This window comes from Mustela erminea, chromosome 3 (genome assembly GCF_009829155.1).
Source record: "Mustela erminea isolate mMusErm1 chromosome 3, mMusErm1.Pri, whole genome shotgun sequence".
Classification (NCBI taxonomy): domain Eukaryota; kingdom Metazoa; phylum Chordata; class Mammalia; order Carnivora; family Mustelidae; genus Mustela; species Mustela erminea.
In genome coordinates, this window is record NC_045616.1 from 128150532 (window position 1) to 128294710 (window position 144179).

Consider the following 144179-nt stretch of genomic DNA (forward strand, 5'->3'; position numbering starts at 1 on the left):
GATAGATAATGGTACAGATATAGGTAGAGAATCTCCAAAGTCGGAATAAAAAAACTGAAATGTCTACATGTCTCATTGTCAGAAACACAGAAGGATCATACCTCAGTGAGATAGATGTGAAGCCATTAAGCCCATGTAGAGAGTGACTGTTAACCTAGAAAATCCATGATGGCTAAGGCCTCAGCACCTGCACAGAAAGAGAAGCCAAGTTTCTAGGCCCTACATAGAATGGGGAATCAGAACTTGGAAACATCTGTGAATCCAGAGATGGAATGCATTAAAAGGGACAAAGGGAAATATTTCATAATGATAAAATGAACAATCCACCAAAATATGAAAACTAAAACTTGTGTGCACTAAACCAGAACCTTGTAAGATATAAAGCAAGACTGACAGAACTAAAGAGGAGAAAATCCTAAATCTATATTTCTGGTGAGACATTTTAACCAACTAATTAAGAAATTGATAGAGTAAGCAGACAAAAAGTAGGTCTTGAAATACTCAATTAAGAATTTTTAGCTATAGATACTTTAGAGAACTAGTCATTCAACAGAGAGTACATATTTTTAAGCACATATTTTGGACCTTTATAAAATGAATTATTACCATAGACAAAAGTTTTAAAAAATTCAAAAAGTTAGCATTAAATAACCCACAACTCTTTAGTCAAAATGGTAAATGAAATTTAAAATTAATAACCAAACACATCTAATACAACACAATTATTTTGGAAATAAAATACCACATTGCTAAATAAGATGCATTGCTAAATAAAGAACAATGAAGATTTTTAAATATTTAAAAAAAAAATAGAAAAGGCACTTTATTTCCTAACTGGTGGTCTAAAATCAAATTTGGAGAGAGATATATAGTTTCATGTCCCTTACTTAAAAGAGGAGACAAGTGAAGAATAAATAAGTTTAGCAATTTTCTCCAAGAGTTTCAATTGTAGTCACCCAAGAGAATATGGACAATTAAATGTTATCGGTAAAAGGGAAAGTTAATAAAATAGAAAATGACAAAAATAGTAGAAGCAGTAACAACCACGAATGAGAATGATGATCAATACAACTAAGAAATAATTTACCGAAAAGACAAATAAAATAGATAATCTTATAAGTATGGTAATGGTATGGTATGAAACTAGAGAAAAAGAGCAAAAAAAGTTAAGAATGAGAAAGACATAAACTGAACCTACATTATAAATTTTTTAAACTTCTTTTAAAAAAAATTTTTTAACTTCTAAGAGAACATAATATATACACACACATTAACAAATTTGAAAGCATAAATAAAATTATATTTTTCTCCAAGGATTGAATGATGTAAATCAAACCAGGGAAAGAGAAAGAAGATGAGAAAAATGCATAGTAAACCTATAAATTTCCCTCAGAAGCAGACCTCAAGGCAAGTATTTGGGTGCAAGTAGTTTACATAGGAGTTGATCTCCCAAAGCACGAATAGGGAAGTGGAGAGTGTGTGGGAAGAAAGTGAAGGCAATGTGAGAACATTCTTGTGTTGGTTAACAGTGGTGATGAGTGGAGCAGAGTCCCACTGGAGATCTCTGGAAGGCTGTGTGAAATATTCCTCACAATTATCCTACTTGAGGAACTGGGAAACTAAGATATATATCCACAAGCTCTTATCTTTCATTTGTTGAGGGTTTCTCCTGGAGGTGCTGGAAATTGTGTGGCCTTCTCTGCATGGAAGGCAAAGGCAGTCCTCAGCTAGAAAATTCCAGGTGCTTCCAGTAAGCTTTTTTAGGTATGCACAGTACCGGATGAGTTACTGGCAGGACACCAGGTGTCTTTGCTACAGTATCCGTTCTTTGTCACAGTCGTTGTCCTTGTTGTTTAAATGCTTGAGCAGGATGGTGAAGGGAGAATTCCAGTGGTGGTCCCCACCACTACTCAGCACCTACCTTGGAAAGCCTCTCTATCCCCAAGGACTTGAGAACTCCCCTCTCCAACCTATGAACCTATTAACTCTCTTCTCCTTTGACCTGAGAGTTCACGGTGCCAGACAAATTGTTTTGGTTTGGGGGTAATCAGAGTAGACTTTTTAGAGAATGTGAGATATAAGCAGGGCAAAATTACAGTGGATGACAAGAAAGAAAGAGAACATTCCAGGTAGAGAGCATTGGTATACATAAAATGCACAAAAGAGTAGAAATGAGAAAGGCCAGTGCATGTTTTTATATTGAGTGACCCAGATTGACTTGGGGCCGAAAGGTTGATTATGTAGGAGGTCTGTGTAGCAAGAAATTTCAGAGGCAAGTGGTTTGGGGAGATCTGGAAAATGACTTAATCTAATTAACACCTCTAGCCATTTCAGGTAAAGCAGTAAAGAGAACTGAGTTTTAAGAAGTTAAACCTGTTGGTAAGATCAAAGGTGGATTTTAGGCAAAGAGTTGCAGTGATTTTTGAAGTAATGTAAACATCTACAAAGTCATAAGTGCCCATCTTCGGACTGGCTACATCAGGAATGAAAAGAAAGGGACAAATTGAGAACCACACAGAATTTTAGAAGGGAAAGGTATTTTCAAATACCACCCACTTCTCCACCATTTCAAAGATCAGGTAACTGAAGCAGAGAACAGAAGTGTCTTAGTTGATGTCAGCAGGCTAGTTAGTGTCAGAGACAAGAATAGATATTTTGATCACTGGAATCTAGGCAAGGGCTATTTTAAAATTCAGAGGTTCCTTCTTCCAATGATAAGCAAATGATTGAACTATGGTTGTTACATTTAGAATTTCCTTTCCCCTTTCTGGTTTGAGACTTAAAAAAAAAGGAAAAACCACCAATATTTCTTATCTCTCTAGAAAAATTTCAGAACTTGGTAACAGGTTAGACATGAGGTTTGAAATCAAATGAGGAATGAAAGATAAATGATTGTCTTGATGACTGAGAAAACAAAATGGATTTTGATTGAGAAAATGGAGCTATTTTGCAGAGATAAATGTTTTCTTCTAGGCTTGCTGAGTTTAAGGTACAACAGACCGACGTCTAGGTGGCTCTGTCAGTTAAGGATCTGGACTCTTGATTTCGCCTCAGGTCATGATCTTGGGGTTGTGAGATCAAGCACTGCACTGGGCCCTGTTTGAGATTCTCTGTCCCTTGTTACCTCTCTTAAAAAAAAAAAAAGTATAACAGGATATATAAGTATATATGGTTAGCACGAAGATGGAAATATGATCAGGAAGGCTTGAGATAGTTGAGATTTTTGAAGTTTCTTTATTTACTCAAATTTCTTTTCTTTCCTATCCTAAAAGACCTAGGATGGAAAAGGAACTTATTTGCTTAACTTTGGATGGTTTGATTAATCTCTGATACCAGCTTCTTTGTAATAATACATGCATCAGCGTTTCTAATTTTATAGTTAGACAAAGTTATTTTTAAGGAAATTTCATGGAGGGGTGCCTGGGTGGCTCAGTTGGTTAAGCTTCTGCCTTCAGCTCAGGTCATGATCTTAGGGTCCTGGGATGGAGTCCCGCATCAGGCTCTCTGTTCAGCAGGGAGCCTGCTTCACCCCCACTCCCCGCCGCCCCACCGCCTACTTGTGATCTGTTTGTTAAATAAATAAATAAAATCTTTTAAAAAATATAAAGGAAATTTCATGGAGAAAGATTTGAATGTCTAGAAAATTTGTGTAGAATGTAATATCTAACTCCATAATGCTAAATAAATGGTATACAACCTTTTTTTAAGTCAAGCACAAATTATATAGTCTTCTTATTCTTTGAGGAATGTTCAATAAGAATATCTTGAAATAATTATTTTTCAAGTTTGTTTGAATCTCAGCTCTATTAAATTGATTATGAAAAATATTTTTTCCTTGGGATGCCTGGGTGGCTCAGTTGGCTAAGAATCTGCCTTTAGCTCAGGTCATGATCCCAGGTCCTGGGATTGAGTCACACATTGGGCTCCCTCCTCAGTGGGGCATCTGCTCCTCCCTCTGCTTGTGCTCTCTCTCTCTGACAAATGAATAAATAAAATCTTTAAAAATATATTTTTTCCTTGAACTATTGTATATCTCCCTCCTTCCTTCCTTTTCTTCTTTCTTTCTTTCTTTTGTTCATTCATTTTTTCTCCCTCACTTCTTTTCAATCTTTTTAATTGAATTATAATTAATATACAATATTGTATTCGTTTTAGATGCACAATGAATTGTTTCAACATTTTAAAATACTGTGAAGTGATATAAGATATTGAGATATGATTGAGATATCATCTCAAAAGTTGCAGTTACCATGGTCACTATATAAAGTTATTATAATATTATGGAGTATATTCCCTATACTTATATTACATCCTCATTATCATTTATTTTTTAAAAAACTTTAATTTTTAATAAACTTTTATTTTTTTAATTTGTTGTTATTGTTATTTTAATTTAAATTTTAAGTAGTTAACACACAGTGCAATATTGGTTCCTGGAGTAGAATTCAATGATTCATCACTTACATACAACACCCAGTGCTCACAACAAATGCCCTCCTTAAAACCCATCATCCGTCTAGCCCGTCCTTAACCTGCCTTTCTCCCTCCATCCTCAGTTTATTCTGTTTCATTAAGAGTCTCTCATGGCTTATTTCCCTTTCTCCTGTTTTTCTTTTCACCCGTCACCTATGTTCATCTGTTTTGTTTCTTAAATTCCACATATGAGTAAGACCATAGGGTACCTGTCTTTCTCTGATGAACTTATTTCATTCAGCATAATACATACTCTATCTACATCATTGCAAATGGCAAAATTTCATTCTTTTTGATGGCCGAGTAGTATTCATTTATGTACACCACATATTCTTTATCCATTCATCAGTAGACGGACATTTGGGCTCTCCCCATAGTTTGGCTACTGCTGATAATGCTGCTGTAAACATCAGGGTGCCCACATTCCTTCGAATCTGTGGGGAATTTTTATCCTTTGGGTAAATACCTAGTAGTGCAATTGCTGGGTCATAGGATAGTTCTATTTTTAACATTTTGAAGAACCTCCATACTGTTCTCCAGAGTGGCTGCTCTGTGACAATCATCAGTTCCTTCTCTGTATCTATAAGTCTGTTTCAGTTTTGTTTGCTCATTTGTTTTATTTTCCAGAGTCCGCATTCTCTTACCATATTCTCTCTAGATCCATCCATGTTGTCACAAATGGCAAGATTTCATTCTTTTTTTCTAGCTTAATAATATTATACATATACATATACATATACATTTACATATACATATACCTATACCTATACATATACATGTATATCTATCCCCATATCATCTTGATTCATCTATCTTTTGATGGACACTTGGGTTGCCTCCATATTTTGGCTTTTGTAAATAATGTTGCAGTGAACATGGGGCTGCATATGTCTTTTCGAGTTAGTGTTTTGTTTTGTTCGGACAAATACCCAGAAGAGGAATTACTGGATTTTATGGTTGTTCTATTTTTAATTTTTTGATGAACCTCCATGCTGTTTCTTATAGTGGCTGCACTAATTTACATTCCCACCAATAGTGCATGAAGGTTCCCTTTCTTTATATCCTCACTGGCACTTGTTGGTACTTCATTGTGGTTTTGATTTGCATTTCTCTGATGATTAGTGATGTTGAGCAACATTTCATATGCCAGTTGGCCATCTGTATGTCTTCTTTGGAAAAATATCTATTCTGGCCATTTTTAAATTGGTTTGTTTTTTTGTTACTGAGTTGTATGGGTTCTTTATATGTTTTGGATAGCAGTCTCTGATCAGTTATATTGTTTGCAAGTATCTTCTCTCATTCAGTAGTGGAACTTTTCATTTTATTGATGGATTCCTTCACTGTAGTCCTAATTGTTTATGTTTTGCTTTTGTTGCCCTTTCATTCTTCTTTTAAAAGACAATTTTTAGAGTGGTTTTATAACAACATTTAGGAGGTCCAGAGATTTTTTTGTGTACCTCCCACTCCATAATATGTATAACCTCTCCCAGTGTCAACACCACTCACCAGAATGATACTTTTTTCTTCCTTTCTTTCTCTCTCTCCCTCTCTCTCTCTCCCTTTCTTGAGGGAGAGCGAGATCAAGCTCCATACTGGGGCCTGAAAGCCCCATACTCTTTCTTTTAGAGAGGGAGAGAGAGAAGGAGAGAGAGGAGTGAGGAGCAGCAGAGGGAGAGAGAGAGAGAAAATCTTTTTTTTTTAAGATTTTATTTATTTATTTGAGAGAGAGAGTGTGAGAGAGAGAATGGGCATGAGAAATGGGAGGGTCAAAGGGAGAAGCAGACTCCCTGCTGAGCAGGGAGCCCGATATGGGACTCGATCCCGGGACTCCAGGATCATGCTGGAGGCAGTCGCTTAACCAACTGAGCCATCCAGGCGTCCGAGAGAGAGAATCTTAAGCCGGCTCCACATCCAGGGTGGGGGCCCAGTATCGGGCTTGATCTCATGACTCTAAGATCCTAACCTCAGCTGAAATCAAGAATTAGACACTTAATTGACTGAATCACTCAGGTGCCCCAGAATGATACTTTTTACACCAAGCATCCTTGGTGCAAAGGATCTCTGCATCGATACACTGTAATCATCACACAAAGTCCATAGTATTGATAGATTATAATCACACAATGTCCATAGTTTACCACAGAAAGTGTTCACTCTTGATGTACCTTCTATGGGTTTGGACAAATGTATAATGGCATTTGCCTATGATTATAATATCATACAGAGTATTATTTTTAAAGATTCTATTCATTTATTTGAGAGAGAGGGAATGAAAAAGAGAGAGAGAGACAGAGAGAGAGCATGAGCGAGGGGAGGGTCAAAGGGAGAAGGGGACCCCCTGCCAAGCAGGGAGCCCGCTGTGGGACTTGATCCTCAGACTCCAGATCATGACCTGAGCCAAAGGTAGTCGCTCAACCAGCTGAGCCACCCGGCACCTCTATACAGAGTATTTTTATGCCTTAAAAATCCTCAATACTCTGCCTGTTCATCTCTCCTTCCTGCACTTCTCTCCTGGCAACCACTGAACTTTTTATCATTTCCATAATTTTGCCTTTTCCAGAACATCACGTAGTTAGAATCATACAGTGTGTAGCCTTCTCAGAGTGCCTTCTTTTACTTAGTAATATACATTTAGGATCTTTGTGTTTCAATAATGAGATTATTCTTTTATTTGCTGCTACAGCCTCTTGATTATATAATTGCTACCTATTTGTTGCTACACCCATTAAGCTTTTAACACTATCAGTGAATATTTATTAAGTAGCAATTTGAATAGAGAACAGACTATAACATGTCTTTGGAGAATGTTGGCTTTCTAATATTTATAAGCCGAAGTGATTTAAAATGGAAAACAAAGAAAAAAACAAAATAAAATTTCTAATATATGCCAAGAACTCTCTTAGCATTCCACTTAGTCCAGAAACGTTTTTAAATTAGACACAGTTATCCTCACTTTAAAGATAAAGAAATGAAAATACATATAGATTAAGTAACTTAAGTAACTTTATATCATTACTAAGGGACAGAGCTCATATTTGAACACAGGTTTTCATACACTTACTCGTTTATAAATGAGGAGAGTGGGTGCATTTTAGCCTGACAATGCTTGACGTGGTGCTCACGTCAAGCTACCCACCATTCCTTGTTTCCATTGGACATGGCTTACTCATTGTGTGATTTGCTTACCTTCTCAGTGAAGCCCCAATAGCCCAATAAACCTTAGAGAATCCTGTTCATTTTGAGAATCCGTCTAGGATAGTTCTCAGGGTTGTAAACTTCTGAAAAGTTTCAGCACTGATATGGAGTTCCAAAAAGCCAAGTACTATGCTGTGGCTTCTTGGAATTCCCAGAGCAGCACACCATCATCTCGGAAAGCTCATGAAGCCCCGTTCATCCTAGGAACCTCCTGGTGAAGGGTCAAGTGGAAAAAGATTCCAGAGACACCCCCATTTGTGAATCGCTGATAGCTGTGTAAAACTTCAACAGGGACTTCAGGGAATGATTTCTCTACATCCGCTGACCTTCCAATTTAATAACGCATGGAGAACTGAGGTACTAATTCGTTCTACAGCAAATACTTATTCAACTTCTAATGTGAGTTTTCTCTCTGCGCAATGAGCTGGAGGGTCCTTGGAAACCCAACCCCTATTGGGCCATGGTCACTGCTCTCAAGAAGCCCAGGTCAGTGTGGAGGAAAATAATAAGGAAGTAAACAAACAAGTGACAATATGGAATGCGGGTGATAAGAAGTGCTGGAACAGGGTGCTGTGAACAGAAACGGCATAAAGGGCTTTATTTTTGATGGGGTGGTCAGGAGGGCATCACTAAGAATATGACAGTTGAGCTGACAGCTGAAGTATAGAAGGATCCAATGTCATGAGGGGACAGGGGAGGCGAATGTTGGGCAGAGCTACTTGCCAGAGCAGTGTGAGGGGAGGATAAGAACTGGGCCTGTTCTAAGAACAGGTAGGAGGCGAGACTAGAGCTAACTTCCTGAGGAAGGAAGATAAAAGCAGAAAACAAAGTAATTAATTGTTCTTTTTTCTATATATGTAATTGAAATGTTTTGGCATGTTTGCAAACCTCAAGACCCCTGAGTGGATTCTAAAGGCTCTTCACTGTTTTAAAGTGAGTAAGACAAACACCAATAAAAATAAACAGAAGATTTGCACAGACACTTTTCAAAAAGATAGAACATGGTTACTCAGCACAGGAAAAGATGCTCAATACCACCACACAGCAAGAAAGTGCAAATTAAAAGTACCAGGAAAGGGGCAACTGGGTGGCTTAGTCACTAAGTGATCCTGGGGTACTGGGATCGAGCCCCACATCGGGCTCCTGGCTATATGGGGAGCCTGCTTCTCTCTCTCCCACTCTCCCTGCTTGTGTTTCCTCTCTGGCTGTCTCTCTCTCTGTCAAGTAAATTTAAAAAAAAAAAAAAAAGTACCAGGAAAGAACACTGCCCACTCAAATAGCTACAATGATGATGCCAAGTGTTAGAAAAGTCATGAAACAGCTGGAAGACTTGCCCTTTGTTTATGGGTATAACTATTTAGAAAATAATTCTGTGGTTTCTTATAAACTTAAAGTTTCTTATACACTTATCCTATAATACAGCAATTCCATTGCTAGATATTTACCCAAAATACATAAAAATGCCTACCTACACGAAAGCTTGCACACCAATGTCCATAGTAGCTGTATTAGTAGCTGTATTAGTAATAGGAAAAATTAGAAAAACTGCCAAGGTCCATTAATATGTGGTACATCAATATGATGGCATCTTCCTCAGCAAGAAAAAGGAATAACTCACTTATACATGTAACTATATAGATGAACTTCAAAAACATTATGCTGAGAGAAAGAAGCTGGACATACACATACACACATGATTCTATGTATATGAAGTTCTAGAATGGACATAATTACTGTATAGTGACAGAAACTGAAAGCTGATGAGACTAGTGGCTACCCGGCGCCCAGAGTGGGAAATTTCTGCTGCAACGAGTCATGAGGGATCTATTTGGGGTGATGCAAATATTCCAAATCTTGATTGTGATGATGGTAATATGGGTACAGATATTTCTAGAACTGACTGAACTGTATGCTTAAAATGGGTGCATCTTATTGAATATAAATTATACCTCAGTGAGTTCACCGTAAAGAAAAAAAACTGAATGTGTTTGTTTTTGTTAATGTTCATTATTAGAACTCATAAGATCTATTTTTCATAGTAAACTAAACACGTGTTTCCTGTATTCCTTTAAAAATCTGCCCTGACTGAAGTTTTAAACATAATTATTAGTGGTGTGCCTGGGTAGCTCAGTTGGTTAGGTGTCGAACTCCTGATTCCAGCTCAGGTCGTGACCTCTGGGTTGTGAGGTTGAGCCCCTCATCATGCTCAGCGGGAGTCTGCTTGAGATTCTCGCCCTCTCTCCCGCCTGCCGCCTCCCCAACCCACTCTCTTTCTCTCAAATAAATAAATCCATCTTTAAAAAAATAATTAGTGGTATTTTACATTATGTGGCACAGAGCTATAAGAAGAACAAGATTAATACTAATATTGTTCTTTTACTAATACTAATCTAACAAGATTAATACTAATCTTGTTCTATTACTAATACTGAACTGCATTAATTTAAGGGCATTCAGGAGAACTTTGTCTCATTATTTTTTACTTTGGCACACTGTTAAAGAGTGAATACTCTGGATATTCAAGGGAAATTTTACAGAAAGATTTTAAATTATTGCCATAGAATTCTAGGTTCCTTCCTTCCTTCCTTCCTTCCTTCCTTCCTTCCTTCTTTCCTTTCTTTCTTTCTAAAAAGATTTTATTTAGTTATTTGAGAGAGGGAGTGAGCGAAAGACAGCTGAGCACAACTGGGGGGAGGGGCAGAGGGAGAGGGAGGAGCAGACCCCCTGCTGAACAGTTAGCCCCAGCGTGAGGACTCAATCTTGGGACCCCAGGATTATGACCTGAGCTGAAGGGCTCTTCACCGATGGAGCCACCCGGGTGCCCACATTTTAAGTTTCTTACAGATTTAAGATTAGATATGCCTCTAAGTGGATGTGTTAAAATTCCCAGATAGATAGAGCCTGAGACAAAGCCTACTTCGTAAGACTTTACTGGGAGAGTTAATGCCAGGGTAGCAGGAGTGAGGGGAAAAGAAGAGAGTTGAAGGAAGACAAGTGTGAGGTTGCTTAGCAGACCTCGGCCTCAGAAACAAGCACAGTGTGTCTCACGTCAGTCAGGAAGTCTTGGAAGAGATTCTTAAGGATCCCGGGCTACTTAGGACAGTCTAAGAGAAAAGGAAAGGAGAGAGGGATTTATCTGAGGCTCTTTCCATTTTCCTGATGCTAAGTAGTCTAAGTTTGTCCATGGAGCACTAAACCCCCACACTTCTGGGTTGTATCATGAGGTACTGGGAAAGCCCTCTTCCACCTCCCATGGCACAATACTTTATCTGAGTCTGGACAGGTTGGGAAGAACCAGAACCACTGTGGGTCCTATCATTTGGGCCTGGGAGCATGGGCTACTGGAGCCACCCTTGGGGATAGTGCAAGCAGGCTGTGCCCGCCCAGCTGACACCTGTGGGGCCTGAGACAGCTGGCAGTGGTTAGAAGGTGACACACCCATGGTGACAGTGGAACATTCCAACGAGCAACCTGTCGAAGCCTAGAGGGGCAGATGTGAACATGAGAATCTGGGAAAGCGAATAATGTGGGTTCTGTACTCCAGATCAGAAAATTCTAGAAGCCAATGAAGCATGTGTAATTGTACGATAATTTTCCTTTCAAGTTTGGGGGAAATTTGGTGGTGGTGTTAAAGAAAGAAAAATTTCCTCCTGGACTATTTTGGGAAGGGTGTTTACTACTTTCAACTAATAATGATATTTGATAACTGTACTTTTCTCCTTAAAATATTCATATCTGGGATACTTGGTTGGCTCAGTCAGTAGAGAATGTGACTCTTGATCTCAGGGTATGAGTTGGAGCCCCACATTGGGCGTGGAGATTACTTAAAAATAATATCTAAAAAAAAAAAAAGAATTAACATCTCCTATGAGGGCACATATTTATTTATTTATTTTTTTTTTTACTTATTTATTTGACAAAGAGAAAGCACAAGCAGGGGGAGTAGCAGAGGGAGGCGGAGAAGCAGGCCCCCTACGAGCAGGGAGTCTGGTGCTGGACTCAATCCCAGGACCCTAGGATCATGACCTGAGTAGAAGGCAGACACTTAATCAACTGAGCCACCCAGGTGCCCTTAAATTTCTTTTAATGCTACTACTGTATTTTATTTCGGCCATAAGTGCCTCTATACTTCATTAATCTACAGAGTTGTGCACTTAAGAATGTTTATCTATAAGGATCAATGACGAGGTTCTGATTCACTCACATTTGCAACTCAACCCTTATTAAAGGTGAGAACAAAACAAAAAGAATCACCATAACATCATGTTATGTATGCAAGATGTGAATTCGTTTAAATTTTAATTCAAATAAGTTGAACATTGCCTTAAGCAATAAATGTTCACCTTAAAGTTTAAATGCAGATTTAATTTTATAAATTAAATAGCATTTTAAATATTAGGCTAAGTACATTTGAAAGTAAACAAATCCTATTTAATACATAACTTTTGCATATCAAAATTTTTCCATGCAGAGTCTTATAAATATTTTACCTTCTTAAAATATACTCGAACTAGAATTTGATGAAGCCAGTTTATACAGTTCTAAGAAAAACTGCATGGTCCAAGCTAAGGAGAAAGGTTCAAGCATTAGTAAAACATGAATGTGGCTTCTCCGTCATATATTTCTCCTCAAAATTTGTTTTCCTTTTGGGGAAAGTGCATCTGCCTGTATTTTCTTGGTTCTTTCGGGTCCCAAGTAACCGAAGTTTGTTTGCCTTTCTCCACCAAGAATAAACCAGAGGAAACACCTTGTTTCATTTTTTGTAGTGCTAGGAAACTTTTGTTATCTCTGGGGGAATTTCTGGGGGCACATGTAAGTCATGAGTTGCCTTGGGAAAACAAATTCTACTAAATATTGAGGACCTATTTGCACCAAATGAATAGAATCAGTATGGATTATATAATTATACATAGAATGCCAGATATTTTATACAAGCGAGAAAAAAAAAGAGGTGCAGAAAAGCAAGGTCAGAGAAGTAAGGCCATGAGACTGAGCAGTGACCAAAAGAAATCGAGAATTTTGAAACTCTATGGCTAACTACATTTTTGTTCTCCCAATAGCCCATTCTATTACAAGGCAATTTTCCCCCGGCTCTGACCCTAAAATTTAATGGAAGGAGAGAAAATATTCTCCTTGTGTTCACTGTAAGCTATGTCAACAGTATTTACATCCAATGCATAATTTTAGTTCTGAGCTTGGCAAAACAGAGATTTCTAGGGCAGAAACCCCATCCCCTTGGGTCTCTTTAATCAATATTCAAGTTAGTTTCAGGGATAATAAATATTCCTGTTTGACTACAATTTGTGTTCTGTGCTTTGGATCAATTTTTATAATTAAAAATTATATCACACTTTTCATCAGATACACACACATACCAGGATACACACACAACATCACAAAGGTTTTTGATTATGAAAAACCTGGTGGATCTTCCTGAGACAAAACATGGATAATAAGTAACAAGGAAAGATTGGATTTGTGTCATTATTATATTTATTGTAGATGAACTGACATCTCTCATTTCTAATTATTAATTCTAATATTTTGTACATATTATTCTGTAAGTTATGATTTGAAATTGTATAGAAAATCCTTAATATGGCTAGTGACAGGCTGATAATTAAATTTCAAGGGAAGTAATTCTCAAACTTGAAAATAAAAAGACTAATGAGGGTTTTTATGCAAAAGATAATATTCTTGACTCATGCTCAAATCACACCAATATTTGTGAAGTGACAAATATTTAGTCAATGGATTTTACATTTTTAATTGTTAGAATGTATTATGTAATATTTCATAATTCCAAAAGAACAAAAAATCAACAAAAATCTATATATTAATTATTCAGCTTATAAATAAGACATTCTGATATGGTTAAAGCTGATTATGAATCTCTTTTTAACAGCATCACATTTGAGTTTACTTCAGTTTCAGCTTCTGAGGTTTCTACTTTCATGCAATTTGATGTTTATCATTACCACGCCTGGAAGATTTGATATAGACATAGAAATATACATAAATATGTAAACATGTGTGTACACATACATATATGTGTACATAAACATTTTATAATTTTCATATAAAAAGCATCATACTATATGCTTTTGGCAATTTTTTTCAACATTAGATTTGTAAGTTTCACCTATTGGATATGTATAACTTGGGTTTATTTGTCTGCTCTACTATATAGCATTTCATTGTACAGATCTGTCACAATTTACTTATTTTCCAATTAATGGACATTTCAGATTTTTATTCAAATTTTTCCTCTTACAGAAAATGCTGTCATCACTTATTTTACTCACTATCACAAGTGGATTATTGATCCTGTGACTCACCAAAATTTGGTGGCTTGTTTAAAATAAAAATGCTACCTGTAGATGTTTTACTAGAGCTTGCCATATTTTTTTTTTTATGTTAGGGCAGATTTATTTCCTTCCAACATTTATACATTTAATATAAGATTGTTGTGTACAGATACTGCCATGTATTGAACTGCACAAAAGAAAGCAATGAAATATCTTAAAAGCAAAGAACTGGGGGAGCAGACAAGAAGGAATGATTTGGCTTTAATTATTGTACTTTTTCCTCACTGTTCTATCCTTGCTAGTTCAAACTATGCCTAGAAAGTGCTTAACATATTCTTGTTGAATACATTTGTATTAAATTTAGAAATATTATTAATAGTTTATGGCTTGGAAGTCCACTTTATTTTTATTATTATTTTTTTAAAGATTTTATTTATTTATTTGACAGACAGAGATCACAAGGAGGCAGAGAGGCAGGCAGAGAGAGAGGAGGAAGCAGGCTCCCTGCTGAGCAGAGACCCTGATGCAGGGCTCGATCCCAGGACCCTGGGATCATGACCTGAGCCGAAGGCAGAGGCTTTAACCCACTGAGCCACCCAGGCGCCCCTTGGAAGTCCACTTTAAAATAGCTTTCGGTTTATTCTTTCCCAACTTTCCATTAAAATACATATAAAGAAAAAGAAGGAGCCCACACCACCATCAACACCTAGATGGTCATAACCCTGTGGCTGGAATTGGAGAATATTTATGATCCAGAGGCTGCTACAACCAGGTAGAAAATTGCAGTGGCCAACCCACCTGCGAAAGAGACCTGCAATGGTACAACCTTGTCTTCCAAAGGCAGGCTGGGAGCCCTTTTCTGTTGGAGCCAGCTCACAATGAGTTGAGGGGTTGAGACAGACAGGGGTTTATTTATCAGGGGTTTTGCTGGGAGTACTTATATCACAAAAATCATCAAAAGCCACAAAGCAGCCCATTTCCCCAGCTGGCTGTTAGACACGTATCAGTATCAGCACGGCACTCATCTTACCTCCGCTCCCTTCCCCAATGTTACACCCATCAGAATTCTGCAAGGTTGTTACTCTACTGCAAATGTTCTAGTTTTAAGACAACAGGGGTATTTTTAAATCCTTTATCTGTACTTGTCTTTTTTTTTTTTGGTCCAGTTGGACACTGTAAATTCCAGAGAACAAAATGGGGAGAGGTAGAGCAAGGGAGCTTATGGAGGCACAGAGTGGCAAGGGGATGGAGGCAGGCATAACCCTTCCAGTTAGAGTATTGCACTGCAGGTCAGACAAGTGAGGGTGGAATGCAGTGGACAGATCAGACCCACCCAAAACCCGAGTTCCATTCCCAAATCACACAGCTACTTAGGAGGGAGATGGACAGTTTACTGCCTCTTGAAATGGACTCCTATCTAGGCAACCTTATTCTTCATGGTTCTATAATATGTACCAAAATCAGGCCATTTTCTACTAATTTCTTATCCTTTAAACTGTCTCTCCCACATGAGTCATGTCCTCTTTTTCCTAATTACATTATATTGTCCTTTTCCCTTGTCTAGATTCTCTGATCCTATGGCTTTTAGACCAGGTCTGTGTGTCACTTTCATTACTGTTTTGTGTAGCCATTTTCTACATATATTGATGTGAATTATCATTTACTCTCTTTTTTTAAGGTCTACTTATTTATTTATTTATTTTAGAGAGAGACTATGTGCAGGAGAGGGATAGAGGGAAAGGGAGAGAGAATCTCAAGCAGACTCCCCACTGAGCGTGGAGCCTGATGTGGGGCTCAATCCCAGGACCCTGAGATCATGATCTGAGCCTAAACCAAGAGCCATCCTCTTAACTGAATGAACCACCGAGGCATCCTTCATATATTCTCTTTTAGAATACTTTTTAAGTTTCAAGTTCTTGAGTCTCTAGTCCTATTTTGTATGCTTAGTCTCATTCATGGTTGTTTATTTCTGTGATTCCCATTCATGTTGTTTGTTGTTAATTGTCTATTTTAGTGAGCCTCTTTTACTCTTTATTTCTCAAATTATACTGTGGTATGGCTGCAACCAACAGCTTTGCATTAGCTCTGCCAGGTGGCCCAGGGGTAATCACTGTCTCAAGAACCATATTATGCATGTCGTTACTACTAGCCATATGCTAATTTTATCCTCAAGCCTACAGCAGGCATATGACTGGAATTTCACTTTATTTTGGGTTATATTTTTTCCCACATAGCTGAGGCAAAGACAGATACTTTTCTTTGTGATGTTGGACAATTTTAAAAAGATTAAATGATCCACCAAATGTGTAGACATTGAAGGGTCCCGCTCTGTTCAGATTTCTCAGTCCCAACTTTCTGTTGTACCCAGGCATGTTCCCTCTCTCACATGGGGACTATGACTTGAGTCTCTAAAGTACTGGGAAGAAAAGTAGATCACAGGACAGTCTCAGGCCCCAGTCATATGCTTACCCTTTGGTTTTCAGTTTCTATTTTATTTCTGGCACCTACAAAATTTCCTCCCTTTGTTGAAAATTTAGCTGTGCATTTTAAAAAAAAGTTTGGTTTGTTCCATCCACCATATCTTGGTATTTATAGTGCCCAGATTTCTAGTTATCTTTATCAGTTAACTCGTAAGAGGTGGGAGTTGCATTTAATCTATCTTTATAGGCAGGAAAAGCTATTTGAAGAGAGAAATTACCCCCTTAATGGGAATAACAATTGCTAGTAAACACACTTTGGTAAAATTAGCCACTGTTTTCTATACTTTTTTAAAAAAATATTTTATTTATTTACTGAAGAGTGAGAGAGGGAGCCAGAAAGAGAGCATGAGCTGGAAGGAGAGGGAGAAGCAGGCTCCCCGCTAAGCAAGGAGCCCACTGCGGGGCTCCATCCCAGGACCCTGGGATCATGACCTGAGCTGAAGGCAGATACTTAACCGACTGAGCCACCCAGGTGCCCCTGTTTTCTATACTGCTAAGGTATGATTTTTTTTTAATGCCCACTATATAAAATTTGCTGCTACAAATATTTGTGAAGTCTTTTAATTGGTAGACTTCTTAAATTCAATAGACAAGTAATTAAAAAGCTTCCTCAAAGTGGAAAACATTATTAGGATTTTCATCTCAAGATTAGAGGGAAATAAAATATATTGGAAGAATACAGCTTTGTGAACTATTGGGGGCAAATATGAAATTGTATTCACAGCCTAGCTAAAAACTGAGTGGTAAAGGTAGTTGTAAAAAGGACTGTCAATCTGCAATGATGCTATCGTACTAGTCGTATTTCCATTTCATCTCACAAACATTTGTGATGCATCTAATACGTTCCAGGCACGGTGCTCACACCTGGGTTACCCAAACACCATGATTGTTCTCAAGAATCTAACTTATTTACTCCAGTGGGAGAACATGTCAAACAAAGAATTAAAATCCAGAGTGACTGAGCAGTACTGACAAATGCAAGAGTCTTATGTCTTGGATGTAATACATGAAGTAATATATGAAGGAAGCCTTCACCGATGACACCACACCCTAGCAAGAGTTTGAAAGATAAATAGGTTTCAACATGCAAATTAACAAAAGAGCATTTCAGTCACAATGAAGGCCCCTAACCCATGTACATGCAAAGCTTAATGGAACTGATGCTTAGGTGGGATCATCTATACTGAAGAAGAGTATGCTAATATTGATTCACAGAGTTGGAGTGAGAGGATCTCAGAGTATCTGAGTCCTCATCTGTTACTTCTCAAGAAGTAACCACATTTGAGAATGGAAACAGGATTCCCATCTAAGGGAAGAATAGCAAATTAGAAAGCGGAATATAAATTCTAGTGTTCCCCAGAAGTATCTGGTAGTCAAGTGAGAAATATGAGTCGATCAAGATGGCGGATGGGCCCTGGTTTTGTACCAGTGCAGCAGGAGCTGGTTGAGCAACCAGTACTTAGTCACGGGCTTCGTTTTTGTTAACATAGCTTGTATATGATGTGGGGATTTTCAGCAAGACTAGGAGCCACACTGCTTAGGTTCAAATCCCAGCTCCACTACTTGTGACACCATGACTTTGGAGAAATTATGGAAAATTTGGGGGAAAAGAATGATTGTTTACTCATCTGAACAATGGGAATAATGGGTAGTACATAATAATGATACCATGAGCTCTTGTAAGGCTTGTGTGTGTTTAAGTGTGCACAGTATTTAGAAAAACAACTGAAGTTTGGTAGATATTAATTATATCTACTATTGCTATGTAGATAGCCTGCCTTGGTTTAGTCCTTCATTCCTCTTATAAAACATCTACTCAGAGTATATTGGGGGAAAAAATCCACAAATCCACAAAACAATCTAGTATATATTGTTTACAGAGTAGTGTTCAAAGGTAACTTAATCTTATCTACAATATTTTAAAAATGTTTACACAGAGAATAAATTTATGTATTATTTACATGTGATAGAGATTTAAAATCATTGCTACTCTTTCTTTGTAGTTCTAGTTTAAAGCTGGCTGAGATACAAGTTTTATCTTATCAAAGACTTTTTTTTAGACTTTTATTTATTTTTTTGACAGAGAGAGATATCACAAGTAGGCAGAGAGGCAAGCAGAGAGAGGGGGAAACAGGCTCCCTGCTGAGCAGAGAGCCTGATGCAGGGCTCCATCCCAGGACCCTGGGATCATGACCCGAGCCAAAAGCAGAGGCTTTAACCCACTGAGCCACCCAGGCGCCCTTACCAAAGATTTTTATCATTTGCGCTTTTGTTGGATTAACCACAAATACGATCAATACTTTGCTCCCCCAACACCCCCTGCTGCATTTAACCTTCGTTCAGTCATCATTCATTCATTTTTCAGTTACCAAATTCCTACTATGTACAGACAGTGATTCTAAATATTTAGATATGAGTTATAGTTTGATTTTTAAATTAGCAGATAGCTTAAAACACACACACACACAAAGTGTATCCACACTTGAAGCATCTCATCAGGAAACAAATATTTTAGAGAAAATTACAAAGCTTGGAAGAAACACAAGATGATGATTATCATATATGCATAAAGAACCAGTGAAATGCCAATGAAAGCAGCACCTGGGTATTTTGAATTAGCTTGCAATGGGAGGAGCGAATCTTTTGCACATTTTGGTGGGTACTTTTTTAAGAAAAATAAACGTAAAGATGGTCTATCAAGTATGAAGTCCAAATAGGATATCCTTTTTGAAATGTATTGGAAAAAGAGCAAAAAACTTTTTCTGCAGCTCTCGATGGAATAGATGACCCGTAAGTGACTAAACTTTGCACAAAGCAACAAGGAAGAAAATAAAACTGATGTAAAGATCCAATCGCGGTTGTATTGTTTATTTTTTCTGTCACTAGGAAACAAGACAGATACTCTGCAGCTGAACTAAATTATTTTAACAACTTTTTCTCTTTCCTTTAAATGCTGTGCATTATCTGTTAGTTGGAGAAACCAAAGGAAACTTAATTTTATGTGTCAACTTGTCTGGGCCACAAAGTGCCCAGATATTTGGTGAAATGCTGTTTTAAATGTTCCTGTAAGGGTGTTTTGGGGGAGATTAACATCTGAATCAGTAAGCTGAGTAATGTAAATTGCCCTCACTAATACGGATGGGCCCCATCCAGTTCCCTGAAGGCCTAATACACCAAAAAGGCCAAATAAGAGGGGACTCATCTTGCCTGACTGTTTTTGGACTGAGATAATCAGCTTTTTCCTACCTTTGCACTCAAACTGAAGCACTGCCTCTTCCTCGTCTCCAGCCTGCTAACCTATGGACAGGAACTATGCCATCCTGGGTGTCTAACCCACTTGTTCACCCTGCAGACCTCGGGAATTTCCAGCCTCTGTAATTGCATGAGCCAATTCCTTATAATAAGTCTATATCTATAGATGTACAAATGTATACCTATATTATCTATTTAATGTGTATTTATTTATCTATATTTATTTATGTATTTATTATATATTTAATATTTATGTATTTATATTAAGTAGATAATATAGACATAGATCTGTACATCTGTAGGTAGGTAAAGATATCTTCTATTGGTTCTTTTTCTCTGGAGAAGTCTGATTAATACAGTTACACTTGGTACAGTGGAGCCCCTTAGGAGGCTTCTCGTCGGTATCTTTTTAAAATACAATCTACTGTTGCAGCCCTTGGGTGGGTCAGTCAGTTAGGCGTCTGCCTTCAGCTCAGGTCAGGATCCCAGAGTCCTGGAATCAAGCCCAGCATCAGGTTCCCTGCTTAGGGAAGAGTCTTTGCTTCTCCCTGTGCCTCTACTGCCCCCGCCCCCCTATTGAATTCTCTCTCTCTTTTATCTTTCTCAAATAAATAAATTCAATTTTTAAAAAATAATAAAATAAAATACAATCTACTCTTAAAGCTCTGTGCAAAAACAAACAATAGCCAAACCAAAGCAAAGCAAACAAAAGAGTGAGAGAAAAATTTAATGGTTAATAGGCCTATAATTAAGCTATACCTTAGGGCAGGACAATATATGAGAACTTAAGAAAAAAAAATCTTACCAGAAAATTTGACATAAGCCCAAATCACAATAGCCTATTTCATTTAAATTTGAAAGAAAGAAATATTTTAGGACATTCACTCATAAAACCCAATGAATAAACATTTAGCTGTGGTGAGTGTATGAAGGTACGAATATATATGGTATATTATTCAAATTTCTTGGAAGTTACCTGCGATTATGTGCATTTAAAAAATGAAATATCACTCACTAGAAATCTTAAAATACGATCAATTCCATCCCACTACTTTGTAAAGTTTAATATAGATTCTCATCTTGATCTCAGGTATTTTCTTTCCAGTGGCATTTTTGTATTTTGATAGTAATAAATTTTGAAGCAAAGGTGCACTTTTTGAGGGAAATAACAGATTTCAGTATTATTATGATTGACATTTTCCTTCATCTCTCTACAGTACAAAAGGCCTTGATTTATGTAGCTTCCCATGTCCTTTGCACTTTTATTCTGTAGTTCTTTTAGGACAATGGACTGAATACAAGCTCCATTAACTCAAGGTTCTTTCTGGTTGTGCTTGCCTTATATCTTTAGCATTTAAGATAGTGTCCAGCCCATGGGAAAAGATTTAAAAAATTTATGGATGAATAAATGGCAAAAACAGTGTACAAGAAAAATTCAGCAATATCTATTCAGGCAGATTCATTTTAGAAGATAAAACTTAGTGTAATTTTATTTTGTGAAATTTTGCTACATTATCTAAACCTTATAGGTAATAGTAAGAATCAGATAAGCAGCAGGTGTTTCTAAATATACCTAAAACAATATAAAAAAAAATTTTTTTAATCAGAACCTGTCAATGGGATCAGAGATCTTACTTAAATAAAACTTTTTTTTTTTTTTTTTTTGGTATTATTGAACTTCCTTAAGAACAGAACCTCTGTTAACTTTTAAACATGAGACATGTCATACTTAACATCAAAAGCTTAAAAAGATTTTCAACAACTAGAATGCCAGTTGTTTTTTATAGAACTTAGGCACTTCTGTGGTAAGAAGAAAAAAAAGGTTTTGAAATTGTGTGGTTTCAGAGCAGAGAGGAAGAAAGCAACAAACTTTAGAAGTTCCTCATTGCCCATCTTTTGTATAAATTTGCAGGTTTCAGCACATACATTTTTCACCTGGGTGGAAAAAGTAAAGATTTTTCCTCCTCCAGAATTGTTGACCATGTAAAATATGTTAAAAGTGTAAATGACTGAAACATTCAATTGAAGTACAGAGAAGTACCAATTTTAAAAAAACGAAAGTAAAAACTGCATGAGTGTGTCTGGTGGTGAGATGTTTGAGGTTTGGTATTTCCTACTAGTTATCTTGCTAATTCTTTTTAAAAAACATAGTTCCTGAAGAATAATAAAAAGAAAAATTCTAACGTCCACCTCCTACCAATTTATCTTTTAACTTCTTGGTGATCCAACTTCTTGGATATCTTTTTCTGCTTTCTTCACAGGGCGAGAGTCTATTTGTTTCTTTGTTTCTATTCCTCTTTAGTATAGTCCCTCCTCCTTTTCATCATCTGTGTCTTGTATAGAGGAAATGCAGTTGTAATAATCGTGTTGTGTATTTTGATTTATAGTTTGTCTCCTATCTGGTAAATTAACTAAAACCTTGCATATAGTATGATCTTAGTGTGGTGTTTGTTTTTTTTTTAATTAAATTGATTTATTTATTTTCAGAAAAACAGTATTCATTATTTTTTCACCACACCCAGTGCTCCATGCAATCCGAGTGTGGTGCTTTTTTATTCAATTAAAATGAAGACCTCAGTTTCCTCATTTACAAGTTAAGGTGGAATGGAAATACACTCGCCCCATTTTTCCAACAAACCAGCTCTCCTTCTAGTGTTTCTTACTTTATTTTATTTATCTCATTTTATCTAATCTTATTTCATTTTATTTTTTTAAGTAATCTGTACAGCCAAAGTAGGGCTTGAATTTATGACTCTGAGGTTCAGAGTCTCATGTTCCATCAATTGAGCCAGTCAGGTACCCTTCCCCCACTTTCCCAAGCCCCTGCTCCTTGTGTTTCTTATTTTATGTTATTTATTTTATTTGTGTGTGTTTCTCTTATTTTAGAAGCATGGCTGCCCCACTCACTGAATGGCCTGGCCCCAGATGGGAATTTCAACTTCAGCTTCTTCCCTTCTGTCCCTTCTACCCCACAGCTAAGTAACCCTCAGTTCTTGTATATTCTGTCTCCTAAATAATTGTGAATAAATCCATTTCTTTCCAATTCTTGTCTTATTTTTTCCAATCCATTTTCCACAAAAAAGCCACATGAACCCTTACTGGAGACCCTTATTGTCTTCCCCTCCCTGGGTGCGAAGATACAAATAAGCCCCCCAAGACCTTTTCGAGTTTGGTTCCAGCTTTCCTCCTTTGTCTTGGATTTCTCCACCATTCTCCTCCCTGGCCGCATAACCAAGCACTCTCCGGCCATGAAGCAGTTCTTTCTGCTCCTGGAATCTGCTCATTCTCTTGCACTTGCACATTCCTTCTTTTACTTCCTGGCCTTTGCACCCGCTTCCCTCTCCGTCTAAAACACACTTTTCTCCACTCTTTCTCTGCCCAGCTCCCGCTTATCCTTCAGAATTCATCTTAGATAGTATTTTCACTTGTAAATCTTAACGCAGTTTCCAAGGCAAGTTCTCTGAAGAACTCGATCTTGATCCTTTTATAGTACTTACACACCATTTTATTTATTTATTTTTAAAGATTTTAATTTATTTATTTGACAGACAGAGACCACAAGTAGGCAGAGAGAGAGGGGGAAGCAGGCTCCCCGCGGAGCAGAGGGCCCCATGTGGGGCTCGATCCCAGGACCCTGAGATCATGACCCAAGTCCAAAGCAGAGGCTTTAACCCACTGAGCCACCCAGGCGCCCCACACCATTTTATTTTTGAGTGGGTGGAGCGTCGTGCTGCTGTTTCTTACTAGGAGAAACCTTTTGTTCACTATTTCGTCCCTTATACTTAACATTATACCTTAGTATTATAAGCACTAATAAAACTAATAAAATAAAATAAAATATTTCCTTTTAGTTTTATTATTTTGACTAGGTTGGGTCTTTCTCCCTTCTTATTTTTTCTGTTTCTTCCACTTCCCTCTGTCCGAGAGAAACAAAACCTGGCACTAGCCGAAGTGGTAAGGAAAATTCAGGAATACGCTACCGTAGCATGGAGAAGAGATCCAGTGTGAACTGAACTCAACTTCGATTTGTACAGAAGTGACTGGGCGTTTCAAAAGAAGAATGAGTGAATCGGAAAGAAGGTGAGCGCGGGCCCAGTAGAGTCAGGGCAGTGGAAAATAACAAGAGCCCTGCAAGGCTTGTTCCGTGTGAGACCCACCTGGGTTTGCTGACGGGCACGCGACGGGGGCGACGCTCCAGTCCTCCTACAGCCGCGGGGACACAGGAGCTCCCTCTTCAGGTGTTAGCTGGAACAAACAGCAAATTCTTTTGGCAGCTTTGAGTTTTCTTAGGCCTGCTTTAAGGGGTGCTGGAGTCCTCCTAGGGATGTGACCTTGAGCTTTTAGAAACTATGCTAATGTTTGTTTAAGCTTTCCTAGGCTTGATGCTTACCGAAGGGCAGGGGTGTGGGGGTGGGGGTTGAAATAGGTGATGAGGATGAAGGAGCGCACTTGCGATGAGCACACGGAGATGTATGGAAGTGTTAAATCACTATATTGTACACCTGAAACGCATGTAACCCTGTACGTGAACCAATTGGAATTAAAATTAAAACTTAAGGTTGAAAAAAGGTTTTCAGAAGTCAAGGCTGAGGCTTGTCGAGAAGAGGAGTCAGAAGAATCTGCTTAGACTTGGTCAAGGAGGAAACGCTGTCACTTCTTTGAATACTTCTAAAATCTCTTCTTTTTGTCTTTTATTTTGCCTTTGTTAACGTTTCCATCTAATAGAACTGAAGCAAATTAAATGTATTAAATAAGCTTTGAGATGTATATCTGTATGTACATATAGATATATAGATTTATAGATTTATTTATTTATTTTAGAGAGAGCGCGCTCAAGTCGGGGGAGGAGGGCCAAGGGAGAGAGAGATTCTCTAACAGAATCCCCGCTGAGGATGGAGCCAGATGCGGGCCTCCATCACCAGTCACCTGCTTACTCAACTGAGCCAATCAGGTGCCTCAAGTCTGGGTATATAATATCGGGGCATCTGGCTGGCTCAGCCAGTACAATGTGCAACTCTTGATCTCAGGTGTCATGAGTTCAAGCCCCACCTTGGGAAAATAACTGAGATAACTTAAAAAGAATAATAAACCTTGAATATAATATAAATTTAACACAGCTATATTAGCTTATACTGATTATACCTGTAGAGTTTGGAACTGAGAGCATGTTGATATGAACTGGCACCAAGGCATTGATTTCTAACACTGATGCTATTTATTGCCCCAGAATAGTTATTTATGAACCAGGTTTATAATTAGTCCTGAAAAGTCATTGTTGGCCACTTCTAGAATGAGTCTCCTAGATTTCTTCTGAAGCGAGCAGTCAGGCTCTCCCTTTATTCTGCTCTAATCTTTCTCAGTCTATGGGTACAATTATGATCTTACATCTTACATTTCTGACATCAGAAGGACATGCCTTCATCATTTCACTAACTTAGAAATTAAGGTAATAAAACTTTTTTTATGGTAAGCATTTTTCCACTCCAAGCTCAGAGAAAGAAGTTTTAGGGAGCATGAAATAAATGTTATCAGTCAAACTGAACAGACTTGTTAAGCCAGGAGTTTTTTTTCCTTCTCTTATATTTATGGTCTTATCCTGATCAAGGACAAAATAATGCATAGACAAATTAAGCAGTTCAAGATCATTTTTGGAATATTTGATCCACTTACTAAATCAGTAACTTACAGCTCTTCAATTCTCCTTTCTAACTCCATTTCTTGGTTATAAACAAAAATATAAGGTCTTTCAGGTAACTCAATTAATTTCTTACAGTTTAATATATCCCTTTTTATGATATGTCTAGTTGCTAAAACTGTATGGTCCAAGGTGATATTTTAAAACTCAATATAAAGAGCTATGTTGTAAAAACACCAAAGTTCTGTTCTTAAAAATGCCAGTTGGAGGGAGGGAGGCTATGCATATGTGGGGACAAAGGATATATGAGAAATCTCTATACCTCCTTCTCAGTTAACCCCACACTGCCCTAAAAGTTTTTTTTTTTTTTTTAAAGAAAAAGAAGAATGCCAGTTAGGGTTTTGCTACTTCTTATATTCTGATACTGGGAGAAAGGGGAAATGTGGAGATGTTGGTCAGTGGGTACAAACTTCCAGTTGTAGGATGAGTGGGTTCTTGGGACCTAATGTCTAGCTCAATGACGACAGTAGTAAGACTGTACTGTATACCTGAAAGTTACTAAGAGAGTAGATCTTAAATGTTCTCACCACACATACAAAAATAGTAATTGTGCAAGATGATAGAGATAACTAACTCTAGTATGGTAATCATTTCACAATATATATGTGTTTCCTTTTCAGGAAGCAGGAAAAGTAATACCTTTAATGTAAAAATTTACAGGGCATCAAATGGGTGGGATCTCACAGGTAAGATCAGGTAACGAAGAGGTCTTGTTTCTAGAGAAAGGGATTGCTTTTGGAGAGCTTGCTTAGAGACATGACTATAAATAGGTGTTGAAAAGAAAATTCTTTTTGAAAAGAAGTCCCAAATTATTTCTTATCAAATTCATTTTAAAAATTGGTTACAAATTGCATGCAATCATACATATATAAGACTGCACTTAAAAGAACTTTGGCTTAGGAACGCCTGGGTGGCTCAGTTGGTTATACATCTGCCTTTGGCTCAGGTCATGATTCCAGGGTCTGAGACTGATGTCTGCATCCAGCTCCTTCCTTAGTGGGAAGTCTTCTTCTCTCTCCGCTGGCTGCTCCCCCTGCTTGTACTTGCTTGCGTTCTCTCTCTCTCTCTAACAAATAGATAAAGTATTTTTTAAAATTGGGCTTAATAAGACTAGGGCAACAAAGTGGGTGTACATATGCAAGAACAAGAATTTCCTTTAAAATCAAACAAAGAAGTCATATTTGAAATTACCACTAGAGGGCACTAAATAGGGAAAGGGAAAATAGTAAGAGTGGATTTCTAGAATCAGAATTTTGGAACCTCTGAAAACAACTATGATAATAATAAGTGTTAATATTTATCCAGTGCCTACTATGTGCGGCCCAAATTTAAAGACTTCCATCTTGTAAATGGGGAAATAGGTTAAATGATTTGTTCAAGGTCATATAGTAAGTGAAAGGTAGCACTAGATTCAATCCGGGCAATATGACCTCAAAGTCTTTCCATGGAAGCACAACCTCTTTCCATGGATGACAGTCTCTTTCATTTGAATGTATTCTATTAAAAAGAAAATTGTGTACAATCATCCTCTGAACTATGAAAGAAAGCAAGATAAATCTTCTAACTTGCTTTTGCTATCTTACCTGACAAACTAGGAATTTTGTGGGTGTTCTTATACACACACGTTGGAAAAAAAAAGTCTAAAAATGTGTTTTATTAATGCTGTGAAATGCCAACACTTTGAAGTCTTCTTAGTCATCTAAACAAACAAGCAGGACCTGGATGGTATCATTATTAACAGTATAAAGGGGAGGTTGAGCCCACAATGAAAGAGAAGTTGCACTAGTTCAACAGAGGATCAGAGGTCCCAGCTCATCCTTCAGTCACATTTGTGCCACGAGGAGGAGGGGTGTAAATTAAAATAGAATAGGTAAATCTTGATTGTTAAGACACAAGATCTCTAAAAATAAAAAAGGACACAAGCTCTCTGCACTCCCTCCCATTTCTAAACTCACTGGCTGAGCACAAGTTAGGACCTGAATTTTACCACCTGCCTCGACACATATAACTATTTAAGGTAGCTGATACTCTAATATCAGTGCACAGGAAAAAATCAGGAGACTGTCATCTCAGTGCTATCAAAGAAAGGCAGTAAACTGAATCCCAAAGTTAGCAGGATTAATGGACCAGACAGAATAAGGGACTAAAATAATCATGGTTAATATTTTCAAGGAGATGCTATCTTATTTTCAGTCAAAATTCAATCAGACATTTTTGGAAGAATTTAGTGATTGTTATTCAGAAACATATACAGAAGAATAAAGACTCATGAATATTTTAGGCATTTTTATTTTTAGGAAAGAAAAGAATGAAAACACATCTGGCTAGGTATGACATAGTACGAAGCCATATTAATAATAATAATAATTGTGATAGTTATCACAAATAGATTATAGAGCATAATGGAGAGCTCAGGAATATATATATATATATGCATACACAGTTATAAACTCATATATAAATGTATTGTATGATATAGCTGAACTATAAGCGAGTACAGAAAAGTTGGATTATTTGACAGATAGCACTGGGAAAGTGGTATAAATCCAAAAAATTATACTGGGCCCATAACTTATACCATAAATAAGATACTTCAGAAACAGTAAACATGATAATAAAAAGCAAAATTACAGAAAGAAAAAAATTCAGGAGAATATACGTGTTACCTTGGAGTAATGGAAAATCATATTGATTAAAACTTTAGGAGGACAAACCACAAAGGAAAGAAAAAAAGAGAGAGACAGAGAAAGAGAGAGAGAGAGGGAGAGAGAGAGAGAGAGAGAAACAGAGAATAAATTTAATTTAAATTTAAATTTGAATTTAAAATTTAAATTTAAATTTAATTACATTAAATTAAATAGTTCCTTTAATGAACAAAACCTGTCAAAGTTAATAAATAGTTGATAAGCTGGGAGAAGATATTTGCGATATGTAAAATAAACAAGGGATTGGCATCTAGAATATGCAAGGAATTCCTAAAAATCAAGATGGAAAAGATAGGAAATCCAGTTTTAAAAAAGAGGCAAGGAAGAATAATACACAATTTTTATCCAGAGAAAACTGCATGGCTAAGAACTCTGGGGAGAATTGCTCAGTTTCCCTTCTAAGCAATGACAGGCAAATGAAATTAACCATGAGACAGGACTTTACTCCCATTAGTTTGGCAACATGTTGAGAGCCGGACAGCACCAAGTATTGGTAAAGCAGTGGGAAAGGGGGTATAAATGTGTAACCACTGCAGAGCAAGATGACTTTATAGAGTATAATTACTGTGTACAACTTGTATGTCAATTGTATGTCAATAAAAAAAAGTTAACAAATCAACAAACCCTAAAACCATGTATAATTTATGCCCTAGTGATTCCACACCTGGGTGTTTCCCAGAGAACCTTCTATACGGATCCATAAGGTGACAAATGTAAAGGCATGTGTCCATTACTACATTGTTTTGGAAGCAAGAAATAAATAAAACCTCGCTGTTCTTACCAAGAGAATGATGAAAAACGTGGTACAGCAGACTAGGAATGCTAGTGTCACAGATAGAAGCATTGAGCTAGATGCGCTTGAAGAACATGGAGAGATTTTTAAAATAAGATTGACTGAAAAAAAGTTAAAAACAACCAGACTGAGAGAATAACAATTGTTTAGTTAAATTCAAGACATCTGTGCTCCCAAAAGACAATTTGCAGAGTATAAGTATACCTTGCTTTGTGGTGCTTTGCAGATACTGAAATTGAAGGTTTGTGAAAACCCTGTGTCGAGCAAGTGTATCCAACAGATCCAACAGCATATGCTCACTTCATGTCTCTGTGTCACATTTTGGTGATTCTCGTAATATTTCACTTTTTTATTATTATAATAAAAATTTTGAAAAAGAAATTTGAAAAATTTGTTATGGTGATCCGTGATTGCTGATTATGACTCCCTGAAAACTCAGATGATGGTTAGCTTTTTTTTTTTTTTTTAGCAAGAGTATTTTTAAATTAAGGTATATACATTTTTTAAGACAGAATGCTACTGCACACTTAATAGATACACTTAATAGATACAGGATAGTGTAAACATAATTTTATTTACCTTGAGAAAGCCAAAAAAAAGATTCATTTACCTGCCTTATCATGGTAGTCTGCAAAGAAACCCGTGATATGTCCCGGATGTGCCTGCATAGAGAGGAAAGACTGTTTTCCCCCTCCCCCTCTTAGTTTCATTGACTGGGGCCCTAAACATTAGACGAACAAAAGACAGATTAGGGGCACCTGGGTGGCTTAGCGGGTTAAGCCTCTGCCTTTGGCTCAGGTCGTGGTCTCAGGGTCCTGGGATCGAGCCCTGCATCGGGTTCTCTGCTCAGCAAGGAGATTCCTCCTCTCTCTCTGCCTGCTTCTCTGCCTACTTGTGATCTCTGCCTGTCAAATAAATAAATAAAATCTTTAAAAAAAAAAAAAAGACAGACTAACAAGAAGAAAGTAGACAGAGGTTTAGTAACCTGTGCACTGCGCATAATTACGGGAACTCCCAGTGATGAGTGACTGGAAAGAGGTGGTTAGAAGTTGAAGTACATCGCCTCTTAACAAAAAAGCCAGTACATTGTTGAAGAAGCAACAAGACAGAAGAAAAGGACCTTGAGTTTCTGAGGCATCAAATGCGAGAAGGCTAATTTTGGGGGAAACTAACAGTAAGTAAGACCTGGTTATGGCAAGATTTGTGGTATAGATTCCTCTGGTTCTTTCTTCAGGCTAATAAGGCTTTGGAGTTGTCTTCTGTGATTAACATCTTTTCTTCCTGGCAGAGAGGGCGAAGGGACACCTTTATAAATCGATGTCCAGTTTTTAGGCAAGGAGAGGGAAGGCGGAGAACTTTTCTTGCATCTGCTTCTTCTCAACTTAGCTTCAGCTCAAAAAATCCTTATGTTAAAGTGGCATATTTAGGAGCGGCATGTTCTGCGACCCTTCAAAAGATTATGTACGTATTTAGGAACAGATATCCCACAAAGTGTCTAGGCAGTGAGGTGGGAAATATGGTGGAGGCAGGACCCAGGGATAAAAGGTATAAGTAAATACAAATCCAGAGAAGGTCTTGTGTGTAGTGATAATATGTTTCAGAGTAAAATTTACTCAATTTCTGACAACTTAAGTTATAAAGATAATAAGAAAAACACAACAGTTTGAAAAGAGGGATATGGAAAGTTCTAGAAGAACTTTGTTTTTTTTTTTTAATCCATAAATATTTTAATATGTAAGAGAACTTTGTTTTTAATGTGCATTAAGTTCACACTTATATGAATGTTCATAAACATATAGAATATTAATAATTTACTTTGGAAATTACTGTTGAGGAAATACTTTGAAGAGGAGTTTTGGTCATGTGTTTTCATTTAAAAATTTATGTTTGAGGTACTGGGCAGAAGAACCCTTGGATTATGAGCCAAGAGCAAGATAGTTTGTATGGCTATGGAAAGCCAGAGAGCATGGTAGACATTCAGTGGAGATGTCCTTTCTACAGTGCAATTTCTAAGTCAATATACTAACATCTGAATTACAAAATTAACAACATAAAACTGTAGGGGCCCAAGGTAGACTGTCCCCAAATGTGTCACAACAACATATTGATAATTTTGAAAACAAACTACTTGGGAAATAGCCAGTGCAAGGACATTCAGGCCCTCCTCTGGCCCTCAGAAATCAGGAAATGAATCTCTCATATGAAAGGCACCCTTCATGTATTAAGCAGAAAATGACATCTTTATCACCAAAGGTAGGGAATTAAAAACAGAGAAAGCTGTAGAAACAAACTTTCTTATTTTTTACTAATCTACTACCTCAGTCCAAATTCCACTTGGAATTTCTTACTAGGGAAAGCTCCCACACTGTTTCCTTTATTCTGTCAAGTCCTCCCAAATTCATAGTCTCTTTGTCTAAAATGTTTAAAAACTGCCTGCCTTGGTTATTTCTTTGGGTGTCAGTTTTGTCATGGGACCTCTGTGCATACATAGTAAAATTTTTCTCCTGCTAACCTGTCTCAGGTCAATTTAATTACTAAACCAGTGGAAAGAATGTTGAAGGGTAAAAGGAATGTTCCCCTTACCCTATAAAACCAAAAGTAGGGAAAAAAAAAAAAAAAAAGGAAAGGGACTAATTCATAAAACAATGCAAAACATTTTGAAATCCTTAAGTTTTAAAGAAAAATGATTGGTATTCTTACTGCGTCTATAGGTCCCTGTGAAGGACACAGGCTTCCTGTGATGGAAACATTGGTGAATATATATACATGCATATAGATAGATAGATAGATGCCAGTTACCTACACATAAAACCATAAACATCCCCAAGTGATCACCATTCTGTCTCCTCGGTATTTTTATCTGTGAGGTAGAATTGGTAACTTCCAAGTCACTGAAAGTAAATGAAAAACGAAATCACATTTTCGTCTCTTATTGCATGTGGAACTAACAGACCTTCTTACCAGAGAAAATGGAAATCTTTATTTACCCTCCACCTAGTTTTATAATTCAGTAGGCACATTCGAGCTGCCCATGGAAGTATAAAATATTTTTAGTCATTACGCTATTTTTATGATTTTACTACACTGTAGTTTCTCCAAGATCTGAGATTTCATGACTCTTAGGGAGATTGCTTATGTTTTTAAACTTTCCTGTTATCTGATTTTTACAACCTTGAAAGAACGTATGCTTATGAAGAGATGGTGTGTTTACTCTGCTGTGATAAAATGGAATTATGTAATATGTGCATAGTCTATTTCACAGTTAGATAGTTCTATTTTATTTGTTAGAAAACTGTCCCAGTTGCCCATTAATTAATTGGCTAATCCAAGAAACATTTTTTATCACTTCATACATATTCAAATACATACTGAGCATTGGAAATTGAAAGGACACACACACAATTTCCTGCCTTTGTAGAGCTTGCAGTCTAAAGGGATTTTTAGCTTTTTAATGGAAGCAAAAGTCTACCTTTCTGTGACATTTTAATTGCTGATTCTCTATAGCATACCGAAAAAGACTTATTACCTCTTCAACATGAGAGGTCCTTAAAAATCTTAAGAATCAGGGTGCCAGGGTGGCTTGCTCGGTTAAGCTTTCAGCTCAGGTACTGATCCCAGAGCCCTAGGATTGAGTCCCACATGCAGCTCCCCATTCAGCAGGGAATCTGCGTCTCTCTCTGATACCTCCCCCCTCATGTTCTCTCTCTCACTCTCTGTCCCTCAAATAAATAAATAAATAAATAAATAAATAAACAAACACTTTAAGAATCATCAGAACCTTCCTTATGTAGATATTATGAGTAAATCTTCAGATCACATTTCATTTTCTCCAAGACCCTCTTAAAATGGAATGCTCAGAACTGAACGTAGACATTGTCCGCCAAATACAGTAAACGGATGATAGGTGTTCTTTTACAACAGCCTGGTATGTCAACAGTTTGTCATTACTGTTTTGGCTATGCAGAACTACATTTTCCATTCTCTTTTTGTATGCTAGGGTGGACCATAGCGGAGACACTTAGGAGACTGGAAAGGCAGAGGGGAAGTAACCCCTCTATCATAGCTCACGCACATTGTTTCCAATCTGCTAAATCCCCTTCTGGGGTGAAGGAGCATCAGGATCTGCAACTGTTCTGGTTTGCCCTGGATCCAAGTTCAACTTCTTTTACTCCTGATTCAGGTGCGTTTGTTAACTCTGGGACAGAGGACCCTGGAGATTTTGCAGGACACCCTTGTCAACAATATCCAAGGCAGAAACTGGAATGTGGTTTCAGTCTGTCCTCTCTGGGTTCCGGCTTGGGCTTATGGGTTCCAACTGTGCCTTGGTCTCCTCCACTTTACATCCATCTTCCCTTCCTGACTGCCTGCCTCGTGCAGTCCATGCTTCAGCGTTAGAAGCAGCCACAATCACCTTGCTGGAGGTGCTTAATTGGCTCCCACAGCTGCCCGATTCTCTGTAGCAAATGATATATATTTGCCTCCTAGTGAGTCTGCTTTTCTAGCTGAATGGCTACAATTGCTATACAAATAAGTTGTTATTATTTTCTTTTCAAAATTGTTTGTTTGTTTACTTATTTATTTATAGAGATTGGGGAGGGGCAGAGGGAGAGAGAATCTTCAAGCAGACTCCCCGCGGAGTGTGCCACTTAATGCAGGGCTCGAGCTCACAACCCTGAGATCATGACCTGAGCCAAAACCAAGAGTTGGATGCTTAACCAACAGAGCCACCTAGGCACCCCAAAGTTTTTATTATATTCAAATTTAATTTTGAAATAATTCACACACAGACACATGCACGCACTGACATACGATGTATGAAGTAAGATGTTACCGATCCACTTGATGCTGGTGCCCTTTTGCTCCCAAAGATGCTGTATTTGCATTGCTCCACATGCCCCCTCTCTTTTAGGTAACCCCTAATCTGAATTTTATGCTTATCATTCCTTTGCTTTTTTTTTTTTTAAAGATTTTATTTATTTATTAGACAGAGATCACAAGTAGGCAGAGAGGCAGGCAGAGAGAGAGGAGGAAGCAGGCTCCCCGCAGAGCAGAGAGCCCGATGCGGGGCTCGATCCCAGGACCCCGGGATCATGACCTGAGCTGAAGGCAGAGGCTTTAACCTACTGAGCCACCCAGGCGCCCCTCCTTTGCTTTTCTTAACATCCTAATGTATACGTTATTTACTTTTGTACATTTTTGAACTTTAAATAAACGGCATCATATTAGATAACCATATGACCCTGATGACGTATAAAAATTATTTTCTTAAAGCTGTGTATCTTTTGTTAAAAAGTATTATCTAGGTAGGTGTCTTCCATCCCATACTGTATGTTTCCCTTGTTCGATTTGATTACATTGATTTTAGACCATCAATGTAGACTGTTGACATTCGTTTGGATCTTGGTTCAGCTCTCTAGCGTATTAGATCTGTCACCTGCTGTGTTGCTTTCCCTCAAGTCCTCAAGGGAATATTTCCTATGTTTCCATTCAAATGATAAAAATATTAAGAGCAGGGGCACCTGGGTGGCTCAGTGCGTTAAACCTCTGACTTCAGCTTAGGTCATGATCCCAGAGTCCTGGGATCAAGCCCCGCATCCGGCTCTCAGCTCAGCAGAGAGCCTGCTTCCCCCTCTCTCTCTGCCTGCCTCTCTGCATACTTGTGATCTCTGTCAAACAAATAAATAAAATCTTTAAAAAAATATATTAAGAGGAGAGGTTCAAAAACAGATTGCAGACTCACATTACTATTAGTTTCACCTTAGTACGGCCTTCTAGTTATATGTTGCTTGCTGTATGAGCAAAGTGTTCTTTTTTTTTTTTTTAAGATTTTATTTATCCACTGGACAGACAGTAGTAGTAGACACAAGTAGGCAGAGAGGCAGGCAGAGAGAGAGGAAGGGAAGCAGACTCCCCACTGAGCAGAGACCTGACACGGGGCTCGATCCCAGGACCCCAGGATCATGACCTGAGCTACTTTAACCCACTGAGCCATCCAGGCACCCCTTAGCAAAGTGTTCTTAGCATCATTCTTATCAGACTCGCTGTAATTGTTTATTTACTTATCACTCTCAACAGCTAAATCGTAATATCTTTGATGAAGGGACAAAGCCTAATTCCATTTGTATTTTCTGTGCAAATCACAATTCTTAGTACTAAATAGTCTCTCGGTAATTAAATTATCTGCTGAATGAACCAGTTTCATTTAGAAGGATAAATAGGAATTCAAGAAATGAATAAGGTCGGAAAAGATGTTTTAGGCAATAGAAGCAATTAAGGGAGGGGTAAATTGAACAAAGTTAGGGACAAACGGTACCGTTAAATTTCCTTTAGGGAATTCATATCACAGAAACATAAATAGGCAGATAAGCCAATGATCTGACTGGGCCTTCAGCTGAAGCATCTCCAAGAGTTTCAATAACATATTACAGGAAAATGAAAGTGAGGACCACTGAATCTTGAAAGAAATGTCTTTCTTTAAAAAAGAATAAAATAGGGGCTGCCTCTTCTGGTCTTACATTTGGTTTTGAATAGTTTTGTATAACTTTTAAATGAGTTGGATAAACTGTCATTTTTTCACTTGAAAAAGAAACTCAGAGCTATTTGATTATTTGCTTTTATTCACTTAAGCAAGGTTTTTTTTTTTTACACTGATTTCTTCTTTTTTATTATTTCTTTGTTTCTCTCTTCTATCTGGCACCAATGGATTTTTTTCCTATAATATGCCTAAGGGAAGGAGAGGAAGAGAGGAAGGAAAGAAGGTGTGTGTGTGGGGGGGGGTGGAAAATGGAGGGAGAAAGGGAGAGAGGGATGGGCAGAAGGAAAAGATGTATAGGTTTTCCTCCCAAAGATTCTGATTCAGTGGACTGAACTGGATGGTACTAAAAAACTGAATTTGGAGACATTTCCAGAATTAATGGTGATGTGCAACTAGGTTTGAGAGCCATCATCTAAGGGATAAGGTCATTGTTGACAAACAAATGAACACATAACCACAAAAAAATCGTCTATGAGTCTAGTGTAAGCCGGTGATCTACTATTAGGATATTAGTGATGCCTACCGTTGGAACTGCATCAGCAAATGTCTGTTCTCGTTCTGTCTCTGGATCACATTTTACTGCTCTTCCCTTGCTTCACCTGTAAATCAAACACCAGTAAATTTTCTGAGTTGACCCATGTCCATTTCCCTGAACAGATGTTGACATCTTGATTTCAAAGTTCCTCAATGGTGTTATTTGAAATTAGAACAATTTTGAGGCAGTAAGACCTTCCAAATTATATTTCTATTGATTACATTTCTCTTCTATATTAATTAAATTATAGGCTTACAGATTCAATGGTATACATGAAAAAAGTATATTAACAAGGGTTGCTTGTAAGAAAAAACGAATTGTGGAGACTGGAAAATTATGGGTAGTAATGGCAGAAAGAATCTCTCCAAAGTTGGGGGAGGAACCCTGAAAATTGGAAGCTTGTGTCCATGAAGTTTATTCTCACAAAAATCACCTGGAATGTCTCAAAGCATTCCACCACAAAAGTTTAAAGATAGAAAAAGCCTAAGAAAAATAACTACATAAAATCTGAAGTCATAAAAAATTTCAAAGTCAATGCTGACTTGAATCCAATCTGGAAATATTAGAGTAGAACACTGTATACCTAGAGTCTTGACTTTTAAATCAAACTAACCATAGTTGGTGACACTTAAAATTGTACTTTCCTGCACTGACTATATTTTGAGACACCTTTATTTTCAGTTGTTTAAAAATATTTTCCAGTAAATTTTTCTACCAATCAACCACTGCTTCATTAACATGCAGATTTCAAACTATAGTGCATTTTTTTTGGCTTTTTTTTTTTTGTATATAGTTTGATTTGAGAATGAGAGGGGTTGAAATAAACTCAGGTTCTACCTTAGACTGGGAAAATTAGAGTTAAATGGAACAGCCATTTTACAGGATTATGTTGCTATTTTAACAACACTAGTCAGTTCACAGCCTAAAAAGTTCTGTTAACTTTTAAGTTCTATATATAGCTTCATATTTTAAAGAGTAATACACCTTACATTTTGCTTTGCATGAAGAATTTGTACTTTCAGTCAAATATTTCTGGCTTTTCCAATCACATTCTTGGGGATACTTAAACCGAAAATTTTGTCATATAGATGAGTTTGAAATAATATATATGAATATATATGTTATATACATACCTATATAAGTGTGTATATATCTTTAGATATCTACTTTTCGTTATATAGATGCATGTGTGTGTGTTTGTGTGTGTGAGAGAGAGAGAGAGAGAGAGAGAGATTTAAAATGAAGCTATGTTAAGAGCATGTCGTGTCCTTCCATTACAAGAGGGCACTACTGTTTTGCTAACTAAGAATCTCTGAATATTTTCCAGCAAGCAAAAGAGGCAAAATATTTTAAAAGTGTTTTATATGATTAATTATAACTCAGACCAATAGAAGATGTTATATAGAAAACAAGAAGTAATACTAAAAGCTGTGTTCCAATAGCATGAAATCACTGTAAAATAGTATAATGTTGATGAAATTCAAATGTTAGAAAAACATTTGGCTCTTGGTGTCAAGGACATAGTAGCCGTGAGCGCAGAGATGCTAACCAGGCTAGTACTCCTTTCTGGAAATGTGTACATAGTTAGTGGAAGAGCTGAAATCATGGAGAAACCGAATTCCACCTAGGACATTCTTTAATAATAAACTCGAGGAGGGTTTATCTTATCTTCCACTCTTCTCTTCCTTTGTGTGTAGATGCTACCCTCTCTTCCTTTTTACAAACTTGAGTGGATTACAGAGAAGTGAAACTGAAGGGCAGGTGTCTAGAATTTCAGTTCCTTGAGGAGCAGTATCTGATCTCACATACTCCACTTCAAAGACAAACGCTTTGTTGAAATAGGAAACAGGTAGGGTCACTAGTGGGCATAATCAGTTATTTGAAAGCACTCCAAAAACTTCCAAAGATTATCGCTTTTAAAGTGGGCTGGGGCTGGGGTGCCTGGCTGGCTCAACTGGTGAAGCATGCAACTCTGGATCTTGGGGTTTTGTGTTCGAGCCCCGTCTTGGGTATATATATTCATAAAGCAATTCCTGATAATGTTTATAAGTAAAGTGTTTTCTTAACTTTAAATATGTTATCTTTATAGTTTCTAAAGTTTTATTATGTTATATAATCTTTAGTGAAAACAAAATATTTTGTAAAGAAACGACAGTATTTTTTATAGATAGTACGCATAATAATTGTAAACTGAAGATGAATTTTTGCCCTACCAGCCTAGAGGAATTTAGTCTTTCACAATGCATTCATTTTCAGTTTGGAGGAAAAGTTGAATAAATACATGAGAGAGAGAGCGAGAGAGAGTGTGTGTGTGTGTGTGTGTGTGTGCATGCGCAAGTGTGGGTATGCACACTTGCATGTGTATATGTGTGCATGTGTCCGCAAAGTTCTACATGTGTATCCAAAGTATCTGTGTTTTTTTAGTACTCACTTTCACATATGTGGAATGAATCATTCATCAGTATATTTAACTCAATTTATGAGTAACTCTTAAGGGTAACTTAATATGTTTCTTTAATATCTCTTGACTCAGGTATTCAGGAAAACAAATACTGAGATATAATATGTATTTATTATATGTACATTGTAATCTCTTAAATTTGGTAGATTACTATCAAATAATCTCCATTAATAAATGCCGGATGAAAGAATGCATCACCTTTGGAATCAATACATGTAAACTATCCGTCCTATTAGCACTTACACTGAAAATGACATAAAGGAAGAAAGGGTAACCCTTAGGTCTTTTCCCTTTCATTTCTTCTTTGCTCATCAGTAAGTTGAAGGTAGGGTGTTGGTGGAATGTGCATGTGCCAAGAAGCAAAATAAAAACAGCAGAATTACTTTTATGTAACATTTTCACTCACTTTGTAAGAACCAAAAACATGTAGCTATGAACTATGGCATATGAATTGTGTAATTTCAGTGACTCTGCATGTGAATTATACATTCTTATATTTGCATCTAATCTGGTATTGAACAATATAAAGATGAATGGTAAAATTCTTTCTAGTACTTAACTTTTTTTTTTTTTTCTACTTACAACATTACAGAACAAATAAAAATGGCAGGAGAAGTCCAGAGCGAGACCACAGAAGAAAGGTAAAAAGCTTTATAGTTTAGTACTTAGAATATAACTTCTTCCTGCTTTTTGAACAGGGACCTCACACTTCCATTCTGCACTGGGTCCTGCAAATTACGGAGCTATCTCTGCCGCTGGAGAGGATAGCACCATGGCATAGAGATCAGCAACACTGTCTTCCAGGTGTTGCAGCCAGTATTTTGGCCATCCTACCTGATTCCAGGATGGTGGCAAAACTTTCCAGATCCTCTTTGCCAGCATGCTGGGGCACGTTCGCTCAGACTCACGCCCTTGCCCTGGCCTGCCCTGTTTCTTTGCTTCAACGACAAAGGGACCAGCATTTCTAAAATATTTTTTCAAAGCATCCCAAGACAACAGAGCTCTTCTCTTTTGGCTAAGAAGCCTGGCTGGGCTACAATCAGATGGAGAATGTAGTTTGTCCCCTCAAAGGTCTGGAAGATGCTGAGACTGAAGAGCTTGCTGTACACTTGGGTTCTCCAAGGGCGCCCTGATCTGAATGAACTTGCTTTTCAGGCTGTGACTGTGCCATTGACTTTGCTGATGGCTCTATCTGTCCTTTTTATTTCTGATCTTTGCAGAAATTCATTGCAGAAGCTATGAACTGAGATCTTTGTTATTTGGGTACTCACAAAGAAAGCTGAGAAAGTGCAATGAACTCTTTCCTACCCAGATCTTTAAGACTAATCTTAATCCACTTATATATTGCCCCAAATGTATCCCATGCCACCTTATTTTAAAGTGGAGTCTTTATCATTTGTACTGATGATTTTATACTCTGTTGATGTCTTCTGCCCATTTCTTGATTGGATTATTTATTCTGTGGGTATTGAGTTTGATAAGCTCTTTATAGATTTTGGATATTAACTCTTTATCTGATATGTCACTTGCAAATATTTTCTCCCAGTCTGTCCGTTGTCTTTTTGCTTTGTCGACTGCCTCCTTGGCTGTGCAAAAGCCTTTTATCTTGATGAAGTCCCAATAGTACATTTTTGCCTTTGTTTCCCTTGCCTTTGTAGACATGTCTAGCAAGAAATTGCTATGGCCAAGGTCACAGAGGTTGCTGCCTGTGTTCTCTAGGATTTTGATTGATTCCTGTCTCACATTTAGGTCTTTTATCTATTTTGAGTCTATTTTCGTGTATCATGTAATGAAATGGTCCTGGTTCATTGTTCTGCATGTGGCTGTCCAATTTTTTCAACATATTGGCTCTCTTTTAATATTAGGGATATTAACTCTTTATAGATGACACACTGTACATATATTCTCCTAATCTGTATTTTGTTTTTTATCTTGTGGTGTCTTTCATCATGTATAAATTTTCTTCAAATTTTTATGTAGTCAAAAATATCAGTCTTTTTCTGTATTTCTAATGTCCTTTTCTATCCCTAAGATAATCTGTGTATCCTATAGCTTTTACACAATTTTATAGTTTTATCTTTAGAACTCTCATGAATTTGGAATCAGTTCATATGATGTGTGTGATAAGAACCTAAATATATCTATCAAGGTGGATAACACATTAGCCTCTAATTTATTGGATTATCTTTTTCTTCCTCACTATTCTGAAACATTGCGTATATTCTCACGTACAGGAGTGTCTCCTTTTGTCTCTCTATTCTTCACTGAATTATTTCTCTTTTCCTCCACTAATATCACACTTATTTTCCAAATATGGCTCTCCAGTTTTCCTTGAGCTATTTTTATTGTTTTGTTTTGCAAAATTTACCAGAGTCTGGTTTATTCTGTTGTTTCAAATTAAGTACCATGATTATTACATGAAAATGTGGGGCCAAATGTGATAAAACAAGCACTTAAATAAGAGAAATAAATATCGAAAGGGAGAAACAAAAAAAAGTCACCATTAGTTACAATTTGTGTGATTTTCTACATTGAAAATCCTGGAGGGCGCCTGGGTGGCTCAGTGGGTTGAGCCGCTGCCTTCTGCTCGGGTCATGATCTCAGGGTCCTGGGATCGAGGCCCGCATTGGGCTCTCTGCTCAGCAGGGAGCCTGCTTCCTCCTCTCTCTCTGCCTGCCTCTCTGCCTGCTTGTGATATCTCTCTGTCAAATAAATAAATAAAATCTTTAAAAAAAAAAAGAAAAAAGAAAATCCTGGAAAGCCAATTAAAAAACTATTAAAAGTAACAAAATAATTTAGTAAGGTGACTATTTAGAAGATAATATATATGATAATACTTGTTCGGGGTGGGGAGCAAACTGGTATTTATTCTAGGCAGTGCCAGGGTGGGGTGCGGTGTGGATGGGAGGGTCTCCTATATCACACTGTGACTCTCTGCAGACAGAACGGGGGCTTGGGTAGACTACCTGGTATGCCTCAATAATGGGTCTGTGATTAAAGGAGCAAGACTGATACAAAGCAAAGGTCAAGCAAAGCTTTATTTCATGCCAAGCTTCAAGAATCTAACCGAACATTGGGGGCCACACCTCTTACAAGAGAGGGCGACCCTTCTCTGTTTCACAGACTAGCTTTTAAGGGCAAAAACCATGCGGTGGGGCCTGGCCTTGCCCAGGTGACCAATGAGATTGTAACACACACAGGAAACTCCGTAGTGATGCTAGGTGACCAACTGAATTACAATTTACCCTAGTAGACATTTGACCCAGCCTATTACACCTTGATTAGGAGTGGCGCCAAAAGGGTTCCAAAGGGTGGGGGCCCCCCTACTCCTTGGTAGCTAGGGAGACAGTATGCAACCCCCTACTGATTGGATGTCTCCACCTGGCCTGACCCACCCTTATGTCTGGGCTTTTGTTACCTGGGACTTGTTTCCAAGTAAATCCCCTAGGGGAAGGGGAGCAGGGATAGTTTCTAAATAGGTCCTTACACCCGCTCACAGGCCAAGCCTGTGGTCACCTGAGAGTCTGCCTGTGATGCAGAGGACCAGGGCCCTTGGGGGCGGGCAGGCAACCCCTCCCCTGAGTCACCAGGACTTCAGTGCCCACCTCGGCCCCCACGACCCCAGCCAGCAGTGACTCACGGCACCCTCCATGCGGCCCGTGGCTGTCGATGCCACCATTGCTGGCTCTGTGGGGAACCCATGTGCTCCAGCTGCTGCAGCCACAGAGGAGACTGGACTTAGGCAGCCATCATGGGCTCTGAGGACACTGTGCGGGCCTGGATCCCCTCCTGCAGCATCTCTTCCTCTCGGGCTGCCCACAGTGGAGTCCCTGAGGAGAAGCTGGGCTAAGCCCAGGCTGGGCTCCCCTCTCTGTAGCCCTCCCAGATCTGCTACCAGGCCCCAGGCCTGGTAGGAGCTGGGCTGAGCCTTCACTGTGGGACGGGAGGCCATGTAAGGAAGTCCAGGGGCAAGAGACCTCACTCCAACTGGATGGGGACCAGGCAGGCAGCTCAGCCAGGCCACGTGGGGTGGGAAGGCATCGGAGTGGCCTGTGCCCTGCCAGGGCCCTGCACAAGAGGCCCTCCGGCAGTGCTCATGGCTTCAGCTGCAAGAGCTCTGGCCACTGCAAGGTCCCAGCTGCATAAGCCAGGCCCCTCGTAGGCTGCAGAACAGCTACAGAAGGGTGGCTCGGAGCTGAGCAGCGGTGCAAGGCCAGCAGCAGCCATAGCAGCAGCCACAGTGATAGGAACCACTGGAGAGGTCGAAGGGGTAACTCTGCTCAGCCAGCATGGCCAGCTGGACAGGCATGGAGGTGTAGCCAACAGCGGCACTGGACACCCCGACACCTGTCAGCAGCACACCTATTAGCCCAGCAGCCAAGAGGAGCAGGGCAGAGGCATGCAGGAGCTGCCATGTGCCCAGGTTGCCCTCTTGGCACTGACCCAGTGTGGGCAGGGAGCAAGCCAGGATGGGCCATGTAGCCCCGGGTGTGGGTCAGCAGCCAGGGAGCCTGCCAGGGGCCTAGCAACAGCTCTGGGGCCAGGCTGAGGCTGGAGTCAGACCCCACCAGCCTCATGTTGCTCAACAGCAGCAGCATAAAGGAGGAGACAAGAGGCCATGCTGGGGACAGTAAGACTGCATGGAAGGGGGGATGCTCTGGCATGCAGAGAGTGGCTGAAGGTGTCAAGGGTGGTCTTGGGGCTCTGTGCTTGCTTACTGAGAAACCTGGAGGACAGAATCCCCTGTCAATCAGGATAGGGAATGATAGAGAGTGGGGAGCCCACTTTTTTTTTAATTTATAGAAATAACAAAATACAAGCATTTATTTTAAAATACATTTTTTAAAGATTTTATTTATTTATTTACTTGACACAGGGAGAGAGAGAGAGAGATCACAAGTAGGCAGAGAGGCAGGCAGAGGGGAAGGGGGAAGCAGGCTCCCCGCTGAGCAGAGAGCCTGATGCGGGGCTCGATCCCAGGACCGTGAGATCATGACCTGAGCTGAAGGCAGAGGTTTAACCCGCCCACTGAGCTGCCCAGGCACCCCCTATTTTAAAATACTTTTAACAAAAACAAAAACAAAATGCTATGAATTATAAACTCATGAATATTTATTTACTCATTTGAGAGAGACAGAGATAGTGTGAGCAGGGGGAGGGGCAGATGGAGAGGGAGAGCATCCTCAAACAGAATCCCCACTGAGCATGGCACCTGGAGCTCGGGGCTCCATCCCAGGATCATGACCAGAGCTAAAATCAAAAGTTGGCCGTTGGACTGAGCCACCCAGGTGCCCCTTTATGAGTAGATTTACCTAAAATCATGTAAAACTTACAAGAAGGAAAATTTTAAATTTCTCAAGACTCAATAAAATGGTGATAACAAAACAGAGAGGACTCAGCATTACAAAGATGTCAATCCTCCCCAAATTAATCTATAAATTGATGCAATTTCTATTTAAATTTTACTTTTAAAGGTAATTGATCAGGAGTGATTGAGTCTAAAGAATCTGTTAAGTACAAAAACATTTGGTAAACTAGAAATAAAACAAAGTTCCTTTGTATAATTATGTGTGTCTACCAAAAATCATATGTTCAGGAGTATAAGACCAGCCCAAGGGTCCCCAAAAACATTTAAGATAATCTTCAAGTGGGGGTGCCTGGCTAGCTCAATCAGTGGAGTGTGTGACTCTTAATCTTGTGTTGTAGGTTGAAGCCCCATGTTGGGTGTAAAAATTGCTTAAAAATAAAATCTTAAAAAAAAAAATACTCCTCAAATGAAGCTGAAAGTCAGGAAAGTCCCATGTTATGTGTTCGGAGTGATTAAAATAAACTTTTCATTCCCACAATCTTGAACAAGAATAAACAGCTAAAGATCACCCGACACCCAAGGAAAAGATTTCATATAGAAAGAGAAACCAACAAAAATTATATTTAATAAAAGAATACTGTAGGATTTCTAATTAACATAAAGTATTAATCATACTTTCCTCACTACTCTTCAGTGTATTGGTGAGTCTGAGATATCTTTTGTAATTGTTTCTCTTCCTAGGATCTTCCTTCCTGTTCCCATATTTTCCCCTTTAATTTGACTTACTCTCTTGATTTTGAGGAGGACTTTCTTCAGTAGCTGGCTGAAAACAAGTATGGATGGGAGATAAATTTTTTGAGATAGTTCATACTTTAACATGTTTAACAACTTTAACATGTTTAACAACTCACATTTAGTTGACATTTCAACAGGGCCTATAACTCTAGGTTGGAAACATTTCTCTGCGGAATTTTGGAGACATTTCTCTTCTATTAAGAATATCAAAACTACTCTTTTTTTTTTTTTTTTTTACCATATCCCCTTCTAGCGAACCAGTATGATTTCTCCTTATCCACAGTGTTCTGAAATTTCACAGTAATGTCCTTGATATGAGTCTATTTTCATTCAACTGGGAATTTGGTGGAAACCTTCAGCCTGCATTTCCTTCAGATTTAGTTAATTTTTGAATTATTTCATTATTGATTTCCTCAATTTTCTTTGTCTATCTTTTTATTATTTGGATATCGGGCCTCCTGGACTAATTATACAATATTACCTTTTTTCTCTTCCTACAGCCATCTCTTTTCCTTCTGCTTTATTTTCTGTGAGGTTTTCCTCAACTTTATTTTCCCAAACCTTTTCATTTCTTTCATCATGTTTTAAAATCTAATTTCCCCCCAAAATGTTCTTTCTCATAATAGCTTGTTCTTTTTTTCATAGGTGGAATATCATTTCTTAATCTGAGGATTTTTATGATAATTTTCTACTGAAATTTCTTGTCTGTATATAATTTTTACTAATAAGTTTCTTCTGTTTTGGTTTCTGTTACAATATTAAATCTTTTCCTTGGGTGTTTGGTGATCTTTTTTATCTATTCTTGTTCAAGACTGTAGGGGTTAAAAGTTTTATTTTAATCATTCAGAACAAATATATGGGACTTTTCTGACTTTGAGATTCATTTGAAGATCATCTTAAATATTTTGGGGACCCTTTGGCTGGTCACATACACCTGAAAGTCTTCTTTTAATCTCCTATCTGGAGAGTAAAGGTAATAGTCAATTAGTAAAAAGATACAGGCTTCCAGTTATGGATTGAATAAGTCATGGAAATTAAAGTTACAGCATAAGGAATATAGTCAATGTGTTATATAATCGTCTTATGGTGACTGATGGTAGCTCTCGTTGTAAATATAACATAATACATAGAGTTGTGAAATCAACATGTTGCACACCTGAAACTAATGTAACATTGTGTGTCAGATATAGTTAAATTAAAAAAAAAAAAAAGGAAAGAGAAAAAAAGGTTTTTAGCATCCAGCATTCAGTGTGTTTGAGGACACTGATCTTCCTATTTTCAGTGAAGTACCCATGCAGCAGCTCTACAGAGACAGAACAAACTTGTACAGTCACACTGAGTCCTATCCTAATCAGGGCTGGATACATGGTTTAATTCTCTATGGAGTCATCGTAACATTAGTAATTTTTGAACAACGGGTATGCATTTTAGTTTTGCTCTGAACCCCACAAATTAGGTGTCCAGTCCTGAGTACTCACACCTTCAAGTCTGCAGATCCAAGACTAAAGACCCTTAGTTTTCCTCTCTTCCATTTTCTCTGAGGGTGGGAAAAGGGCCTTTGCCCAACAACATACAATTCAGGGGGGGGTTCAGGGATCTGTTTCTAAATTAAACTTCACACAATTCTCCTTATTCTAACACTGCTTTTTACCCTTCCTTCCCCTCCCTCCAAAAGTAACTGTGCCTAAATCTAGCTTTGCATGGGCACCAAGGTCACAGTGTGTTGGAAGCTGATATTTCTCCACCATTTCTGAATGTCTTGGCTACAAAATCTATCAAAGTGGCTCCTCTTTATGCACAGTGGGATAGGGTCCTTCCCCTGAATGTTAAACTTGCATTGTATGTCCAGTAGAATACTCTGGTGTTAGCCTGACTCTTCATGGTATTGTGGGATATAAGGGGAGGTATTGGCCAACTTCTGCCTTTCTTTCTGGTGATCACATCCATTATACGTTTTGCCAATAAAATCTGTTCCTTACAGACTTGGTAGCGTTTATTCCAAGCTCCAGTGCACAAGGCACAGCTCCAAATTGGATGCCTTTTGCACAAAATTACCTCAAGAAAAAAAAAGTACCACTATTGTGCAATCTATAACAATAGTGGTAATAACAACAAAATCATTACAACAAACATCCACATATTTTGTTTTATAGTTTGCAATAGTGCCAAAACATTTTTTCTTTACAACATTGGCAGTTATGTACTATTTCCTTGTTTTATAGGAAAGGAAACCGAACTTTGGAGTGGTGACTATTTCTAAATTCATAAAAAGATGAAATGGTAGTGCTGTGACTCAAAACCACTGCCTTCAAATAAATATTCTTTTAACCAGTATAAATCAACAAGCCTGTCTCATCCACACACAGAGGTTTCTCTTTTTCATATACTATCTCCATTTTTGTGAATTTTCCTTTTTAAAAAAATATTTTATTTATTTATTTGACAGAGACAGAGATCACAAGTAGGCAGAGACACAGAGAGAGAGGGGGAAGCAGGCTCCCCACAGAGCAGAGAGGTGGATGCAGGGCTCAATCCCAAGACCCTGAGATCACGACCTGAGCCGAATGTAGAGGCTTAACCCACTGAGCCACCCAGGCACCCATTTTTGTTAAATTTTCTACACTGAGAAGAACTAAATCTTCTGCCTTTCCCTTTTGGTCAAAAGTTCCTTAACAAACAAAAACCTGTATTTATTAACTCTCCTGAGCAACCATTAATCTTCCAGAATGCATATAAAGCTACTTTGTATCAGAAGCCAAACCCAGAGTTACTGCTTATCTATTTCACCCATCTTCAAAAAGACATTTATAGAACACCTAACATGCTGCTGATCCTAAAATAGAGTACGCCTTCTCTGCAACAGTTTAAGAAAAAACAAGATCGGGGTGCCTGGGTGGCTCAGTGGGTTAAGCCGCTGCCTTCGGCTCAGGTTATGATCTCAGGGTCCTGAGATCGAGTCCCACATCGGGCTCTCTGCTTGGGGAGCCTGCTTCCCTCTCTTTCTCTCTGCCTGCCTCTCTGCCTACTTGTGATCTCTGTCTGTCAAATAAACAAATAAAATCTTTAAAAAAAAAAAAAAAAAAAGAAAAGAAAAAACAAGATCACCACAAATGGCCAAATACCTAGTCATAGAGATGAATTAGTTTTATCTAACTTAATTTTAATTTTTTAAAAAAATAACAAAACAATTAAAACGTTATGGGAAATAATATGCTAGTTCTATTCTGAGATAAAACTCCATACATAAAGTCAAATATTCGGATATAAATTGAAACTTTAGTCGTTTATAATGAAAAATGTTCTCTCTCACCATCTGCCCCCCCAACATTGGAAATGTTGAGGGAAAATTTTAGGGATCAGTGTTTTGACATCTTGATTTTGCCTTCTATAAATTCCTTCAACTCCAAAATGTGAACATGAGCTGCAGCTCTTAAGATACAGTCCAGCATGAAATCTTTACTTTCATCAGGCAAATATTCAGATAATTGGACATATACAGATTATTTAATATCCCTTCTTATTCACATGTTTGGTTAGCCACTCCTCCCCATAATCTTAACTAAACATCGTCACTTCTCTGACATAACTTGAAATATGAGAAATAGTCAGCAAAATTAAACAAATAATAAATGAAGTATTTATTTATTTATTTATTTAATTTTTCAAAGATTTTATTTATTTATTTGACAGACAGAGATCTCAAGTAGGCAGAGAGGCAGGCAGAGAGAGAGAGGAGGAGGAAGCAGGCTCCCTGCTGAGCACAGAACTTGACGTGGGGCTCGATCCTAGGACCCTGGGATCATGACCTGAGCCGAAGGCAGAGGCTTTAACCCACTGAGCCACCCAGGCGCCCATGAACAATTTATTTAAATGACTGGTTAGTTTATTGCCAAAAATCAAACATGACATAAAATTCTAAAATAAAAGATGGCTGAAGATGACAGGAAGATAAGTCATAATTATTACCATAAATTTACATAGTAAATTTACATTTTTAAAGATTAACATATTAACATGAATTGCAAACATAAAAAAGAGAACGCAAAAAAGAATGGAAGAAAACTTAGGATGACTTTATTTTTTTCTTTAAACAATGAAGGCTTTTCTAGGTATGACAAAAACATGGACCATTTTTTTAAAATACTGGTTAGTTTGACTACATAACAAATAATTTTTGGTGATAAAGTCACAAGACAAAAAGCATACTAGGAAAAGTTATTACCAAAAACTAAGTAGATAGTGACAAATTATGGAAGTAGGTTTGGATTCTCCTGAGGCCTCTTTCCTTGGCCTGCACATGGCTGCCATCAGTTTATGTCCTCATGTCCTCACACAACCTTTTTTTGTGTGTGTATGTGTGTCCTGACTATGGTGTCTTTCCTTTTTTTTTTTTTTTTTTTTTAGCATAAGGTCCATGCCCAGGGTGGATTCCAACATGGGGATTAAACTCATGACCTTGAGATCAAAACCTGAGCTGAGTTCAAGTGTTGGATACTTAACCAATTGAAAGACCCAGGTGCCCTCTTTTTCTTATAAGGGTGCAATACTGGATTGGGTCCATTAGATCCCATGCCTACCCATATGACTTCATTTAATCTTAATTACCTCTTTACAGGTTTATCTCCAAACACAGTTACAATCTAAGCTACTGAGGGTTAGAGCTTCAATATATGAATTGGGTGGGTACGGGGGATATAATTCAGTCCATTACACCTTTGATCTGGCAATGGGATCCTTCTCCCTCTCTACCGACTTACTTCTGGTGCCAAGTGACCATACAGAGTGTATCGGGATCTGGTCTCTGATTCTTCACCTTTAAGTTGGGATGCCCAGAGAGCCGATTCAGTCATAGGGCTGGTTGGGTTACACAGCAAAAGTTCTGTAATGTTTTTTAAGCCACTTCTGATTGGGTGACCAGCAATAACTTACTGCTTATACCAAAGGGACTACAAAATGCAAAACTATATTATAATAAATCCCTATGAAATGTGTTCTTAACTCAACTTCCTCTTAGCAGGATCCCCAAAACATTCAGAGGATGCCATCTGACATGTGGGAAAGCGAATTGCAAGAGCAGCTGGAGTAGAAATACATGGTCATATTATTTAATATTATTTTTATCATTTAATAAATATTATTTAATAATTATTTTAATAAATATCTAATATTGTTATTAATAAATAATATTATTTAATAAATATTTAATAATTCCAGTTAAGGTGTTTACTTTAGCACATTTTACAAAAACATATGTGAAATGAATATACTACTAGTTCCCGTCCCAGAACCTTGGACCAGACATCTGTACAAGTCAGGGATCCAGCGTCCCCTTCTAATGAGACAGGCTTCTTTCTGGGTTGAATGGGGTGTCCACATTTGAAGTGAGTACCTCATGTATTAAGTTGGGGAGCGTCTGCTTTTGTTTCAAAGAATAAGTATGAAGCAATGTTGCCTGTCCTAGTGCGGAGGACTGGAGTGGATATTCAGGGCATCTTGTTCTATTTTGAAAACATTTCTATATTTGGGGAGATTTTCATGTTAGGAATCCTCCCTTCTTCCATTGAGGTCAGAGCTCAAACACTGAGCCTGTCTTGAAGCTAGCAGTTGGCATGCACTCTGGCCTTGGGCACTCCTAGGGGAGGGATACTGATTCCAAGACGAGCAGAGGAGCGCAGCAGCACTCCCATTTGGCTGGTGAAGGTAGCAGTGGGCATTGCATGGGCCAGTTGCTGCCCTGCAGTGGCCTCAGGGGTAGAAGCAGTAGAGTGTGGAGTCCCCAGCATCTCCTGTTTGATGGCGGACACATCCGTGGTATCGATATTTGGTGAGTCTACTGCATGAATCCTGGTGCTTCTGGAAGTTTATCCTGGAGTCCGTTTTTTTCAACAATCCCAAGTAGTACCTAATAAACTTTAAGTGCTTATTTTTCTGCTGAAACTAGCCAGACTGGATTTTGTTGTTTGCAACAACATTTGGACATGATGTTTTCACATCTTAAAAAAGCTCACCCCAACTTACAATAAAACAAATATAAGTTAAACTGTAAATTCATGCTGTTTGTCAACTGTCAGATGACAAAGATAGACATTTTGACTTGTTGGCATTGATATAGTAAAACATGTCTTTTCACCTATTACTGTTTGATGTAATGTTTTCTTCAATAATAATTTAAAAAAATTAAATATTGCCTTCCATAAGAGGTAACCCACATCCACATTCCCCTTCTCATTTTCACACCTTTCTAGTACCCTGTCACACATTTTTCACTCAACAACAGCTTATATCCTAAAAGAAAATAAAAATAAGAATTTTTTAGCATTATTCCACAAACACAAGTTTTAGGGGGAAAAAAGAAAAAATTTATTTCTTAACTGATTCTCTAATAAGTAAAAAAGAGAGCACACAAGGAGTACTATTTATTTTAAGATAGTGCAGGTAATACAAAGACTTGTGGAACTATTTTGAAGTACTGAAAAGAGTTGTAATGGAATTGGGAAAGAAGATATAATTATATAATGAGCTGAATACTAATAAAATATTTAAATGTAACTTGAAGCCAATAATGAAGATCAAGTCACAAGACTATAAATTATTAGTTGTCAGATTAACTGTAGGGACAGTATGCGTTCAGAGGACAGTGTTTGGATCATTTAGTGTGGTGACACAAGTTACCCTAAAATTTAGTGGTTTAAAACAACAGTGTTATCTCCCAATTGTGTGGGCCAGGAGTTTAGGCAGGGCTCAGCTGGGCATTTCTCCTTCAAAAAGTATCAAGAAGTATCAACTGGGATCACTGTGTGGTACTCAGCTGGGGGCTGGCCTTGCCTGAGGCTCTGAGACACACAGATCTAGCACCTTGCTGCCCTTTGGCCTCTCTAGGTATCATCTCATTGTTGTCTCTGTGTGGTTTGGGCTTCTCACAGCATGTTGCTCTCAACTCAGTCATACTTCTTTCCTGGCAGCTGTCTTGTAAGAACAGGGAGGAAGTAAGTGGATGCTCTTGTGGCTTGGTTCAGGAAACTCTCACAATGTTACTGTTGCAATATTCGATAGGTCAGGGAGGTCAGGGAGACCACCCAGCTTGAAGAAAGGAACCACAGGACCCTTTTACCCCCTCATGATGAGGATAGTGTCAATGTATTTGTGGCCATATTTAACTCATCATGCAAAGAACGGTTGATTTGGATTAGAAAGGTCAGAAAAAGCCATACAAGGAAGGTATCATATAAGCTGGTTTTAAAGAATATAGAACATTTGAAAAAAATGAAGTGAAGTTGGGATAAGAATAAAAACATTAACTCTCTAAAAATAAAGCAGTTAACAATGGGGAAAAGATGTCCAAAATGCTTAGCAAACCAAGCATTATATTTCTTTCTCAATTTATTTCGCTGTAACAACAAAAGTGACTGTAGAATTAGTCTTAGCTTGGGCAAGTCACTTTTCCCTAATTCATGAACACATTGGTTCAACTGAGAAGATGATCTTTCTTTGAATGAGATCAACTCATTTGAAGTAAAGTGAATTTGAGCTAATCGGACCAACTGGGGAAGGTCAGTCAATGTTCAGCTTGTTTGGAGAAGAGCTCACGGTTAAAACTCCAAAGGTCTAGACAAATGATTGTAGTCAATCCTGAGACAGGATGCAGGACAGAAAGACAGGGGTGTGATTTAGCAACCATCAGGCAATATGAGTTTAGCAAGTCTGGTCAAGGTCCTAAGAGAGTCATGATGGAAAATGTTAGTCCTACAGGGTTTCTTATAAGGTTTTGTTCAGAAAGGGTTAATCATCATAACCATAATTTGCTCACTGAGAAGAGGTTTTCCTGAGATTTGTAGTTCATAGATTAATAGTTCTGTAGATGTGTGTGTGTGTGCGTGTGTGCGCATGTGCATACTTCTTGCGGTGTGTGCAACCTCTTCTGAACCCAGTGCCTGACATTTGGCAGATATTTAATATTAATTAGGTATTACTATGCTTAATGGACTTTATCACTCATATTCTCTTAACACCAATTTAAATAATCTATATGCCTCTCAAATTTTCCCTGTATAATATTAAACTAGAAACAGGCATATTTTAGTGATACCTACCAATTAAAAATGAACCATTCCTCTGTGAAGCAAGCATAGCTCTTGTTTAGCACTTCAGTTTTCAAAGTTTGTGTCTGACATGATCTTTCAATCTTTTTATTTTCTTTTTAAGATTTTATTTATTTAAAAGAGAGGGGAAGAGCAAGAGGACAAACGGGGGTGGAGGGGAGGGGAGAGAGGGAGAGGGAGAAGTGGACTCCCTTGCTAAGCAGAGAACCTGATGCAGGGCTCTATCGCAGGACCGCCTGATCACGATCTGAGCAGAAGGCAGCTGCTTAACAAGATGAGCCACTCCGGCGCCCCTCAATCTATTTTTTTTTTGACACTGATATGTAATGAATTTATGAATATCAAGCCTGGCATTCTAAAACAAAGGAAGAGGGAACAAGACTTATGAGAACTGCTTTAAAAAAAAATCTTTCGGGGCGCCTGGGTGGCTCAGTGGGTTAAAGCCTCTGCTTTCAGCTCAGGTCATGATCCCAGAGTCCTGGGATCGAGCCCCACATCGGGCTCTCTGCTCCGCGGGGAGCCTGCTTCCTCCTCTCTCTCTGCCTGTCTCTCTGCCTACTTGTGATCTCCGTCAAATAAATAAATAAAGATCTTTAAAAAAAAAAAATCTTTCAATGTTTTTTAACAACCTGGAGAATCATCAGATCTTAACTGTTCTTTTACGTTTAGAATATAGATTTCTCCTCCCCTCTCTGATAGTTTTTAGTTTTATTTGGTCGGGAGCATAGAAAATTCCAAGCTACAGCCTTGCTACAGCCTTGCTACAGCCTTGCTGAGTAGGAGATAGCTTTTTTTTTTTTTTTAAGATTTTATTTATTTGACAGAGATCACAAGTAGGCAGAGAGGCAGGCAGAGAGGGAGAGAGAGAGGAAGGGAAGCAGACTCCCCGCTGAGCAGGGAGCCCCATGCGGGGCTCGATCCCAGGACCTGAGATCATGACCTGAGCCCAAGGCAGAGGCTTAACCCACTGAGCCACCGAGGAGCCCCTAGGAGATAGCATTATCTTAAACAATGCTCCAGTCTGACGAAGGTCAACAGGCTTGCGCTGTTTACACAGTATCTACTTTCGGTAGTTTTTGTTTCTTGACCTCTAGGTGGCTCCTTAAAAGCTGTTAGGCTAAGCAAACAATAGGAAAAGAAAAACAGACACTGTGGGGCCTTGGGACTCTGAAACCTTAATCTAGGGAGAACCGGCTAAGCCTTCAGAGACTGGTGGGGAAGGTGTGAGCGTTTGGTAGGGAGAGAGAGAAAGACTCGTCCAGGAGGCAGGGCAGCTGGAGAGCGCCTTCCACCTGCGCAAGCATTAATCTTCTTAATAACCCAGGGATGTCCGGGGTTGGGGGGGCGTGCGGGGGGAGCAGAAAAGTGTTGTCCATCCTCTCATTTGTCCCATCAAAGTAAATAAGTGCACCTCGCCTCAGACGAACTAACTGTAAAGGATAGTCTGTAGATTGTATATGTACTTACACACCCATTAGGAGTTTCAAGCTGTCCTGCAGGAGACGAGCTAGACATCACCTGCCGCGTCCTCAGCAAGCTCCCGCGCAGACCTGCGGGAGCCGGGAGGGAGGAGGCGGGAGAGGATGCGGCGCGGAGGTGGCTCCGGCACATCCGGACACGCCCGCTGCGGCCGCCGAGCTGCATAATTGATGGGGGACGGGGCGCAGTCCGGGGTCGGCTTCGGACGCAGTGAGAGCGTCTCAGGGGAGGAGGGCTGGGCGGCCGGGCCCCTCCCACTCTGCCTTTTGTCGCGTGTCCCGCCCCCGGGACCGGCCGCAGGCACCGGGCGACCGGCGAGTGTGCGCAAACTTTGGCCACCGACGGCGGTGCGCAAGGACCGCGGCTGACCTGCCGGCGCCATGCGCGCCCTGCCCGGCCTGCGGGGGCTCTGGGGGCTGCCGCCCGCGCTGCGGCTGCCGCTGCTCCTCCTGTGCCTCCTCGCCGGCGAGCGCCGGAGCTGGGCGGACGGCAACACTACAGGTGCGAAGGCTGCGGGGCCGGGGTGCGGGGAAGGGTGCGCAGGAAGGGACGCGCGAGGCCGCGCGCGCCGGTGAGGCTGAGGGTTTGGCCGAGGCGCCGGGGCAGAGGTGGTGGGGAGCGGCGCGGGGATGCTGGCGACTGCGGGTGGCGAGCGGCGGCCGCCTCCTCCCGTGGTCCGGGCTTGGGTTGTCTAAGCCGGACGAGGAGACTGCAGCGGACGGGGCGCCTCCGCGCCAGGGATGGAGTCTGGAAGCAAGAGCGCCCCGCGAGTCGGGGGCGTTCGTAGTAGGGCAGTGTCTGGGTGTTCCCGGGACGAGGGCGGCTGGGTGTGCGGGTGCGGGCGGGAGCAAGGTAGCGCCTGGGTTTCTGCAGAAGCGGCAGGACTTCTGAAAGCCACGTTCCCCGAGGCCACCTCCCTTCGCAGGAATCGGTAGTAGGTTTAAATATCACCTCCCTGCCTGGCAGGTGGGTTGGCTTTGAGGATGTGCAAAACATAACGAAAACCAACACCAAGTTTGCCATTTTAGTTTCACCTGTTTATAATGACTTCTTGTGTTGAAAGTATTTCATCCAACCTACCTTCTAATGCAGGTTTGTGTGTGTGTGTGTGTGTGTGTGTGTGTGTTAACATTTTCAACGTGTTAGCAGCTAATTAGGACAGTCGACTGTCAATCAGGTTAGCAAAGAGTGCCTATCGGCAACTACAACTAAGATACTCTACACGAGATTTTCTAACTTTAATAGGAATTCACTTTTATGAATTTACAGCATGTAGACTTTTTGTAAAATAAAGATGGTAAGATAATCAAGGATAAGATTATTCAATTTTTACAACTGTCCTTTAAAAGGCCTAGTTGTTAACAGCTTTTCAAAACATTTTGGGTTGCTTCAGTTCCTAAACTTCCTTGACACCCTTTCTAGGGGACATACCTCTAGGTATGTCCCCTAGGAAGGAAGGGGGAAAGAAGGGGACATACCTCTTTTTCATTCATGGGACTTACAAAAGAATGGTCAAGGACTTTTCCGCTTGGGGCTATTCCTAGATTCGCTCCTCTTTCACTTAAGACTGTTGCAGCTTTGAGGACCATTGCATTCTGGGTCAGTTCTAGAACTGGGGTTCTCCACGTAGCTCTATGTTGGAATTAACTGGGAGCTTTAACAACTGATAGCTGGATCCTGCCCTCAAAGTTTTTGATTCAGTTGGCCTGGGATTTAGCCTGGACATGAGGTATTTTGAAGGTTCCCTTGTGATTTTAATCACGTGATCCTAAGCAGGTTAAATACCATGCTATAAAGTTATAATGGCCTAGAGTGTGCACTATTGGGTGAATACTTATACTGTTGGTAGGTTCAAACTGACATTCAGAGCAGACTTCTAAAGGCAAAAAAGTAGGAAACAAATGGAAGTGGAATAAATTAACAAAGTTGTAAATAAATGGGATGATGTATGTAGGTATGGTGAGTGTGTGTGTATAGTGTCAGTCTGACCTTTTAGCTCCACTTGAGTTAAAATTGTAGAATGATATGCCGTATGAAAGGTATTAAGTTAGCATCTATTGTAAGGCAGAATTAAAAATTGTGGAGAAGAAAAAAAAAAGAGAAAGAAATAAATAAAATAAAAAAAGTTGTGAAGCAACCTTATCTCATTTTATAGACTCTCTATGGATCTCTGTGAGATTCTGTTTCCTCTTTGCTAATGGCTGTTATGAAGTTTACTGGGTATTTTTTATCTGCGTGCATTGAACTAACTTAGAAATAGGTTTTCTGTAAACCTAAGACTTGGGGTCAAAATTTAATAATAAAAATGGATATAATTAGTCATATTTACTATATAACAACTATGTGCCAGGCATTGCACAGTGCAGTGTATAACCCTATGAATTAGTTTTTATTGTCCCTGACTTTCGGATGAGGACACTGGAATTTAGGGAGATTAAATGATTGCCCAAGTGTATATAACTATTTAAGTAGTAGAGCAGGAAACTTAGCATTGTTCAGTCTGACTCCCAACACCTGTTTTCTTTCTTTCTTTAGTTTTTTATGTTTTTAGGTAAGCTCTGAACGCAATACGGGGCTTGAACTCATGACCCTGAGATAAAGGGTTGTTTGCTCTGCTGACTGAGACAGCCAGGCGCCTCCTCCAATGCCTGTTTTCTTAAACACAATACTCAGTTGTCTCTGTGAGATAACTGGGTATGTCTATGAAAGTTTGGAACCACTGACAGGGAACGGTGTATGGATCTAAATGCTTGACTGGAGCCGAAGGACATGCTAACATACTTGGAGTTCTAGAATAAAGTTTGGCACAGGGACTCACGTTAATTCTTTTTAAGCTGTTTCAAATAAATAAGAAAGGTAAAGTAGCTTTATAAAAGCAAATATTAGATAAAATGGGCTATTTAAACATCTTTATTATTACTTTTAAGTAGAAAATTGAGGGAAGGGGTCATTTATCTTTTGAAAAATGTGTCTGCAGGGGAGTCATTTGAAACGATCGTATTTAGCTTCTGGAGGACATTGCTTATATACTCTCTTGATCAACCACCTTCCTTTCTAGAGACACTCCCCAACCCACATAAATACGTACACAGCAACTGCCTAGCAATAAATATTTTGAGAACAAATGTTATTCAAGCACCTACATGCTCTTGACATTGTGTTAGTCTGTGTCTAATAGAAATCTTCAGCAGTGTTTTAGCAGTTTCAAGTGATTTAAATTGTTTAAAGGAACAGATTAACTATAACCTTATCTTACCTTATCTTTAATGGAGTTGTATCTGATGCATCAAAATTGCGACCTTAAATTATCATCACATTGGAAATTATATAAACATTTGTTAAGAATTAGTTCAACTGCCTTTTCTTCTTCCTGTTCTTTTTTTTTCTGACTTTTTGTCCCCCTCTCCGTCTCTTTTTTATGGGAATGGGTTCTATACGCATTAGGCTGGGGAATGCTAGGCGGCAACCTCCCTTGCTGGAGGAAGCCAGAGGGTCCCAGGTTAGGGAATTAGAGGCTGAGCCAAGTCTGGAGGGCATCCAGGTAGGGGAGTGGCTCCATGTACAGTCCTAGAGCCCGAGCACAGGGAGGTGGGTCCTTCTGCAGAGAGAGGTCCTAGATGGGCCTCAGAGCTGAGCAGAGTGCCAGGGGTTTCTGCGCAGAAGCAACCTGACATTGTGGTGTCTGATCCTGATCCTGGGGTGTAGGTTAAGCATGCAGAGGGCAAGTAGTGGAGGATGTAGGAGCTGAGTGGTGTGGAAGACATTTCTTTGGAGTTAAGAATGGCAGTGGCAATGAGAGATTAGTTGCATACAGGGAGACTGAGCAAGTAAGTAAAGCTAGTAAGGGTAATAGGATCTGGGTTTTTCTCTAGAGAAGAAGGAAATAAAGAAAGGGGGAAAACCAGAGTGAAGCTTGTGGTGTTGGATTGCATCTGACGGCATTGGCATAAATTCATGACTTCAGATCTGTCATGCTCTATCTTTCATTTCTGTATCTATATAACAGATACATAGACATAAATGTGTATATGTGTAAATATATGTATAATGCATATATATCACATATCTTTATATATATGTGTGTATGTGTGAATATACAGGTAGGTATTACTCTGCCCACTGAAGTGGAGAAATGATTTCGCAATAGTAGTGAGTCACATCTTGATCTACATACCATTCTTTACTAGTGGAATGAGGACTTCTTGGAGAAATGGCTGATTTTATGAATAGGGAGGAGAAAGGGTAAGACAAGCCCAGAACCTCTTGTGCCAGAGAGCAGTAAAGGGCTCAAAGAATGATGGGCCATGTCAGAAGGATATAAGAGCCAGAGGGCTCCCACTGGACAGATGTGGGACAAATTGAGCATCAACATAAATAATAAGATTAATGGACTTGTATCCATTAGTAGCCACTGAATAATGCCCACTGAATAATACAGATATTATACCGATATAAATTAATTAAATGAATCAATTGAAAGTTCGATGAGGCACAAGATACTACATAGTTTTAAAGTAAGTTCCCACAAAATGCATAAAGTAGTATTCATGAAAAGAGAAAAAGAAAGGGAAAAAGAGAAAAAGAAAAAAAAATTCGTCTTTATTGTGGAGCAGCCTGGCAGACACTGCTGTAAACAAATGATCAAAGTAAAAGCCATCAGCAAAGAGAGGAAGAGAAATGGGCCATCTGATAGGATGCAATGAGAGAGCACAGCATCCCCTCTGTGATGTATTTGCCAAAGGTCGACTCCAAATCTAGTTGCATTACAACGTAACCATACTGGAGCTCTACTGGTTGTAAGAGTCAAGAATGGCTAAAGCTGAGAGAGAGTGACGGAGAATAGAGGGGACACAGCAGCTGAGGGCAGCATGTAATTCTGAACTACAAGCTTTGGCTGAAGAATACATCTACGGGACTTTTGATGAAACCTCGATGAGGTGCGGGATGAGATGGTAATGCATCAGTGTCAATTTCCCAACTCTGATGGCCGTGTGGGGATGAAGTGGAGTGGGGGTAGGTCCTTTCTGGGAATGCACAGTCATGTTCTAGAGGGGGATGAGTCATCAGGTCAGCAGCAGGTTCTCAGGTGGTTGGGGGAAGTATTCCTTATTCTATACTCAAGCTTTTTGTCTGAGATCTTTTGAAAAGAAGCAAAAAGAATTTCACCTCTTTCTGAGAAATCTTTCCTTAGCATAGACATTAGGCCATAATGAGAGTTGAGAAACTGTCATCAGTTTATGTATTTAAGTACCATTTTCCAAAGGAGCAGTTGTCCTCAAACAGATTTTAAATGTGGAGGCTGTTTGTCCTGGACTGTCCTCTTTTGAAATTGCTTTCGTATCATTGGTCTCCCGTGTTTCATAATATAATGTGAATTGTAGAAATAAACAACTGGGACACACAATGACGTAGAAGAAAAAAACCTGGGTGGGGGGCGCCTGGGTGGCTCAGTGGGTTAAGCCGCTGCCTTCGGCTCAGGTCATGATCTCAGGGTCCTGGGATCGAGTCCCGCATTGGGCTCTCTGCTCGGCAGGGAGCCTGCTTCCTCCTCTCTCTCTCTGCCTGCCTCTCTGCCTACTGTGATCTCTCTATGTCAAATAAATAAATAAAAATCTTAAAAAAAAAAAAAAAAAACCTGGGTGGCTCAGTCAGTGGAGCCTATGACTCTTGATCTCGAGGTTGTGAGTTCACAACCCATGCTGGGTATAGAGATTACTTAAAATCTTGAAAAGAAAAGAAAGAAAAAAACTTCAAAACGTTTTATTAAAAATAAAGCCCCCTCCTCCTAATAAAACATAGTCACTCTTCACACATAATAAACTATCTCAAATAATATGTTGTCAGTGTAGAAATAATGGATGTTATCTTTGAAACTGGTGTTATTCTTTTAATCGAAAATATCATTTTTCTATAAGTTTTAGAGTTGTGATTATATCATTACTAATGTATCTCTACTCGAGTCCAAGATAGAATCATTTTTATAGCCTTATAATGACATAGTTCTGAGATCCTGAAAGGGAATTTAGATATCTCATTTGATTGATCTTGAAGCCCAAAGTGCTTTCAGGATGTAGCCAAGAGTCTGGAGATAGCTAATAGCTTCAACAGATTTCCTGGTTTGCATTTTAAAACTCCATGTAGCACTTAGTGCCTCTCCATAAAAGGTCCTCAAAATAGGCTTCTGGCAAGAGTGGGTAGGCCAAAAAGGGTGGTAAGAAATGTTCTTGCTTTAAAATATCTACACGTAAAATACATCAAAAGGACCTCAGGGCCACAGGGCCATTTGAAGATTATTAAAAAACATCCCTTTGAAGAATCAGAGTTGAGGATATTCCTGCTGTGAAATCAGGGTTTCTCAGCCTTGGCATTATTGACTTTGGGACTGGATAATTCACTGTTGTGGGGCATTGTCATTGCAGAATGCTTAGCAGCAGCTCTGGCCTCTCCTATGTAGTGGGTGAGTTGTGTCTCCAAAAAAGTCGTGTTCAAGTCCTGACTGTTTGTACCCAGGAAACATCATTTGAGAGTAACGTCTTTGCAGATGTAATCAAGTTAGCATGAGGTCATACTAGATTAGGGTAAACCTTTAACCCAATGACTGTGGTCTTTATGAAAGAAACCAGAGGGAGATTTGGATAGGGAGACAGACATACTCAGAGGGAAGATGGCTGTGAGATGGAGCCAGAGATGGGAGTGAGGCCGGTAAGAGTCAAGGAATGCCAAGGATTGCTGGCCACTCCCAAAAGGTAGGAAGAGGCAGGGAGGTTTTCTTCTCTTAGAGCCTCCAGAAGGGGCAAAGCCCTGCACCTTGATTTCAGGCTTCCAGTCTCCAGAACTATGAGAGAATAAACTTCTGGTGTTTTAAGCTGCTTTGTTTGTGGCAACTTTTTCTGGCAGCCCTAGGAAACTACTGTAACCTATTAGATACAAGTAGTAACCTCCTCCAAGTTGTGGCATCCACATGTCTCCAGACATTGTTACATGTCCCTTGGAGGGCAAAAGTCAGCTCCAGTTGAGAACCACTGAACAGAATCTAGGTCTTATCAAAGAAAAATCTAGTGGGTGAAACATTGGAAAAACCCACAGTCGTTAGAAAGAACAGGAGTGCTAGTCAGACTTCTGGTGTTTTATTTCTTAAGAGTTTTATTTGGTCTAAAATTCACTGTTAACATATTTTAATGACTGTTTAGAGGTAGTCTGAAACAAGAGTTCTTAATGCTGCCTTTTGGTGTGGATTTTATTGCAATAATCTGTTTTCAAAGGAAAGATCAATTTGTTTATATTTCAATATGACCAAGGTTTAAAACCAGTTTTACAAGGCTTTGGAAAAGTGCACACTGTTCTTGCTATTAGGCTTTTTAATTGTTCTTCAATTGTTGTTAGTCTAAAAATGGCCTTTTTTTTTTTTTTTTTTTTAAAGAGGGAGAGTGTGTGTGTGTGAATGTGTGCAAGTGGAGTGGGGGAAGGGCCGAGGGAGAATGTGAAGCAGCCTCAATGCCCAGCGCAGAGCCCAGTGCAGGGCTCGCTCTCACAGCCCTAGATCATAACCTGAGCTGGAATCAAGAGATGCTTAACCGACTGAGCCACCCAGGCGTCCCTAAAAATGGCTGTTTTGCCCAGTGGTTCTCATTCTATGTAGAAAAAATATGGGCTTCCTGTTTGTTTTTTTAACTGTCCCTGATTTAGAAGTCTGACTTATAAATGTCCCCATCAGGAATTTATTTTCTTGACAAACCTCTTCTTGACAAACTGTGGATTATCATGTCTGGGAATCAATATAGCCTTATTCTCCCTTTCTCTTCTTTCTACTATTGCCATTACAGACGGGATAGGAATACTGTATTCCTAGCTTCCAGAAGTAGAACTCTAAAAGCACTGTTTATTAGAAATGTTGGTAATTAGATATTTTAATGCTATAGTTTAGCCATATCATGGCTTAAATGGCCTTTACAATTTGGCATGGGATCTTGGGGTTATATATAGCACCGCTTGCATGAGGAAATACATTCTGAATTTCAAAATTTTATTTTATAAATAGTATGTATTATCCATTCCTAGGTTATAGTGTTTTTAAAATTGGGCTATACATTTATAATACAGTGTATCAGAATGCTAAAATTAAGATTTATTAAAAATATTGTTAATTATGCATATTGATAGCAATCAGCACATTATATGGAGGAGAGCGAGAAAGAAAGAGGATATTTATCCTAATAATAGTTTTTACTTACACCTTTCTGTACATGAAGTCTAGACCCATCCAGGATCATAAAATATAATAAAGTTGTTTGGGGGGGAATTTAGAGAAAAGGTTTATTTATTTATTTATTTATTTTTTAGAGACTATGTTTATTTATTTGACAGAGAGAGATAGCGAGAGAGGGAACACAAGCAGGGAGTGTTCGAGAGGGAGAGACAGACTTCCCACCGAGCAGGGACCCCAATGTGGGACTCAATCCCAGAACCCTGGAATCATGGCCCGAGCCTAAGGCAGATGCTCAACCAACTGAACCACCCAGGCGCCCCAAAAATGCTTATTCTTAAACAGAGGTGTGATGGAAATTTTCTGATCTAGAGGAAAGCAAATGTGAAAACCCAGTGCAGTGTTCTAGTGTTACTTATCCTTTTTTTTCTTCCCAATTTACTTCAATTAAAATGGAGCTCAGAATTAAATATGTAAAAATGTTACCTTAATATTGTAAGTAGAAATTATAACATGTTTATCTCTTAAAAATATTAATAGCATATATTATAAGCCCATCTAGCAATGTCTATTTTAAAATGTAATATGTGACAGATATTTAAGTAGAGACCATTTTGCTATTTTACAGAAACTAACAATAGGTGAAAATTAGGTCTTTACTCAGCTCTTTGATGCAACACTGGCATGCCCCTTGCCCCTGCAGAGGGAGAAAAATCTTTAATCTTTAGAAAAACTATTAGATGTTACTTCTTAATGTGGCATTTTTGCCACTAACTGTAAAAGAAGGCCGGGTGGAAAGTTTCCCACCATGATTAAGAGAGGGGTGACCGTGACAACTTGAGGAATGTATGCTGTGATCTTGGTGCCATCACGCAATGTTAGACTCTTCTGATCCTCCCTCTTTTTTCCATGAAACGAAACCCCGAGAAACAAGTGAGAGGCAGGACTTGGATTAGGATCCAAATTCCTGCCTCTCCATTTTGTGTTTCTTTTTGTGACTCAGCCTAATCCTTTAGGGGAAGTATTCAAACCACATCTGCCTGACTTCCCTGCCAATTTCCTTTAAACACCAATCTCAGCCTCCTGCCAGTTGTCCTCCTACGGAAAGCAATAAAGTTTATGTTCCCACTTCTTTGATTTGAAAAAAAAAAATCTTGGCTAAGCAAAGAACTTCTCACTTTACTATTCCAGCACCTTCTGTGGAAGGCCCTGCTTTTTCCACTCTAGACGTTTGTGTACATTGTCTTTTGGAGGGACTTTCCTTGAGGGAAAAAAAAAAAACAACAAAACCCACAAGAATTACACATATTCTTTTGCACTTCGGGCTTGTTCAGTGGAATCTGAAGCCTGATCAAGAAAAATGCTTTAGAGGGGACACGAAGTTAGGGTACAGGTGGTGGCTGGTGTATGGATGTCTGTATTTTTAATCTACGGACAGGCAGTGGGAAGTGGTCGTAACAGCTCGTATCTTCTGGAGCTACCCAAACTTCTCTATTCTTGAAGCGTGGCTTTTTGTCCCCCTCCCATTCCATCAGCTCCTGTGAGCTTAGATTTTGCCCAAGCCACGTCTAGACCTCTCTTCTCTTGTGCCGATACAGGTAGGCTCTCCCATCCAGGCCCGATACCGAGAAATGGCAAAATAACCCCAGCCTGTGAGCTTATCTCTGTGGCATCATCTCCACCTCTGTTCTACCTCCAGAGTCTCTCAAAGATGTAAATCAGACTTCATCTTCTGCCGCTCCCTGGCCAAGTTGGAAAACACATGGGCTAGTAGTTATAATCATACTATGAATGGGTGGCACTCTGAAATTTTAATGACTCTCAATTACAAATTGGGGGCCTAAATCGCTGTTATTATCATCTGTGTGGTCCTGTAGGGACCGAGTTTGCTCAGCTTCCTACTCCTTACCAGCATCAAGCTCGGATCAAGTACTCCCTATATTCAATTATTTAAATAAAATAGGAAGGATAAAACACATTTTTTCAGTTTATGGCACTTTCTTATTGCTGTTGATAGTGTGACTAATACTACTAATAATATGAATAAATAATATTAGACTATCTCAAAGGATTATGGTCCTGTTTTAGGGGTAAAGAGTGTGATGAGAAACCTCACAATTACATTCAGCTCTGGAGTAGGCTAGGCCAAGAAAGGGGACTCCCTAGCAAGGAAGCAAAGATATCAAAGCTTATGTTTTGCACGTTTCACTGAACAGATGATCTAGAACAGCTCATTCCTTCCCAACCGCACCCTCCTGGCTTCCTATCTGTAAGTCAATAGCATCTACTTTCATCATCCTGAGATATTTCCTCTTAAATACAACCTCTAAGTGAGCTATGCCCTAAGAATGGAAAAACAATTTTTTTCATCAGAAAAAGAATGTTGATAGGAGCCTTTGGGGCTGTGTGTGCATGTGTGTGTGTGTGTGTGAGAGAGACAGAGAGACAGAGAGACAGAGACAGAGACGTGGAGACAGAAAGAATACGAATGAATGAATATTAAATGTGAGTGAAAGAAATGTTTTCTATTCTTGATCGCCCAGTCAGACACTCAGGGCATATTTTCTTGGACAATCACTGTCAAGGGGTGGTATGATTAACATATTAAATTTGTTAAAAGGATGACTTTATGAGAAAGTGCCCTCCACCTTCCAAAGCTGCTTTAGAAGTGATCCAGCCTTTGGAACACAGCTTACTGGAGAGTGAGGTTCTGCTAGGTAGATTTGTTTATTAGGCAATGTTGTCAAACCTGTGCATAAGCTGAGGCAACAAAGGTGATCACCAGCTTTGATAATATTTTTCATACACATAAGAAAAGAACTGGAAATCTAATCTTGCACTAGGAGTAAGTTTCTGCTCAGAGTATTAGGAAAGTGAAATAAAAAAAAAAAAAAGGCTCAGGTTTAATTTAAACTGAATGAGAAGTTTTAAGAATGCAGCCAAGACTACAGTCATAAGTCTTTTCCCCTTTCCTGACTTATTTGATGGAATTGGGGTTGTTTTTGTGGAAGATAAGTTCTGATACCCCACAAAGAACAGTAGCCACAGTACCAAAAAAAAAAGGAAGTTTTGAGGAGAGTGGAAGGGAGGAAATGGAAACTTTTTTTTTTTCAGTAAAGATTTTGAAAAGGTGAGAGAAGTGGCAGAGGAGAACCAAAAGTCAGTTTGGGAGAGCTGGTCTGTAACTGTAGCTGGGAAACCAAACAACAGAAACTCTCACTGTGTATCCATTTTCTCTTCTCTGTCCTCATTTTATGCCCTTTATTATGGTCTCTCTGTCTTTCTTTGTTCACTCACCTTCTTTCTGCCTCTTTGTGTCTGTCTTTTTCCAGCAGTCTTGTCTCATTCTTCAGTATCTTCATGTATGTCTCATAAAGAAACTACAAATGGTTTTTTTTTAAAGCTACTTGATGTAAATCAGTAGGGATTTTTCAGTAAAGAAAAGAGCATAGAAAAATTTGGAAATCTGGTCACATTTGATAGCCCAATATATTTCTGAATATCTGCGAATGTATGAGCTCTAGTTCCTTGGAGCTTCCTGAAAACGTTATTTTTCACTAACAGTATACAATATAGAATATTAGCTGTTACAAAATAGCTTGCAGTCATTTCATCTTGATAATAATATGCGATCGCATTTTCTTTTTCTTACAGCTTCACCTCTTACAAGTCTACCCATCCCAGAAGTAATGGTGACAAAATACTCTAACCTTTCCTTGAAGAGTCATAACATCTCACTGACTGGTAAATGTATTGCCTTTCAAATAATACAGTGCCACACTCTGGTTTCTCTTCAGATCGCATAAATCTTTCGCCTTTTACAAATAATACAGTGCCCCCCAAAGTTTTTATTTTTAAGTAAGCCATTGCGTTTTGCCTCATCAATTATTAATCCTTGCTTACGGTCTGATGGGAGACACACACCAGTACCTCATACAATGAGAGTACAGTATGTGGGAGTCTACCGCAATGAGGGCAGTGTACTCTGTGTGCTGGGAGTGGGTGGCTGGTCAGAGTGGGAAGCCAGAGAAGGACTCTCTAGAAGAGGGACACCTGGGAAGAAGGGAGGGTTCATTTTGATTGGCAGATACTCTTAAGTTTTTATCTGTTCTTGCGGTGCCTCCATTCAGATCTCTCTGCATTGAAGAGGGAATTTGTGTGTCCCTCGGAAGAGCTTTAGGCAGGAAAATTAAAAATGCTGTCGAGTGAGTCAATGACAGTGCCGGGGAGAAGTAAGGAAGGCATGCTGCACTGAAACTCAGCCTGGCTTTCTTTTTCACAGTTTTAGATTCCAGTAGTTCAAAAGGAATCACAGATTTTTTAAAAGAAGTAAGAGTAATTGTCTATTTTAGGAACAATGTTACAGGTGTAATTAGAATTTAAATATTGTAAATGCATTTACAGAGTCAGTAACATGTTTTCTCCAGTTATCTGTTCAGTCTTTAACTGTCCTTTAGTTTTTTTAAGATTTTATTTATTTATTTGACAGTGATCACAAGTAGGCAGAGAGGCAGGCGGGGGGGGGGGGGAAGCAGGCTCCCCCCTAAAGCAGAGAGCCTGATGCGGGGCTCGATCCCAGGACCCTGGGATCATGACCTGAGCCGAAGGCAGAGGCTTAACCCACTGAGCCACCCAGGTGCCCTGTCCTTTACTCTTAAGAACTATTTCTCTCTTTCTCATTGGAAAGAAAGCTATGCTTCCGTCATCTTCCATCTGATACCAAAGGAATGTTTGTGCTGCCCTTTTTGGGTAGAAAATTTCTTTTATTATCTTGTACAACTCCTGTTTGTTCTCAGTCTCTATTCCAATATTTGGAGTTTATTCTAGATTGTAAAAAGTAATTACAGAGGGCACCTGGATGGCTCAGTGGGTTAAAGCCTCTGCCTTCGGCTCAGGTCATGATCCCAGGGTCCTGGGATCGAGCCCCACATCGGGCTCTCTGCTCAGCAGAGATCCTGCTTCCTCCTCACTCTGCCTGCTTCTCTGCTTACTTGTGATCTCTGTCAAATAAATAAATAAAATCTTAAAAAAAAAAAAGTAATTAAAGGGCACCTGGGTGGCTTATCTGCCTTCAGCTCAGGTCGTGATCCTGGGGTCCTGAGGTCAAGCCACACGTAGGGCTCCCTACTTAGCAGGGAGTCTGCATCTCCCTCTCCCTCTGCTCCTCCCTTTTGCTAATGCTCTCTCTGTCCAAGAAATAAAACCTTTTTTAAAAAAGCACTTACAGGGGCACATGGGTTAAAGCCTCTGCCTCTGGCTCAGGGTCCTGGGATAGAGCCCCACATCAGCCTCTCTGCTCAGCAGGGAGCCTGCTTTTCCCCCCACACAACCTCCCCACCCCCACCGCCTGCCTCTCTGCTTACTTGTGATCTCTGTCTGTCAAATAAATAAATAAAATCTTTAAAAAAGAAAAAAAAAGCGCTTAAAACACGTCTATGTTATTTTTAAAATTAATTTTATTTCTCATTAATCATGTACAATATAGCATTTTAGCTGTTACAAACTAGCTTATAGTCATTTCATCTTGATAATAATATTTGATCGCATTTTCTTCTTACAGCTTCACCTCTTACAAGTCTACCCATCCCGGAAGTAATGATGACAAAATACTCTAACCTTTCCTTGGAGAGTCATAACTTCTCGCTGACTGGTAAATGTGTTGCCTTTCAAATAATACAGTGCCCCCAAAGTTTTTATTTTTAAGTAAGCCATTGCATTTTGCCTCATAAATTATTAATCCTTGCTTACAGTCTGGTGGGAGATACACTCTAGTACCTCATACAATGAGAGCACAGTATGTGGGCGTCTACCGCAATGAGGGCAGTGTACTCTGTGTGCTGGAAGGGGGCGGCTGGTCACAGTGGGAAGCCAGAGAAGGACTCTCTAGAAGAGGGACACCTGGGAAGAAGGGAAGGTTCATTTTGATTGGCAGATACTCTTAAGTTTTCATCTGTTCTTGCGGTGCCTCCATTCAGATCTCTCTGCATTGAAGAGGGAATTTGTGTGTCCCCCGGAAGAGCTGTAGGCAGGGAAATTAAAAATGCTGTCGAGTGAGTCAATGACAGTGCCGGGGAGAAGTAAGGAAGGCATTCTGCACTGAAACTCAGCTTGGCTTTCTTTTTCACAGTTTTAGATTCCAGTAGTTCAAAAGGAATCACAGATTTTTTAAAAGAAGTAAGAGTAATTGTCTATTTTAGGAACAACGTTACAGGTGTAATTAGAATTTAAATATTGTAAATGCATTTACAGAGTCAGTAACGTTTTCTCCAGTTATCTGTTCAGTCTTTAACTGTCCTTTAGTCTTAAGAACTGTTTCTCTCTTTCTCATATGAAAGAAAGCTATGCTTCCCTCATCTCCCATCTGATACCAAAAGAATGTTTGCATTGCCCTTTTGGGGTAGAAAACTTTTTTTATTATCTTGTACAACTCCTGTTTGTTTTCAGTCTCTATTCCAATATTTGGAATTTATTCTAGATTCTAAAAAGTACTTACAGGGCACCTGGGTGGCTCATCTGCCTTTAGCTCAGGTCGTGATCCTGGGGTCCTGGGATTAAGCCCCAAGTAGGGCTCCCTACCTAGCAGGGAGTCTGCATCCCCCTCTCCCTCTGACTTCCCTTTGGTCATGCTCTCTCTGTCAAATAAATAAAACATTTTTTAAAAAAGCATTTACAGGGGTGCCTGGGTGGCTCAGTGGGTTAAAGCCTCTGCCTCCGGCTCAGGTCGTGATCTCAGGGTCCTGGGATCGAGTTCCACATCGGGCTCTCTCCTCCACAGGGAGCCTGCTTCCCTCTCTCTCTCTCTGCCTGCCTGTCTACTGTGATCTCTCTCTGTCAAATAAATAAATAAAATTTTTAAAAACAACAACAACAACAAAAGCACTGACAACAATCCTATGTTATTTTTTAAATTAATTTTATTTTTCATTAATCGTGTACAATATAACATTTTAGCTGTTACAAACTAGCTTATAGTCATTTCATCTTGATAATAATATGTGATCGCATTTTCTTCTTCTTACAGCTTCACCTCTTACAAGTCTACCCATCCCGGAAGTAATGATGACAAAATACTCCAACCTTTTCTTGGAAAGTCATAACATCTCACTGACTGGTAAATGTGTTGCTTTTCAAATAATTTTTGAAACCCTGTTTTCATGTTCTAGTTATTGGTTTCCTCTATCAGATGAAGTTTTGCTTTAAGAGAGATCCATATGAGAACACAAGTTTGCAAATCCTTTGAGTATCCAGGTAATGTTGGCAGCAGCACACCCCTTCCCTACCCAGTAAGGACCCTGCGGAAAAAGGGTTAGTGTCCAAGAAGAGAGGAAAAAGTGGACATTTTAGTTGATGTGGGGTTGGTTATTTACCTAACCTGTTTGGAAGGTTAAACTCCTGACTACTCTTTTATTGTAATACTATCATTAAAACCAGTATTCTTGCTGCTGTGAAGAGACCAGTGGTCCGTGGTTGTCAAGAGACCGGAGGTCCGTAGTTGTCTGTTAGTTACCAATTAGTTACCTTCTGCCTTAGCTTGATCAAACCTTAGACAAGCTTTTTCTTCCTCCCAGGCCCCTGAACTTTAGTTTGCCCCAAGTCTGAGCAGCACTAATGCTTGACTACAGTGTGATCATGCTTCCTGCATCCCCCACTAGATTGTCCCATTTCCTCTCAAAAGTTCCTGCTAGCCTGCTTACCCCTCCCTAGAAAAGAAAGTCATTTTCTGTTTGACTTTGAGATGCTTGCAGACGGATCCGAAGTTTGGTGCATCTTCCTTATTGCAATAGACGTTTTGAATAAAATCTCTGTTTACATAGATCTGGATTTGTTTTTATTTGACAAAAGAAAAGATTTGACATTCATTTTGAAAGACTGGATTTCCAACCTGTGGCCTATATGGTTGCATTTTCCTGTAGGTTATTGTTCTGGTTGCCTTTGCATCAAAAAATTTGGTCTTAGGAACGGCCTTCCTGAAATATAGAAGTTAAATCTGAAGATATGTTTATGCTTACTAGAAACCATAGGCTTTCTTCCTACTGCTATCTCTAGGATTTTTAACCTCCCTGATGAATGGAATGTTTTCATGTGGTCATACTTATGTTTACTTGAATTGCACATTTTTTTTTTTAAATTTTATTTTTTCAGTGTTCCAAGATTCATTGTTTATGCACCACACCCAGTGCTCCATGCAATATGTGCCTTCCTTAATACCCACCACCTGGCTCACCCAACCCCCCACCCCCCTGCATATATTTCTGTGTTGTCCTTACTCTTTTCTCTTTCTCTCAGGCCCTTTTAGAAACTAGATGAAATGTTTCTCGTAGAGAGATTCAAATATAATACATTAGTTGCACATTGGACCAGCATGACATTGGCCCAGCTCTTAGCAGCTTACTTACCAAAGATGCTAGAGGGGCACCTGGGTGGCTCAGTTGATTAGGCAGCTGCTTTTGGCTCAGGTCATGATCCCAGGGTCCTGGGATGGAGCCCCACATCGGGTTCTCTGCTCAGCAGGGAGCCTGCTTTACCCTCTCCCACTGCCTGCCTTTCCCTTTGCTTGTGCTCTCTTAATCTCTGTCAAATAAATAAATAAAATCTTAAATAAAACAACAACAAAGATGCTAGAGACTGGGGGAACACAAGGTCCTGTGCCGGGGAGAATGGGAAATACGACCTTTGATTCATGGAATCCTGGTTGTTTACTTATTTTGTGTTTTTAAAATGTTGTTAGTTATTTACTTAACAAACACACGGGACTGACTTCATACAATGTTTATATTTCTAAATGTAACTTAATTTAGCCCTCATAATATCCCTGTGCAGTAGGTACTACTACTGTTTGCAATTTGCAAATGAAGAAAAGGCAGCACAAAGAACTTAATTGAACTGACCAAGGTCCAGGTGATAAGTCAGAGCTTGGTTCTGAATCCAGGCGGTGTGGCGCCACGATATTCATTATATATGCTGTCTTTCTTAATGCCCAATTAGTCATTTCCTTCAACAGCATTATTAAAAAATTATTTCTATTTTAAGGGAACTTACATTATTTTTGAAACCGTGTAAAAACTTTCAGAAACAATGAAAAACAAAAGTGTTTTAATTGCCTTATTTTTAAATATGTGCAAATCGTATTTGCAGAGATAATGAATATATTGGTGATAGTATAATTGACGAGTAAGAATAAAAGGTTTCTTTTTTTTTTTTTTTGCTTTTGTTTTTGCTTTTCCTTTCTGATATCTCTGGGTTTTAAAGCTTCTCTTTTGATAATGGACTTTTTTTTTTTTTTTTTACATCACTGAACTAAGTTTCCCATTGTCAGCATTTGAAATTCATTGTTTGCATTACAGCAATTAGAACATTTCTTTATTGTTACTTTTATTTTTCTTTCTTTGCCTCTGCATATTACAGTGATTGGTATCTCAATCAGTGTGTTATAGTTTAACCAAAGAGGTTAAAATCAAAACACCACTGACTTGACCACTTGACTATCCTGGTAATGTTGGGGTAGGTTCTCCCAATAACAAATTTCATTTACCATGCTGAAATGTGAGCAGCTGGCCTGATGAGGTCTTGGTGAGACAAGGAGTTAGACAAAGCAGTCACTCAGGGAAGAGATACTCAGATTAGGGTATCGAGTGAAATTTGGGAGGACTAGTTAAAGTCAGGAAAGGTAGCCATGTTCCCTACAGCCTGCCAGGCAAGAGGTCAGTGTTAAGACCTTTCAGACTCCAAGGCCAGGTACCTGTTCCATGACATTGAGAAGAGGGTGTTCAGGAAGAGAGAACAAGAAGTGGGTTTTTTTGTTTTTTGTTTTCTTTGTTTGTTTTTTAGCTGAAAAAGAAAAAGAATAGTGAGTCCCTTACATTTCGCTGCTCAGACACTTTGTGGCAGAGAAGACCCTAGAATGACTTCAAGGAGGTTCAAATGTGTATGATGTTTCTCAGTCATCACACCTGATGAAAAGACGGCTGAGGTACATGCCTGTGAACCGAAGTCCTGTTAGTCTTCCTTGTGTTTGTTGACAGGGCATTTGAGTTCTAAGAGTCACAGATCTAAGAATGAGGGCTTGGATCTAGGCAAGGAGAGGAGCAGGCACTGAAAATCCCCAGAAAGCCGATCTTTGCAGAAAACTGGAACTGAAGACCCACAGAAGGCTATAAACGTGGTGAAAAATATTTGACCTGGGAGGTGGGGAGGGGTGGGGACCCAGAGTGGATCTGCACAAGGCCACACACGCACGATAAGTGGACTTCCTGGTTTTAGCTTTGTTCTGAATCAAAAACAAAGACTTCCCTGAGTACTCAAAGTCAAAGGCCTGCCCTCAGTGGCATTGAGATTGCAAATTTACGTTCCCTGCGTGACACACGAGCCTTGCAAGCTGAGAAATAACACAAACATGACCCTGGTTCTGCCGGAAAGCAAATGGAAGAAAACATTTATGGCAGGACACTTTGCCTGCTCTGGCTATGGATCTGGGCTGAGGACTTGCTACAGATAAAAATGCAATGAAGTGGACCCCAAGGCTGAGAGTCAACTAAAGAACAGTAGGATTAGATTGTCCAGAATTTAAGATGACAGAAATAGTAGGTAGAGTTATAAAAGAAGAAATATTGTAAAACAGGGGAAAACAATATTATGTTATCAAAAAAAAAAAAAAAAGATAAAGCATGTTTGAAAAATAGCCAAATAGAATTTCAAGGGATAAAATCTCAGCTTGTCAGAGGATGTCAAAGCCCTTTTGACACCCTCTGCTTCTGTCTTAGCTGAGCTCTTTCCAGGGGTAACCTCTGTTCCATGTATGTACGTATGTGTGTATTCAAAGAAACTGTAGAGTCCTATGGGACATGGTGTTGTACTCTTTAATATTAGTGATTTAAATCCATATGTACTGTCCTGAATTTTTGTTGTTGATCAGTGTTAGTTCTTGAGATCTAGCCATTTTGCATGGACATACCTTATTTCTTTTACTTGTATGCACAGTATATAAACAAACCAGTTTTCTTAAACATTTTCCTCTAAATGGACCCTAGTTTGCTTAAATTGTTTTCAGTTGTAAACCATTCAATAATGAACACTTCTTTCTACATCTCTCTCTCTGGGCATGACTGTGTGTGTTCCTTTGGGATAAATGCTACAGAGTAGAATTGCTGAATTAGGAATTGTGTGCATTTTAATTTTAATACATACTTGCAAATTGCCCTCCAAAGTAGCAGTTTACCTTTCCCCTCACTCCCATATTTGACTGTAATACTCCTTAGTTCCTGACTAGCACCACTCGATATTATTAAATTCTTTCATCTTTGCCAGCAGGAGTGCTAAAAGCTGTTTTAATTTGCGTTTTGGAGTTGGACATACTTATGTATATATGGTGCCTTTATGTTAATACCCTGTATCCATTTTCCTGTTGGGTTTATATACTTTTTAATTGGTGCGAGACAGCTATACACTTTAAATTCTAATTTGCACTTTTTATTGAAATTGCAAATATTGTCTCCCAGTTGTCTTTAAACATTTACAAGGTGTTTTTTATTGTGAAGAAGTTTCATTGTTTTTGTTTTCTTCTATCATTTTTATGGAAGTATTTTCATAGGAGTTTTTTACCCTTCAGTTTTTAATCCTTTTGAAATATAGATTTATGTACTGTGTGTGATAGGGCCCTAACTTTATTAAATTATTATTTTTATATAGATAGCCAAGGTCTCAACATCCTGTACTGAATAGTTCTTTTTCCTAGGCTTTGAAATATCATCCTAATCATATTCCAAATTCCTTTGTGCTATTCTGTTCCTTTATTGTTTCAATATTTTTCAAACATTTTAGAGAGTTGGGCAAAGTAAGAAGTAAATTTACCTTGTAACCTGATTTACCACCCATGCACACACATGGGCAAACACACACATAATACAAAGTATGCATTAAGCAACACGCACACCTCACAGGTGTGTTGTACTGATAAGTTTCTCTTCTCTTTCAATCCATTAAAAAACAAATTTGGTGATTAACTTGACTTCCTGACCATTAAGTTTCCAACTTGCAATCCAGAAAATTCTACCTATTTATTCCATTAATTTCTTGGTATTTTCCAGCATCATTAACACATTAATCTTTTTTTGAAACATTATGATACATCTTTATATCTTTGTTCTTTTTTTTTTTAACGTAGGTTTTCCAATGTCTGACATTTTCACTCTTTCATGTAGATTTTTTTTTTGGAATCAGGTTCCACAGCAAATACTTACTGGATTTTGGCTGATTGTTCACTAAATTTATAGAATAATTTGGAGAATTAATGATTTTATTATATTGTATTACTACCTATAATTTAGATCTCATTTGACTTAAAATTTCTGTTACAGTTTTTTTTTTCTTTTTAAAAAGTATTAAAAATGGGGTGCCGGGGTGGCTCAGTGGGTTAAGCCCTCTGCCTTCAGCTCAGGTCATGATTCCAGGGTCCTGGGATGGAGCCCCACATAGGGCTCTCTGCTCAGCAGGGAGCCTGCTTCCTTCTCTCTCTCTGCCTGCCTCTCTGCCTACTTGTGATCTCTGTCTGTCAAATAAATAAATAAAATCTATAAAAAAAAAAGTATTAAAAATAATAATTATATATACTTAAGGTGTACAACATGATAGTTTTATATATAAATATATATAGTGAAATGTTGCTACAGTCAACTAATTAACCTGTCATCTTACAAAGTAATTTTTTTCTATGATGAGTTTACCTGAAATCTGTTATTATCTTAGCATGTTTCTAGTGTTCAATACAACATTTTTTTAAAAGACTTTATTTATTTATTTGAAAGACAGAGAGAGAGAGAGAGACAGAGCGAGAGAACATGAGAGGGGAGGGAAGAGGAGAAGCAGACTCCCCATGGAGCTGGGAGTCTGATGTGGGACTCAGTCCCAGGACTCAGGGATCATGATGTAACCATCCCTTTACTCTCTGTTTCAATAAGTTCAACTTTCTTCTTCTTTTTTTAGAGTCTACCTATAAATGAAAAAAAATAATATTTGTCTTTCCCTGTCTGGCTTATTTCACTTAGCGTAATGTCTTCCAGATTCATCCTTGTTATTATAAAAGGCAGACTTTCCTTCTTTCTCATGTCTGAGTAAGTCCATCTTCTTTACCCATCCTTCCTTCTGCAGGCACTTGGGTTGTTTCCACATCTTGGCTCATGAACAATGCTGCAGTGTTCATGGCAGTACAAATATCTCTTTGGGATCCCGATTTTATTTCCTTTAGGTATATACCCAGAAATAGGATTGCTGGGTCATATGGCAGTTCTACTTTTTAGTTTTTTGAGGAAGCCCCAGACCATTTTCCATTATGGCTGTACCAATTTATGATCCCACCAACACTGTATAGGAGTTCTCTTTTCTCATGTATCATTTGTTGATCATTTGTATCTCTTCTTTAGAAAAATGTTTATTCAGGTCCTTTGCCCATTTTTAAATTGAGTTATTTGTTTTCTGGCTTTTGAGTTAGTAGTGTTGCTTATATATTTGGGATATTGGCCCCTTATCAGATTAGGTTGGCAAATATTTTCCTCCATTCTGTAAGTTGTCTCTTTACTGTGTCTTTGCTCTGTTGATTGCCTATTGTGCAGAAATTTTAGTTTGATTAATTCTACACGTTTATTTTTGCTTTTGTTGCTTATGCTTTTGGGCTCATATCCATGAAATCATTGCCCAGACCAATGTCAAGAAGCTTTTCCCCTATGTTTTCTGTTTCCCTAGTTTTATGATTAGGATGGAAACCGAATTCTAGAGTATGTCAAAGACTTAAAGAAGGAAAGACAGCAAGAAACCTTGACGTCGTCTGGTTAAGATATTGTTACTAATACTGTACGTTTGATATTAGTGCTCAGGGTAAAGACACATAGTAGATATTTAGTACAATCATGAATGGTTGGGTGAGTGAAAGCACGTAGCAGGTGTTCAGAAAATAAGTGTTGAATGAAAGGGTAAATGAAGAAATGATGCTTTATCATTGCTAGACATTTGCCATTGCTGTTGTGATTAATTTCTCGATTCTGCCTAGATCCTTAAGTCATTCCCTCTAACTTTAAAGTCCTAGGTGGGGGGATAGAATTAGTCAAATGGCATTGCCCTTAGCATCAGAGAGTTAGAAGGAAAATTTTTGGCTTACACAGTAACTGAGGGGGCTTTGCTTCTTATTAAAACTTACACAGAAGGGAAGGGTGTTCAGATTCTGGTTATCCAAAAATATAATAGTCTACTACCACAGTGCTGGATTAACTCTCTCTAACGATGTGAAAAGTTGTTGTAATAGTGTCCTATCCCTTATGTTGTAGAAAAATGTATTTGACTGATGGATTATTACTCAGGGTAATTCCTCAAATTAAATACCACATTGTTGAAAACAAGAAGTAATGTGTCTTTTCTAAAATTCAATGGAGCCATGTCCCTTTGGAATTTCTCTTTGAAATATTTTTAAATCAGTTTAGAAAGTAGAGAAATAACCATTCTACCTGGTACTAATGGAAATGGAGGAAAACGGTGACCAGCAGGAACTTTGATAATGAAATTCAGCCAGCATCTTTTCTTGGCTAATTTGAGAATATTTTCCATAATATTATAGAGACTTTGAATTATGTTTGGTAAACCTGGCTTCACTTGTGTAGAAGCCATCCACATTTTCTAGTATTCCTCTTTCTTTTGATGCTGCTTGCATAAAATTCCCAAAAGCTTGAGAATAAGCTGTGCTTATATAACGCCAGACACATAGTTCTTAGGTCTTGAGGGATTCCCAAGGGAGGACTTGGGGAGTGTGTGTGTGTATCTGTGTGTTTGTATACAGACACACATAGACATACAGACCCGTATGCTCTTTGATCCTCAAGTTAGGCTTTCCTCCTTTGAGGTTTCCTGTGCATATTGGCGATTTTCCTTCCTAAGCTATGAATTCGGGTGCGCAGGTATTTTAGACTATCACATCAGTACTGCACTGATGAGGGAGCATGTAGATAACTTGATAGATTCAGAGAAAAAAAAATGATCATGAATGAAATTTAATTCAGGAGGAGTTGAAAATTATAAGAATTAAGGAGCAATTTTCTTTTGTTATTGTACATGTTTTGAATATGAAGTTTAAGAGAGTGTATTTTATTCTTATTCAGAGGAGTTATTTTATAAACTTACCATATGGTCAGGAGCATCATATAAATGGAGCCAACAACGTGTTAAAAATAGGATCGTTTCACTTTTATATAGGGGTGTTGGCCTCATGTTAGAGTGGCCATCCGCATTATTTCTGTAAGGGTTCTTTGTGTTCCGTCTATATTTTAGGATGTAACATGGGACCTCATTGACTTCTATGTAAAATAAGGGAGAGCTCCGTATTTCCTCTCTGTCTTAGCCGGAATTGTCCCATTTTACCAGTTTTTTATGTTGTGGTGCATTTCACTCTTATAAATAAAAGTTTCTGCTTCTCAAGCATGTTTGGAAACACTGTCCTATGCAAGAAATTTTAACTTGCTTTTTTTCACTTTTCTTTTTTTTAATAAAGGAACAAAATAGACTTTTATATCAAGTGATAAGATTCTTAAATGGGCCCATTAAGGTCTAACTATTATCATTTCTTTGAAGATTTGTGAAGACACAAATTGCTTAAGTGTCCATATACTTTAAAATTTTTAATTATGAAAATAAGAGACAAGTATAAATTACTGTATGACTTAAGTGTAGTCTTTTAAAATATAGCTCAGAAACCAGACAAATAGGTGTAGTCTTAGAAATGCTGACAAAGTGGATGTTTTTGCGATACTCTAAAATAGCAGAAATGCATTGCAGTTGTGGTTTGGGGGAAGCTGAAACATTGTCCATTGAGTTCAATGGAAATATTAGTTTGTTGGCTGATTGCAAAATATTTTAAAGTTAGAGGTGAGGGCGCCTGGGTGGCTCAGTGGGTTAAGCTGCTGCCTTCGGCTCAGGTCATGATCTCAGGGTCCTGGGATCGAGTCCCGCATCGGGTTCTCTGCTCCGCGGGGAGCCTGCTTCCTCCTCTCTCTCTGCCTGCCTCTCTGCCTACTTGTGATCTCTCTGTGTCAAATGAATAAATAAAATCTTTAAAAAAAAAATAAAGTTAGAGGTGAAACTTTTTACATATTTTTGATTTTCTGATAGGAAAGCAAGCTACAGAAGCCCCTGAGAAGTGTTGCAAGAAACAGGGAGCTAACAATTAGGACTTGGAGCCTGGCAAGAGTTAGGGAGAGGCTACCGTGCGGTTTTAATAGAATTATTTAGTTGAAAGTGTGAATTTTTTTAAAGATTTTCTTTCTTTATGTGACAGAGAGAGACAGATCACAAGTAGGCAGAGAGGCAGGCAAAGAGAGAGGGGAAGCAGGCTTCCTATTGAGCAGAGAGCCTGATGGGGAGCTCAATCCCAGGACCCTGAGATCATGAACTGAGCCGAAGGCAAAGGCTTAACCTCCTGAGCCACCCAGACACCCCAAAAGTATAAATGTTTGAAATATGTTGATCTTACCATTTGTCTATTATCACTTTGCTGTATTGCTGCATTATAAGTTATTTCATCTTCCATTATTATTTTCTTTCATTTAAAATCTCAATTCAGTGGTGTCTAGGTAGCTTGGTGGGTTAGGTATATGACTCTTGATTTCAGCTCAGGTCATGATCCCGGGGTCATGAGATCGAGCCCCACCTCAGGCTCCACGCTCAGTCCAGAGTCTACTTGTTGCTTTCTCTTTGCTCCTCCCCCTGCTTATGGGTGTGCAGGTTCTTGCATGCGCTCTTTCTCTCGAATAAATAAATAAATAATAAACTCTTTAAAAAAGGTAAAACCTCAGTTCCGTAGTTTGAAAGTGATGAGGAAGTTAATTCTATTGTCATGAGAATTTCATATGTTTGAGAGTCGGTACACGTAGTTGGTTATAGACTCTGGACTCAGTCCCATCCAAATTTGTATTCACATCTGTCATTATCAGGATGCATGATCTAGGGAAAGATAGTTAACCTTATCTAGTTAACCCTGAGTTAAGCCTCAGTTCCTCCTCTGTGGAGTTGGAGTGATAGTAATGATACTCATCTCATAGAAAGGCTGTAAAGATTAAATGATACGAGCAATACAGAACTTCAGGCAATACGTGATAGCTTTTGTTACATTCCCCAGTATTGAGGAGGAAGAAAATGGAGAAACAGCTAAGTGGGAAATTAGTTGGCAGTTACTATATCACTAAAAGTTTCCTTATAACTCATTTAATCTTTTCTGTGGCCTCACGAAATAGGGCTTGTGCCATTTTACAAATGAGGAAACTGAGATGTCCACCATAAAGATGCTCGCTGTTGCCCTGTGAGTCACCTCAGGCAAGGAACCTGACATGGGGCCCCCTCCCTTATGACATGGTCATCATACATATTTTAACTTCCTGATATTTTAGGAGGCTCCAGGGAGCTGTACCACTGAAAAGAGCGTGGTGTCCTGGAGTCCCCTTCTGGAACAGAAATACCTCTGTACTGACTCGTGCTAGGAGTGATAAGGCTGCCGTGTCTTCTTGCCAGTCCTCCAGCAAGAAAGATGGTCTGTATTCAACCCCATAAGGTGCCCAAGAAATAATGCAAGAGTCAAAATAGCCTTCTCTGGGTGCTCCGGCCTCCAGAACCTCTGGGATCGCTGTGGCCTACTGCAAGGCCTGGGTCTCCGCAATTCTGAGCAGGGTGGCTTTGCCAGCATAAACCCAGGCTGGGCAGAGGCCAGCAGTAACGAGTGACACCCAGCATAGACTTGGGGAAAAGACTCAAGAAATCTCCAGAAGCTTTGTCCTTGAAGCATCAACTTAGCAGAGTTTTGCAGGATGTGAAAGAATTTTCTGTAGACTTTGGTAGATGGTCTGTGTCCCACAAGGAAGGAAAAGAGGTAGTCGGGTTAAACATTTTTAACGTATGGTAAAGCACTTTCTGGAACTTGGTAAGATACCAGAATATGCTATATTGGGGTGAAGACAGAGAGTGTATGGAGAACTCCTTGATGAAATTGATGAATGAAGTAAATTTCTTTGACAGAGAGACCGGACTAGGTTTTCAGGGGACCCCAGAGCTTAAGCTGAAGGAGGAAAATTTACAGAAAACAGAAGCTCCTAGGACCAAATAGGACAATTTTTTTTTTTTTTAAGGTTTTACTTATTTATTTGAGAGAGAGAGAATGAGGGAAAGGGATCTTGAGAGGGGAGAGGTCAGCAGGAGAAGCAGACTCCCTGCTGAGCAGGGAGCCCGATGCGGGACTTGATTCTGGGACTCCAGGATCATGACCTGAGCCGAAGGCAGTTGCTCAACCAACTGAGGCACCCAGGCGCCCCGAATATGATGGATCTTGAGATATTTTCTTCTGTTACTAGCATCTCCTATAAATTCTGGTATGCAGTAGATGCTCAGCAAGTGCACCAAAAGATGCAGTTTGACCCACTCAGTTTTTTCTCTGTATAACTGAATCTTGTTAAGATCTGTCTATACCTAGGGCTTTTGTTTTGTTTTGTGTTTTGTTTTACCTTTCTTTTTGCCATAAAATTCAGCTCAGCACTTCTGCAATTCCCGAGCTGTTATTTCAGGCATATGCTCACAAAGCACTTCACACTAGCTGAACTTCACTGTTTGCAAACTTTGCACCTGGTCATTGCTTAAGGAAGCATTTTTATAAAGTTTTCAGTGTAATTAAAAGTGACGTTATGCTATTTGGGTTCTGTTTGTTTTGTTTTGTTTTGTTTTTTTCTCTCTCTACATTTTGGCCCTGCATTCTGCTTTTACTGACACCACGTTACTGGGCAGGAAATTGAGAAATGTGTTTATATACCGCAGGGCCCTCTCCCAAACATAACGCCCCATTTCCCTTTAAGAGTAACCACCACTGTTCTGGTTTTTAAAAAATTGTTTTATCACACAAGAGTACCTCCCTAATATTATAGTTTAATTTTTTTTTTATTTTTAAAGATTTTATTTATTTATTTGACAGAGAGTGAGAGAGAGCACAAGTCAGAGAGGCAGGCAGAGAGAGAGGGGGAAGCAGGCTCCCTGCTGAGCAGAGAGTCCGATGCGGGGCTCGATCCCAGGACCCTGAGATCACGACCTGAGCCGAAGGCAGAGGATTTAACCCACTGAGCCACCCAGGTGCCCCTATTATAGTTTAGTTTTACTTTTTTTTTGTTTGTTTGTTTTTTGTTTTTTTTTTAAAGGCGTGTTTCTAAGGTATGTTTTCATTTTTGGGTTTCTTTCTTTCCCTTTTCTAATTTATCTGTTGAAAACACTGGATTGTTTGTCTTGTCGAGTTTTCTCACACTCTCTATTTGGTCGATCACTTTCATGGGGTGCTGTTTAACATGATTTTCCATCCTCCATATTTCCTGGAAACTGGTAGTTGAATCTAGAGACTTAGGACCCTGTCCCCCTTTACTCCTCGCCCCCCACCTTGGACAAAACGACTGCCTAGGTAGTGGGGTGTCCTCCTTGGGAGACACACAGTTCCGTGACTGAGAGGGTTGCTGCAGCTGATGGAAAATGCCGAGATCCATGATTCACCAGGAGTTACAGCATCATTCTGTCAGATTTCTAGAGTTTCTTCACTTACTGGCTAGAACTGTATAAAAAGAAAGTTTTCCTCTTCTATTATCTGGTTGCCTTTAGTGGCACATTTAGTATAGGAAGAGCAGTGTACCTTTTTGTTATTTTCCCTTTACTTACTATTGCTCAAAAAAAAAGTTGGCTCTAATGTATCCACCATAAGTGGGATATAGATATCTACATGTATTTATATATAGCTAGTGACCTCATGGTTTGTTTGGTTTTTTTTTTAAGATTTTATTTATTTATTTGACAGAGATCACAAGTAGGCAGAGAGGCAGGCAGAGAGAGAGAGAGAGAGAGGAAGAGGAAGCAGGCTCCCTGCTGAGCAGAGAGCCCAATGTGGGGCTCAATCCCAGGACCCTGAGATCATGACCTGACTCGAAGGCAGAGGCTTAACCCACTGAGCCACCCAGGTGCCCCTGACCTCGTGGCTTTGTACCGGAATTGCAAATTCAGTGAAAATGCAGAAGTACAGGTTGAGTATTTTAATTCTGCCATTCATCTGTATGTTTGTCCAGGCCCCACAAGAATTTAAGGACTAAGAAGACTAGGAATGACAGAATTAGTATAACACACAAACCCATATTTTACACAGAACGTTCTTGTAATAACTACGAATAGCATGATTCCTTAAAGGAGCCAAAACCGTTACTCCATTCTTTCTCTCCCTTAGGTTTTGTTTGTTTTTACAGTTGGGGTGTTTCTCTGGTTCGAGGGTAGGGACCTCCTTGATACCGTGCTCTTCCCCCATACCCTCATCAGCTGGAAATTTTAAGGAGATTAAGATTATAGCCTTAGGCTTTTGCTATTCTGGTAATGTAACAAACGCTTTCTTCCTCTGTGACTATGAAAGAGAATAATAAAGGGAACCAAATCTGTGTCGACAGAAGAATAATTCTTCAAAGGAATATTACATTCAGAAACTGGTGATAGAGCATTATTATGGATGACTTAAAACTGCTTTGTCTATATTGGTTGTCCCCGAAACGTAACTTTTACAACATCTTTTGTCTGGTTTTCTTTTGTGGCTAACAGAACATTCCAGTGTGCCAGTGGAAAAAAATATCACTTTAGAACGACCTTCTGCTGTAGAACTCACATGTCAATTCACAGCTTCTGGGGATGTGAATTCAGTAAATGTGACTTGGAAAAAAAGGGATGAACAACTTAAGAATTATCATGTCAGTGCCACAGGAGGCGTCCTGTATACCCAGTACAAGTGAGTACATAACACTTTAACCTGCCTGGCTCAAGGAAATTCATCAACTTCTAAACATTTTTGATGACTGGGCAGTTTTGCCTTTGCTGTCTCCTGAAGGTTATGCTAATGGTCTGATTTGCATATTTACGTCATCGTTTCTATTTTAGAATTTTGATTAAATGCTGAGTCTTTTTCATTTTTATCAAGAAGTGTTTTGAGAACTAAGCCTATATTAATGAATTCTCTTTAGGTTTCCCATCATTAATAGCGAGCAACTGGGAAGCTATTCTTGTTTCTTTGAAGAGGGAAAGGAACGAAGGGGCACATTTAATTTCAGAGGTTAGTACTAATAATTTATAGAGTAATAACTTCAGTATTATATTTTTAGAATTCTAAACCCCCCAATTTTTGAATTACCATTACAATACTAAACATAATGGGCTGAGGGAGAATCATATACTTTCCACTGAATCTTAAGTGGTGACCTTAAAAATGGAGTGTCCCAGTCTCTCTAAGTGGTAGCATTTGCATTCCCAATCCATTCCCACTCCTGTCCCTCCCCTAGCTTAAAGTGAGACTTTAGTGTGAAAGATGGGGCTGCCAGGTTCCTTGTAACAATCTCTCGAATTTCTTTGCTTATTCATTTGTTTAGCCCACTAAACTCAGAGCTTTTATATACTGTCTCTTTTTTTTTTTTTTTAAAGATTTTATTTATTTATTTGTCAGAGAGAGAGAGCAAGAGCGAGCACAGGCAGAGTGGCAGGCAGAGGCAGAGGGAGAAGCAGGCTCCCTGCGGAGCAAGGAGCCCGATGTGGGACTCGATCCCAGGACGCTGGGATCATGACCTGAGCCGAAGGCAGCTGCTTAACCAACTGAGCCACCCAGGCGTCCCTATATACTGTCTCTTTAGGTGTCTGACTTACTGTACCCCTAGGCTGTGAGACTGTGCTTTGGTGTTCTATACCATTGGGTCTGGGACTTGGGGGTTTTAGGGAGCCATAAAATTTAAAAATAATACGGAGATGCACAAAGGTTGCCTGTTTTTGGTCTCTTCCAATGAGGACAAAACCCAGAATGCGATCCATAGCTCCTCCCTGTGGAACGAGAAAAAGTAAAATCAGAATATTTTACTCTTCCTCTCATTAGACCAGAACTGTAAAGGTCTCAGTCTCATAATAAAGACTAGTCACTGAGTTGGGCACTTATCTTCATAAAAAACCCCTCTTCTGTGATAGATTAGTGAACCACAGTGTCGAGGCTGGTATCTGGGAAATGTGGTCTATTGCCACATTAACTATTCTGGGCTTTGCTTCACATTATGTGTATTTCCCAAGGTACATGAGAAATTGTTCTCTACTTTTCTGGAAAATTGTGAGGTCTGGCTAGCCGCCCTGACAAAATACGGGTATTGTCTCCAAGGCCCTATCAAGAGCAGAATAGCCTGCTTCAACAGGATCATGATTTAAGGTGGTTCGCTCCTATATGGCTCCCTGCCTTCCCTCCGTTCTCACAGACTCATTTCCTTCACTTGGCTCTGTAAATGTTCCTCCTTGGCAAATATAATAAATCCTTGTGTTTATGCAATTTGGTCTCTGCGAAGGCAGAAACTATTCCCATCCTTCGATCATTTTGATCATGTGCATCCTCTCTTAACCTCCTTTCCTCGCGTAATTTAATTTCGTGGAGGGCAGATGCACCGTACGTTTCCTAACCTTCTTCTCTTCTTTCCCTGGTCTTTTTCTTTCCTTCCTTCCCTCCCACTCCTCCCCCCTCTTCCCTTCTTTCTTTCCTTCTTAATGAGCTAAAAAGATATTAAACACCTGCACAAATACATAGTCTTCTATTAAGCATTTTATTGAGTGTCCTTTCAATAGGTAAAGAAGTTCTGTAGGTTTTGAGGGAATCTTCATCAAATCTTGAGGCCTAAAGTGATTCCAGAGATTCAGTTTTTAAAAATGGTCTTTTTCAGGGGTGCCTTGTTGGCTCAGTTGGTTAAGCATCTGCCTTTGGCTCAAGTCGTGATCCCAGGGTCCTGGGTTGGAGCCCTGAGTCCAGCTCTCTGCTCAGCAGGGAGCCTGCTTCTCCCTCTCCCTCTGCCTGCCTCTCTACCTGCTTGTGCTCTCGCTCTCTCTGTGTCAAATAAATAAAATCTCTAAAAAAAAATAAAAAAAAAGAAAAATTGTTTTTTCCTGCCATCTAAGTAGGACTGTTTTCTAGAAATAGGTACTAATTACACCTGTTCACAGTTTAAATATTGAATATACTATGTGTTTTTCCTATTTGCTCTCTTATAATAAATTACTTAAATTATTATTTGGCACTCATCGGTCCTGCCTCTAATGTGAAGATTAACAGAAACATTTTACTTTTCAATATGCCAATACATTTCATGCCATGTGGACTTGGAGAAAGCCTCTTGACTCCATATCTATTTTGAGATGACCAGGCGGATTCTGGCTGGCGTCAGGAGCACCAGCACAAAGCTTGGGTTTGAAATCAAATGCTTGAGGATTGCAAATAGCCACTGAATATTTACTGTTTTTTTTTTCCTTTTTATAGTTTTTTAAAAAAGTACTTTAGTTCAGTTTATTAGTTTGTTTGTTTGTTTGTTTGTTTGACAGAGTTCACAAGTAGGCAGAGAGAGAGGAGGAAACAGACTCTCTACTGAGCAGAGAGCCCGATGCGGGGCTCGATCCCAGGACCCTGAGATCACGACCTGAGCCGAAGGCAGAGGCTTTAACCCACTGAGCCACCCAGGCACCCCTGTTTATTACTTTTTAATCCCCACTTAACATTTGTGTAACTTTTAAGTATGCGTTATGTCTCAAAGACATTTATAAAATTAATAAGTTGGACCTTTCTAGATCTTTCATAAAATCATAATTTCCTGTAACTCATCTAAATTGAATATTGCTTGGAGAAATAATTTCATTTGATTACAACTTAAAGGCAGCTGCAGAAGAGTTCCTATTATAGTTATTATTTAATTAGATCTGTAAGGCTTATAGGATGGCATCTATTTTTATAAATATCCTATTATATCTCCACATGGCTTGCTAATGGGTTTTCCTAAAAAGAAGGCTTAGTTTTCCTTAGCAATCCTACAACTGAGTGTGGTTGAAAGCCTTTTTTATCCTCTATTTTAAGTTCAGCCAAGAATAACCCATTTTGCTATTGACTATATGAGTCAACTAGTGCATGAGCCTGAGTCCTTGGAATAATTCATCAGCAGAGCCCCTACGTGTGCCTTTTTGGGAGCTGGTTGATTTATTACTAGAGATTGTAAAAGGGCCTCAGCATCACTGATTAGTACAATGCAAAAAAACCTGCTGACTTTGTGGGTTTGACTGTTGATGCTAGGTCCCAGAGAGAGAGCAAAAGTCACACTGGAAACTGGCAGGTACTAACATGTTGGTGATTACTTTTCATTCAAGAAGGATGAGTGGTGGGCCCCATGTTTCTCAGTAGCTGGTCAACTCTTCTGACATGGTTGCTGAAAACTTCTATAACATTCATCAGTGTTAAAATCTCCTAGTAGAAAGATGCAGAAATTTAGCTGGTGAAGGATGAGATTTTGATGGCATCAAGTGCTGTGAAACCTTTCTTGGCCTGGCCGTCTGTCTCCGTATCCAAGGAGAAGGAGTATGGAATAGTACTATGTAGAATCGGTTGGAACTTCAGTTTTAAACCCCAGTGTTGATGTCTAGTTAGCTGTCTTTGACTATGTGGAAGAGTCTTTTCCTAATTTGGTGATTCCTAAATGTCCTTGAGCCAAAAATGACCCAGGCTGATTTTTTTCGTAGTTCATGATATAAATCTCTAAGTTTACAACTCCATAGGGCTTTTACTATCACCAGGCAGATCCTGGGCCCCATCCGGACACTAGTTTGAATCAGCAATTCAGCATCTTCAAACTTGGATTCTACCAATCCCAAGACTCTCAGGGGTCCTGCCTTATCCAAAGTTTCAAAAAGTCAACAGCACACATTAAAATACTGTATCGTTGTCCTTCTTTGCATAAATATTTCCAAACATTAAGTAGCAGCCCAGAACCAACTGTGACCTCTGGAAAAGTTCCAACAAACTAGAGTTTCCTGACCTTGGTGCATTTTATAGTTTAGATCCATACTGCTATTATCAGCCATATAAAGTGCAGCAGAGCAGTAGTTAATGTCCACCTTTTCACATGGAACTCAGGAAGTGTGGTTCTGCTTCAGCTGAGGTTTGGAAGGAACCTTGTGGCTTCAGAAAAGAATCCTTACTTTAGCCAAGTTTGAATCTCTGCTTAATGTGCATGTTTTCAGTGGAGGCCTCCCCTGAAGTAGGGTTGACCTTTCCGGGAGCTTTTGTGTTCTCATACTTCATTTACAATAAAGCCACACCAGGTGTTGCGCATATTGGAATGAAGTATGGCTACAGTGTGGTGTTGAACTGATAGACTCACAGTGTTCTGTCAGGAGGCCCTCGAAATAACTTCCTTCTCACTCTGTCTGATCATTCCTTTTCCCAACAAAATCTCAAGTAAAGAAACACACACCAAAAAAGGACACTAAGGCGAAGTCACATTTTTTTGTTAACCAGCCTTGGCCACAAATGTTGCTGAAATTCTTGGAAGCCTTTGCCATACAGAAGGCTTCTTTCTCCTCAGTGAGGTTGTACTAACCTTAAGCCAAAGCAGAGCCATGGATTTCTTCACAGCCCAAGGTCAGTTAGGTCTTTACTCCACTGAACGCGAGGATAACACCCTCCTGAGCCAGGAAAAATATGCTGAACATGAGGCTGAGTTATTTATACCCCAGATTTCTATCCCTAGAAAACAGGGCCCAATCAGCGCCCGGGACCATGACTAATCCAGGATAATCCTCCTCTCTAAGACTGGAAAACCTTGAGGGCTGAATGAGAGGAGAGAATTTCTGGTGAGGTCACTGGGGACTTCATTCCACAGGCTGCTGCTCAGCCTCCCCTCCCCCTACCTCCAGTGTCTAGTGAGGAAAGAGGATCTACCGTAAGAAAAAAACAGAATGGGGAGCCCCTGGGGGGCTTAGTCAGTTAAGTGTTTGCCTTCAGCTCAGATCATGATCTTGGGGTCCTTGAATTGAGTCCCGCATCTAGCTCCTTGCTCAGCGGGGAGCCTCTTTCTCCCTCTCCCTTTCTGTCAAATAAATATATAAAAATATATAATATTATAGTGATAAATAATATATAATATAATATAAAAATATATAATATTAATATAATAATGTAAATAAATGTAAATAAAAAAGAAAAGGAAACAGAATGAAATGTACTATGGTTCAGCATAATTTAGACCTACAATGTTCTGATGCTGAAATTTATTGTCTTGTTCCTCAAGAACTTAAAATGTAGTTACGTTAATATCAAGACAGATGGTCATCCTATTCTCTTGGATCCTAGAGTTGCTTCCAGTTTTCCTATATTGGTTATTTGCCTGCAATAGACTGCTGTCTGGGTTCCCAGATGAGCCCAGAGGCCAGTAGTCACAGGCTGAAGAAACTGAACAAAAGTAGTTTGAGTTAATAGGGAGAACACATACATGAGAGACACCATCTTTATTGTTATTTTAAAAATGCATGTGGATAGCAATTATTTTCTTATTTTAAAATTTCACTCATAGATTATGTCAAAGTACCAGTTGCTTTATTCTCCTTTTTCTTGTTAAAACCAGTATGTGGGGGTGCCTGGGTGGCTCAGTGGATTAAGCCGCTGTCTTCAGCTCAGGTCATGATCTTAGGGTCCTGGGATCGAGCCCCGCATCTGCTTCAGCATTCCTGCTGAGCAGAGAGCCTGCTTCCCCCTTTCCCTCTGCCTGACTTTCTGCCTACTTGTGATCTCTCTCTCTGTCAAAAAAAAAAAAAAAAAAACAAAACCAAAACACCAGTATGTGGTGAGCGGGCCCTTTTTATTCTTAGATTTTTATGTAATATGTAAAGTTATCATTCCACGTGTTTCTTCTGCTCTATATACATTAGTCTGAAAGCAAGATTTTCTTTTTAACTTTTTAACCAATTTAATTTCTTGTTATGGTAAGGAGAAATAATGAGGTGCCCTGATTTAAATTGTTTTTAATTTATGCTGAAATTGTAATCCTTACACAAAAATCTTACTCAGCTGCTTTCACCAAGTACATGAAGGTGTGTTTCAAGCAGTAGAATTTGTTTCACAGCCTCACAAAGTTCTTTAATTGATGTTATTAAAGGATCTCAAAGCTCCTCTGTTTTTTCATTCTTTGGGGCCTTGTCTCCTGTAAATTCATCCCCTTGAATTTTTCATCATTTTACTCTTTTGGTCTCCTTTCTCACATGGGCTGGGTGGTCTATAAAGGATTCAGTGTGGAGCCTTTCCCACGTTGTGGGGGTTTTTATGTGTTTCTACAGTTCTGAGATGTATTCAGATGAATTTCCAGTTCTCTTTTTTTTTTATTCTAAATCTTATTTCCTCTCTGTTCCACATGACCAGCTGACCTAGAAATCATTCTCGCACATGATAATGATCTATCCTAGTAAGCTGGCTCATGACCACTAGGTAATAAGGCTGTGGGCATTACAAATTTCAAGGGAGGTCAGTTAAGAAAAGCTGTACCAGTACATGATCAAAACTTTGTGGTGTTTACTTTGCACCAAACACTTTATTTATTATGATCTCATACTTAATCCTTTACAACAACATGGTAGGATGGGTTATGACCTACTGAAGTCCTCAACGTTAGTAACACTGAAACTGTAATTTGAGTATATGTACTTCCTGGACCCAAATCAATTCTTGGTCATATCATGGCCACATTGTGCTGACTTCCTTCCAACACTTAATGACCTGACACTTGAAATGGACACATATTAACCACATATTAACTAAATATCCTTCAGCCTGTTGGTGACCGATCAGAATGTGGGACACTGGTGGCCTCAGTCAAAAGGAATGCTCAGAATATCTTCTGGCTGAGATGTCTTAGATAAAGACAGTCACATGTATTAATTCTCTCCTCTCTCAGGAGTGCCCTAGTGATAGCTGACTAGGTTTATGAAGTATTAGTTGGTGATTATAAATTTTGATTGGCAGTTCACAGCTTTAGTTGATTTAAAATTGTAGACCATTGAGTTCCATAGAAACATGTTTCCTTGGTTATGTAAAGTGTGATAACTGATTTATAGATTGCTCTGTTATCTTTCGTATGAATTACTTGAATCACTAATGCTGACATGGGTGACATACCTTCCTCTTATTTGTGTCTCTTTTTATTAGCACTGCCTCATTCAACACCCAGCTGGTCAGCAGCCTTGATGAAGGAGAGGGTGATATGTGCAGTTGTATTTAGGCACATTTTATTTATTTATTTTTAAAAGATTTTATTTATTTATTTGAGAGAGAGAGAGAGAGAATGCGTGCACAAGTAGGGGGTGTGGAGGGGCAGAGGAAGAGGGAGAAGCAGACTCCCCGCTGATCAGGGAGCCCAACCCTGGAGATCATGACCTGAGCTGAAGACAGATACTTAATAGACTATGGCTTCCCATTAGGCACATTAGACTGCCCACACCGATCATTGTAACCTTAATCACCTGAGGACAGAACTCATAAAGAAATCCTATTCTCCAACCTATGTTAACACTTCCATGGTAGTTATACAAGTCAGGATTTCTTTTCTCATGATTACCAACTATTTCCCCTTTCCTCATCTTTATGATTTATCCAGCAAATGCCAATTATCTTTGGGTAGTACAAAACCAAGATCACTTAGAAAATGTATTCAATCTAGAAATCTAACTTTAGTACTTCAAACCAATCTTTGTATTTCTACCCTGGCCTATCCCAAAACAAAATATAAATACAGGATAACAAGGGAATATCAAGCAGTATTTATAAAATTTGTCAATAGAGCATTAAAAATTCATACATGACTTTATACTTTCTCTCTGTTGCCAAATAAAAAAAGGAAAAACAAAACATAAAACCAAAAACTTGCTAAAATGAATAAAAGAAAAAAAGTAAAAATAACCTTCATTGGTCAGCCTACACCTCCAGTATAAGTGCACATTCAATAATATATCCTTTGAGTTCAGTGAGAAGAAACTGATTCCACGATGGAGTTTGGCTGGAATGCTTTCATTGCTTTGCTTATGTTCTGATGTTTTAATTTTCTTTACCAAGTTATTCATATCCTTAAAACTTAATTTTTCTAAATTCAGTGGTCATTTTTATTCTGTTACTAATGGCACCTACCTCAAACTTTCTTAGGAAATTTATCATCCAAAACAAATAAACAAAAACAGGAGAAAAAGAGTCATAGAGACAACAAACCTGTGGTTGCCAGGGGGTGTGGTCTGGTGGGGGAAATGACAAAATGGGTAAAGGGCAGTGGAGGTAGGGGACTCCAGTTACAGCATGGATAAGTCGGGGGATGAAAGCTATAGCACAGGGAATAAGGTCTATGATATTATAATAGTGTTTCATGGTGATAGATAGTAGGTACCTGTGTGGTGAGCTTAACATGTAGACCGCTATGCTGTACACCTGGAACTAATGCAATACTGTGTGCCAACTATACTCCCAATTAAAAAAAAAGTTTCACATTATATGAAATTAAAATTATATAAAGAAAATCATGCTGATGAGAACATGGAAGGGGAATTTGTCTTCAATTTTAATACATGTCCCTATTCAAACTCTTACATTAACATATATTTCTCTAAATTTTTCTTAGTCCCTGAAGTTCAAAGAAAAAACAAACCATTGATCACTTACGTGGGGGATTCCGTTGTCTTGGTGTGTAAATGCCAACACTGTGCTCCTTTAAATTGGACCTGGTACAGTGGTAATAGGAGTGTACAGGTAAGATCATATTTCTGTGATTTGAAGAAAACAAAATTCATTTATTTATAAATGAATTTATAAATTTTATTTATAATTTTAAATTTTAAATTTTATTTCATAAATAATATTATTAACAGACTCAGAATTCCTAGGACTATTTGTACTTCCATTATCTTATTATTTAGTATGTCTTCATGAAGCAAGAACCGTGGAGTTGTCCTACCTTTCATGTTTTTAGCGTCTTATGTTACACATCTGAAGAGACTCTTAATGTGTTATTAACCAGTACTTTGTTTTTTAGATTTAGCAACTTACTTAAATTTTTTGAAAGGAAGTTATCATTCATTTTTAGTTGATGAGTTTAGAAATAACCCTAACAAAAACATTCTTTTTTCTTATCATTCCATGAAAGTATCTAGAAAAAAAAAAGGTAGGTTTATTTTCCAACTTCTGACTCTGGAAACATTTGTGAAAGAATTTAATACAATGATGACATTTGAGAAAAGAATGAAAATTTGCTAACTTAAACCTAGGTCTTGGGTTCTTTCAGTAAGTGTCATTGGCCTCTTTTGGCCTTCCAGAATCCAAAGGGAGGCCAAATACTTTACACTCCCACTAAAGAATTAATGGCTATTCAAAGAGCTAAGAATAATAAGAAATAATAATAAGAAATAATAAGAAAATCATGAGTATTCAGAAAATCATTCCTCACTTTCTTTCTTCCTCCCAAAGAGCTTCTAATAGCAGGGAAATTAAGGACATTGTCTTTCACAGGACACCTGTCTATTGCTTTGGTACTAATGAGCATTGAAATTAAAGTCCTGCAATGGCAAGCTATAATTCTAGGAGGGACAGACAGTATGAGACTGTGTAGATCTTACAAGGAAATAGTAGGTTCCTTAGACAAAATTGATAATGCCATACACCGTTGAAGGGACCAGAGGAAGAGACTTAAAAGGGAGAGTGACTGATCCTGTGGTAACGCTGGTTTGAGTGTTCAAAGAAATCTCCAAATCACTTAGGAACAGACCTAAATCCTTAATATTTCTGCTTCATTTCTTATTGATGATTAGGAAAGGCAATCATTTTAAGTAGGTAAATATTAACAAACATATATGTGAATTTATAATGATAAATATCATTTGTAGTGGCTTGAAATAAGCCCAATTTATTTGTTTATATGTGATACTGTGCAAAAAAAAAAAAAACCTAAATCTAATTGTATTAAACTCTTATAATGTGGTCTGTGTTTCTCTCCATTTGCTGTCCTAATTTGCTCTCCATTTGGCCCTAAGCATGAGTCATATTGAGATGTGAGGAAAGTGTAGGGCTGTGAGAACAGGTTACAACGTTAAGTCAAGTGTTTTTTTCAAAATGGAGACTAACCATTCGGAGGTGATGCCTCCGAATCACCTGGGGTGCCTGCGAAACATGCATGGCTTTGAGGTATCAGCTCCGAGTTAGAGAGGGTACACTTGAACAAGCATCTCAGACAGTGGCTGGGCACAGGGAGCCAGGTCACTTTAATTTGTCGGCGGGGAAGGCAAATAATAAACTCACAGACTATCCTTCATCCGAAAACCTCCAAGAATATTTGTATGCAGATCAGCATTTATTGAGCAGTGCTGCTGAGTGACAGCACAGTGAAAGCATCAAATAGCCTGAGAATAAGTTTTAATTTAAACGGATTAAATAACTCAGCTCCCAAAAGCTTAGTATGCCTCTGAAGAGGCTGGGGAAAATCCAGTGAATCTCAGGAGGCAGCTTACTTGAGAAAGAAAGAAACTCAGATACGAGAAGACAGGTGTGCAGAAGACCACAGATCCGGGCTCACAGTGGATTTCTACCATTCCCGCTCCACCAGCCTCACGGGCCTGGAGATTTCATCCTCATTTCCAGTCTGAGGAACTCCCAGTGCCAGGAGCCAGTGATCTTCCTTTGTAGGAATGAACACATCTAATAGCTTCATTCATTCATTAATTCAGGAGTTGATTTGATGTGTGCCTGCTCTTGTGAAGGAGGAAGTAGTTTGAACAGCTAGTCGGGATTAGATCGAGAAACCCAGAGGGCTGGGATTTTTCTGTATCTTTGATTCGAATATTTACCTGCGATGCTCTACACTATAGTTTCAAACAAGGAGTACTTAGCACTGAAAATACTCCTTCCCTTTGCTACCTTTGGGAGATGAAGCTCTTAGACTCTGTTATGTAAACTTCTCATAAACTTTACTATGCCTTACAGCTTTTGCTCAGAACTCGATCATTTAGGACGTGTGTCTTTTATGCAATATGATAGGAATGCATTTTGATGTTTTCTTGTATTAGGTTCCTCTTGATGTTCACATGAATGATAAGTATGCAATCAATGGAACAAACGCGAATGAAACAAGGCTTAAGATAATGCAGCTTTCAGAAGACGATAAAGGATCTTATTGGTGCCATGCAATGTTCCAGTTGGGCGAGAGCCAAGAAAGTGTTGAACTGGTTGTGATAAGTTATTTGGTGCCCCTCAAACCATTTCTTGGAATAGTTGTTGAAGTTATTCTTTTAGTGGCTATTATTCTGTTTTGTGAAATGCACACCCAAAAGAAAAAGATGCATACAGGTAAGATTTCCTTTTTTAGATAATGTTCTTATGTTTAGATTTAATATATTATAATGGCTTTAGAGTTTGAGGGAAATATCTAACTTCTGTTATTTGGAGTGGTATTCATTTAACATTAATGGTGACAGTGCTGTGAGCTTATATTGACGGTCTTTGTTTCAACTTCTTAAGAAATTTTAGTATGAAAATATACTTTTTCTCCTTTTTTTTGGTGTTACTGGTACCTAAACACGAAATAGGTGATACATGCTTTGGTATTAGGATATTAGAAGATTCCATGATAGCTTAACGTAAAAGATCTCAAAGACAAACAGTCTTTTCCTTAGATAACTCACTTAAAGATATTTTATCAAACATTCTGGAGTTCTCATAAGAGAGACATTGTCTGGTCAGTTCTGTTTTTGTAGCATGTGCTTGATAGACTGCAGGTTGAGAAACCAATAGTCCCCTAAGAAAAGTTATCTTACATTCTGTATTCTTTTCTGATTTTGTACGAGATTTTTAGTAACTTAAAGAAATACAGGTCAATCAGTCTGATTTTGAAAATTGCAGGCACTAGACTATGCTCGATCAAAATTGCAGGTAAGGTCTGGAGAGCAGGGAAGGAAAATGTGATGGACGTGCGGCATCTCACGTTGTATGTCTCTCTCATTCCAAAGAGGGAAACCACACATTGCATTCTTAACATGGGGAACGTTGAATTCAACATACATGCTCCATAAGAATAATGAACCAATCTTAATGAATTCCTATTTTGTTATACAGATGATGGGAAAGAATTTGAACAAGTTGAACAGTTGTAAGTATAACTTTTACAGATTAATTTTCACTTGAGTAAAATACAGATAAATATGGATTTGAATAAAAAGTTTGTGGTTAGACTAGGTATTTACTCCAAAGATACAGAGGCAATGATTGGAAGGGGCATCTGCCCTCCAGTGTTTATAGCAGCAATAGCCAAACTACCTCTGTCCATTGACAGAGGAATGGATGAAGATGTGGTATATATAGTCAATGGAACATTCCTCAGCCATCAGAGAGGTGACATCTTACCATTTACATCACCGTGGATTGAACTGCAGGGTATTATGCTGGGTGAAATAAGTCAATCAGAGAAAGACAATTATCATATGGTTTCATTCATATGTGGAATATAAGGACTAGCACAGAGGATCATAGGGACAGGGAGGGAAAACTGAATGGAAAGAAGTCAGAAACGGAGACAAACCATGAGAGCCTCTTTTTTTTTTTTAAGAGTTTATTTATTTATTCATGAGGGACAGAGAGAGAGGCAGAGGGAGAAGCAGGCTCCCCATTGAGCAGGGAGCCCCATTCAGGACTCAGTCCCTGGACCCCAGGATCGTGACCTGAGCCGAAGGCAGATGCTTAACCATCTGAGCCACCCAGGCACCCCACCATGAGAGACTCTTAACTATAGGATACAAACCGAGGGTTGCCAGAACGGGAGGGGGGTGGGAGGAGGGGTAACTGGGGGATGGGCATTAAGGAGGGCACGTGATGTGATGAACACTGGGTGTTCTATGGAACTGATGAGTTGTTGAAGTCTATATCTTTTTTTTTTTTTTTAAGATTTTACTTATCCACTTGACAGAGAGAGATCACAAGTAGGCAGAGAGGCAGGCAGAGAGAGAGGGGGGGAAGCAGGCTCCTCGCTGAGCAGAGAGCCCGACGTGGGGCTTGATCCCAGGACCCCGGGATCACAACCCGAGCCGAAAGCAGAGGCTTTAACCCACTGAGCCACCCAGGCGCCCCTGAAGTCTATATCTAAAACAAATGATGTCCTATATGTTGGCTAGCTGAATTTATTTATTTATTTTAAGATTTTGCATATTTATTTGAGAAAGAGAAGACAGAGAGAGAGAACCAAGGGGAGGCGGGTAGAGGCAGAGACCCTAGGACCATGACCTGAGCCCGAAGGCAGATGCTTAATTGACTGGAGCTACCCAGGCGCCCTGGCTAATTGAATTTAAATTTAAAAAAAAAAAAGTTTGCTATTAGGACAAAACCACAAGAGTATATTATGTGTGTGTTATTTTTTGTATACCTCTATGTTGAAGAGAGGCATGTGGAGTTTACCTGTCTACATTAGGATCCCCCCTCTACCATTCATTCACTTTTTACCTCTCTGTGCTTCAATTTTGCCTGCAACAAAATGACTTTAATTATAGTATTTGCTTTATAAGTCTTTTGGATTAAATGATACTCTGTATGTAAATATGCTTAGCATAGGCTTTGATGCACAGGGGTGTTCAATAATCATAAGGAAGTATTATTTGTATAAGTCAGTAATTCTTAACCCTGGCTATATTTTTGGTCACTTAGGATGGTCTTTAAAAATACAGTTACTCAGAATTTACTGGATCTCCTGGATCAGAACCTCTGGGATTGGTACCTGGACATCTGGATTTCTTTAAAATGTCTATCCCTGATTTTAAGTCTCTTAAGTCTTTTATGTGTTTTGAAAGAAAACATATTGTGTCCCAGGTTCACTTGACAGCCGCTTTGTTCAGAGTGGAACATGAGGAGGGCTGAGAAGAAAATTATCTGGGGTATAATTCAGTTTGGTGAAGATGGGAGTGACTAGACTAGTTCCTCTCGGCAGAGGATTGAGCGTGGAATCCAGAGATGGAGCTGCGTGAGACTGGGATTCAAGTCTGAGTAACGTAGCTGAGGGTTGGACCAGGAAAAGGAGATCAGGTTAAAGAAGCTGGAAGAAACATAGGAAACGGAAGGTCTGAGCCAATTTAACCAACACAGAATGGCACCTGGAGTTTATCTTCAAACGGCCAGCACAGGTTCTGAGTGTGGTCTCTAGCCATGGGCAAAGAGCAGGAGTGGGGTGGCCAGCTATCATTTAGAGATTTGTAGACATTAGTCACATAGTTATTTTTATTCAGTTCACATATCGCAGGTAAAATAAATCAACAAAATATGAGCTTCTACAGTCAGGTCATCTATCAGGAGTTCTGTAACCTCCGATAGGAGAAACAAACAATGTTGTCTTGGCATCAACTCTTAGAGTTGGAAGGAAGCTGCACCTCTTTCTGGTGAACTTGGACATTCAGTTTATGGTGCTTTGAATGTTTCATCTTTTTGATTCCCAGGTACTGATTCCCATTCTTAAACTTGGAGTCATATAAAAAATAAGACAGTCATTCAGATATTTCAAACAGTTACAGCCTTGCTCAAATGCTGTTTTCCAGCTCAGCTCTCCCAATGTTTCTGGCCATTCATTCCCTTGCAGTCACATCTGGAGGCGGCTCCTGTCTCGGTGGATTCTGGTTCGTCTAAGACACACCCTGAAAGGGTAGCACCAGAACACTATGGAGTAGACTTACCAAATCTTAATTTAATTTTCATTTATGTAGCTTATCCTAATTTAAAAATATTTTTAAGGTTTTTTCCTAGAATTCCTTAGGAGGAATGCCAAACTGATTCAATCTACAGTAGAAATGATTTAAATGGGATAGCGTACATAATATTCTCTACCCGGTACTGTTCCACAGACAGCACTAGAGTGTTAAAGTTTTTAGTTTATTTCTTATTTCAATATCTTTAGATTTAATACAAGTATCAAGGGCACATGAACTCATATGCAGCAACCTTTTTACCAGTGTTCTTTTAGAATTTTTAGTTAGCAATGCACTTTTTTTTCTTTAAAGTAATCCCTATACCCAACATGGGGTTCTAAAATTTTTAGTTAGGAGATAAATTTTTCTTGATAGAATATATAATATATATTAATATATTAATATACTATATATATAATATAGTATAGTGTAATATAATAATATATAGTATATAATGTGATAGTATTATTAGTATGCTTTCTATTTTATACTATATTAATAGTATAAAGGGACACCCGGGTGGCTTAGTTGGTTAAGCATCTGCCTTCGACTCAGGTCATGATCCCAGGGTCCTGGGACCAAGTCCTCAGCAGGAAGTCTGCTTCTCCCTCTCCCTCTCCTGCTCCCCCTGCTTATGCTCTCTCTCTCTGACAAATAAATAAATAACATCTTTTTAAAAATTATATAAAATAATAGAATATAATATAGTATAATAATACTATAAATATAAATATATATATACTATAAATATAAATATATATATATTTATCATTACATTTTCTATATAATGCATATATGTTTAGATGTCAGGAAGAGTCATAGAGTTCCCTGATGAAAATAAATCTTAAAAGCAGTGCTAAATGTGTAACATCAAAACAACCTGTAACTTCAGATATTTCAATGAGGAGCTCATTCGTTTATTTGATCCACTCATATATTTAATCCATATAAGCTCACCTGCTGGCTTCTCCCCCAAATTTGAATTAGGTGGTTGAATTTACTTTCTAATGGTGATAGCTTAATGAGCTCAGGCCTGCCCGTAAAACCTAGAAGGGTGTTCATTATGCACTCTTGTTACCCAGTTTAGTCATTCTTGTCTTAAGAATCTGAAGGTCACATTTGTAGTCTTGCCCCGATGTGCACTGTATAGACAACCACATTTAACCTCTAATTCACTGTAATAAACATGTCAGATCACAGCACCTGTATCTCACATGCTGGCAGAACTTCTGCTTGGCTGTTATCTTGCCGGCCTCAAAACTCCTCACAAGTTATGGCCATATACCTAAGTCTCATTCATGCTGGGGGAGAAGCCGTTTTCCCTCTGCATAAAATAAACAGGACTGGTCACTGTCCTCTGTGGCAACAGTTCTTCTCTAAAGCAATGCTAGAAAAACAATATCAACATTATGAGTAAAACATTTTTAGGAAAAATTAATGATCTCTATTGACTTTTATGTTTTAACCTGATGGCCACGATATAGATGATGTTTTGACTTGATTTAGTGCAGTGTAAATACTTCGTGATTTTCTTTTTGTTTTCCTTACAGGAAATCAGACGATAGCAACGGCATAGAAAATAATGCCCCCAGGCACAGAAAAAATGTAAGTTACTTCCAAGTGATATTCTTTTCTTTTTTAAAGATTTTATTTATTTATTTGAAAGACAGAGATCACAAGTAGGCAGAAAGGCAGGCAGAGAGAGAGGAAGGGAAGCAGGTTCCCTGCTGAGCAGAGCGGAGAGCCTGATGTGGGGCTCGATCCCAGGACCCTGAGATCATGACCTGAGCCGAAGGCCGAGGCTTTAACCCACTGAGCCACCCAGGCACCCCTCCAAATGATATTCTAAATAAAAGGTAAAATTCCTTATACACAGACTATTATCCCAGCTACATTTTTTGGTTTCATATGAGATCTAGTCATTCACTAAGGGTTTGAATATAGTTGTTTAGAATATTATGGGAGAAAATATATAGTTATACAAACATAAATGACACCTTTTTTCTATCAGAGAACATGTAGCAACCAATCTAAAAATATATCTTCTGTACCACCTATATATATGTATATATATTTGTCACCACGGGCTAGTTCCTTCTACTTTTCATAGTCCCCCCCCCCCCCGCTTAGGTTTTCTGGATTCTCCTTTCTTTAAATTCTCATATACTCCCATATATTGGGGAATATGAACAAATCCACAGTAGCTTATTTCCTTTACTGATTAGAATAAAAATATTCAGAGTTGATCAACATTTTCCCCCCAAGTATTTAGAAAACAGATACTGTTAGTTTCAGCAGTGATTTGGATCACTCCTTCCTAGCACTTTTTGCTTTGCTAAAGTGATGAAAGTTATAGAATAATCAGGACATACTAATTATGTTTCCTTATGCTTTATTTAACTCAGGAAGCTATGAGCCAGTGAAAGCAAAACATCATGTCAAGAGTAATGGGAAGATGTATAGTTTCTACTTCAGCTTTGTTTATGTTTCCTGTGAAGAACATCTGAGTTTTTATTTTTACAAGGATGAAAAGTTTATGCGATATGCTCAGCAGTAGTTTTGCAATAATACATGCTATCTCAGATCCAAAGATATATTTTCCTTCTGTGATTATTTTACATTAAAGCAAGGTAAATCATATTAAATATGTTCTATGAGCTATAACCCAGGATAACTAATTTCATCTTGGTCATCAAGGGATGCACAGAAGAGATACCAGCAAAACCAGTTAGTAGTACATGAACTAATGTCATTCAAGACCTGTGTATAACCAAAGAATTCATTAAAGAGAAAACTTTTGCCACTTGCCTTGTTTTTTTTTTCCAATTATGCTTACTATGTATAGAAATATTTGTAATAATTTTCATGTAATGTTCACCCTCTGTCATATTGGATAAAAACATCTTTATTAGGAAATGAATACGTTCTGCCTTTGCTAATGATTTGCAATCTGCAGAAGAAAAACATACATTTCCTCCACGAATACTGGTTTAAGGCAAGGAAATATAACCATATACTTGCCCCAAATCGCCTATCATACAAAAATATGTTTCCCAATCTTTGTCCTACTCATTTCCATTACTTATACACACTAGGGAAAAGTGACTTTTAGCCTTTATGTAGAGCATTTTTTAAACGCCATGGGTTTCAGATTTCTTAAGTTACACCAGGCATTAACGCTGTGGGTACAGGTCTCTGTAGTCATAATATTGCCCTGCTACAGGGATGCCTCTGTGGTTCATGGTTTCCTGGTATCTTTGACTGGTATCTGGTGTCCTGATACCCATGGATGGCTAAAAACCTAAAAATGCATTATTAGTGCTTTATAGTGATGATTTCTTTGTTCAAAATCCAGAAGTACTAAATAATTCTTCTCTGTTGTTGCAAAGGCCCTAGACTTTTCTTCGAAATTAAGATAGTTTCTATTGCATATATAACTGTAATACTTTATCAAATCCCTGAAACCAAATCAAATGAAACATGAATAGACAAGAAACACTGTCAGTGGCTTTGCGTGGACTATGAAAATCATACTAGATTGGGTTGAAGACAATGATACGAAGCATGCTGGGTGTCCTTAGTGCTGGTGGGTAGTGTCCTGCAGAGGTCAGAACAATCAGAAGCCAAAGAGGAAGAGTTTGGGATGGTGGCAAGGAGCCCACAATTTTTGGTGACTAGGAGTTCAACATTTGAGAAGAGGTGTTCAATAATTTGGGGAAAAAATACCTTCTAGAAATGTTCACTATGTACTGGCTGAGAAAATAATAAAATTGTAGTAGCAAAAATGATAATTTATATGGCACCTTAACTAATGTTAAAAAATATTACTAATAGGAATAATACACATAAAGTGGCGACTTGGAATCTGCCCATTATTTTGTTGCAGCACTGTTCTGTGTAAAGCGCGTTAACTATATCTGCACATTTTATTGAACTAGAATATATCCCTGAAGTAATGGCAGATTTCGTTTTATTCTTAGTCTTAGAGCCATGAGCCATGCATTGTTTTGGTTTAATACATTATTATTTAAATGATTTTATTTATTCATTAGAAAGAGAGAGAGCATGAGCAGGAGGAGGGGCAGAGGGAGAAGCAGACTCCCTGCTGAGCAGAGAGCCCAATGCAGGAATCAATCCCAGGATCCTGGGGTCATGACCTGAGTCCAAAGCAGATGATTAGCCAACCGAGCCACCTAGGTGCCCAGTTTAATTCATTATTTGATGACATCCTCTTGGATGGTATCTATATGATGGCAGATATCCAGTCAGTTCACTTAATTAATATAAACAATTTGAATTAAGTGAAAAATTAATCAGAACTATTATTTGACTAATTCAATTCAAGATGGTGTATTTATGATTGAATTTCTTAAAACCAAAAATAATTTGTATCTCATATGCAGTATGATTCTGTCCATTTTGCCATACTATTTAGGCTAAGATATTTTTCAAGCAAGAGAAATTGCTGCCCCATGGTAAAACAACCTGAAATAGTTGTATAGTAAATTGAATTTTTAAGTGTCAATGCTTGCTGTTTTTTCCTAGAAAAGGCAATTCATTTCCGTAAGCTTAAGCAGAAAAAGTACTCAGAAAATTAAAGTTGAGTTTTGGCTTTTTAGATTTTCTTTGGAAGAACTTCTGGAAAATTATTTCAGACTCTTAGATGAACAACATAATGCTTCTGTTAACTAACCTCATGTGGAAGATAAATGGATTAAGTCATAATAACCAATTGTAAATTGGCTGAAAATCTGAAAAGCTGAAGTAGGAAATCTGTCCCACGTTATATATTAGCTACTCTGGGAAATTCTATTCATCTTTCCAGCCACCAGGATCTTGCAGAATAAGTAGACCTAATGATGTTTTAAAATTCTCAGATACTTTCATATTCAGTTTATGCTTTAGTGTAAATCTTCTCCAATTATATCTTCCTCTTTTTCCTCAGCGATCTGGTCACTCAGGTCCAAACCCAGAATTTATTGCGGTATTTTCTTCCCCTCTGTTAACTGAGACTCATTAGTTCTGAATCTTTGCTTCTTTGACCTTCTCATTGCCCATCAATCCACCCCCTGCCTTCCCCACCCCACACTCAAAACAGCAACAGCATCAGTCTTGATTTTCCTACCTCGGTCTCATCTTCCTATGAATCCATTTTTTGTATAGCTGCCCGAGTTATCTTTTTAAATACAAATCTTGCTTTGCTAACTTAATATGGAAGCCTCCAGGCCAAACCTCTGCAGGCTTACCTTTGCCATTTCCTAATACTGCAGTTTTCCAAAGGGCTGACCTCTCTCTGGTGTCTTGACTTAGTCTTGACATACAGAGATTCCGTGCAGAATGCTACACTCCTGTGCCCCTCGCATTGACTAACCTGAGTTCAGTTTTCACTACTTTAATCTGACATTACTTCTGGGTGGATCTTTTGTACCCAGTGGGGTGTACATCATGTGATTTGCTCAAATAATTCCACATTTCTTTGTGTTTATTACCCTGTATTATAAATAGACATTTGTCTCTTTCCTAGATTGTGTACTTACCACAGAGAGGATACGTTAGGGATGTCATGAAATGTGTGTTGAGTAGAGAAATGTGTTAGTAAAAATCAAATTTCATTAATTTAGAACAATCTAAATTGTGACATCAGAATTAAAATAACCGGGGTGTGTGGGTGGCTGAGTCGGTTGAGCGACAGACTTGGTTTTGGCTCAGGTCACGATCTCAGGGTTGTGAGATCAAGCCCTGGGTCGGGCTCTGCTCTCAGCATGGAGTCTGCTTCGGGTTCTCTTTTCCTCTCCCTCTGCCCTCCCGCCCTATGCTGTCTCTCTCTCCCTCTCTCTCTAATAATAAATAAATCTTTTTAAAAAATTTTGAAGCATTAAAATATAATATATTAACAGAGATAAACAAGGTTTTATGAGTCAATGTTTGCTTCTATTACTTTGAAAAGTACATAGGAATAGGATAAAATGTCCCATCAGATTTTAATAATATGTCAGTATCCAGTGAGCAAATAAGTTCTGATTCCTAATTTGTTATACAGGGTATACCCCTTTCAACTTATTTAAACTCCTATCGTTCTCTATTTTTCATGGATAGTTCAAATCTTTACCTTATATTGATCCTTTATTTTAATAGTATAATCTACTGACTTTAAATATAAAGAGCTTTAGAACTGTATCCGTTTGCATAGTACTATAGAGTACTGATGTTTGTGTGCCCTTCACTAATTTCTCATTCCTCTTCCCTTAAGCAATACCTTATAGTATCTTATTAGAGTATCTCAGGATCCAACTCAACTTTATCTTAGAAGAAACGTTTTTTTAAAGAAAGCTTTCATTGTTCAGTTTTGATCACTGAAAGTTTATCTTTAATCAAATTCATCTAAAGGAAAAAAAGTGTCTGTTCTGCTCACTGATTCCCTAGGTCTTCATCTCCAAGGCATTTAAAATAGACTTACACAAAATGGTTTACTGAATACCTACTATACTACCTTATAGAAAATGAATTTTTCTAATTGAAAAAGGCTGTGCAGTGAATTAGGGACTTACTCCCTATTACCATTGTTCATCTCCAGGTGGGAGTTAAGTTCAAGTATGTGCTCCAGCATTAATTAAGAGGCACAGTGACCTACTTAGAGTATGCTCTGAATTAATATTTACTAGATGAATGAAAAATAGATGAATGACTCAATTATTATGGAATCTTAAATTATACATATTTACATAGTATCTACTTTGATTCTCATTAATTAACTGTGAATATATCCTTATCTAGAGAAAAAGAAAACTAGAACTGCCCGTTTTCAATTCTGTGATATTTAGGAATGTATTTGCACTAAATCTGGAAGGTCAGTTACGTGCTGAATTGAGTTCTTCATTGAGAATATATAATATTATTAAATAATGGGGCACCTGGGTGGCTCAGTGGGTTAAAGCCTCTGACTTCAGCTCGCGTCGTGATCCCAGAGTCCTGGGATCGAGCCCTGCATCGGGCTCTCTGCTTGGCAGGGAGCCTGCTTCCCTTCCTCTCTCTCTGCCTGCCTCTCTGCCTGCTTGTGATCTCTATTTGTTGAATAAATAAATAAAATCTCTAAAAAAATAATAATAACTGACATGGTCGAGTGCTTAGCATGTGACAGGCACTGTGCTAATTGCTTTGGCATGTGTCACCTCCTCGAATCCCCACATCACATCATCTTATGCTACAGAACTATTATCATCCGCTGTATTAGAGAAGAGAAAAGTGAAGCTTAGAGAGATGACTTCTCAGGAGTCTAGGTTTAACAGCCGTGTTGAACAGCTTAAGCCTCTACTTACCTACATCTTAGAAAATGATACTACTATCCATATCAAGCATCTTTTTAAAAAATAAATTTACTCTTTAAGATGGCCAGTTAAATAAGATCCAAGTCTTATCCTTAGGGCTTGCATGACCTATGCTATAGCATACTCGTGTCCCTGCAGTGGTGCTGGGGAATCGTGATACTTTTGTTCATGTGGAGAGTCTTTCTTTCTTTAAGTCCCCCCTGCCCCACCACCATTTCACTTCTCAATAGCTAATGGGACTATTAACTTTATCATCCAAACACTAAGAACGAAAGAAGGTGCTATGTATCATTTCACCAGGACAACAGACAGAAAACGGACTGTGTGGTCACATTTTTAGTCTGCAGGGAGATCTACGTACTCTACGGACGATCTAGCCGAGCACAGCAATAACGTCTGTAGCAAGTGTGAATGATAAACAGAAATTCACTGTCAGAGAAAGAACTATCTTTAGAAAACGCCTGGTGAGTCCCACTATAGAGAAATGTGTAGAATGAGACAATTTAGTAAGCTTAGAGACTTATTACTTTCCAAAAGTAATATGATTAAAATTTATTATGATTCAAAAGTATGATTCACAGTCATAAGAGAAGCTGGGAAAGAAAGTCGTTTTTTTGATAACCTGTGAAATGAACTGGATAGTTCTTTGGGCTTGCTTATCTTCATGTTTAATGTGTCATAGTAATACCCGTGTGATTCTCAGCTAATCAGGAATGCCAGATTATGATTTTACAATAAAAAATAATCTTACAAAATCAGAGAGGATCACTCATGTATACCCATGTCAAAATTACTTATAGTCACATGATTAACTTGTAACATCTATTATTTCTTACCCTCTCATTTTCCAAATGAGAAAATCCTAGGGGCAACTTGTTTAGGGTATTGGTTAAAATTTATATATTATTTTGGTGTGTTATCTGTTATGTTAAAGAACTTTTGTTCATAAAATTGGTTTTGCTATTTAATTTGTAATTTACTTCAAGAATAGAGCAAATTCTTATTTTTCTGTTTTATTTCACAAATGAAAATACTAGACTTATCACATATGTAATTAACTGTTATTTAATACTACAAAAATAGCACAAAATATGATTATACTAACTGCTTTTGTATGTCTTAAGATAAAAATTTGACCATAGTTTTTTTTTTAAGATTTTATTTGTTATTTGACAGAGGCATAGTGAGAACAGGAACACAAGCCAGGGGGAGTGGGAGAGGGGGGAGCAGGCTTCCTGTTGAACAGGGAGCTCAATGTGCGGCTGGATCCCAGGACCCTGGGATCATGACTTGAGCTCAAGGTAGATGCTTAATGACTGAGTCACCCAGGCACCCCAAACTTCACTTTTTTCTTAGAAAAAACTCAAGGAACATGAATTTGTTATGACATAATTTCTAATAATTTAAATATTTTTAAACATGTTTGTCTAAATGCTCCTTAATGCTTTTCTGTATCACATAAATAGCACAGAAAATATCTTTATTGGAATGTTTAAAAAAAACCTTTTTGTTGCATACAACTCAAAGACTGTGTCTAATATGCAATTAAATTCAATAAAATGTCCTCAGAATTAAAGATTTAAGTGAGTATTAGAAAGAATATTTTGAATTTTATACTTTTAATAACGGTTTAAAGTGAATTTAAAGGCAAAAAATAACAGAAAGAATGATGTTCTCCTTTGGTTATACTCACAGAAAAATTAAGGTTTTGTAAAACAATTCATCCTTCTCAAGAGAGCCCAACAAAAATGTGTTCCTGGAGTTAACCTCTGGCTGGGGGTAAGGGGTGGAAGTGGAGGCATTGACGGTCTTTAGTGGATACAGAGTTTCATTTCTGCAAGACGAAAAGTTGGAGATATGTTTTACATCAATGTGAATGTATTCAATGCTACTGAACTGTACAGTTAAAAATGATTAAGATGGTAAATATTCTTTACTTATTATGGTAATTTTTATACAATTTTTGTTAAAAGAATGATAAGATTAAAAAAATACCTATAAATCCTTTAGCAGAAAAGTAAAATAAAATCTTTGGAACCTAAGCTTGGTAAAAGAATACAAAGGCATGACTTTAAAAAAAATCCGTAAAAGAAAAATTATACTTCTTCAAAATTTAAAAGTTTTACTCTGCAAAAGACTGTCTTAAAAGGATAAAAAAGCAAGTTACACACCGGGAGGAAATATTTGCACACACATATCTGACAAAGGTTTCATATTCAGAATAAATAAAGAACTCTCAAAATTCAATAGTGGAAACAAAATTAATCCAATCAGAAAATGAGCAAAAGACACAAAGATATTTCAGCAAAGAGGATATTTAGCAAATAAGCACATACAAAGATGTTCAACATCACCAGTCATTAAGGAAATGCAAATTAACATCCCAATGAGCTATTACTACACATATATGAAAATAGCTAAAATAAAGAATATTGACAATAGCAAATGCTGCAAGGATGCATAGAAATGAGATCTCACATACATTGCTTATGGAGATGTACAGACATTCTGAAAAGTGGTGTAGCAGTTTTTTAAAATAATATACACTTTCCATCTGACCCAGCAATCACATCCCATTTATCCTTGAGAAATGAAAACTTTGGTTTACACAAAAATACTGTACATGACTGTACATAGCAGGTTTAATAATAATAGCCTTAAATGGCAAGCAACAAACATGTCTTTCAGTAGGTAGCTATTTAAACAAATTACACTACATTGAAACCATGGAATATTACTTAGCAATAAAAAGGAACAAACACTTGATACATGTACCCACTTAGGACAAATTTCAAGGACATTATGCTAAGTGAGAAAAGTCTACCTCAAATGGTATGATTCCATTTATATGACATTCTCAAAATTACAAGAGTATAGAGATGGAAAACAAATTAGTATTTCTTAAGGGTTAGCAATGCTGGAAGAGGGTGTGGATATGCTTTAAAGAGAGCATTCAGGGGATCTTTGTGATGATACGTTAGTTTTATAGATTAATTTTGTTATCTTGGTGGCTTCATGAATCCACATATGTGAAAAAGACATTGAACTATACATACACATCATACCAATGCCAATTTCCTTTTTTTTTTTTTTTTTGATAATGTACTACATTTACCTAAGATATAACCATTGGGGGAAATGGAATTAAGGGTAAATAGGAGTTCTCTGTACCATCTTTGCAATTTTCTATGAATCCATAATTTTTTCAGGATGTTTAAAAGATGTTTGAATTGGCTGAGTAGTCTAGGCATTAAACGATTAGAACCAGAATGGAATATGGTAGAAGTTTTTACTTTTTAATTATAGGTTAACCTATATTACGATAGAAAGTCAACCTAAAAGGTCAACTAAAACCAATGAAAAAGTAAAGAACAGGAATGGTTACAAGCGCATGAGCTCAGATTATAATGTCTTATCAGATAGTCCTGGCCAGGAAAAAAGAAATCTGTGTCTTATTCTTATTTAAATGACAAATACATGTTGATAAGTTTCTTCTCATAATTGATTGGTTGACAACATTTTTGCACAAATTTGGGAAATCATCTGAGCATAAGGATCTTTATTCTGAACTACTGTATCTATGTAAGAGATGGAAATTATATTAAACCCCTCATTGTACCTAACTATAGCTGTAAGAGCAATTTAGCTTTATGTTAACCAAAAAAAAAAAAAAAGATTGCTTTATTTTGGAAATAAATCCATAATCAAGAATCAAGACGAAATAAAAATCTTTTACATTTATAAAATATTTCTGCACACACAAAATGCCAGAGTAAATATTCATATTCATGTCATCTCCCTATCATAACTACATTTACTCATATTTGTTTCTTCAAATAGGGTTGTGGAGCCATTATTATTGCTACCATGTGAAGCAGGAGATAAGGGTGATCAATCAGGGGTTACAATGATTTGCAGTGGCAGGAGACAGTTTGTGTCTAGAGGTAGCATTGGCAGCACGTGTTTGTCAGTGAGGCAGACGTCTGCCTCTCATGATACCGGGAACCAGTCTGTTTGCTCTTCTATGGTAGATAGCTCAGGAAGCATTAAAATTGTATGCTTTCAGAAACATTCTATGTTTTCAAAACTTCTCCTGAAACTCATAATTGAATTACATTTTAATTTTGCTCCTAGTGAAGCCCTGAAGTTTCCTGAGTTGGAGCAAACAAAACGTTTAGTTAAATACAAAATAAACTATGGGAAGCCCTTGTAGCAAACAAGCATCTTTCATCAAAACAGAAGCCAAAGTTTTTCATTTTTAAAAAAATTTGACAGTACAAGAAGAGATGATAGAAATGCTACAAATCTATTTATATGGGGGAAAACACGATTAAGAAAATGAATCCTTAAAAATAAAAAAAAAATTAAATTAAATTAAATTAAATTAAAAAAAAAAAAAAAAAAAAAAAGAAAATGAATCCTTGGCCAGGAAAATTAGTCTTCTCGTCTCACATTTACTAAGTAGTGTCTTGCTATTTTCTATGGTATATTTTAGAGCTCACCAATTCAAGGTGAAAGTACACTTTGAGTTCATGATCCAAAAGCTTGTCCAATAAAGTCAGTTGTAGAGAGAAATGGTGATGTTCCCTTGTGAAATGGTAACTGACATCATCTCATTTTGGGCTTTGGTCTGACTTTAAACCATGTGAAATGTGTCTGTCGTTCTTATTTTTCTGTTCTAATCATAGGAATTTGCCAAAGTACTAATTCCTTTGTATCTTTGTCGCCACCATTGTGCACACAGACTAAATGGGCTCCAATTACTGTAATAATATGTTTCAGAAAAGCAATCAGTATCCATAGGATTGAGCTTAGACTGGAAGCTTCTCAGCCCAAAAGAGAGCTATTAAAAGACAAGAGCTGAAATTTAGGCCCTGCACTGGGCTGCCTTGAGAAAGAATGTTGCCAAAGGAATGAACTAAGACAGTTGATTTTTTGCAAAATCCTGGGAACTGTGGCAAAACGTTTTACTTTCATGAGCTTTGAACAACTGAGATCAAAAACAAGAACTCACATGCTCATTTCTGTCAATTTTCCCTTTACACCACACATAATAGAATGTGGTGGAGTTTACGAAGTTTTATCTGGCAAAACTGTTGCTACCAAGTATCGAGTGAGGGACAAAATTGGGTATCAGCTAGCAGTCTCCTTTGGTTTAGCCTCAGAAATCCAAGAAGTTACATTTGGGGAAGAAAGATGATAGAGGATCACAATTTGAAGCTAGTTTATTTTCTCAGAATTCTTTTTTTTTTTTTTAAAGATTTATTTATTTATTTATTTATTTTTATTTATTTATATGCATGAACAGCGGTGGGGATGGCAAGGGAGAGAGAATCTCAAGCAGAGAAAGAGAGGGAGAGAATCTCAAGCCGACTCCCCACTGAGCATGGAGCCCAATGAGGGTCTCGAACTCATGACCCTGAGATCATGACCTGAGCTGAAACCATTTCCTTTTTGGTTTTTTCCCATCAAATAATTAAAAAAAAAAATCTTACTGTCTAATCTCACTAAGCTTCTTCCTATTTCCTGTGTCAAATGAAACTGACAACATAATAATTTATGTGCAATTTTGCAGGCTCTTCAGGAGACCTTTAATAAACTCACCATCAAAATAAATGTCTAGTGTTGTATCAGCTTATGAGCCTAACTATCTGGGTATAACAGATAGAATATAGGCTTCATGACAGTGTAAGAACCAGAGATAAACCCATTGATGTATAATCAGCTATTCATGTATACATTCAAGAAATAAGTGTTGTACAAGTGCGTCTACAAGTGCACATAAAGAGGTTCTTGTCTGGGAGATGGAGCGGCAAACAAGTGAGGTTCTGACCTCATGGAACTTACCTTCTGGTGGAGAAGACAGAAACAAAAAGGCAAATAAATATATATACTAACCAGGATTGATAAATGCCATAAAGAAAAAATAAAGAAGACAAAGAAATATTAACTTATGCTCCTTTTTTTTTTTTAAACTACAGTAGTTAGAAGGGTTTTCTGGAGGAGGTCCAAGCAGAGACCAGACTAAAGTTTCACACATACCTGGGGAAAATACAACAGGCTGAGGGACATAAAGTACACAAACCACGAGATAATAATGTGCTTGATGTGTCAAAGCAGCAGCAAGAAGTCCAGTATAGCTGAATGAGGACGAAGGGTAGGAAATGAGGGATAAAATTAGCCAAGGAACATGTAGGCCATGGAAAGGATTTTAATTTTATTCTCAGTCATGTGAAAAGTTAGAATTAGGTACAGCTGCAAGTGATGAAAAATTTATATTTAGAATAGCTTAAGAAAGATAGATGATTACTTCTCTTTCACATGAAGCCATTAAGATATAGGCATCCTATTCAGCTTCAAAAAACTGTCAGGGACATAGCTCTTTCCCTCCTTACTGTTCAATCATTCTCAGAATGTGGCTTTAGCCTCGGGGACTAAGATGGCTGAATGAGCTCCAGCCATCAGCTCTACATTTCAATCACCAGAAAGCAAATGCTTCTAAAGTTATATCCTGGAAAGTGTATCTGTGGCCATACCTCACTCCGCAAGAAAGTAGAAAATTTAGTTTCATTCTAGATGCTGGCAAATATATTGGGGGTTAAATTCTCAGAGAAAAATGGTAAACAGGTATTGGTGGAAAATGAGTTAGTTCTGATATAAGAAGCTATTCGATGGTGTTGAGCAGAAGCATGACACAATGTGATTTACATTATTAAAAAATTACTCTGCTGGGGCACATAGGTGGCTCAGTGGGTTAAATCCTCTGTCTTTGGCTCGGGTCATGATCTTAGGGTCTTGGGATCGAGCCCCACGTCGTGCTCTCTGCTCAGTGGGGAGCCTGTTTCAAACCAACCCTCTCTGCCTGCCTTTCTGCCTACTTGTGATCTCTCTCTCTGTTAAATAAATAAATAAAATCTTTTAAAAAAATTACTTTGCTGTGTGGAGAATGGAGGATGTAAGAATTAAAACAAGAAGATCAGCTAAAATCTACAGTAGTAATCTAAACTTTATTAAGGTCACCTTAGTGATCTTATTAGATCTTATTAGATTTGTAGTGATGGGGTTAACTTTGGAACAAGCCAAGTACCAGCTGTTGGTATTTTTATCTGTCTATTTTTATCTAATTTTATATGTCCTTGATTATTCACTTAATACTTGTCTCAAAAAATATAAGTCAATTGATGATATAGAAGCCTTTTTCTGTAACCCTATTACAGTGAGGTGCACATCAAATCTCACTGACGGGAAATGCTATCTTTATATTATGTGTAAAAACTTGTGCAAAAATTATGACAAAACATGAGGTGCCTGGGTGGCTCAGTCGTTAAGCCTCTGCTTTTGGCTCAGGTCATGGGGTCCTGGGATTGAGTCCTGCATCAGGCTCCCTGATCAGTGGGAAGCCTGTTTCTCCCTTTCCCACTCCCCCTGCATGTGTTCCCTCTCTTTCAAATAAATAAGTAAAATCTTAAAAAAAAAAAAAAGATTAAAAGAAGGTTTAAAAAATTATGACACAAAAAATCAATGTGTGTTTGGTGAAACTTACATTAAGAGAAATAATTGAAATCAATGTTATTCGCTGTAGAGCATAATCTCAGAACAAAGCATTTTGCCATCATTTTCTTGACAGTCCAGATGGACCAGAATTTGAAATATAATTTCTATTTAGTATAAATCTCCTTTCAATGAGAAGCCAAACTGTAGTCAAAAGAGCGAAAGAAAGAGGAGAGAAAGAAGAAAAGGTAACAACCATCCTTATGGAGGATCCTGACTGAAGGAAAGTGAGAAAGAGAATCTGGTAAAGTTACTTATAGTTTTGGGGTGCCTGGGTGGCTCAGTGGGTTAAAGCCTCTGCCTTCGGCTCAGGTCATGATCCCGGGGTCCTGGGATCGAGCCCCGCATCGGGCTCTCTGCTCTGCGGGGAGCCTGCTTCCCCCCCTCTCTCTGCCTGTCTCTCTGCCTACTTGTGATCTCTGTCTGTCAAATAAATAAATAAAATCTTTAAAAAAAAGTTACTTATAGTTTTTATTGTTTTCCTGTAATTTTTCATATTAACCATTCCTACCAAATATTTTTAATAATGTATGATTATTTTCACCAAGGAGAGAAACATAATGCATTGTTTCTGAACAAACATAGCCTCCAACTTGGCTATGGAAATGCAGTTTGTGTTGTGTATGCTTGAGAGCAAGGTAGAAAGAGAAAAATAGAAAAAGGAAAAGAAGCCGGGAAACAAGTCATTATTTTTTCATCAGCTAAAGAGCATTAAATCTGATTTCCTAAATGACTTGATATGTTTGGTCTCTTACTGTGAAGGCCCGCTCTCTCTGCTGTGGTCTGATTTGAGTAGCAGAAGAAAAATTCCACAAATATTTGCTCCACTCTTTCAGGGAAATAATTCATTTGGGAAAGCACTACCTTGAAAGGGGCACATAAAGAGGGAGACACCAAAAGTCAATTTTCTAAGGGGCACAATGGTATCTGCTAATATACAGAACAGGGAGAATAATGTTTCAATATTTTTATGCTTCATTTTAGTATGCATTGGGGTTTAATAGAATTATTTCAAGAAGTTCCTCAATAAACATATGTGCCAAATCAGCAACAAAATTACACTATTAAGATGGATTTAAAGAGCCATGTAAATTGAATTTAACTGGACTAGACAATTCCTACAATCTAAGAATGGTTATGGACTAAAATGCAGTAGTTTCAGATGTTTTTGACAGAGTCATCATAGATTGTTAGTGAGTTAGACTTCCCCAGAATTTTATTGACTTCTTGTTCTGCTGTAAATGTCTGGATATAACTCAGAGATCACCTCAGTTCATGACTCCAAATGAAGGTGGAGGTCAATCTCCACAGTTATAAATTGGAAAATATTGAAGTGTCTTCTTTTAGAAATGACTGGCTTTTTTAAAAAAATTCCAAATGGGCACCCAAAGTCCTGTTTCATGTCTCATGTAATAGTTAATCAAGAATAGAAAATATTCAAGCTGTGAAAAAAAGAAAATCAGGACTTTCCTAATTTAAAACTTCTTTTATCTTTAAAATGTCTCTTTGGAAGAATATGAAATATTACAGAAACTAAAACTTGATAATCATAATGTTTATCAAGGAAAAGTTCACCCTATGTTATTAAAACTCTAAGTGGGAGTTCAATTTTAATGAATCATAGATGATTGATTTATTTGAATTTATTCCTTCCATAATAATTATCTTTTGAAATAGAAAAATATTCTCTTGCTTCTATGTTTGCTTCTAGTCATCCCAGCAAGTGGTTCCAGTCTCAAGAGTGGGAAAGGACTCCTGATTTGATTTATTTCCTTACAATCATAGAGTAAGTATTTAATTACAGCTGAAGAGAAAGGTAGAAACCCAATGGACAAATAATATTTTCAACTAGAGAGTAATTAATGGAGAGAATTTTTCAGGTTAAGGAGTGCACATGCAAAAGCATAAAGATGGGAAATAAGGCAAAATAAATGAATTTCTTAGATTTTAAAATGCTAAAAATTGTGTCACCATTTATTAAAATGGAGGATAGCTAAGAGCTAAGTGGGTTGATGAATCTGCAAAAGTAAATTGGATCTATATTGTTAAAAATTTTGAATTAAATCTTGAAAAGTTTGTATTTTCTTCTATACATAATTAAGAGCCTATAGATGGAACATAACAATCATTCTTACATGACATACATTGATTCTGGATAGCCAAAGTAATGGTGGCCACTTAAATTGAAATCTCCCAACATGTCCTCCAAAACTATACAAATCAACAACAGTAACAAAAAAGAAAACCACACAAACCACAACCCTTAACAAAAGTAGAAAACAGTGAACACTACAACTTCAAATTACTTGTTAAATAGACAAACAGCATGTTTTTGTGGAACTATTTCTTGAATTATAACCAAACCTTTGCAGAAAGTAGAGAGCAGACATCTTGAAAAACTATCTGGAAGACAAGAGGAGGAGACGGAGGGCCCAAGATTGTACTAAATCACCACCAGAAAGAAGAAAGTCCATTCTAAGTGCTAAAATACTGAAAAAGGGACCTTATATATCAGAACATTGGTTATAGATACAGGACTTCAAAGTATGCCATTTGGAAAGTTATTACTTCTAGAGAGAATAGGGTAAAAAAGAAGAGAGAAGTGTTCTCTGGAGATTGTGCAGTGATGAGAACAAGGAGCTATTAGGGAGAAATTCGGAAAGAAAAAAGAAAAAAAAATTCTAGAACTCAACACACAAAACTATCCTCCAAGTGCCCCGATATAAAATTGCATTTTCCTATACTGACTAAGGGGAAAGGAGTCACTTTTCAATTAAGAATGTTCTAAACCACCGTACACCAGTAGTCCTTTTCATGAAATGCAAGATAAAAGACAGTTTGACCTCCAGAAAGCCATTATAAGAAGAAAACCACAAATGAGAATAAAACCAGTTTAGCTAATGCAAGCTCTTAACACACACACACGTGCATGCACACACACACACACACACATGCCTGCACACATTCACGTGCGCACAGCAGAAGGAATCTAATATTCTGAAATAAATGAAATTCTCAAACATTTGGTGATATAAAAACATCTCAATAACCTTAAATTAAGACTTTAAAAGAGGAAAGAAACTACCAAAATCATTAAAAAAAAAATGGTAGTGGATCTATCTTAGGAAAGAAATAAAAGAAAAAAAGAGAAAATCATATGGGTGAAGAGGAAATTACAAGATGCCTGAGAAACAAAAGCAGGAAAACACCAAAGAGAGAATGAAAATTGAGATAATGGAGTAAAATTGGTTAGAGAGGCAATAGTTGAAAAAGCCAAGCAAAGAAGATACACGTAAGTACAACTGAAGTTACTGAAGAAGAAACAGTACTGGAATAATATTATTATTTATATTTATTAGGCAAAACCCTTTCCAGAAATAAAACACAGATCTATAGGGCTTCCTAATTATCTTTGAAAAGTGATCCAGAATAATCAAGACATAGACCAATATTAGTGAAACTTTTCAACTTTAAATATAAAGAAAAAATTTATCAGGCCCTCCAGGCCTAAGCAAAGATATAAGTTTCATGAAAATTAGGCTGTTGGCAGTCTTCTCAAAAGCAATTGTAAAGCAAGAAAACAATGACCAACCTTCTCAGGATATTCAAGGAAGAAACAGACAGAAGAAAGGCATTTTTACCTAGGCAAACTGTCCTTCAAGTGTTAAAGCTATAGATGAAAGTTTGAAAACATGATATTAGGGGTCACTTTTTGAGCAAACTATGAGAGGACAAGCTTTGTTCCACCAAGAGGTGATTAACGAAAGTTTGGCAAAGGAACTGATGGTGACCACTTTATATGCTTAATTGACGATCTAAGACTAAAATAAACATGGGGAAGAGGGTTACAGAAAAGCATACAAATATATCTTTTCATGGTAGAAATAGTATACCTACAAATGGGAGAAGGGAGTGGGAGGTACAATAACCTCATTCGTTGTTGGATAAACAATAGGATTCTACTACAAATTGACTAACTAGACGTAAAAGGTCAAATAAGAAAACCAGAACAAAGGGGTACTTGGTATGTATAAAGACAATCATTATGACAAAAAAAAAAAATTACGTGTTTTTTAAAATAAATTAAGAAAGCACATTACATAGAGAAGGCAAATACAACAGACACAGACGCTGTAACATAAGTGCCTGGACAGAGTGGAGACAAATGTTATCAGTCTTTTCAATAAATGTGCATTTGCTTAAGATCCTCAGTTTAACTCACAAAACAGAACTGAACTGTGTGATGTGTATCAGAGCACACGCAAACAAACAGATCCCAAAAGGTTAAAAACAAAGAGAGACAAAGGCATGTCAGCAAAGGGAAACAATAAGAAAGCATAGGTTGCAAGTTTGGTATCAGACAAATAGAGTTTAATCACAGGTATTAAGCACAACAAAAAAGGGCTCATTGTAACTCAAAGCTACAGCTCAAAATGAAAATATAATACTGTTAGGGTACGGAGTCGACCATCCCTCAATTAGACAGAGAACACTCTCGATAATGCAAGTCACACAGCAAGGTTTATTTCCAGGTAGCTGGGGTCCAAGTATCTGCCCGGCGCAGCGGGTTTCAACAAGGACCCTGAGCACTCAAAGCCAAGGGTTTATATAGCATTTTCAAGGCACTTCTTCATAGCTACATACATATCATGCACCCCACTTTGACAGTTTTAACTTTGTTTAACCTTTTGTCACCCCGGCGTCACCCTGGCGCCATCCTGGCGGTTAAGTGAGATTTAGGTTTAGAAGAAATTCAACTTTATTTACATTTCCTTCCACCTCAGCCTCCCTCAGTTTTATGGGGCGACCTTAGGCCTTGAGGAACTTACTGTCTCAGGAAACTGGGCCATTGAAGAGATAGCCCTATTTGCTGTAAATCGCCAACCAAGGGAGACTCCAGTCTTGCAGGATTGTGATCTCTGCAAGCTAACTATTTGTTTTTCTTTAACATTTGGTTCCTATGGCACTATCACCTAACCTCCCTGGTGGTATATGATTAAGTTGTTTTTTCAGGTTTTCGCTACTTTCTCTTATCTCAAGTTATGTGCGCCCTGTGGGCTGGTTAGGGACGCTCAGTAAAATGGCTTCCCGGGCCTTCAGGATGGCCATTCTCATGCTAACCCACTCTTACAGTCCAAGGTGCCGGCTTTTGCTTTGCCAGGATGGCTGTACTTATGTCAGGGCTAGACTCGAGGTGGGTACAGCCTTGTTTTTCTTGGCCTTCACACCTGGAGCTGGTTTCTGGGACTTGTTTTTAAGTCCCCTGGGGGAAGGGGAGCAGGGACAGTAAAATAGGTCCTTACAATACTTATGAACATCTACGAACCAAGTAACTAATTTTATATAGCAGACAGCAGAAGTAATGAAAGAAGACACTGAGAAGACACTTTTTAAAATAAGAGACTTTTTATATGCTTTGTTAAGATTAAAAGGACAAGAAATAAAAATAAATAAATAAATAAATAAATAAATACAAATAAGTGAGTATATAGAAAACCTGAATAACAAAATCAACTAGGAAGACCTTACACAGTTAGATATTGATCTTTTAAACCCTGATAGAAGAGAAGACACTGATAACTTTTTTATAACAATGCAGGGGCGCCTGGGTGGCTGAATGGGTTAAGCCTTGCCTTCAGTTCAGGTCACGATCTCAGGGTCCTGGAATCAAGCCCCATATCGGGCTCTCTGCTCACTGGGGAGCCTGCTCCCCCTTCCCCCCACCTCTGCCTGACTCTCTGCCTAGTTGTGATCTCTGTCAAATAAAAAAAAATAAAATCTTTAAAAAACAACAACAACAATGCAGTAAAACTAGAAATAGGTTATCAGATAAAAACCGAAGGGTATTTCTACCAGGAATAAAAACCTTCTGTTAAATACCTCTTTATTTGGGCGCCTGGGTGGCTCAGTGGGTTAAGCCGCTGCCTTCGGCTCAGGTCATGATCTCAGGGTCCTCGGATCGAGTCCCGAATCGGGCTCTCTGCTCGGCGGGGAGCCTGCTTCCTCCTCTCTCTCTCTGCCTGCCTCTCTGCCTGCCTCTCTGCCTACTTGTAATCTCTCTCTGTCAAATTAATAAATAAAAAAAATTAAAAAAAAATAAATACCTCTTTATTCAAAATATAGGTTTTATTATTCTTCAGGTATGGTAAGGCCTACAGATCAGAAGACAACTGACATTGAAAAGAAATCTGTTAAGCTCGCAGATCCCAAGAAACGGGGTCATGCCTTACCACATAGGGAAGCACACTCTGTTGGCTTTAGCTGCTTTCTTAGAAACACCTGGTGGAGTCATTGCAGTTTCCACTTTTACAGTTATTTACTCAGCCACATTTGGTTGATAAACAGGCTTTATTTTCTACTATCTGCTATTCTATTACGAATTCCAGCAGTCAGACTGCATTGTCAAGTGTGTCAGCCAGAATGATGGAAGCTATCTACTTATAAAAAAAGAATCCAGTGAAGACACTGGAAGCATCGGAGGCAAATAGTGGCCAAGAGTGTGAGAACCTGAGAAAGGAGGTAGTTGGGAGCATAGGCTCTGGATTGGTTGGTTTGCATATAAAAGACATAGCCTCAGTAAATTGTTTGCTTTCTCTAGGAATTAGCTAGACTTGGGATGGGCAATCTCTCCAGAGTCAAGAGGACACCAAAATATGAAACCATCAAAAGTACAGAATAAAAAAGACATGATTTACATATTGGTGAAAGGGGAAATATAAACTAAAACTTAAAAAAAAAAAAGTAATGACAAAAAACACTACAGCCAGTGCAAAGGTAAGAAAAATAACATAAATGTTTACAAGTAGAAAGGGAGAAATAAACATATTTCTATTTACAGATGATATTATAATTTCTTTAGGTATAAGTTTAGGTTTTGCTTTTGAGACTTTTCTTGCTTCTTGAGGAAGGCCTGTATTGCTATATCCTGTCCTCTTATGACTGTCTCTGCTGCATCCTAAAGGTTTTGATTGTCATGTTTTTCTTTGCTTTTTTTTTTTCCATGTATATTTTTAAATTTCTTCTCTAATTTTCTGTTTAGCTCATTCATTCTTTTTTTTTTTTTTAAGATTTTTTATTTGTTTATTTGACAGACAGAGATCACAAGTAGGCAGGAAGGCAGGCAGAGAGATAGAGGGGGAAGCAGGGAAGCAAGCTCCCTGCCAAGGAGAGAGCCTAATTTGGGGCTTGATCCCAGGACACTGGGACCATGACCTGAGCCGAAGGCAGAGGTTTTAACCCACTGAGCCACCCAGGTGCCCCTCATTCATTCTTTAGTAAGATGTTCTTTAACCTCCATGTATTTGTGTTCTTTCCAAATTTTTTCTTGTGGTTGACTTCAAGTTTTATACCATTGTGGTCTGAAAATATGCATGGTATGATCTCAATCTTTTTGTATTTGTTGAGGCCTGATTTGTGGCCCAGTATATGATCTATTCTGGAGAATGTTCCATGTGCACTGGAAAAGAATGTGTATCTGCTGCTTTAGATAAAACGTTCTGAATATGTCTGTGAAGTCCATCTGGTCCAGTATGTCATGCAAAGCCACAGTTTCCTTGTTGATCTTCTGCTTAAATCATCTGTCCTTTGCTGTAAGTGGGGTGTTCAAGTCCCCTACTACTATTGTTTTACTATCAACAAGTTTCTTTGTTATTAATTGATTTATTTACTTGGGTGCTCCCAAGTTGGGGGCATAAATACTTACAGCTGCTAGATCTTCTTGTTGGATACACTCCTTTATGATATAGTACCCTTCTTCATCTCTTATTACAGTCTTTGGTTTAAAATCTAGTTTGTCTGATGTAAGTATGGACAATCCAGCTTTCTTTTGATGTTCATTAACATGATAGTTGGTTCTCCATCCCCTCACACTCAATCTGGAGGTGTCTTTGGGTCTAAAATGAGTCTCTTATAAGTAGAATATCAATAGGTCATATATATATACATATATATACACACATATGCATATACATACATACATATATATGATAATAGGTCATATATATATACATGTATATATGTGTATATATATATATATTTTTTTTTTTTTCTTTTAACACCCATTTTGATACCCTGTGTCTTTTGCTTGGAGCATTTAGTCCATTACATTCAGAGTAATTATTGATAGATATGAATATAGTACTATTGTACTACCTGTAAAGTCACTGTTCCTGTAGGTTGTCTCTGTTCCTTTCGAGCCTTGTTGCTTTTGGACTCTCTTTCCTTCTCAAAGGTTTCCCTTTGATAGTTCTTATAGAACTGGCTCAGTGGTCATAAACTACTTTAGATTTTGTTTGTCTTGGAAACTCCTTATCTCTCCTTCTATTCTGAATGATAGCCTTGCTGGATATAATATTTTTGGATGCATATTTTCCCCATTTAGCATGTTGACTATACATGCCACTTGCTTCTGGCCTGCCAAGTTTCCATGGGCAGATCTGCTGCTGACCTTACATGTATACCCTGACAGGTTAAGGACCTTCCATCCCTAACTTCTTTAAAATTCTTTATCTTTGAGTTTTTCAAGTTTCACTATGATATATCTTGGTGCTGACCTGTTTTTGTTGATTTATAAGGGAGTTCTCTGTGCTTCTTGGAGTTAAATACCTGTTTCTTTCCCCAGATGAGGGAAGTTCTCAGCTGTAATTTATTAAAATAAACTTTCCACCCGTTTTCCCCACTTTTCTTCTTCTGGGACTCCGGTGATATGGGTATTATTGTGATTTATGGAGTCACTGAGTTCCTTAATTCTACATTTGTCATCTAATAGTTTTCTTTTCCTCTTTTTACCTTCATTACTTTCCACAATTTAATCTTATGTATCACCTGTTCATTCCTCTGCTTCCATATTCATTATAATTTTGTCTAGTCAGTTTTGCATCTCAATTATAGCATTTTTTAATTTCAGTATGACTAGTTTCTAGGTCTTTATTTTTTTTTTTTTCCCTGCAGGAATTGTTTCTCTGGTGTCTTCTATGTTTCTTTCAGGCCCAGCTAGTATTTTTATGACTGTTGTTCTAAATTCTTGTTCAGATATATTACTTACATCTGTTTTGAGTAAATCCCTGACTGTGATATCTTTTTGATCTTTATTTTAGGGAGAATTCATCCCTCTTGTCATTATGTCTAGATTCCTGTCTTTTGTGTGTTATGAAAGCTTGTTATGTTTCCTGCTCCTGAGAGTAATACTATATTAAGAGGGGGTCATACACTGTCCAGGGTCTGGAGCTTCAGGAGATGTTTCTGGTGTATGCTGTGTGCACTCTGCTGCTGTTTTGGTTGCTCTTTCCCACAAATCAGTCCTCTGAAGAGTTTCTCCTTGCTTGCAGTGGGGAGTATTTGAACACTAAGCTAAGTGTACTTTGATTTCTTTGTTAAAATAAATTTGGGGGGGAGGGGAGGAGGAGAAAGAAAGAAAAGAAAGCTGACACTTTGGAGCACTCTATGATCAGTAGACTTGGTGCATGCAGGAGGCCGGTGCTGGTCTTCAGCAAGAAAGGCTCTCTATACTCCCTCACAGTCAGACCTTCCCTTAGACTTGGAAGATAGGGGGAGCAGGGTTTGGTGTAAGGGGCCAGGCCTCCACTGGGGGCGCTGTGTTGCTCACTGAAGTTCGACCATGCTGACACGTTCTCTCTCTCTAGTTGTGTAAATTGTTCTCTTAATACTCAGATCGATTTCCTAGGTGTTCAAGATGATTTGATGTTAATCTAGCTGTGTTCGAGGGATGAGGCAAGCCCAGGGTCCCCCTACTTCTCTGCCATCTTAACTTCCTCTTATATTATTGCTTATGTAAAATATTGCAAAATCTACAAAAAGAAATTCCTAGAACTAACAAGTAATCTCAGGTTACAGGATATGAAGTTAACAAATAAAAATTGATTCATGTAGGGGCGCCTGGGTGGCTCAGTGGGTTAAGCCGCTGCCTTCGGCTCAGGTCATGATCTCAGGGTCCTGGGATCAGCCCCACATCGGGCTCTCTGCTCAGCGGGGAGCCTGCTTCCTTCTCTCTTTCTCTGCCTGCCTCTCTGCCTGCTTGTGATCTTTCTCTGTCAAATAAATAAATAAAATCTTTAAAAAATAAATAAATAAATAAATAAATAAATAAATAAGTTGATTGATGTACTAAGAACGTAAAATTGATGTACTAAGAACGTAGTAAAATTTTTAGATATACATTACAAAATGAACAATATATGTAAGGTTAAAACTATAAAATGCTGATAAAAGAAATAAAAAAGATCCAAACGAATGAAGAAGCATACTGTGTTCATTGACTGGAGCCTTAATATAGAAAAATTTCAATTCTCAGGGTACCTGGGTGGCTCAGTCAGTTAAGTATTTGACCCTTCATTTCAGCTCTGGTCATAATCTCAGAGTCATGAGATTGAGCCCTGTGTCAGTCTCAGTGGAGAGTCTGATTGAGATTCTCTCTCTCCCTCTCCCTTTTCCCCCCTCCCCCTGCTTGTGTGAGCACCCACACGCACATGCACACACACACACACACACACCCTCTCTCTAAATAAAATCTTTAAAAAAAGTCAATTATTCCCAAATCAATCTACAGGTATAATGTAATTCTTATTAAAAAAAAAAAAAATTCCTGGGGCACCTGGGTGGCTCAGTGGGTTAAGCCGCTGCCTTCGGCTCGGGTCATGATCTCAGGGTCCTGGGATCGAGTCCTGCATTGGGCTCTCTGCTCAGCGGGGAGCCTGCTTCCCTCTCTCTCTCCCTGCCTACTTGTGATCTCTCTCCATCAAATAAATAAATAAAATATTTAAAAAAAAATCCCAGCAAGGTTTTTTTGTAGACATAGATAAGCTATTGTAAAATTTATATGGAAAGTCATTGGACCTGGAATAGCCGAAATAATTTTGAAAAATAAAAGGGAATAAAGTGGAAGGCATTATTATAACTTCTATTGAGGCTTTCCAAATAGCTAAAGTAACCAAGACTATATGGTATTGTCAGAGGAATATACATATATATTTTTAAAAATTGACAAAGATGTGAAAGCAATTCAATGGAGGAAGGACAGACTCTTTCACAAATGGTGCTGGAGCAACTGAGCATCAATAAACAAAAATAAAATTGATTTAAATCTCACAACCTTATACAAAAGTTAACCAAAGTAGATGATGAACTTAAATGTAAAGTATAACACTGTAAAATTTTAGAAAAAAACATGGGAGAAAATATTCAGGACTTAGGGCTACATGAAAAGTTCTGGGACTTGACACCAAAAGCATGCTCCACAGAAGTAAAAATTGATAAAATGGACATCATCAAGTTAAAAATCTTGACCATATAAAAAAGTTTTGCTTTACAAAGCCTTTGCTGTATTATGCAAAGAGAATAGAACAAGCTACAGATTGGGAGAAAATATTTGCAATCCACATATTTGAAAAAGGACTTGTATTAAGAATATATAAAATAAAATTCTCAAACCAAACTCTAAAAAAAAAACCCCAAACCAAATCCTATTAGAAAATTAGCAAAAGACGGGGTGCCGGGGTGGCTCAGTGGGTTAAAGCCTCTGCCTTCGGCTCAGGTCATGATCTCAGTGTTCCTGGGATCAAGCCCTGCATTGGGCTCTCTGCTCAGCAGGGAGCCTGTTTCCTCCTCTCTCTCTGCCTGCTTTTCTGCCTACTTGTGATCTCTGTCTGTCAAATAAATAAATAAAATCTTAAAAAAAAAAAAAGAAAATTAGCAAAAGACATGAATAGACATTTCACTAAAGAGGATATACAGATGGCAAATAAGCAATGAAAAGATGTTCAACATTGTCTGCCAGTAGGGAAATCCAAATTAAAACCATACTGAGATAGCCCTAAAGATGTATCAAAATAGATAAAATAAAAAATAGTTATAGCACTAAATGCTGATGAGGCTGTAGAGAAACCAGACACTCCTATATTGCTGGTGAGAATGTAAAATGGTAGAATCATTCTGGATAAGAGTATAGCCGGGGGACGCCTGGGTGGCTCAGTTGGTTAAGCATCTGCCTTCAGCTCAGGTCATGATCCGAGGGTTCTGGGATTGAGTCCTGCATCAGGCTCCCTGTTCAGCACGAAGCCTGCTTCTCCCTCTTCCTCTGCCCCTCGCCCCACTCATGCACTCTCTCTCTCTCCTCTTGCAAATAAATAAATAAAAACAAATCTTTAAAAAAAAAAAAGAGTATAGCGGTTTATTATAAAGCTAAATTTGTAATTAATGTACAACTCAGCAATTGAACTCTTGGCTATGCATCCAAGAGAAATGAATGCATATTCGTGTGAAGTCCTGGACATGAGTGTTCATAGGATACTTTATTCATAATAGCTAAAACCTGGAACCAATCCAGATGTTCTTCAATGAGCTGGAGGTTAAACACAGTGTGGTTTATCCATACCTTGGATACTAATTTGCAATAAAAAGGAATGAGCTGCTGATACACACTACAACTAGAATGGGTCTCAAGTATCAGGCTGAGAAAAAATGCCGTTCTCAAAAGGCTATTTTATATATATTATATATATATATATAATATTGTATATATTTATATTCATTAAAATATAAATCATATTGTATGATTCCATTTATATAGCATTCTTGAAATGACAAAATTCTAGAGATGGGGAACAGATTTATTTATTGCCAGGAGTTAAGGATGGGGAAGAGCGCTAGTTTGTTGTGCTATAGAAGGGAAGCATGAGGAATCTTTGTAATGGAACTGTTCTGAATCTGGATTGTGGTGGGGATCACACAAATCTACGTATGTGTTAAAACTGATAAGAAGTAAATACACACATACAAATAAATAAATGAAAACTGGTGAAATTTGAATAAGGCTAACAGATATGAAAATTATTACTATTGTGGGAAGCTAAATGAAAGATATACTGGATCTCCACATTATTTCTTTTTCTTTTTCTTTTTTTTAAGATTTTTATTTATTTGACAGAGAGAGATGACAAGTAGAGAGAGAGAGAGAGAGGAGGAAGCAGGCTCCCTGCCTAGCAGAGAGCCCGATGTGGGACTCGATCCTAGGACCCTGAGATCACGACCTGAGCCGAAAGCAGAGGCTTAACCCACTGAGCCACCCCGGCAGCCCTCCATGTTATTTCTTAAAAGTGTATGTGATTCCACAATTGTTTCAAAATAAAATGTTGAAAATATCACATAAATTCAGAATTTATGAAATTCATTTTAAGCACATCAGTGGAAAATGTATAACCTTAAACCTTGTATTAATGAAAATGAAAGAATGAAATTTAATATAATCCCCAACTGAAAACCTAGAAAAAAAGACCAAATAAAGCAATATTTAAACACAGACACAAAAATCATAGATATAAAAATAGAAATTAAATGTAGAAAATTGAAATTGAAATTGAAAACATTATATGTAATTAAATCAAAATCCTATTTTTGAAAAAAATAAACAAAAAATAAAAAAATAAACAAAAATAAACAAATAAACAATAAAATATTTTTTTATTGTTTTTATAAACAATAGACTTAGAAAAATAAAAGAAAATACCAACATTCATTTAGCATGACAAGGGTGAAATCAATATTTAAAGAGAATAAATTAAAAACATATGAAACCACTGACATTTCCAACAAATAAATATGAAACCTTTCATTATGTAGATATTATTTCTAGAAGATACAGTAAGTTTTGTAGGAGAGAGAGAAAATTATCTAGGAAATACTCTACAAAAAAAGCACTAATGTCAAATATTTTCACAAAAAAATTCTACAAAACCTTGAAAAACAAGATGGTCCCAGTGCTATAGGAATTATTCCAAAATTAAAATAAAGGACAATTTCTTGATTCCTTTTTTAGAGAATGTAACAATGATATATAAATCTGATGAAGTCACTACAATAAAAGAAAATCACAGAGTAATGTCACTTATGAATATTATTATAAAAATACTAAATAAAACACTAGTGATTAGAATTTAACATTATTTAGAATTTAACAATAATTAACACAATTAACATTAATAAAATCATATATTATACACAAATGGGATTTATTCAAGGTGGGTTCTATATTAAAAAAAAAAACAACAACTATTAGCATAAAAGACCTAGCAATCCTGTTTCTAGGAGTTAACTCTGAATAGTTATAAAAATATAAAAATTCATATGCTTAAATTTGAATGGACATATTATTTGCATTGCAGAACATTAGGAACAATCTAAAATACTTTAATGTAGGTGATTAGTTGAATAAACTATAATATACCCACAAAGAATCACACAGTTGTATAAAAGAATGAGCAAGCTTTCCAGGAACTGATATGGAGGAATTTCTAAAATACAGCCATTTTTTTTTTTAAAGATTTATTTATTTGTTTGTTTGACTGAGAGAAAGGGATCACAAGTAGACAGAGAGGCAAGCAGAGAGAGGGGGAAGCAGGCGCCCCACCGAGCAGAGAGCCTGATGTGGGGCTCAATCCTGGACCCTGAATTCATGACCTGAGCTGAAGGCAGAGCTTTAACCCATTGAGCCACCCAGGCACCACTAAAATATAGTCTTAAGTTTAAAAAGTAAAGAGAAAAGTTTAATGGTAGTATGCTACTTTTATGTAAGAAAAAATGAGTAATAAGGAAATATACATATATGTGTTTAACATAATAGAAAAGAAACACCAGAAGAAATGCCAAAAACTAGTGAGATTGGTTACTTACAGAGAGTGGGTGGGATCAGGATGGCAGAATTGAGGGTGTACAAATAGGGAAAAGGGGTGGGGAGAGGAGTGATAGTTCTCTGGGGATGTATTCTATATAGGCTTGACTTTTGGAACCATGTTAATGTTTTCCAATACAAAAAGAATGAATGAATGAAGTAATGAATAAAATCAATGGAGCTTAAAACATCTTAAAACGAAATACAGAATCCAACAAGTCTCGAATGAATACCATAAGCAGTCTAAAAGGACCATAAGCAGGTTAAAAGGACAAAAAAAGAATGCATACTAGTAACCTCTGAACACAGTATTTTAAATATGTACCTTAAGATGAAAAAGATAGCTAAACTGGCTCTCTGCTCCTCCCTGTTCAACAAAGAGCCACATCTTCTGGTGCCATGCCAGCCGCATCCCTGAGACATGATGATGAAAGCTGGAGTACACGGATTTGGCTATACTGGGCGCCTGGACACCAGGGCTGCTTTTACCTCTGGCAAAGTGGATATTGTTGCCATCGGTGACCCCTTCATTGACTTCAACTACATGGTCTACACATTCCAGTTTGATTCCACCCACGGCAAATTCCACAGCACCATCAAGATTGAGAATGGGAAATCTGTCATTAAAGGAAAGTCCATCTCCATCTTCCAGGAGCAAGACTCAGCCAACATCAAATGGAGTGATGCTGGTGTATGCTGTGGAGTGCACTGAGATCGTCCCTACTTTGTCATGTACCATCAATAAATTATACAGTTCACCCCCAACCACCCCCCTCCCCAGCAAAAGAAAAAGATTGCTAAACCAATACTGAAATCTAGTTACTAATTTTCCTCTCCCAAACTCCTAACGGGATGGGTTGGCAATTTTGAAACAATTTTTGATGTATTCTAGCATTGAGCAAATAAGTAAATATACAGATAGTAATCTGATTCAGATATCTGTGTTGAAGACAGGGTCATAGTGAACACTGTGTTAATAGTAGTGAATACTGTGTCCCGAATTCTATTTTAGGATTGAAGGAATTTTTTTCATGGCTGCTAGGAATGCTGCAAGCTGACCGTCCTCAGCTGTCAGCAACCGAGAGGAATTACCCTTAGCTAAATAGAGTTGTCCCGTCTTTTACAGAGTGTATGATCCCCAAACACAGCTTACCACATCCTTTATAGAGCTATTTGATTCTTAGTTTAAATAATATATGTGAACGGGGCACCTGGTTGTCTCAGTCGGAAAAGTATGTGACTCTTGATCTTGGGGTAATGAGTGTGAGCCCCACAGTGGGTGTAGAGATAAACTTGAAAAGTAAAAAAGGAAACTATTAAAATAATAATAATACAGATGAAAAATAATGTTAACCAGGGATCTGAAATCTATGGTACATATGCCAAATTCAGACCACTACTGAATTCAGCGGCTGCTTCGCTCTATATCTGCAGACCTGAGTAGTTGCGACAGATACCATATGGCTCACAAAACCTAAAATATTTATTATCAGGATCTTTTCGGGGAGGAAGACCTTCTTATCCCCTTTAAGGTCCTTCTAGCTTGACTTAGAATCAAATTAACATGAGACAGATTAACAGTAGGAAATAAAATTTATTATCTTATATATGAGGAGTCTAGTTAGGTTCTAACAGGAGGCTGGAGGCCAGCGAAGAGGAAGTCGTGGTCAACTATGGGGAAAGTTAGAGGCCTGTCCCAGTTGTACTCTTAAACAAAATTGGACCAAACCAGACTGGCCTAAGATGGCGCATGCCATGACAGAAAACCTTGACTAAATAAGGAAGAAAAAGTGTGAAACCCTGCTTCCAAGAAATCCCTTCTCCAAGTAATGAAAATTCTACCCCTTGTTAACAACCATCAGTAAAAGAGAAACTCAAACTCTGGTGTATGCAGCTCTTTCTCTCTTGAGCTTGCCTGCTCTCATACCTCCAGAGCATACTTTTGCTTTAATAAATGCTTGTACTGCTCATCCACTGTGTTGTGTCTGTACTTACATTTTTTCTTGTGATGAGACCAAGAGTTTTCAGCGACATCTTTGGGATGGGCTGGGTTGAGGTCTCAAGGCCACAGGGCCCAAGGTCTCCTCTGGCATCAAGTCTGCTGGAAATTCTATAAGCAAGGTTCCAAGCCAACATCCCCAAGGGGCTCTGTTGGCTCCCTAAAGTCAACCTTAATTCCTTCGATCTGTCTGGACATATCTGAGTCTATGAGTGTCTCAAATATGACACTGCAGTCAAAGCCTTGATAATAAAACCAATGTTTCCACTGGTGTTCTCTTACAAGGAGAACAGATTCTTATTGAACTTCTGCAAAGCAATATATTGCCATAAAATATAAGAATAGTCACTGAGTTTTTTATTTCTGGAGGGTTCAGTGGGAAGAAAAGATAAATTTTTCAATTCTACTTATAATAGTATAAATTGTCAAACTGCTATGAGTCAGCTTAAGATTAAAGATTTCCTTAGATCTGGAAAAACAGAACATTTAAAAAAGTTGGCAGGGTACCTGGGTGGCTCAGTCGCTTAAGTGCCTGACTCTTGATTTTGTCTCAGGTCATGATTTCAGGGTCATGAGATCACCTGCTTAAGATTTTCTCTCACCATCTCCCTCTCCCTTTGCTCCTCCCTCTGCTCACACACTCTCTCTCTCTCTCAAAAATAAAGAATAAAAAATTTAAAAGTTGACAACATTTGAAACAAAAAGTCATAAAAATTATCTTCCGGTTATTTCAGTCCATGTTACTAATTTTTGTTTCATTATAATCCAGTTTTTCCACTAGTTTTGGAAGTTCTTTTCTAATTCAGTTTTATGATCTTAATGTCATCAGAAATCTGTACTGAAGAGTTCTTTTTATGAGCCTCACTGAAAAGGAAACGGATTTACAACAACATCAGTATAAAACAGTAACTTAAGAATGGCCATGGTTAAAGATCTGATTAGATTTCCTTATGATGCAATGGATAGTTGGTTATTTCTGTGACATACAACACCGCAAGGTAATAACATACTTTGACATCAGATTTCTAGGGGTTTTATACAGTTTTTAGAACATTAATTTTTTTTAAAGATTTTATTCATTTATTTGACAGACAGAGATCACAAGTAGGCAGAGAGGCGGGGGAGGGAGGGAAGCAGGCTCCCCGCTGAGCAGAGAGCCTGATGTGGGACTCGATCCCAGGACCCTGGGATCATGACCTGAGCCGAAAGCAGAGGCTTTATTTAACCTGCTGAACCACCCAGGTGCCCCTAGAACACTTATTTTAATTACAATCTACAAAAATATAATCTAACAATGTTTAGTATCACTTATTTGACAATGCTTTCCTTTTAATTTAACATACCAAATATGTCTATTTAGTTTGATTTCAAAATCTTTGAAATGTTCCAGAGAGCTGAAACATCTCAGATTGTAGTCAAAGGATTTCATTTTAGAATTTGACTTTAGGAAGTATGTCAGAAAATGTCAAAAGGTTTGAATATTTGATAAAGGGGATCATAGATCATTATGAAACAATAATTATCCACTTAAATGAAGATAATTTAAAAATTTGATAAAAAATTTGATAAAAAATATCAAAGACAAATATGTAAGGTTACATACCTGTGAGCAAAATTTAGCTTCTTAGAAATAGACTTTAAGTAAATAAAAAACCTGATAAACATAAATTATTTTGGTAAACCACAGAATCTTTGCATTCTAGGAAGATAACTTTAAAGATAAAAACACTGACAATATCTTATTAATTGGAGATTAATAGTTTAGGAAAACTTGATTTTTTTAACAAAAAGAAAACAAACATTTTAACTTTGTATCAGTGTATTTCTGATATTAAAGCTTATTTACTTAAATTTATTCCAGTCTTAGTCATTATTGACCATACACAAAATTCCCTTTTACAGATTCCCTCTCCATAGACCTTCTACAAGTTTACATTTTTTATAATACATTGTCCTAAGTTTTCCTTCTTTAATCTGTCTCATTTCAGGACAAAAGTGTATTTTGTCCTTTTCTTTTCTCTCAACAAAAATGTATTTCCATTCTTCATTTTTTTTCCTTCAAAAACTCAGATCTTAGTTTTCTTGCACACAGAGTTGTTTCCCTTATTTCTTGTAGTCTTAACTACATACATTCATTAGAATTCTTAACTCTTGGAAACCTTAACTTCTTATGAAAACTAAGTAATAAGCAGTTGTGAACAGTTTGCTATACCAGAATGTTTTTAGATTAGCAAATTTATGAATATATTTTATAGTTCCTAGAAATGGGTTTTTAGCTTTTTTATTTTTTTAAAAGACTTTATTTATTTGTCAGAGGAAGAAAGAGAGCAAGACCAGGGGGAGTGACAGGCAGAGGGAGAAGCAGGCTCCCCGCTGAGCAAGGAGCCCAATGAAGGACTCAATCCCAGGACCCCGGGACCATGACTGGAGCTGAAGGCAGACACTTAACCAACTGAACCTCCCAGGAATCTCTCTTTTTCTTTTTTTTTTTTCCTTTTCTTTTTCTTCCTCTCTCTCCCTCTTTTTTTTCTTTTTTAATATTTCATTTATTTATTTAAGAGTGAGAGAGAGATGAGACAGAGCACAAGCAGGGGGACTCGCAGAGGGAGTGGAGGAAGCAGGCACCCCAACAAGGGTCTGGATCCCAGGACTTCGGGATCATGACCTGAGCTGAAGGCAGATACTTAACCAACTGAGGCACCAGGCACCTTGAAAACCACATTTTTTTTTTCAATGTACAATTTTTATTAAAACACAAATCAAGTTTACTAACAGATCCATACTTATTTTTAGCTTCTTACAATAAGACAAAAGTAGACAAATGTATATTTAGTATTCAGTGTTTCATTATTTTATTTTATCTGGAAATGATCTAGATATTAAACAAACTGAACTTCTCATCTAAATCAGGAAACTCCAAAATCAGGTTACCAAATATTTTGGGGCCACCCAATAGTTTACCCATAAACCTTTTAATCTTCTTTACATCTATTTCATCTTCTTATTCTTAACAATCATGTTTAGATTATCCACAAAACTTCATGAGGCATTAGGCAAAGTCAACCATCATTCTAATTTTTCTTTTTGTCAAGTCTGCAACAGAGACAATAAGAACCCATTCAACGTTCATTAAACACAGGTAAAATAAAGGTCTTACATTTAATGTATTAAATGTCTAAAGACAATTTTATTTTAATGAAACTAAACTTTAAATTAGCTATAGTACTGAATATTGTCCCAGATCATACAAATGTGAAAAAACATTTTGGTTGTTTCTATCTTTCAAGGTTTGGGAATTGCACCCCCCCCACCCCCCCACCAAAAAGTGCTTGCCTTCAAACCAACTAAATATGAGGAGGTCTTTTGCAAATGAATTTTAGCAATCCCATCCAGAGGTAGGCAAAATGTCTCACATTACAGCATATATAGACATATACAGAGGCAAGATACATGGAAACAAACACAGATGAGATGGAAACAGTAGTCCAACTTTTGTTTTATTTGTGGAAAGGGCCTTAATGGCCCAATTTCCAAATACATCCCTCTCCTTTTTTCTCCTTTTGTGAAAAACTTTCCCCTAAAGTTCTCCTTCATTCTTATGTCCTTGAGAAGATGGGGGTTGAAAATTTACATCACAAAGGCACAGAAAGTAGTCACATTTTCTCCAAAGTGGAGATTTGGTGCCTGTCTATTATGAAAGGTGCAAGAGTTTGGACACAAAAATCATTTCAGCAGTTTGTATTTAAAAACAAACAAACAGGGGCGCCTGGGTGGCTCAGTGGGTTTTAAAGCCTCTCTGCCTTCGGCTCAGGTCATGATCCCAGGTCGGGGGATCGAGCCCCGCATCGAGCTCTCTGCTTAGCAGGGAGCCTGCTTCCTCCTCTCTCTCTCTGCCTGCCTCTCTGCCTGCTTGTGATCTCTCTCTGTCAAATAAATAAATAAAATCTTAAAAAAAAAAAGTTAAAAACAAACAAACAAACCAACCATCGTTTCCCCCTTGATTTCCTGGGTTTGGGACAATTGTGGGCCGTGTTTACCTTTTAGACATAAGGTTTACAGTTTCAAGGGACAGAAAGAATGGATTTTTTTGTTTGTTTGTTTCCAGGGTTTCAGGGTAATTGTGGTTTAAAATTTACCTCTTTTTTCTTAAGTACAGGACACTTGTTTTAAGAGCTTGATCTTAATGCTTGATAATACCCACAAACATTTTAAGAGGAATAGGTGAGGTCTGGGGTTTGGCAAAGATACCTGAGCTCTGACTTGTTCCTAGAGTTGCATTTCTGGTTTTGTAAAGATTTGTAAGATGAAGAGTTGTTTTTAATTCCTCAAAGAACTAAGTGACAGCCTGAATATCAAGTGGCTGGCCTGCCTTTTTCATTGTATTTGCTTTTTTATATTGGGGAGATTTTTAACTAAAATTGGAATCAAAGATTTTTTTAGCTTTGTAAAATCTGTAGAAGGCATTTCATTTATTTATTTATTTTTAGTAAAACTTTTTTTTATTAATTATTTTTATTAACATACAATGTATTATTAGCCCCAGGGGTACAGGTCTGTGAATCTTCAGGCTTACACATTTCACAGCACTCACCATAGCACATACCCTCGCCAATGTCCATATGTAGAAAGCATTTTTAACAAAAGTCTTCTTTCTGGGTGCATAATTCAAAGTTAGCTTCTACTAGGCCCTAAATATCGGCCTTTCACAGATCATTTGTAGGAGGGCCTAGGAGAAATTGTTGGTCCTGTTTCCCATGAAGGTGGTTTATAAATAGTCATTAATCTTTTTAATCTCTAAATTTGGTAGGATCTTCGCAATGTGTAAGTAAAAGGACTTTATAATTTAAAAGTTTTGGTGCTCTCTAAGAGACAGGAATTTTTTTGCAGGGGGCACCTAGGATACACCTGTAAAGGACACTGCATAGGGATGCCTATTGCTGGCAAAGTTGGATTATCAGTCTCTGGAAGGTAGAAGCAAAGCAAGCCTTATTGCCATTCTCAGGGACTTTTGTTAAATTTATTTCCTGGCTTTACCATTTGCATGAGCAACTTAAACACTTTGAACCTGGAGATTAGGCCTGAGTGCTCCCTATATATCTTACATGGAAAGGTAAATTAAAAATAGGCAGATGAGGCTAGATATTAAGGGAAATTTACACTGGATATGGACATTTTATTTCTAAATCTTAAGTCTATTTCTTCAATTTCATTTTGTCAAGGGAGTCCCTTAATTGTCAATTATTGTCAATAAGATTACTGTCAATGAGATAGTTGAGAAGTTTCTGTATAGAATAATTTTGTTTTAAATATAGCCAATTTACAGGATCCTGCATCTGGCCATTGACAAGTAGGATCTAATAGCGACTCAACCCAACACGCCTCACGGGCCTAACCAAAGGTGCAAGATGTGCCCAGAGAGGGCCCAGGTGATACCGCCACATGACACAGAAGTTTATTCCCAAAACAAGCCTAACAAAGGGAAGATCTTCACCCACAGGCAGTAAGGATGGTGCAGTGAAAACAGTGTCTCAAGTCTCTCATAAAAATTGTGAGATACCTTCATTCACAGAACCCCTAACCTGTGACAGCATGTTGGCAATACTGGAATGGGACTTTCCAGCACTAACAAGCGACAAAGGTTGAGACAACAAAGGTTCTTATGGGCTCGAACTTCTCATGCCAAACATCCCTGAGAGCAGGGACAGAGAGAGAGAAAGACAGAGAGATAGACAGAAAGTGAGTTAGAATCAGATCCCCAGTCTGTTTGGCCACCAAGGTGAACAACCCCAGTGAGTACATCCTCTGAACTGGGGAGACCAAAGACCAAAGAGAATGCTTTCACTGGTCACAGAGCCAAGCTCTTAGGACATAGAATAAGACAACAGGGAAATATATGCACATCACTAGCCTTGGGTAAGCCCTGGGTTAGTTGGAGTCACACTAATACCTGAGAGGGATATGCTGTGGGGTTGAAGACCATGTGTTGGTTTACAGTGTACCTCATTGCATGGAAATGTTCTTGAGGTTTGGCAGGTAACTGAGTGTCGATCTAACCTGTTCTGTGACCAACTTATCCATTACAGGTCTTGTTGAGGTGGCAAGCACTGTAATAGCTTTTAAGTGTTCGATCTGTGCCTACCAGTTTTGTGACTTTGACTTCTGAGATGTCCCTTAGCAACAGCGTTTACCTCATGTGCCTATCAACACTGATAAAAGAAAACAAAGACTGTCTCTGGGAGAAAACGGATCAGTATCCAAACAGTATACTACCAAATGTAACTAAAGGGCTGCTAGGCCCAAGGAACTAGTTCTACAAATATTTTCTTCTGCTAATTTAAGAGGGAAAGAGAGAAAAAGGACTCTCACCACTCTTGCTCTATAGGCCTCCACTGGTAGAGATTCTGGGAGTCTGATCTGGTAAGAAATCTCACTTTCTGTTGGCTGCTTGTCAGGGATCCCAAGGATCTCTCAGCCTCAGCAGAGCCTGGAAGGGCAGCGTCCAGCAAATTAAAGTGTCCTGTCGGCTATGCCAACTGTCAGGGAGAAAGACCTGCATCTCCCCTTCAAAGTCCTTCTACCTGGACTTAGAACAAAAATGGCATGAGACAGATTAACAGGAGAAAATCAAATTTAATAATGTATGTATGAGAAATCTACACAGACATGAAATTCCAAAGACAATGAGGCAACATGAAGTTTATAGGGGCTAAGGAGGGGGCAGAATCTGAGGATATGAAAGGGAGGAAGCCATTAGCAAGGTGAAGAGACTTGTTTTGAAAAAACAAAGGGTGCCCTATCGTGCAGGTACTGTCTCTTAGGTTAAAGGGAGCCTCTGTTAATAGCTCTCTGTGGTACAGGCTTTCCTTTTTGATGTAAATTTAGATCAAGAGCATAACCAATGAATTTTGGAACACTGAAAAAAAATTAAGTTAAAGAAAAAAAAGAGCATGTGTCTCTTGATCTTGGAGTCATGAGTTAGAGCCCCAAGGTGGGTGTAGAGATTACTAAAAATAAATAAATAAATAAACAAACTTTTAAAAAGAATAAAAGAACTTGTAAAAGAACTCGTAAGACTTAAGTCAACTACATTTTATAATCTTCTTCTAATTTAACAATAAGAAGGAATCCATTCAATGGATATTTTATTGATTGGTGAAGTCAGTTTTTCAACCTGATTCTGTGGATATTAGGGTTTTTTAAAGATTTTTCAAATTATTTATTTATTTATTTGACAGACAGAGATCACAAGTAGGCAGAAAGGCAGGCAGAGAGAGAGGGAAGCAGGCTCCCTGCTGAGCAGAGAGCCCCATGTGGAGCTCAATCCCAGGACCCTGAGATCATGACCTGAGCTGAAGGCAGTGGCTTAACCCACTGAGCTACCCAGGTACCCTGTGGATATTATTTTTTAAGTAGTTCTGCAGTTAAACAGTTTTGAAACATGTTGCATACCATCTTTCTCCCTCAGAAGTCTCCATATTCATTGTCTTCAGTAGCCGGACTTCCTATTTTCTTTGTGTGAGGAATAAAACATGAGTGTATGAGTTGTGACTTAAAACAAACAGACAAACAAACAAACAAACACATAATAGTCTAAAAAGGAAAACACTTATAGCCTCTAACTTTAAGCACTAACAAGATGAATAACAATTAAAAACAACAGTATAAACTGTACATATACAAGGATAGAAAACCAAGCAGTATGAAAAGTTATAGGACTAAATAAATACCTCCCTCCTTCATCTTTCTTCATTTCACTTCTCAAAGATAATGATTACATTTTTTTCTGCATTTTTCCAATTATTTTTTTGAAGTAGAAAAAAAAAGAAAATTCAGGTATGTCTACTTGTATCTTCTTTCTGTTGTTGTTTTTCAGGAAAGAGATCACATAATACACGGTATTTTGCATCTTGAAATTTACACAAACATGTTCTTTAAAGAGTGTTAAGTATCAGAATTCACTTTTATTTTCTATGGTAGCTGTTTTTCTTGGTACATATCCGGAAACTTATTTAACCAGTCCCTGTAGATGAGACGCTTTTGAATTTGTTGTTTTGTTGTTGCCGCTGATTTTTGCACTTACACAAATGCTGAAATGAAATCTTTATACATATATTTTGATACAATTTCTGTATCTATAGGGTAAAATTCTGGCTGTGGGATTTCTAGGTAAAAATTTTAAATATAATTAAATTGTCTTCTCTAAAAGTTGAACTGTTGTATGTACTCAACAATGAATGGAACGTTCTTTCTCCATAGTCCCTTGAGCAATAGAAATCCTTTTATTTGAAAAGTACTTTTAAATGTCTCATATTTAAAGGTAGATATTGAGGAAATACTATACTCTGTTATAACTGCTCTTCGTTTTATGAAATAAAGCATATAAAGAGTGATATGAATGACTACAGCATAAATGAAGAAATAAGTATATATTTTTTGTAAAAATATTATTTATCCTTTATCTGATATTTATAAAGTCAAAATTTATAAAATGCATCATTGAGTTTAATAAATTATAGCTGAGTAGCATTAAAGAAAGATGTTAACTGATTACCAAGTAACATTATCGTTATGTGATTACTAAATTCATCAGAAATAACTCCTAAGAATTCCCTTCCTAAAGTTAGATGTTCAGATACCACTGAAAGGATACTGGTGTCTTTTGTTGTTATTTTTATAGTTGCTTACATTTGTTGTTATTTTTATAGTTGCTTACATTTGTTTGCTAGATTCAAATGGCCAGAGATTTGAAACATATCCAAATGACCTCCATCTGTTTTCCTGTTTGTCCTTATTGTTAGGTAATAATCCTGCTGGGTATTTTAGATTTCTCTCAGGGATATCATGTTTGCATTAAGCACAGGCTAACTTAATGTGATATTATAGCAATGAAAAGAATAAGGTGTAGGGTTAGGACTACAGTTGTTTCACAAAGAACCTCTCTTGTGTAGCTCTTCTGCAGCCTTAGGTCTGAGAGACAATTATTGCTCTCTTCCAAAATTAAGGCTTTTTGGAATCCAGGGCCAACTAAATGCACGTATAAGTGTATGATGCTGCATGTGGGGACACAATAAAAATTTACATCAAAAGAAGAATGTGAAAGCTTGTCGGAGCCATTGAAAAGCTGGTTTCTTGTCTGATTTAGAAAGTTGACATATCAATGAAAGGAACCAGATACCTTTTTACTGTCCCTTTCCTTTCTGTGATTCTGTGATTTTGTGATACAATTGGTTTAACTGGCAATAGCTGCTTTTATTTTTCTAAACTATCACCTATTATTTCATAGACCCAGAATCAGGGGTTCACTGAAAATGCTGGAAAATTCTGAATTTCCCATTGTCAAAATAGTAAGAGCAAAAGCCTTCTTTTTTCAATCACTTTTGAAAAGAATGAGTGTTGGTTAGGCTGGTTTTCTCAGAGTCAGGGAAAAGGCTATGTTCATTCCTGAACTTTTGGCCCTCGGCTCCCTTCCCCAGTTGGAACACTTTCTTTTCTCCTGCTCCTTATTTTAAGGACATTCACATTTACACATTCCATTACATTTTTCTCCTGGAAGTGTTTCTTATAAAGTCAGGGATTCTCTGCCAGATTCTCCTCTGAATTTATTTGTAAGCATCCTTTTCTTTCTAAAACATTTCATTTCAACCGCTCCCACAAGTGAACATGAGATAGGCACAGCATACAGAAAGCTGCCTGTTTTATAGGTCGTAACAATGAGGCTCATAGGTTAAATACTTGATGCAAAATTGGCCACTGGTATAAAATAGAGCTAAAGCTAAAGCTATATTTCCCACTTCAGTGTTCTTTTGCCTCAATATGTTGCCCATTTAATTATAGTAAGATTTATGCTGCAATTGTTTATTGTGTGCGGACTATGTACCTGATAATCTACTTGGTATTGAAGGCGGATATAAAAAATGTAAAAATATCCTGATCTTCTCATGGACTTATAACCTAATTGGATAAACAGAGACATATAAAATAATTGAGGAATAATGTAAACTAAAAGAATATTGAGGGGGAAAGACAATGTGATTAAAAAATCACATTCAAAAATCAGTTGTGAGGGAACATCCAAAAGATGGGTGAGTTCTAATAATTATTAAAGTGAATGGCAAGGAGAAGAGACTTGAGATGAGCGGTGCTTTTTGAAGAGTATCTTACCTGGAGGTGTTGGCAATGTTAGGCAATAAGATAAAATTGACTGAGACAGAGATCTAGAACTGAATGTAGGGAACATTTGTGCTTTTGCTCCTTGATAGTCATTCCCCCTTTCTGCTGCCCAAACTACCCTTTCCTTTTCTCAGCTATGAGGTTTGGGTGGAATTAACTTCACCCAAATTGTGTAAGCTAAATTTGTACCGCCTCCATGATTAGTATAGTGTTGGGCAAATTAGAGTCAGTGAGATGTGAAGAGATGTTTAGTGGGACTATGGAGAACGGGAAATTCTCTTTCTTTCATAGAAAGTGAGGTCTGCAAAATGTGGTAATCCTTTTCCTAGCATAAGGAAGAACCCAGAAATTCCAGAGATAACTAACTGAAGTCTGAGGATCAAGACAGCACCTCAAAAGACAGGAGGAAGAAAATTTGTTATAGTTGAGCTGGATTAAGCCTTGCTTGAAGATAGCATCGCTCCTTTTTGCAAAATAGTAGATCTCCTTTTTGTTTAAACCACTCTGAGTGCTCTTTCTCTTTTATTACACACCCACACCCACAAGTCTGAAAGTCAAATGGGTGGCAGGTTTAACTAAGGTCATAAACAGGACATGTTTATCAAGTATCCCAAAACTGAGATTTGTAAATTATCTGCTTTTAGGAGGCAAGAGGTATGTACAAGAGGAACCACCAAAAGAGTTCTGGTGGTGGAAGAAAAAAAATAAAAAACATAGTTGAATAAAATAAAAGCAAAGAGGGGGCAAAAGTCTCTACAAGAGCTGGTATCAGTGCTAAGTCTGCAGTTTTTGAGCTCTGCGTCACTCAGGATGAGAAGCTTCTGGAGCCTGGCGATTTGAGATCTACTGTCATCCCAGTCAAATGAGAGAAGTTATCTGGCTACGATCCCAGTGCCTGCTGCCTTCTAAGACCTTTCTCCGTATACTGTGGTTTGTGGACTAGCACAGTCATCTTAGACATGTAGAACCTTGGCTCCGATTCTCTACCTTCAGATTCAGAATTTGTATCTTTTTTTTCCTAAGATTTTTATTTATTTGACAGAGAAAGAACAAGCACACATATAGCAGGATCAGCAGGCAGAGGGAGAGGGAGAAGCAGGCTCCCCACTGAGTGGGAGCCCAATGTGGGGCTCCATCCCAGTACCCTGGGATCACGACCCAAGCCAAAGGCAGACGCTCAACTGAATGAGCCACCCAGGTCAGAATTTGTATCTTAATGAGTTACCAAGTTGAATGAAAGTGGAGTTTAAATTTGTTGTTACTTATCCTATATCAGATAGTGATAGAATTCCCCCAAACAATTATCCTTTACTACCTGGTTGTATTTGTAATGTTTTCTCCTCCTCTTTCTAAACCAGCCATCCCTCCAATATTGATTTCCCCATTTCTACCTCTTTATCGTTACTAAAAACCCTACTCACTCCTCCAGATCAATCATTTATTCCTATATGCTATACTGCATTTATATAGATTGGTAAATTTTATTCATTCATATATTCATTGATATTCATGAATATGAATACTTATTCATATTCATGCCTAAATAAATTCATATTCCTTTATTCAGGCATGCATTCTTTCATCCCTCCAGATTCGATGAAGAATCAAAACAGAGTACAACTCACCAACAGTGAGTATGTGTCCAGCAGCCACGTGTGCTATGCCTTGGTTTGGATAACTACTTTCTGATGTCACCGTGCTCTTTCTATTTCTCCATCTCTTCTCTTCCAATGTTCTCATTCAAAGAATATGGAAACGGAGGGGAGCAAAGAAGCATCAGTGGAGGAAAGGAGAAAATGAAATAGAGAAACTATAATCAGGCTGCATATTTATGGAATTGGTGCTGCTGCTTTCAACGAGATCAGATATCTAGAGGATCAGCTTACAAAACAACACAATGCTGCCTACATTTCCCCTCAGAGACCTCTTTTCCTGAATTCTTCAATGGCCACTTTGAGTTCTGTCCCTTTGATGATTTCCTCCCTCAGTCTGTGGGAAATTTAAGTGTCATCCACACACGAGCTTGAAATGATTCACACATCCCTGGGGTGTTAGGTTGGAAGACCCAGGGAGTGTCCTAGAGCATAGACTCCCAGACAACTGTGAGCAGACTGTGATCACTTAGTGATTTCTTGGAGAGAAAAACCTAGAAAAGTAAAGTCAATATACAGAGCTATTTAGAAAACTATATTTATAAAAACATTATTCTTTATTCTGATTTTAGGCCTTTCTTTTTTTGAAGATTTTATTTATTTATTTATTTATTTGAGAGAGAGTGAGAGAGAACATGGTTTGGGAGAAGGTCAGAGGGAGAAGCAGACTCCCCACAGAACTGGGAGCCCAATGTAGGACTTGATCCTAAGACTCCAGGATCATGACCTGAGCCAAAGACAGCTGCTTAACCAACGGAGCCACCTAGGCCCCTGATTTTAAGCCTTTCTTACAGTTTCCTATTTCAATATCTTTTATGAAATGATGGTTAGAAAAGGTCGTTGCTTTAAACAAATTTTCCTTGGCAAAATAAAAAGTTGGAAATCATAAGTATGATTATATATATAGAAATTGGAGATTTGTTATGGTGCCGCAGGATGTGGGGAGCCCTTTCCCTTGTTCTTTGCCTGGAGAACTGTCAAGGTCCTGGTGTAATCTAAGAATCATCCTACAAGAGTGTAAATGACACAGCAAACATTTGGAGATAAAGACAGAGTCCAGCAGAGAAGGTGATGGTCAGTAGGTATTTTAGATGACAAGAAAATCTCCCAAATTACATATTTTGTAGAGGTAAGTAGATAAGATAAAAGGATAACTAAGTCATAACAATACTGCTGATAGGATAGAATGTTATATAGTTGCAAAAAAGGCCAGTATAGATCATTTTTTTCAAAAGGTGAACAAAGTTATATTGTTGCAACCTTGTCAGGGAGGTGTGCACTTGCAGGATTACAATTCAGGAAGGAAGGAAGGAAGGAAGGGAAAAACTTCTACAGCCTCTTCCTTACAACTTCCCAAGTATGTGTGTTTTAATTCCTTGAAAAGGATGGATTAAAAGTTGACATAAAAACATTTAGGATGAGCCAGGAGGAAATTTGGGACCTCAGAATGCCCTGAAATTATCAATATGGACATTTATTATTATGGTAGTAACCTTGCCTAGCTGTAAAATATCATCTTTTACAGCTCCGCCTTTGGATAAGTGATTTATTGCAATAGATTCCCAGAACATTAGACTTGGAAAGGACTTGGAGAACTTACAGTTACTGTCCTCATCTCAAGAATAAGACAATTGACAGAAAACTTAAGAAATTTTCCTATGGTCAGTGGTCTAGGAAATGGCAAAACTGAGACCTGAATTTAAGGTCTTCTGACTTTAATATAATTTTTTTATTATACTACACCGGCTGTAGTACTTTTAAAATGAACATTTAATGATGAAAGACCATTTCAATCAAAATTATTAACAATGATTACAAAATTATTAATGGCAAATACTCTAGAAATTAAATTACCAATAAGTTGGGATTCTACTAGATTTGTCAACTAAACCATCACATTAACATGTGGCCTTCCTTTAAGTGTATAATACAGAATTTACCATTCATTCATTCAGTAAGTATTTATTAAGGGTTTATTAATTGCCAGGAAGACAAAGATAAATCAAGTCACTTGTAGTATTAAAATCAATCCCAATCAGAAACAATACTTATTTTAAATATTATTTTTAAAATAAGATTTTAATTTGATCTTCATGTGTTTAATAATTAATTCTTTCAACAAATATTTTCTGATAATACACCATTCTAGGTATCCTTCTAGGTACTAGGTATACAACACTGAACAAAACAAAGTTTCCGGCTTTCCTATGGCTTATGTTCCAGTTGGGAAGACAGAAAAAAAGTCTTAATTGTATGGAAAGTCAGAAGGTGATAAATGTTACGGAATCATATCTCTGCTACGAAAGGTGGTATGGACATATGGGAGATTTGGAACTTTGCATGGCATGATCACAGCAGGCATCACAGCAAGAGCGCTACTTGAGCAGAAGCTTGAAGGAGGTAAAGAGCACTATAAAGATCTCTACAGGCATAGAAAACAGTCCGCACAAGTTTCTGAGGTGGGAATATATTTGGAATATTCAGAAAACAGTGACTAAGCCAGTATGGTTACATAATAGTGAGCAAGAAGGAGAGAAGAAATGAGAGCTAAGAGGACACAGAATAAAATTAATAAAATTCACTAATAAAGAGGAAAAATCTTAAAGGCTCTCCCCTTTTCCAGGGTTAGTTAAAGAAAAAGTTACAGGGGCACCTGGGTGGCTCAGTAGGTTAAGCCTTTGTGTTTGACTCAGGTCGTGATCTCAGGGTCCTGGGATTAAGCCCTGCATCAGGCTCTCTGCTCCATGGGGAGCCCGCTTCCCCCTCTCTCTGCCTGCCTCTCTGCCTACTTGTGATCTCTCTCTGTCAAATAAATAAAATCTTAAAAAAAAAAAGAAAAATTTACACTGAACTTTCACATTTATTAAAGACAAAGTTATGCTGAACTTTGACAT

At 38.1% G+C, this 144179-nt stretch overlaps 1 protein-coding gene and 1 pseudogene across 2 annotated transcripts; one reads left to right on the forward strand and one right to left on the reverse strand.

The window, feature by feature from the left end:
• Positions 1–41944: 41944 nt before the first annotated feature.
• LOC116587249 lies at positions 41945–43096 on the reverse strand (annotated as a pseudogene).
• An 11157-nt stretch (positions 43097–54253) lies between these two features.
• EMB (embigin) lies at positions 54254–100598 on the forward strand. Of its 2 annotated transcripts, XM_032337443.1 has the most exons (11): positions 54255–54614; positions 65971–66060; positions 67877–67966; positions 69338–69427; positions 82942–83125; positions 83358–83446; positions 91824–91951; positions 94258–94537; positions 95303–95336; positions 99459–99513; positions 100314–100598. In XM_032337443.1, the coding sequence occupies exons 1-11, from the start codon at positions 54494–54496 to the stop codon at positions 100329–100331; spliced, it is 1179 nt and encodes a 392-aa protein (XP_032193334.1). In that variant the 5' UTR covers positions 54255–54493; the 3' UTR covers positions 100332–100598. The 2 variants fall into 2 exon arrangements, with proteins under 2 accessions (XP_032193335.1, XP_032193334.1); XM_032337444.1 differs by lacking the exon at positions 65971–66060 and having other exon boundaries at positions 54254–54614.
• Positions 100599–144179: the final 43581 nt, after the last annotated feature.

Excerpts from the sequence above, each read along its gene's own strand:
- EMB (XM_032337443.1), top strand. The coding sequence starts at position 54,494 with ATGCGCGCCCTGCCCGGCCTGCGGGGGCTCTGGGGGCTGCCGCCCGCG. Across the intron at positions 66,061-67,876 it reads TCATAACATCTCACTGACTG|CTTCACCTCTTACAAGTCTA; the intron begins GTAAATGTATTG and ends TTCTTCTTACAG. Across the intron at positions 69,428-82,941 it reads TCATAACATCTCACTGACTG|AACATTCCAGTGTGCCAGTG; the intron begins GTAAATGTGTTG and ends TGTGGCTAACAG.